The sequence below is a fragment of the Bufo bufo genome, chromosome 1 (genome assembly GCF_905171765.1).
Source record: "Bufo bufo chromosome 1, aBufBuf1.1, whole genome shotgun sequence".
Classification (NCBI taxonomy): domain Eukaryota; kingdom Metazoa; phylum Chordata; class Amphibia; order Anura; family Bufonidae; genus Bufo; species Bufo bufo.
This window is the reverse complement of record NC_053389.1, coordinates 51,035,031-51,179,209: the sequence shown is the minus strand read 5'-3', so window position 1 is coordinate 51,179,209 and position 144,179 is coordinate 51,035,031. Positions and strand designations below refer to the sequence as shown.

At 47.8% G+C, this 144,179-nt stretch overlaps 2 protein-coding genes across 6 annotated transcripts; both read left to right on the top strand.

Annotated features, from left to right (window-relative positions):
- The first annotated feature begins 25,073 nt into the window (after window positions 1–25,073).
- On the top strand, window positions 25,074–55,554 carry ECE1 (endothelin converting enzyme 1). 3 transcript variants are annotated; one of them, XM_040423585.1, is made up of 19 exons: window positions 25,074–25,219; window positions 28,266–28,352; window positions 32,422–32,563; window positions 33,442–33,651; window positions 37,086–37,210; window positions 37,289–37,435; window positions 37,916–37,981; window positions 39,642–39,830; window positions 40,273–40,415; window positions 47,091–47,205; window positions 48,355–48,465; window positions 51,909–52,007; window positions 52,226–52,303; window positions 52,471–52,574; window positions 52,787–52,897; window positions 53,045–53,112; window positions 53,194–53,384; window positions 53,808–53,903; window positions 54,171–54,347. In XM_040423585.1, exons 2-19 carry the CDS (start codon window positions 28,266–28,268, stop codon window positions 54,345–54,347), a joined length of 2,259 nt encoding a protein of 752 aa, XP_040279519.1. In that variant the 5' UTR covers window positions 25,074–25,219. The 3 variants fall into 3 exon arrangements, with proteins under 3 accessions (XP_040279519.1, XP_040279527.1, XP_040279510.1); XM_040423593.1 differs by lacking the exon at window positions 25,074–25,219 and adding an exon at window positions 27,876–28,002; XM_040423576.1 differs by lacking the exon at window positions 25,074–25,219 and having other exon boundaries at window positions 28,224–28,352; window positions 54,171–55,554.
- A 6,852-nt stretch (window positions 55,555–62,406) lies between these two features.
- EIF4G3 (eukaryotic translation initiation factor 4 gamma 3) lies at window positions 62,407–129,072 on the top strand. 3 transcript variants are annotated; one of them, XM_040423564.1, is made up of 35 exons: window positions 62,407–62,786; window positions 74,420–74,489; window positions 75,605–75,736; window positions 79,363–79,458; window positions 80,225–80,257; window positions 80,864–80,884; window positions 81,825–82,007; window positions 82,086–82,200; window positions 82,284–82,390; window positions 82,470–82,592; window positions 83,944–84,034; window positions 85,954–86,703; window positions 114,498–114,586; window positions 114,835–115,042; window positions 116,720–116,907; window positions 117,204–117,323; window positions 117,435–117,611; window positions 117,737–117,934; window positions 118,570–118,716; window positions 119,620–119,856; window positions 120,284–120,388; window positions 120,468–120,600; window positions 120,685–120,779; window positions 121,020–121,113; window positions 121,221–121,335; window positions 121,421–121,635; window positions 121,736–121,842; window positions 121,917–122,089; window positions 122,261–122,386; window positions 122,939–123,020; window positions 125,379–125,477; window positions 125,577–125,723; window positions 125,891–125,972; window positions 126,048–126,194; window positions 128,059–129,072. In XM_040423564.1, the coding sequence occupies exons 1-35, from the start codon at window positions 62,590–62,592 to the stop codon at window positions 128,238–128,240; spliced, it is 5,184 nt and encodes a 1,727-aa protein (XP_040279498.1). In that variant the 5' UTR covers window positions 62,407–62,589; the 3' UTR covers window positions 128,241–129,072. The 3 variants fall into 3 exon arrangements, with proteins under 3 accessions (XP_040279498.1, XP_040279491.1, XP_040279482.1); XM_040423557.1 differs by having other exon boundaries at window positions 119,617–119,856; XM_040423548.1 differs by having other exon boundaries at window positions 116,720–116,919; window positions 119,617–119,856.
- The last annotated feature ends 15,107 nt before the right edge of the window (window positions 129,073–144,179 follow it).

Here is a 144,179-nt window from a genome sequence, read left to right as displayed (position 1 = left end):
TATTCCGTAGCTCTTTGATGCTGCGCTCCATCCCTCCCTGATATTACAATGTATTCCTCTATATGGCGCTGCGCTCCATCCCTCCCTGATATTACAATGTATTCCTCTATATGGCGCTGCGCTCCATCCCTCCCTGATATTACAATGTATTCCTCTATATGGCGCTGCGCTCCATCCCTCCCTGATATTACAATGTATTCCTCTATATGGCACTGCGCTCCATCCCTCCCTGATATTACAATGTATTCCTCTATATGGCGCTGCGCTCCATTCCTCTCTGATATTACAATGTCTGCCTCTATATGGCGCTGCGCTCCATCCCTCCCTGATATGACAATGTCTGTCTTCTATACACTGCGTGCAGAATTATTAGGCAAATGAGTATTTTGACCACATCATCCTCTTTATGCATGTTGTCTTACTCCAAGCTGTATAGGCTCGAAAGCCTACTACCAATTAAGCATATTAGGTGATGTGCATCTCTGTAATGAGAAGGGGTGTGGTCTAATGACATCAACACCCTATATTAGGTGTGCATAATTATTAGGCAACTTCCTTTCCTTTGGCAAAATGGGTCAAAAGAAGGACTTGACAGGCTCAGAAAAGTCAAAAATAGTGAGATATCTTGCAGAGGGATGCAGCACTCTTAAAATTGCAAAGCTTCTGAAGCGTGATCATCGAACAATCAAGCGTTTCATTCAAAATAGTCAACAGGGTCGCAAGAAGCGTGTGGAAAAACCAAGGCGCAAAATAACTGCCCATGAACTGAGAAAAGTCAAGCGTGCAGCTGCCAAGATGCCACTTGCCACCAGTTTGGCCATATTTCAGAGCTGCAACATCACTAGAGTGCCCAAAAGCACAAGGTGTGCAATACTCAGAGACATGGCCAAGGTAAGAAAGGCTGAAAGACGACCACCACTGAACAAGACACACAAGCTGAAACGTCAAGACTGGGCCAAGAAATATCTCAAGACTGATTTTTCTAAGGTTTTATGGACTGATGAAATGAGAGTGAGTCTTGATGGGCCAGATGGATGGGCCAGTGGCTGGATTGGTAAAGGGCAGAGAGCTCCAGTCCGACTCAGACGCCAGCAAGGTGGAGGTGGAGTACTGGTTTGGGCTGGTATCATCAAAGATGAGCTTGTGGGGCCTTTTCGGGTTGAGGATGGAGTCAAGCTCAACTCCCAGTCCTACTGCCAGTTTCTGGAAGACACCTTCTTCAAGCAGTGGTACAGGAAGAAGTCTGCATCCTTCAAGAAAAACATGATTTTCATGCAGGACAATGCTCCATCACACGCGTCCAAGTACTCCACAGCGTGGCTGGCAAGAAAGGGTATAAAAGAAGAAAATCTAATGACATGGCCTCCTTGTTCACCTGATCTGAACCCCATTGAGAACCTGTGGTCCATCATCAAATGTGAGATTTACAAGGAGGGAAAACAGTACACCTCTCTGAACAGTGTCTGGGAGGCTGTGGTTGCTGCTGCACGCAATGTTGATGGTGAACAGATCAAAACACTGACAGAATCCATGGATGGCAGGCTTTTGAGTGTCCTTGCAAAGAAAGGTGGCTATATTGGTCACTGATTTGTTTTTGTTTTTGAATGTCAGAAATGTATATTTGTGAATGTTGAGATGTTATATTGGTTTCACTGGTAAAAATAAATAATTGAAATGGGTATATATTTGTTTTTTGTTAAGTTGCCTAATAATTATGCACAGTAATAGTCACCTGCACACACAGATATCCCCCTAAAAAAGCTAAAACTAAAAACAAACTAAAAACTACTTCCAAAAATATTCAGCTTTGATATTAATGAGTTTTTTGGGTTCATTGAGAACATGGTTGTTGTTCAATAATAAAATTAATCCTCAAAAATACAACTTGCCTAATAATTCTGCACTCCCTGTATAGCGCTGCGCTCCATCCCTCCCTGACATTACAATGTCTGTCCTCTATATGGCGCTGCGCTCCATCCCTCCCTGATATTACAATGTCTGTCCTCTATATGGCGCTGCGCTACATCCCTCCCTGATATTACAATGTCTGTCCTCTATATGGCGCTGCGCTCCATCCCTCCCTGATATTACAATGTCTGTCCTCTATATGGCGCTGCGCTCCATCCCTCCCTGACATTACAATGTCTGTCCTCTATATGGCGCTGCGCTCCATCCCTCCCTGACATTACAATGTCTGTCCTCTATATGGCGCTGCGCTCCATCCCTCCCTGACATTACAATGTCTGTCCTCTATATGGCGCTGCGCTCCATCCCTCCCTGATATTACAATGTCTGTCCTCTATATGGCGCTGCGCTCCATCCCTCCCTGATATTACAATGTCTGTCCTCTATATGGCGCTGCGCTCCATCCCTCCCTGATATTACAATGTCTGTCCTCTATATGGCGCTGCGCTCCATCCCTCCCTGATATTACAATGTCTGTCCTGTATATGGCGCTGCGCTCCATCCCTCCCTGATAATACAATGTCTGCCTCTATATGGCGCTGCGCTCTGTCCTGCACTGATCACCCCCTTTATTGCACAGGACTCTGGACGCAGCTCCTAACACTTGTTAATCATTGACTGCAGTGACATCTGTTTTTATGTTTGTCGATCTCGTGCTTTGAGGAACTTCTAAAGCTTCATGGAAACACCCAGGACATCAGGTGCTCGGTGCAGTGTGCCTGATTTTCCATTGGTGGATAAGTGGCTGCAACACTTGTCTCCGATGGTGATTAATTTAATAAAACTGTGAAGAACAAAAGCCCAACATTTACGGGACAGTCTGGCTTAATCTAGGACCAGCACGACTTTCCCGTTACAGCCTAGCTGAGGGGTGGACACAGACTTCTATGTCCATAGACGTAAAGAAATAAAGGTGGTTAAATCTCATGTGGCCTGCAAGGGGGGCGGTATGGAAGTCTGTGTCATATTGGTGCCACAGAAGGCATCGCACCTGATAAGCTTAGATACAGAAGCCTGGTATCACGTGACCGGATTAGATACACAGCTCAGAAGACCGTATCGCACACGATGGGATTAGATACACAGCTCAGCAGACAGTATAACACATGATGGGATTAGATACACTGCTCAGCAGACAGTATTGCACACGATGGGATTAGATACACTGCTCAAGACAGTATCGCACACGATGGGATTAGATACACTGCTCAGAAGACAGTATCGCACATGATGGTCTTGGGTACAGTGGCTCAGCAGACAGAACTGCACAGTTGGCTTAGATACAGTGGCTCAGTGGAGAGGATGAGATACGAGACTCGGCAGGAAAGTATCACACACTACAGACTTGGATACGCCAGCTCATGATGGTTTATGTTGGCAGCTGTGGCGTTCCGTGTAAACCCCTTTCAACTCGTTCCAGCTGCATCGCTGTTGGAGCAGAACATGTTGCAGCACATCCGCTTGGAGGTTATGCCAGGCTCAGCACCCTGTCCATCCTCAACATTACTTATTACCTGGAACAGGGCTGCCCTTGCTGTTAATATAGACCTGACTCCTGTCCATATACTGTGTCTTCTGTCTGTACCACGTGTGGCCTCGAGCTTTGCTGGAAAAACATGGAATGTGCTACATCCAGATATTTGATTGGTATCGGTGCTTCCATAAGTAATGCATCCAATCGGTAATGCTTCCTCCTATTGGCATCTATAGATTTAAAGTGCTAAGGGTAAAGCTTCCTCCAGCTATACTTCACGTGCAGTCACTGTGTATATATTATCTATCCCGTACTGATCTGGAGTTACATCCTGTATTTATTTTTTTATTATAAAATTATAAAACATAACAATAACACAATATAACAAGAATGACAAACGTAATCGTCATAAAATATCACACAACCAAAAACTAACACTGGTCCAGCCACTTACTCCAATATTAATATTATATTATATACATACACCAATTATACATTTATACACCCAGCCTACACCAATTATATACAACTATACATACACAATGTCCACCCCATAATATTATATACGTACTGCCATCCTACACCAAATGTACAGGTGAAACTCAAAAAATTAGAATATCGTGCAAAGTTCATTTATTTCAGTAATTCAACTTAAAAGGTGAAACTAATATATGAGACTCATTACATGCAAAGCGAGATATTCCAAGCCTTTATTTGTTATAATTTGGATGATTATGGTTTATAGTTTATGAAACCCCAAAGTCACAATCTCGGGTCCCCTTTGCTCAGGGGGTATGGATTAATTAGCTGACTAGAGTGTGACACTTTGAGCCTAGAATATTGAACCTTTTCACAAAATTCTAATTTTAAGCTGCATTAATGCAATTTCTTTTAATTTGCATTACTGAAATAAATGGACTTTTGCACGATATTCTAATTTTTCGAGTTTCACCTGTATACAAATAATCACAGTAAACTAACCAGTCCAGTTGCTGAATAAACCACCTATCTACCTATATCACCATAAGAAATTGTTAATTTTTATTTTTAACCCCCTAAGGACCCTTGCCGTACATGTATGGCGCTGGTGGACGTGACTTAAAGAGGACCTTTCACCGATTCTTACCCTATGAACTAAGTATACATACATGTGGAGCGGCGCCCGGGGATCTCTCTGCACTTACTATTATCCCCGGGCGCCGCTCCGTTCTCCTGCTATGCCCTCCGGTATCTCCGTTCCCTAAGTTATGGTAGGCGGAGTCTGCCCTAGCGCTGGCCAATCGCATTGCAGAGCTCACAGCCTGGGAGAAAATAGCCTCCCAGGCTGTGAGCTCTGCGCTGCGATTGGCCAGCGCTAGGGCAGACTCCGCCTACCATAACTTAGGGACTGGTATCTCCGCCTACTATAACTTAGTGAGCGGAGATACCGGAGGGCATAGCAGGAGAACGGTGCGGCGCCCAGGGATAATAGTAAGTGCAGTGAGAGCCCCGGGCGCCGCTCCACATGTCTGTATAGTTAGTTCATAGGGTAAGAATCGGTGAGAGGTCCTCTTTAAGGACCAGTGCCATACATGCAGCTCCTGCACCTGCCTGATCAGCGGCACGGACCCGGCAGTCACTGACAGCCGGGTCCCTGCTGCATACGACGGCATCGGTAAACACTCTCCATGCTGCAGTGGCGGGGACCCGATGGCAGAGAAGGCAAGCCCGATGCCTTCCATAGGCATCGGGGCTTGCCTTCTACGGAAGCCTGTGAGATCCAGCCCTTAGGCTGGGTCTCACAGGCTGGCTGTCAGCATAAAAGCTGACAGCTAATGCATTACAATACAGGTTGTATTGTAATACATTGCAGAAAGGATCAGACCCCAGAAGTTGAAGTCCTAGAGTGGGAAAAAAATATAAATTTAAAAATAAATTTAACGTGTTTTTCATAATAAAAAAAATAGCTTTAAGTAAAAAAAAATAATAAAATAACCAAAATAAAACGCATTATATTGTAAAAAAAAGAAAACCAGGCAAATTGGGTATTGCCGCATCCGTAACGTCTGGCTCTACAAAAAATACCATATGATCCACCCGCTCACCTGAACACCGTAGAAAAAAAAAAAACTGTGCTAAAACAATACTTTTTTTTTTTTTTTTTTTTTTGTCATCACAAAAAGTGCAACACCAAGCGATCAAGAAGGCGTATGCCCCCCCAAAGTAGTACCAATCAAACTGTCGTCTTATGCCACAAAAAGTGAGCCCCTACATAAAACAATCGCCCAAAAAATAAAAAATAAACTATGGCTTTCAGACACTAAAACATGATTAATTTTTTAATTTTTTGTTTCAAAAATGCATTTATTGTGTGAAACTTAAATAAATAAAAAAAAGTGTACATATTGGGTATTGCCGCATCTGTTACAACCTGCTGTATAAAAATATCACATGACCTAACCCTTAAGTTGAACAACGTAAAAAAAAATATGCCTTTGGCCTCATGCACACGACCGCTGTTCCGGTCCGCATCCGAGCCGCAGTTTTTGCGGCTCGGGTGCGGACCCATTCACTTCAATGGGGCCGCAAAAGATGCGGACAGCACTCTGTGTGCTGTCCGAATCCGTTGCTCCTTTCCGTGGCCCCGCAAAAAAAAATATAACATGTCCCATTCTTGTCCGTTTTGCAGACAAGAATAGGCATTTCTACAATGGGCCGCCTGTACCGTTCCGCAAATTGCGGAAGGCACACGGGTGGCTTCCGTGTTTTGCGGATCCGCAATTTGCGGACCGCAAAAAAACGGAACAGTAGTGTGCATGAGGCCTTCCAAAAACCATATGGTGCTACTTTCCTTCTGCGCCCTACCGTGTGCCGTACAGCAGTTTACGACCATATATGGGGTGTTTCTGTAAACTACAGAATCAGGGCAATAAATATTGAGTTTTGTTTGGCTGTTAACCTTTTTCATACTGGAAAAAATGGATTAAAATGTAAAATCTGCCGAAGTGAATTCTAAAATTTAATCAAAATTTTCCTTTAATTCTTGTGGAACACCTAAAGGGTTAACAAAGTTTGTAAAATCAGTTTTGAATACCTTGTGGGGTGTAGTTTCTAAAATGGGGCAATTTATGGGTGGTTTCTATTATGTAAGCCCCACAAAGTGACTTCAGACCTGAACTGGTCCTTAAAAATTGGGTTTGGAAATTTTCTTAATTTCAAGATTTGCTTCTAAACTTCTAAACCTTTTAACGTCCCAGAAAAAGAAAATATCGTTTACAAAATGATCCAAACATGAAGTAGACATATGGGAAATGTAAAGTAATAACAATTTTTTATGGTTCAATCTCTTTTTTTAATAAATCATTTTTTATCATCCAATAAACACAGGTTGAGGTAACATTGGTTTTCTAACAATATAGATGGGGGAATAGCTTAGTCATACAACAATGTAATGAAGAGAGGACGTCAACTAGGCATATAAGGAAGAATGCGGAGGAAACGAGTCAACCTAGATGAAATCCTACCGTGAGATAAGTATCATATGAATTATGCAGTATGGAAACAAAGACAAACTAGGAAGGAGTTGAAAAACATGACATGGACTGACATAGAAGGGAAGAGGGAGAGGTAAGGGTATATAAGGTCGGGGGAATATATGGAGACAAATCGGCTATTGTATTGACCAATTAGAAGGCTTATGAGAACGTAACGCTAGGGGTCAGCCAAGTCGAGAATTTATGGAATAGAAACCAGGGCTCCCACATTTGTGCAAAAGCAGATCCCATACCTCTATCTTCTGCACCCAGTTCCTCCATGCGAACTAGGCCGTCCAGAGCCAGTATCCAGGTTATCTTCTGGAGCTTCTCAGTCGACCTCCATCTATGTGGTATAATCTGCCTCCTCTCTGATACAAAGAGCCTAAGTGGGCTTTTCTTGACCTGTTGGAGCCGGCCTGTGAATACAGAAGATAGTAGGGCTATAGTAGGTGAGGGAAGTACATTAGTCCGGTAAAGGGAGTTGTATAAGGCGAAAACGTCCTGCCATAGGTGTAGGACTCCTGGGCGTTCCCACCATATGTGTAACATGAAGCCTATACTTGCTGAGCATCTCTAACATGTATCAGGCACTGAGGGATAATATTGGTGGAGCTTTACCGGGGTCCTGTACCACCTTGTTAGTATCTTATAATTGAGTTCCTGTAATCTGCATGACGATGTTTTGTGGGTACATAAGAAGGAGCTCCTCTACTGCTCCTCTGTAAAAGTGACACCTAGTTCTTCTTCCCAAGCAGACATAAACTTAGGAGCATTTGCTGGGGAATTAACTTCTTCGTCCCCGAACTCTCCAGTGATTAGCATGTTATATATGAGTGAAATAGCATGTCCAGGCACTGAGTCTGCTACACACAATCTTTCAAAGTTTGATGAGTTGGAATGTAGCTGCGGTCCAGGTGCCAGGGATCTAAGGAAGTTGCGTAGTTGAAAGTAATGAAACCAGAGTCCACGAGGGTGTGGGAGGAGATGCAATAAATCACTGAGAGGGCACAGGCCTTTATCACTATATATGTCCCTATTTTTAAGTAAGTTTTCACTTATGGACTGAAAAGTGGGAAGGGATTTGAGGCCCAGGGGTAAGGTTGGATGGTCTGTTATGATTGTAAGAGGACCCGGTACAGTGACTAGGCCGAGCCTGGTGGCAAACTTACTCCACATCTTAGCAAGGGTAAGTATTAGTGGCGAGGTCTGGGGCGGAGTTATCTGACTTTGTGTACTAGTGGAGAGCCAAAAAATGCCCGAAGCTGGAGGTGGTGCTAAATTGTGTTCTATTTCCACCCACAATTTCATAGTGATTATGTACTAGATCAAGTACACATTTTGCGATCACTGCCCTGTGATATGTGAGGAAATTAGGGAGACCCACTCCCCCGTACTTCTTGGGGCATGTTAGTAAGCTACAACTCGGCCTCACCACTTGGCCTTTCCAAATAAACTGTGAGGTCAATCTCTTATGTCACGTAAAAAATGTTTGTGGAATCTCGCAAGGAACCATCTGGAATAAGTATAGAAGTCTGTCCATTTTGAGGGCGTTTATCTTTCCGAACCAGGAGAGTTGGAGAGATGACCATTTCTGCAGGTTTAGCTCCACAGATCTCAATAGGGGTTTATAATTAAAGGTTAAAAAGATGGGACGGGTTCGAAGGTAAGTGAATTCCTAGGTGTTTAATGGATTGTGATGCCCACTTGAATGTGAACAAATTTTGAAGTTGGGTGACTTCCCGGCCTGGTAAGGTGATGTTTAATATCTCAGACTTTTGAATATTAACTTTAAAATTGCTGAGGCGCCCAAATACCTCAAATTCTTTAAGGACCGAAGGAAGACCTAATCTGGGGTAGGACAGGTAAATGAGGAGAGAGTCTGCGAATAATGATAGTTTGTGCTCGTTGTTTCCTATTCGTATCCCTTTTAATAGATTGGTTGTTCCGGAGCGCATTTGCTAAAGATTCCATAACCAATATATACAGGAATGGAGACAGGGGACATCCTTGACGTGGGCCATTCCGTATTGAGAAGGGGTCGGAGAGTGTGCCGTTAACTTGGACTCTTGCAGAAGGAGATGAATAGAGCGCCAGGATCCTATGTATCATTTTGGAGCCTAACCCTATATGGGCCAGCGTCTTCTCTAGGAAGCGCCAATTGACTCTATTGAATGCTTTTTCTGCATCGACTGTGAGTAAGCATAGGGGGGTTTTCGATAATCGTGCTCTTGCCATTAGTCCTATGGATTTCAAAGTATTGTCACGAGCCTCCCTACCTGGGACAAAACCCACCTGTTCTCCATGTATGCATCCAGGGAAGTGTGGTTGTAGTCGTAAGGCTATAAGTTTGGCATATATCTTCAGGTGTACATTAAGTGGAGAAATCTGCCTATAGTTGGCGCACAAATAGGTATCCTTGCCCGACTTAGGGATGACCGTGATGTGGTCTTTTAAGGCTTGGTTCAGGAAGGGGCAATCTCTTGAAATGGAGTTTAATGCCCTCAAGATGATGGGTGCTAATTATTCTCTAAACTGCTTGTAAAAGCGTGGGGTCAGGACTTTAATCGCGCTCAGGAGCTCAAAGGAGGAGAAGTCGTCATCTTCTAGGTCAGATGACGAGACATCTGACATGCATGTTGGGCCAAACTGGCCTAAATATTGTTGAATGTCTTCAGGGGTGGGATTAGAGTTGGGTTCCCTGCCAGCATCAATGTCATAGTTTGGCGTAATATGTCTGGAACTCTGAGGTGATCTTTGAGGGAGAATAAACTAGTCCTCTGGAGATGGTGTTTATATGTGGAACATGTGTTAAGGGCATTCTGGGATGCAGTGCTCTTGCTAGCCATCTACCTCACTTATCTCCATATTCAAAGAAACCATGTTTTATTTTTGTCTCGGGTGCATAAATGTTTTTGGTCTAGTATCTGCAGTATTTGTTGGCGTATCGAGGAAATATCTGCTTTAAGCTGATCAGTAGGAGATACCTTATTAGAGGTTTCCTTATGGTCAAGGTCTGCAAGGAGGCATGTTAGTTTGTGTGAGCGTTCTTTTTTTGAGTCTGGCTCCATGAGACCGGAATAAACCCCATATGACACATTTGAGGGCTTTCCATTTTACTGGTGCTGCAGTGGTGTCAGATTGAGCGTATTGAAGTCTGAGATAGCTATTCCGTATTTCCGATGCACAGGCTAGGTCATTTAATAGGTTATCATTTAGTTTCCATGTAAATGGGGATCTGTGTGGTTTGGGGAGATGATAAACCGTATACGGGCGAATGATCAGACCATATAAAAGTGTCCATTGAACATCGGTGATTTGTATCTAGTAGTTTCTGGGAAATTAAAAAGGTGATGGAGTCTGCCATAGCTATTATGGGCTTGTGAGTGGAAACTATAGTCCCTAACACCTGGGTGCAGCACACGCCAAAGGTCAATCAGCCTGAGCGCCGAGAGATCAGCTTTGAACCTTTTTAGGGACACCGAAGAGATGGAGGACTTACTAGTCGAGGAGTCAATGGTTGGGTCCATCACCATGTTAAAGTCTCCACCTAGAATAACCGGAGAGCCATCTGCGAATCGAGCCAGTCTCTTGATGATTTTAGAGCCAAAGGTTGTCCTGTCCCTGATTGGGAAAATTAAACCTTAGCAACTGTAATAGTAGTGTGTTCGACTGAAAGCTTGAGAAATAGAAACCGACCTCTAGGGTCTATGTCTGAAGACAAGACTGAAGGGCAGAAATTTTTATGGAGTGCTATGGACACATCTCCTGCCTTTTTAGTCGGGTTGGGGCTACGAAACCAGGTCTGGCAGTATCTGCTCCAGCACTGATTAGGCCTTAAAATGGGTTTCTTGGATTATGACTAACATAACTTTTTTTTCTTGTGAAGCCGGTATAGTGCCTGGCTATGTTTCTCAGGTTTGTTGAGGCCCAAAGCGTTATAAGTGCAAAATGAGAGAGGCGCCATCATGATGGGTGAATATATGGCCAGTTTGACTTTATGGTCTTATCTCCTATCCAAGCCAAGAACAAAACAGGAGGAAAAAAACATAAGGTGGGGGAAACACAAGTCAGGGTGAAAGTATGAAAGTTCAGATGAAATATTAGGGCAAGGGGAGCCAAGAAAGTCGGCTCAGGACACAAAACTACTAATCCAAAGCCTGCAGTCAAAATCAGCACTAAGTGCTGTAATCCCTATGTGGGGTAGGAGAGGTCAAGGGCTGGATAGCAGCCTTACTAATCTCCAGCATTAATACAATCTGTATAATAAGTATAACAGGACAATAGTACATCGGCCGCCCTAATAGACATTATCTGGATTATAACAGGTAATGGGTTACAGTGGCTAGCCTTAAATACAACAACTTCTAACAGTTATAAGAGGAAGTGAAACAAACGCAAATGGAGCCAGTCTAAGTTAGCTTTTAGATATGTCATCACGGCATCTTGAGGAGCTCTGGCACTTGGCTGTGGATGGCTGCCATCTGTCACGGTGCGGGACGGCTTGGATCGTACAGGATCTTGGCCAATCGGGGAGATCTACAGGTGGCAGGTCAAATGTTTCCAGTAGCCTAGGAAGATCTGTTAATGATTTAAACACTGCTGTTTTCCCATCCTTCCTGGCAATCAGTTGGAAAGGGTATCCCAATCTATAAACAATAGAGTTATCTCTGAGATTTAAGTGAAGTGGTTTTAAGGCCTTGCGTAGCACTAAAGTACATCTGGCGAGATCAGGTAATATGAGGATGTCTTTATTTCCAAAGGTAGGCGACTCAGAGTTTCTTGCTGCTTTAAGGATGGCTTCCTTGTAAAAATGAATCCGACATATAATATCCCATGGTCTGGAAGGGTAACCATTCTTCGGCCCAAGAGCTCAATCGGTTTGCCTGTGTCTCTATTTAGCATTTTGGCAACATATTCTTGTGCCCAGGGCTCCAGATCTGAGGTTGTCTCAGAGAGGTCTCTAATACGCAAGTTATTCCTCCTATTTCTGTTCTCTATATTGTCTATGTGTATGAGGATTTCTTCAATCTGTGTGGCATGATCCTGTAGGACCTGGTGATCAGTGATGGCCAGTTCGCAGCGAACACATGCCGGCTGCCATCTTAACTCACAAGTCCGGCGAGGCACAGGTAAGCCCTTACCTGTGCCTGCACCGCTAGCCAGTCTAAAACAAATGCGGTCACCGGGAGCAGGCAGTTCCGAAAACAGCCCGATGAAGGCCCCGGGCGGCTGTTCTCGGAACTGCCTGCTCCCGGTGACCGCATTTGTTTCAGACCGGCTAGCGGCGCAGGTAAGGGCTTACCTGTGCCTCGCCGGACTTGTGAGTTAAGATGGCAGCCCGCATGTGTTCGCGGGTGAACTGGCCAAAACTGCTGGTGCTGTGAGTCCAGAACTGTCAATACCTTTTCCTGCATCTCTTCTACCTCCTCCAACCTCTGGCCCACGTGTATAAGCTCTTTGTGCAAGGCTGCTATATCTTGCTAGTGAGAAGTTTCCAGCCGCATAAAAGAAGAGTCTATCTCATTTTTAGTGGGCAGCCCTTTTAAATGAAGTTTCCAATCCCAGTCTTCATTTAAGTCCGTGGGGACTGGTGAGTTGACTGACCTGGGCGTCATGGCGGGAGATTCCCCCCCCCCCCTGCAGTGAGGAGCCAGGGGATGTCACCGTGTGCCTGGAGAGCGCAGGGGAAGATGGAGTCACATTCCAGGTATTGTGGTCTGTCTGGGTGCTGGAGAGCCCAGGTTCTGTGTATGTGAAGGTGCAGGACCGTCTGTCCCGCGCTCGTTCACCCCCAATATGGCCTCCGCCCGATCTAGTGGCTGACTGGCGGAGCCAAAGAAGCGAGAGATCCCTCTCGTCCCACGGTCCGCTGGTGCAGGGGTTGAAGAGGGTTTCTGTCTGTGCCCCATCATTTGGTAGATGTTGCTGTAGGTGTCCTGTAAGCGGAGTAATGGCTGGAGATGTTCAGGAGCTGAGGAATCGTGCTGCTCACAACGCCATTGGCAAGCTCTGCCCCCAAGTAATAACTATTTTAGAAGGTATCACTATCTGTTTTAAAAGCGGAGAAATAAAAATTTTGAAAGTTGCTAATTTTTGGTAAATTTGGGTATTTTTTTTTTTATAAATACAAATGAAATATTTTGACTCAAATTTACCACTGTCATGAAGTACAATGTGACGAGAAAACCATCTCAGAATGGCTTGGATAAGTAAAAACGTTTTAAAGTTATCACCACATAAAGCCGCAAACCTAGCTGCATCTGACTTAACGCTGGTGTCCATTAATGTCACCAGAGTTAATGGGGTGAGTGCCGCCGTATTGGGTGATTTGAGTTACTGCTTTCTTCTTCTCACTCCCCCCTTTATACTCTGTGTCTGAACAAGAACCCTTCCCCCTTTTCAGTGACACAGAAGTATCCATCCCCACCACCCGTTTTGATTCCTCAACCTTGTCTCCAGACTCCAGGCCAGTCTTCCCTTCTGAGGACATTTCGCCCTCAGGGGAAGACTCGGCAGCCCCGTGTAGGCCCCGCCGTCGCTACCTCCGGCCCCTCATCCGAAGAAGAGTAGGAGATGTTATCAAGGGCTTGGAAGCTTGGAGAGATCAGAGGGCAGTCGGGTTTACCTTTTTGTACCTGGACCAGAGTGGGAGAAGATCTTGTATCTCTCTTCTTTTTCTTGGCACCCCGCTTTTGCTTTTCCTCTAGCCACTTCCTATCATCCTCATCCATACTCTCATAATGGGAGGGCTCTGAGGATGTAGCAACCTCCTCAGCCTGGATCCTCCTAACCTCCTCATCCAGGACATCACCCCTTTAGGGCCACAGCAGCATGATTGACCTCCAGGCCAGGGGATACCCCATTTACCTGAGATTCCCCCCAGTTTCCTATCCTTTTGGCACTTATCGAGACTCCGAAGTTGGGCTGGCATCTTTTTCTTGCTGTCCCTCCTTGGCCCCTCAGTTCCTCCACCTCTACTAGTCCATTCCCCAGCAGAAGCAACCTCACAGCTATCCCCTACTGGGGTCCTGACCATATTGGCGAAGGAACGAGGACAACGGCTGAATGAGTGACCCAAGTAACCACACAGGTGACACCTAATCTCTGCACCGGATGCGGCTAAACGACCGACACCCCCACACAATGTGCACTTCTGTACAGTGCACTTTGCACTGAAGTGTGTGGGTTCATCGCACCTGTGACAGACCTTTTGGCTGACCCTGGTAGAAGATCAGGATACGGTCCCTCCCCAGGTAGGCTGAAGAAGGGATGTGGGCAGCTTAATTACCTGAACTCCTTGACTTCACCATGAACATCCAGGACCCTGACCAGATACCAAACTCGTCTGTTTTTCTTTGGCACCTCCGGTACCTCACCATATCGCCCAAGCCAAGTCATGATGTCCTAACGAGGGAGATTCGTTACGGGTGATAAGTCACTCTTTTGACTTCATCCTGGCGAGACACCGCCTGGACGGCAAAGTCTCGCCAGCCGGGCTCGTTTGCCAGCTCATAATTCGACCAGAAGAGCTCCAGCCCCTCAGGCCAAACAAAATTTATAGGGATGAATCAAGGCATAATGTCCACCGCCTTAAAGCCCATCTTCAGCAGGAGTCCCACCACCTTAGCCCTTGAAGGGCACGCATCACTGCCCCTCCTAACTACATTCCAATGCACACCTGGCCCGCCTGTCGGGAGGGACCATGCAGTTTCCCCTCCCCTTACCTCTCGGAAGGCACTGAAGTCATGCCCATCTATCTAGAAGGACAGATTAGCCTGCTTACCCTCTAACAGTGATCGATCTCTCCCCCTTCCTTAAGGCCTCCAGGAGGCGCTGTTGCAATACGCCATCCCTGGTACAAAGACGAGGAGAATGCCCTCCCCCAGCGGTGACACTGGCATTACTTCTGACAGGATGTGTCACCGCTGGGGGGGGGGGCAACTGGACCAGTTCCTACTCCCACCCCAACATCACCAGAATTCTGCTGACCCACGGTAACACCAGCCCCTACATAACAATAAAGATGACTAATATATAATGAAGTGGAGAACCGCACTCAATTCAATGGATTCTGGTGCCAATCAAGGGCTGGAACCAGCCATGGTACATATAGTGAAATTGAGGCACACAGATTTTCAGTGTTTGCAATTAAACTCTTTATTTAGTTTCGCAGTAGTTTCATCCAATCGCCCAATATTTATCTTCAAGGTACAAACAGAATATCTAGACCGGACGTTTCGGTCACATCAGACCTTCATCAGCGGTCACATTTTTATCTGCTCTGGAGGAAAGAATGAGTCTTCAGGGCTCGGATGTGCACCGTTTTTCCCGGATCAGCGTTTTCCTCTCCTCCAGTCTCTCGATCTTCTTCTCCTCATCCTCCTTCAATCTCTTTATTTCCGCGAGAACTTCTGGCCTCTTCTTTTTGGGGGCCCCCTCAGCCCTGGCATGGGCACAGTGCAACTGAAATCTACGGCATGAAGAATCGGAGTGAGAATTCTCCAATGTGCACATGAACAGGATTACATAAACCCTGTTCACTCGCATGGCATGAGGACTGTCGTCAGATTTGATGGCTCATGCAGAAATCTGTGCCAAATCGGACACATGAGAGCACATCCTAAATTGTTGGTATTTAAAATGGGAATGCTGGGACTGGCCGAAAATTTTAGAAACTGGGCTAACTGGCTCAGTAATGGGATACAGAGGGTGGTTATTAACCATTTCAGCCCCCAGTGCTTAAACACCCTGAAAGACCAGGCCACTTTTTACACTTCTGACCTACACTACTTTCACCATTTATTGCTCGGTCATGCAACTTACCACCCAAATGAATTTTACCTCCTTTTCTTCTCACTAATAGAGCTTTCATTTGGTGGTATTTCTTTGCTGCTGACATTTTTACTTTTTTTGTTATTAATCGAAATTTAACGATTTTTTTGCAAAAAAATGACATTTTTCACTTTCAGTTGTCAAATTTTGCAAAAAAAAACTACATCCATATATAAATTTTGCTCTAAATTTATTGTTCTACATGTCTTTGATAAAAAAAAAATGTTTGGGTAAAAAAAAAAAATGGTTTGGGTAAAAGCTATAGCGTTTACAAACTATGGTACAAAAATGTGAATTTCCGCTTTTTGAAGCAGCTCTGACTTTCTGAGCACCTGTCATGTTTCCTGAGGTTCTACAATGCCCAGACAGTACAAACACCCCACAAATGACCCCATTTCGGAAAGTACACACCCTAAGGTATTCGCTGATGGGCATAGTGAGTTCATAGAACTTTTTATTTTTTGTCACAAGTTAGCGGAAAATGATGATTTTTTTTATTTATTTTTTTCTTACAAAGTCTCATATTCCACTAACTTGTGACAAAAAATAAAAAGTTCTATGAACTCACTATGCCCATCAGCGAATACCTTGGGGTCTCTTCTTTCCAAAATGGGGTCACTTGTGGGGTAGTTATACTGCCCTGGCATTCTAGGGGCCCAAATGTGTGGTAAGGAGTTTGAAATCAAATTCTGTAAAAAATGACCTGTGAAATCCGAAAGGTGCTCTTTGGAATGTGGGCCCCTTTGCCCACCTAGGCTGCAAAAAAGTGTCACACATCTGGTATCCCCGTACTCAGGAGAAGTTGGGGAATGTGTTTTGGGGTGTCTTTTTACATATACCCATGCTGGGTGAGATAAATATCTTGGTCAAATGCCAACTTTGTATAAAAAAATGGGAAAAGTTGTCTTTTGCCAAGATATTTCTCTCACCGAGCATGGGTATATGTAAAATGACACCCCAAAACACATTCCCCACCTTCTCCTGAGTACGGAGATACCAGATGTGTGACACTTTTTTGCAGCCTAGGTGGGCAAAGGGGCCCATATTCCAAAGAGCACCTTTCGGATTTCACAGGTCATTTTTTACAGAATTTGATTTCAAACTCCTTACCACACATTTGGGCCCCTAGAATGCCAGGGCAGTATAACTACCCCACAAGTGACCCCATTTTGGAAAGAAGAGACCCCAAGGTATTCGCTGATGGGCATAGTGAGTTCATGGAAGTTTTTATTTTTTTTCACAAGTTAGTGGAATATGAGACTTTGTATGAAAAAAAAAAAAAAAAAAAAATCATCATTTTCCACTAACTTGTGACAAAAAATAAAAAATTCTAGGAACTTGCCATGCCCCTCACGGAATACCTTGGGGTGTCTTCTTTCCAAAATGGGGTCACTTCTGGGGTAGTTATACTGCCCTGGCATTTTCCAGGGGCCCTAATGTGTGGTAAGTAGGTAAATGACCTGTGAAATCCGAAAGGTGCTCTTTGGAATGTGGGCCCCTTTGCCCACCTAGGCTGCAAAAAAGTGTCACACATCTGGTATCTCCGTACTCAGGAGAAGGTGGGGAATGTGTTTTGTGGTGTCATTTTACATATACCCATGCTGGGTGAGAGAAATATCTTGGCAAAAGACAACTTTTCCCATTTTTTTATACAAAGTTGGCATTTGACCAAGATATTTATCTCACCCAGCATGGGTATATGTAAAAAGACACCCCAAAACACATTCCTCAACTTCTCCTGAGTACGGAGATACCAGATGTGTGACACTTTTTTGCAGCCTAGGTGGGCAAAGGGGCCCAAATTCCTTTTAGGAGGGCATTTTTAGACATTTGGATACCAGACTTCTTCTCACGCTTTGGGGCCCCTAAAATGCCAGGGCAGTATAAATACCCCACATGTGACCCCATTTTGGAAAGAAGACACCCCAAGGTATTCAATGAGGGGCATGGTGAGTTCATTGAAAAAAAAAAATTTTGGCACAAGTTAGCGGAAATGGATTTTTTTGATTTTGTTCTCACAAAGTCTCCCTTACCGCTAACTTGGGACAAAAATTTCAATCTTTCATGGACTCAATATGCCCCTCAGCGAATACCTTGGGGTGTCTTCTTTCCAAAATGGTGTTATTTGTGGGGTGTTTGTACTGCCCTGGCATTTGAGGGTCTCCGCAATCATTACATGTATGCCCAGCATTAGGAGTTTCTGCTATTCTCCTTATATTGAGCATACGGGTAATGAGATTTTTTTTTTTCGTTCAGCCTCTGGGCTGAAAGAAAAAATTGAACGGCACAGATTTCTTCATTCGCATCGATCAATGTGGATGAAAAAATCTCTGCCAAAAAAAGAAAAAGGAGGGGAAAGGCGTCTGCCAGGACATAGGAGCTCCGCCCAACATCCATACCCACTTCAGCTCGTATGCCCTGGCAAACCAGATTTCTCCATTCACATCAATCGATGTGGATGAATAAATCATTGCCGGGATTTTTTTTTTTATATATACAAAGTGTTTGCCAAAGTATATGAACACCGCCACCTCCTCAGCTCATATGCCTCGGCAAACGTATCTTTTACTGCAGAGGAGAAATCTCGTCTTGCAGCGCCGCATACACCGACTTGCGTGTAATCTGACAGCAGCGCAATGCTTCTGTCCGAATGCACATCAGTGCTGCAGCTGGTCGATCGGTTGGTCCACCTGAAAGGTAAAAAAAACAAAACAAAAAAGAAAAAACCAGGCCGCAAAGCAATAACTTTATTAACTGTTGAACAGAACATAGAAACTTTTTTTAAACTTTTTTAACTGAACGTTTAACTTTTTTACTTACCGGTATTTTTTTTTTTGTTTAGTTTTTTTTACCTTTATAGAACAAACCTCTCCTTCCCCATGGGACAATGTGCAAAGCGCAAATCGCCCAAAGATGTGGCGAAGTACGTTATGCACTTTATCCCAGGTGAAAGGAGAGGTTTGCAGCAGCTGTGAGTGAATGGGCCCTAATAGCCCTGTGTGCCTGTCCTGGTGAGATGTGATCCCTATGCTAGGTGTACCTGTGTGTGGTACTTCCGGAAACACTCTCCATAGCATAGGGCAGGGTGGTCAGCACAGTCAGGACAGAAATAGCGGGTGTCACGCCTTATTCCACTCCTGCTACAGACACGACATCTTTTTCGGGGTGACGGTTGGGTTGAGGTACCAGGAACGACACTGGGGAAATGTCGCTCGTGTAGACTGCTAACTACACTGGTGGATGGGGCCACGGAACCTCCTGGGTAAAGGAGGTTCTCGATGATCTCTTCCTGGAATTTGAGGAAGGATCCTGTTCTCCCAGCCTTACTGTAGAGAACAAAACTATTATACAGCGCCAATTGAATCAAATATACAGACACCTTCTTATACCAGCATCTGGTTCTGTGGGAAACTAAATACGGAGACAACATCTGGTCATTGAAGTCCACCCCTCCCATGAGCGCATTATAGTCGTGGACACAGAGGGGCTTTTCAATGACACGGGTTGCCCTTTCAATTTGGATTGTCGTGTCTGCGTGAATGGAGGAGAGCATGTAAACGTCACGCTTGTCTCTCCATTTCACCGCGAGCAGTTCTTCGTTACACAAGGCAGCCCTCTGCCCCCTTGCAAGACGGGTGGTTACAAGCCGTTGGGGGAAGCCCACGCGACTAGTTCGCGCGGTGCCACAGGCGCAAATCCGTTCTAGAAACAAATGCCTAAAGAGGGCCACACTTGTGTAGAAATTGTCCACATAAAGATGGTACCCCTTGCCGAATAAGGGTGACACCAAGTCCCAGACTGTCTTCCCACTGCTCCCCAGGTAGTCAGGGCAACCGACCGGCTCCATGGTCTGATCTTTTCCCTCATAGATCCGAAATTTGTGGGTATAGCCTGTGGCCCTTTCACAGAGCTTATACAATTTGACCCCATACCGGGCACGCTTGCTTGGGATGTATTGTTTGAAGCCAAGGCGCCCGGTAAAATGTATTAGGGACTCGTCTATGCAGATGTTTTGCTCAGGGGTATACAAATCTGTTTGAAATGGTCTATGAGGGGCCGAATTTTGTGGAGCCGGTCAAAAGCAGGGTGGCCTCTGGGACGGGAGGTGGTGTTGTCGCTAAAATGCAGAAAACGGAGGATGGTCTCAAATCGTGTCCTGGACATAGCAGCAGAGAACATGGGCATGTGATGAATTGGGTGCGTTGACCAATATGACCGCAATTCATGCTTTTTTGTCAGGCCCATGTTGAGGAGAAGGCCCAAAAAAATTTTAAGTTCGGAAACTTGGACTGGTTTCCACCGGAAAGGCTGGGCATAATAGCTTCCCGGGTTTGCGGTTATAAATTGTGTGGCATACTGGTTGGTCTCTGCCACGACTAAGTCCAAGAGCTCCGCAGTCAAGAACAGCTCAAAAAATCCCAGGGCCGAACCGATTTGAGCCGTCTCAACCCGAACTCCAGACTGGGCGGTGAAAGGGGGAACTACTGGTGCGGCTGAAGTTGGTGACTGCCAATCAGGATTTGCCAGCACCTCAGGGACTCTAGGGGCTCTACGGGCCTGTCTGCGCGGTGGCTGCGACGGGGTAACTAGTGCACGTGCCACCGTACCAGCTTCAACTGCCCTTCTGGTGCTCGCTACTTCACCAGGTTGTACGGCAGTGCTGGTACTAGGTCCAGGAAGGGCTGCGCTGCTGGTGTATGCCTCACCACGTGATCCGGCAGCGACAGCCCCACTCTGCTGCTCTTGAAGCGGATCCTGCGTAACCTGTGGTCTAGCGACATGGGGCCGGGTACGCCTGGTGCTGCCAGGGACCTCCACCTCCTCGTCCGAACTTTGGGTCAGAGAGCCACTGCTTTCCACAGGTTCATATTCTGACCCGCTAGATTCGTCAGATGAGGGTTCCCACTCCTCATCCGACTGGGTCAGAATCCTGTAGGCCTCTTCAGAAGAATACCCCCTGTTTGACATTTTGGACTACTAAATTTAGGGGTATTCCCTGAGACTACCCAAGAAAAAAAGCAAACCTGTCTTACAAAGGGGAGGCTAGCGAAGTACCGGAGGCTGCTGCGGTTGATAAAAAATATCAAAACTGATTTTTTTATCGCCGCAGTGCGTGTAAAATGAATGTGCAGTGATCAAAAAATATATATGGGTGAACGCACGTGTGGGCGACCGATCAGGCCTGATCGGGCAAACACTGCGTTTTGGGTGGAGGGCGAGCTAAGGTGACACTAATACTATTATAGATCTGACCGTGATCAGTTTTGATCACTTACAGATACTATAAAAGTACAAATGCTGATTAGCGATACGCTAAACAGCGAATAAAAGTGACTGCGGTGCGGTGGGGTGGGCGCTAACTGACGCTAACTACCTAACCAAGGGGCCTAAACTATCCCTAAAACCGAACAGCCAATACCAGTGAAAAAAAAAAAGTGACAGTTTACACTGATCACTTTTTTTCCTTTCACTAGTGATTGACAGGGGCGATCAAAGGGGTGATCAAAGGGTTAATTGGGGTGCAGGTGGGTGATCTGGGGCTAAGGTGTAGTGTTGGTGTACTCACAGTTCAGTCTGCTCCTGTGCTGGATCCAACCAACGAAAAGGACCAGCACAGGAGCAGACAAGCCATATAACAGATCATATTTACTAATATGATCTGTTATATGACTTTGGATTGGATTTTTTGAAAATCGCCAGCCTGCCAGCCAATGATCGTTGCTGGCAGGCTGGTGACTAAATACTTCTTTTAATTTTGCCGGCCCGCGATGCGCATGCGCGGGCCGGCTTTGAGCGAAATCTCGCGTCTCGCGAGATGGCGCGTATATGCGTGACTCTGCACAGCGCTGCCACCTCCGGAACGCAATCCTGCGTTAGGCGGTCCGGAGGTGGTTAAAGGGAATGTCCCATTAAAATGTGTCCTCAGACGGTATGTGACCTGGCAGTGATGCACCTCTCGGGGACACAACACTGCGGAGACCAGTCATGGCTGATAGGGCACACGAGACGCCATCCATAGAGGGACTAAAGTGCAGTAAGGACAGCGGTGGATCCATGGAGCCGGTAAGTATGCTTTCCTTCATAGGTCTGGGGATGGAATAAAAAAAATTAAAAAATCCTGGACAACCCCTTTAAGGTGGTCATTCTCTCTTCACCTTTTCCGTGCATCGTTTTCTTTGCTCTGTGCCTGCCAGGTTGGCGCCTGCTTCCTGAGGGCAGCCACTGCATTGTTTACCCGCTGCTGTACTTGTGTAGTAATGTTTGGCATGACTTGCAGTTTTAGCTGCTTTCCTTTGGGTTAATCCTCCGTACATTTCCCACTATTTTGTTAAGGCTGCTTACACGTGTATGTTTTTGCTGATGTTTTTCTGCACTTTTTGCGTATTTTGGTGGCAGTTTTTGCAACATTTCTTGCCAGCGCCAAATATTGCTGATCCTTTACACCAGTTTTTATTAAATCTCCCCCAATCTGTGCAGAAAATGCAGCAAAAAAAAACGCAGGTGCCAAAAAACACTTGCAGTTATGCTGCCTTTTTAAAAAAAAAAAATTTCCCCCATGTGTGTAGGGGGGTGTATTCTGCCAGGAACATCATCGTTACTGCTGTCAGCACCAGAGTGGCAGAACTGGTTCTTCATAATAATGGTTCCCCCTTACCGTTCCCTCGCGCAGGACTGGTTCCCCCTTACCGTTCCCTCGCGCAGGACTGGTTCCCCCTTACCGTTCCCTCGCGCAGGACTGGTTCCCCCTTACCGTTCCCTCGCGCAGGACTGGTTCCCCCTTACCGTTCCCTCGCGCAGGACTGGTTCCCCCTTACCGTTCCCTCGCGCAGGACTGGTTCCCCCTTACCGTTCCCTCGCGCAGGACTGGTTCCCCCTTACCGTTCCCTCGCGCAGGACTGGTTCCCCCTTACCGTTCCCTCGCGCAGGACTGGTTCCCCCTTACCGTTCCCTCGCGCAGGACTGGTTCCCCCTTACCGTTCCCTCGCGCAGGACTGGTTCCCCCTTACCGTTCCCTCGCGCAGGACTGGTTCCCCCTTACCGTTCCCTCGCGCAGGACTGGTTCCCCCTTACCGTTCCCTCGCGCAGGACTGGTTCCCTGTGAACACCTGCAGATTTTAGTGTGGATTTTCCCTTCCTGTTCTCTTGTGCAGTAATGGTGCCCCACACATAGATGAATACTCACTAATCTTGTTTAGATGATAAATGGAGCAGCCTCTTTCAGCCTCGGCCTGCATGGTTAGCGGGATGCTCCACCACAGTACAGTATTCTATTCTAGCATCCTGAGGACGTGGATGCTGTTGAAAATGACGTAGATGCCAAGGAGTTGGTGCAAGTGTGCCATCTGCCCTATAGTTAAAGCAGACATGCCACAACCACAGGACAACAGCTTAAGAACTGGCCCATCACGTAACCCCTGGTCTTCTCCTGGTATAGTCTTGCCCCGGACTGGGGCAAGTAATGTCAGTGTGACACGATGAGATCCTAGTCCTCCTCTGGTCTAAATATAACGCTGGAAAGCTTTCCTGTATGCAGGGGAGGATTGGGAGCTACACGTGGTATTATATTGGGCCTAAATTGACAGAAGAGGAGCTCGCACAAATAGATGGAACCAATAAAAGTAGTCCGGGTCAGCAGTGCAAAATAAATCCTCAGAAGCAGCTCTTTCCTGGTGGCAGCATGAGAGGAGCCGTCCTTTTCTCCTCCAGTTGACTCTAAGGTATGGAGGAGGGAGTGAAGTAGGGGAGACGTTGGCCCCAGCACTGCATTCTCTTTCGTCGTCTTCTCCATTTGGTCCAGACCACCATGACGAATGACTTCTTTCAGCCACATCTTGACTTTGTAGTTCGCCACACAGACGTTCTAGGTTACTCACTTTTCCATCTTTTTCTCAACCTTCTCAGTTTCAACTCCCCATCCTTGGTACTGTGCCCACTGTGTTCCTCAAAACTATACTGCAAATAGTGCTATACAGAAAATCCCTCTGAAAATACTAGTACCATGCAAAATTACTGTGTTGATCCCTTTAGCATCCCCAGTAGTAATAATGCCCCTATAGCATCCTCAATAGTAATGTCCTCAGTAGTAGTAATCCCTTCTATAGTGTCCCCAGTAGTAATAATGCCCCCATAGTGTCTCTAGTAGTAACAGTGCCCCCTATAGCATCTACTGTTGTAACAATGCCCCTATAGCGCCTCCAGTAGTAACAGTGCTCTCCTATAGCGCCTCCAGTAGTAACAGTGCTCCCTATAGCGTCTCCAGTAGTAACAGTGCTCCCCTATAGCGCCTCCAGTAGTAACAGTGCTCCCCTATAGCACCTCCAGTAGTAACAGTGCTCCCCTATAGCACCTCCAGTAGTAACAGTGCTCTCCTATAGCGCCTCCAGTAGTAACAGTGCTCCCTATAGCGTCTCCAGTAGTAACAGTGCTCCCTATAGCGTCTCCAGTAGTAACAGTGCTCCCCTATAGCGCCTCCAGTAGTAACAGTGCTCCCCTATAGCACCTCCAGTAGTAACAGTGCTCCCCTATAGCGTCTCCAGTAGTAACAGTGCTCCCCTATAGCGCCTCCAGTAGTAACAGTGCTCCCCTATAGCGCCTCCAGTAGTAACAGTGCTCCCCTATAGCGCCTCCAGTAGTAACAGTGCTCCCCTATAGCGCCTCCAGTAGTAAGTGCTCCCCTATAGCGCCTCCAGTGGTAACAGTGCTCCCCTATAGCGCCTCCAGTGGTAACAGTGCTCCCCTATAGCGCCTCCAGTAGTAACAGTGCTCCCCTATAGCCTCCAGTGGTAACAGTGCTCCCCTATGGCGCCTCCAGTAGTAACAGTGCTCCCCTATAGCGCCTCCAGTAGTAACAGTGCTCCCCTATAGTCTCCAGTAGTAACTGTGCTCCCCTAGTGAATGAAATTAAAAAAATAAAACCCCTTAATTACTCCTGCTCCATGCTGCAATCGATGGTGCGGGCCGCGGGTTTCTTCTGGCCTGAGATGCCTGCGTCCTGGCACAAGCAGTGATGTAAATGGACAGAGATGTGAACTCTGCTTTCTGTCAGTGAATGGGAATATTCCTTGTTTACATCTGAAAACCTGTCCAGACTTGGCCCCGCCGCCAGGGGCTGCACATCAGTGATCTGGAACTTGCGTTCCCTTTTGGGGCTGTGGTGAAACTACAACTCCCAGCATTCCAGGAACAGACCCCCTCCCCCCGATAGCTGGATACATCCGAACGTTACATGGTTGCTGCCCCCCTGCGCCGGGCAGGAAGCGGTTAAGCCTTGCCTGCTCTCTGATTTGGTGGATGCGGCTGTCAGTCAGGGAGCAGGGAGGGGCGGGAAGCAGAGCTAGTACCTGAGCCCTGGGAGGAGGGAGCGGCCGCCGCAATTCCGGAGCCGGGACCCCGAACCACCGAACTCGGGGGACAGGCCGAGACTGGACACAAGGTACCGGGGGCATGGAAGTTCCGGGGGGTTAGTCCAGAGTTATTCCTGGTCGTGGGTAGAACTGGGGTGCAGTCTGCCCTGGACCCCAATACTGTGTATAGTATAGCAGTATTTTACCCCCCACCCCCCACAACCACAGTACAACTGTGCACCCCCAAGTTATACCCACTGTACAGCCTGCCACCCCCAAGTTATACCCACTGTACAGCCTGCCACCCCCACGTTATACCCACTGTACTGCCTGCCACCCCCACGTTATACCCACTGTACAGCCTGCCACCACCACGTTATACCCACTGTACAGCCTGCCACCACCACGTTATACCCACTGTACAGCCTGCCACCACCACGTTATACCCACTGTACAGCCTGCCACCCCCACGTTATACCCACTGTACTGCCTGCCACCCCCACGTTATACCCACTGTACAGCCTGCCACCCCCACGTTATACCCACTGTACAGCCTGCCGCCCCCACGTTATACCCACTGTACAGCCTGCCGCCCCCACGTTATACCCACTGTACAGCCTGCCACTTCCACGTTATACCCACTGTACAGCCTGCCGCCCCCACGTTATACCCACTGTACAGCCTGCCACCCCCACGTTATACCCACTGTACAGCCTGCCACCCCCACGTTATACCCACTGTACAGCCTGCCGCCCCCACATTATACCCACTGTACAGCCTGCCACCCCCACGTTATACCCACTGTACAGCCTGCCACCCCAGGCTTTCTCGCCGATGCAGGCTGGCGCCCCCGCTATGCGCCCTGCTGTACAGCCTGGCCCTCCCGCATTTCTCGCTGTATGTTTGGCAACCCTGTTTTGCACCCCGTGGTACAGCCTGGCACCCCCACATGACAGCCTTGTCCATGTTGAGTTGGGGTTAATTTCCTTATCGTCTTGGGTTTTTCTACAAGTTCTGTGATGGCTCCAGCCTGTGTTGTGCTGGGACTTGTGGTTCAGTCAGTGACTCTGGGTCTCAGACCTCCTCGTCAGCCTCTTGTGTGACCCCAGAAGTTTCACTGAAGTCCCTTCAGGGTCAGGTGTTCAGTGAAGGGATTAACCCTGTGATGCCCTCTGCTGGGCACCTGTTGCCACTTCTGCCCTGCAGACTGTTATTTCTGGTTTTCCAGGAGCAGAGATGTTTTCTGGGAAGTTCCTGACACCTGTTGTTGTGCCGTGAGATCAGTGTGGGGGGATGGGGCGAGTGCCCGTAGGACGTTGGTGCCAGCTGATCTTGAGTGGCCCCTTCCCTCCTGGATGAACCATTCACTGGAGCGTCAGGGATGTTGGCGCCAGACATGCATGTATGAGGCATGGACTGGCACTTCGGTGATGGCATGATTTGATATTTACATCTCTCTCCCAAAACGAGTGCCGCAGGCATTGATTCTGGGCCGTGTCCTGCCCTGTTAGTCATGTCCGGTGCCCGGGCATTCCTGACCCTGTACTGGGGGAAGTTGTCAGTATGGAAGATGTTACTCATCATCTTACTGGAAGTGCGACCGTGGTCTGTAGCGCCGCTGCCCCGTACTCTTCAGTGGTACCCCCAGTGTGTTCTCGTCAGTGAGCAGCTGCCAGGCTGTGTACATAGCGGTGGTGCCAGCAGGAAGCCAGGAACTGGCAGGAGAAAAAATGACTTAATAAGAAAAGTAACGAGCGGCTAATTCCATTATGAAGGATCAGAGCTCCTCAGGAGTAAAGCCAATAACCTGCTGGTATTCCTCCCTGGGCGCCGCTGATCCTTGGGCAACTGCTGGGCAGGTTACTGTGCTCTAGGCCCCGGCTCTCTGTATGCTGGGGGAATTTCATCTAGGTCTTTACATATACTGGACGGTCTTCAGTATTTTACCCTTGAGAAACCTTCTAGAAATACAACTCCCATAATCCACCCATTCATCTTAGTGTTACATGAGGGTTATCCTGCACTGATCTGGAGTTACATCCTGTATTATACCCCAGAGCTGCACTCACTATTCTGCTGGTGCAGTCACTTTGTACATACATTACATTAATTATCCTGTACTGATCCTGAGTTACATCCTGTATTTTACCCCAGAGCTGCACTCACTATTCTGCTGGTGCAGTCACTTTGTACATACATTACATTACTTATCCTGTACTGATCCTGAGTTACATCCTGTATTATACTCCACCGGCAGAATCGTGAGTGCAGCTCTGGAGTATATTACATGATGTAACTCAGGATCAGTACAGGATAAGTAATGTCATGTATGTACACAGTGACTGCACCATTACTTATCCTGTACTGATCTTGAGTTACGTTCTGTATTATACTTCAGAGCTGCACTCACTATTCTGCTGGTGGAGTATAATACAGGATGTAACTCGGGATCAGTACAGTATAAGTAATGTAATGTATGTGCACAGTAACTCCACCAGCAGAATAGTGAGTTCAGCTCTGGAGTATAATTCAGTATCCGTACAGGATAAGTAATGTTTGTAGATGGTGTCTCTGCTTGTTAAGAATCTGTGTTTGGATAATTGGGTCAGTAGTCCATGATGGATGGGGTGTTTGTGTCTGGACCTTGTTTTGTCCTGTAATTGAGTGTAATTAGAGGTCCTCCTCCTCTGCCCTGGTACACAGGGGGTTAATTCCGCCTCCCCTCCCTCATTGTGTGAGTGGCTGCTGAGTCAATAATGGCAGGAAGGAGGGAGGCGCAGAGTCCAAGATAAAAAAAATATATATATACAAAATAACCCCTAGGCCTGGGGCAGAGATAGCGGTGACCGGATGATACGGTCGGAGAACAGAAGTATGTGCCCCTTGGTGCAGATAAGCCTTACATAAGGAGCTTTGTTGTGGGTGGTCCTGTGGGCTGTAGTTGCTGCTCCTCTTGTGTTTGACTTCAGATTTGATCTTGGGAGACGGTGGAGATGCAAGGCTGGGACGGCAGGAGGGTGGTCAGGGGTGGTGGGTGCTGGGCTTAGGACACCCCAGTGCCCCCTCATGTGACTGGCAGCTGTCATCCTGCTCATGGAAGTTCTAAGAGACTCTGTCGTACATTTCACTTTTCAGATGTCGTCCTACAAGAGAGCGACGCTGGATGAGGAGGAGCTGGTGGATTCCATCCATGAGGGCGAGGTGTACCCCAGCGGAGTCCAGGTAGGAGGAGGTCCCGCAGATGGGGGTCTCTATACATGTAGAATACTTACTGGAGGGGCGGTCCTATCATTCACTATATTACCCCTGCTTGGAGCTGACCGCTCTGAAGAGCTTGCAATCTAACGAGGGGATATATATCTAATAACGCCCCGCAGTATGTTGAGTCACATTGAGGTGAAGGGTATTGAGCGCAGTTGTCCCCGGGTCCATCCTGCGGTTTGTGCTTCTCCCAGGTGATGTAGGTTTTGGGGTACCCCTGTATTTTGGGTTCACACATGTCCTATGATCTGCGGGGAATTGCACAATAAAGTATCAATTTGTGCTAATGATGGTAAACTGTGTAAAGGAATGAACACTAAGGAGATACAGTGTGTGTACTATGTGTATGTGTGTATCTATATATGTCTGTGTGTAATATATATGTGTATGTATGTACTTTGTGTATATATATATCTATCTCTATTTGACAAATGTAAGGTTATGCACATGGGAAGGAATAATGCAAGTCACCCGTACATACTAAATGGTAAAACACTCAGTAACACTGACATGGAAAAGGATCTAGGAATTTTCATAAACAGCAAACTAAGCAGCAAAAAACAGTGTCAGGCAGCTGCTGCCAAGGCCAATAAGATAATGGGGGGGCATCAAAAGCGGCATAGATGCCTGTGATGAGAACATAGTCCCGCCACTTTACAAATCACTAGTCAGACCACACATGGAGTACTGTGTACAGTTCTGGGCTCCTGTGAACAAGGCAGACATAGCAGAGCTGGAGAGGGTCCAGAGGAGGGCAACTAAAGTAATAACTGGAATGGGTGGACTGCAGTACCCTGAAAGAATATCAACATTAGGGTTATTCAGTTTAGAATAAAGACGACTTGGGGTACTTTCACACTAGCGTTTAAGTTTTCCGCTATTGAGTTCTGTCATAGGGGCTCAATACCGGAAAAAAACGTTTCAGTTCATTCATTGTCAATGGGGACAAAACTGAACAGAAGGGAACGCTCCAAAATGCATTCTGTTCAGTTTAGTTGCGTTCCCATACCGGAGAGCAAACCGCAGCATGCTGTATTTTGCTTTCCGTCCTGGGATACGGAGCAAGACGGATCCGGCATTACCCCCATTGCAAGTCAATGGGGACGGATCTGTTTTCTCTGACACAATTGCCAAGACGGATCCTTTTTTGTATGTTAAAGATAATACAACCGGATCCGGTGCATGCAGACGGTTGTATTATCCGTAACGGAAGCGTTTTTGCTGAGCCCTGCCTGATCCAGCAAAAGCGCTAGTGTGAAAGTAGCCTAAAAGGCGATCTAATACCTATGTATAAATACATCAGGGGTCAGTACAGAGATCGCTCCCATCATCTATTTATACCCAGGACTGTGACGAGGGGACGTCCTCTGCGTCTGGAGCAGGGATCAGCAACCTCCGGCACTCCAGCTCTTCTGAAACTACAACTTCCAGAATCCTCCTATGGGCGTTACAAGAACAGTAGGTGTGCATGCTGGGAGTTGTAGTTTCACAGCAGCTGGAGTGCCGAAGGTTGCTGATCCCTGGTCTAGAGGAAACGTAGAAGATTCCTTACGGTAAGAGCAGTGAGACTATGGAACTCTCTGCCTGAGGAGGTGGTGATGGGGAGTTCACTAAAAGAGTCCAAGGATGTATTTCTGGAGCGTAATAATATTACAGGTTATAGCTACTAGATTTATTCTAGAGCTCTATAGTTATTCTGATTGGAGTCGGGAAATTTTTCCCCCCCTAAATTGATTAAAATTGGCTTCTACCTTTATGTTTTTTTTTTTTGCCTTCCTCTAGATTAACTTAGCAGATAACAGGCTGATCTGGATGGACAAATGTCTGTTTTTTTGTTTTTTCAGCCTTCCAACCGGTTACTATGTTCCTGCACATGTTTCCTTCTTCTCCACCTCTCAGGCTCCAGCCCCTTGCTGTGATATCTGCTCTCCATATGCAGATGGAGCAGACCTCAGTGCAGCGGCCGCAGACTCTCTTCCTCCCAGATGGTGGTAGATGCAGAGCAGACCTTGGAGCAGCACCAAGCTGTTTTTCCCCCCAAAAAATGCAGTGTCAGACAGTAATTGATGCCGAGCAGACCTCGGTGCGCTGCAAGCTTTAGTTTTTCCAGAAGCGGCCATCGGATGTTGATAGCTGCAGATTGGGAGGAACATGGACTGTAAGCTCCATAGACAAGGGACGGGGGTGGGGGAATCCAGGAGCTTGTGGGAACGCACAGCATGGAGCTGGGTGTGTGAAGATGTTTTACATTCCAGATGTGTCACCCAACTTAAAAAAAAAACACACAATGGAAACCTGAGCTCTGCCAGGTAGACCAGGTTTAACCCCTCCGGCAACTCTCAGTCTTGAGCTTATTACAGTGTGAGAGGTTATATAAAGTAGTGATCATGGGGGGCCGGGAGGTTTGTACACTTCCTGCAGGACTGTGATCATGGGGGGCCGGGAGGTTTGTACACTTCCTGCAGGACTGTCATCATGGGGGGCCGGGAGGTTTGTACACTTCCTGCAGGACTGTGGTCTTCTGGGATAGTTCTGGAAATTGCTGATAACTGCGAGCACATGGGAACCTGCAGGGTTGGATAAGAGATTCTGGCTCCATACCATGTCGTGGTTTCCTCTGCTGTCTGGACCCTAATCTGTTAGGAGACGGGGGAGACCGTCCCTTCCTATATCTTTTGCTTGTGGACAATCCCAAAAAGCACCAGGACAGGGGGTCAGTGGGAGAGAAGTGTGCCCCCCCCCCCCCCCCCAGGTCCTGGCTGGTAGGGTTTCATTTCCCCCTGTGGCCGCAGGGTCATGGGATTCTTTGCATGTTTTCATTTCTCTGAGCGGCTTTCGTCTGGATCCTCTCCAGATCGTCCTAATCCATTATCCAAACAAGGTGAAGGTTTCCCACATCTCATCTTACACGAGTTGGCGTGGGTGGACTGGCGCAGTGTGCCATGTGCGGGTGTGTGTGTGTGGGGGGGGGGGGGGGGTGTTGGTGTCCTAGTGATCTTCTAGGGCAGGGATGGACAACCTGAGGCTCTGCAGCTGTTGCAAAACTACAATTCCCAGCATGCCCAGACTGCCTACAGCTATCAGCCTACGGCAGGGCATTGTGGGAGTTGTAGTTTTACAACAGCTGGAGAGCTGCGGGTTGTCCAATGCCTGTTCTAGGGGAAAAGAGGAGTATGGTGACACCCCCACCCCCCAGAAATCAGTACAGTCACATACGGAGACATTCGGAGGGTACATATACAAAGTGACAAATTGATCACCTCGTACAATAGGAGTGAGACCCCGTGCACAAAAGCTAACAATCTAAGGTGCAAACGTGCTTCATTTGTACAATAGTCCAGCCATCTTTTATAAAATGGGGTTCCGCACATAGTAGATGACGTCCTCCCAGGTAGGTCGTAAATATCAGATTGTGGGGGTCCGACACCTGGCAACATCCCCACGATCAGTTGTTTTAATCAGGTGCCAGCAACGAAACGGTGGACGGAACAGCAGACGTCGCCGTGCTCCGGGGTTCTGCTGAAAACAGCTGATCATTGGGGGTGCCGAGAGTCAGACCCTTCCCGATTTACCAATGACCTATCCCAAGTATAGCTTATCAGTATGTAAGTTCCGGAAAACCCCCTTTAAGAAAAGATTGGACAGGGGAGATTCTAGTGAGGGGAAGACGACGAGTTACAGTAATCCAGATGGGAAGGAGTCGGGGTTCTGGAGATGGTCGTGAGGTGCAGGAAAGATCAGAGTAAAAGGACTTTTCCCTGGGACTGATGTGCGTTTTGACACTCTGGCATGGTAGTGCAGGGGTTAATGGCTGCTATGCCTGGAATGTGCCGTGTCCGGTGACGTTGGCCCCTCAGCTTCCGAACCGTTGTGGCCGGCTGCTACATTCCTGACTCGTCCTTCTCATGACGTAAACACGAGGCCTCGTCCGGGGGACGCCATTCTCTGCGCCTCGTCCGGGGGACGCCATTCTCTGCGCCGCACGTCTTTTCCTCTACGTATTTTACCTGCAGGAATTTGTCGCCCACAGGTGAATCTGCGAAGGGGGCGTCACCGCAGCAGCTGCTGGACTGACAGGACGCACGTAGAGAAGAGGCTTCTGGTGCTGGTGGTTGTCCTCGCCATCGGGCTGGTGGCCTGTCTGCTGTCCTTGGCGATCCAGTATCGGAAGAGTGAGTGAGAAGTGTTACTGTATCGCCAAATCCCAGATTTTCTAGACAGCCCCCTGTGAATAAGCTGCCATTGTATAATGGTTTCATTTTTCTGCTTGCTGTCAGTGACTGGAGACATTCTTGTTTGCATCCAGAGGCTGAAATCCAAGTCTAAGTACTTTTTACAACTGAGGGTCTTGTTACAAGAAAGCGACTAGTGCGAGACCTATCAGTATATGTAATCCTGAGGGTTCATTGCAGTGCGTAGTGCCAGCACAGGTTATTAATTAGACCAGGCATGCTCAACCTGCGGCCCTCCAGCTGTTGCAAAACTACAACTCCCATCATTCCCAGACAGCCTACAGCTATCAGCCTACAGAAGGGCATGGTGGGAGTTGTAGTTTTACAACAGATGGAGGGCCGCAGGTCGAGCATCCCTGAATTAGAACATTGCCATTCACTGACGGCAATCAGAGATCTTGTTGAGGGATTGAAACAGTCAAAAAAATTGCGCAATGGGATACTATAATAAAATTGAATGGCGCAGCTTTATTTGGAGGACAGGAGGGTGGCGACGTTGCGGTTTTGAATAGAGCAGAGGTCGGGCCCTCCTCCCCTCTTCCTAGCACAGAGGGGCCACAGCTCCTCGCCCCAGCTTGGCTTATACATCTATAGAGAAGGAGTGGTGCTGGGGCATAAGTGTAGTTGAAGGACAACTCTCATCATTTCAGTCACCCAAAGGTGGGTCATCGGGATTCCTGAGAGACGTGGCGCTGTGGCTGGCTGGCAAGCTTACGTTCTAGCTTCAGGCTTTGGAGAGGGGGGCATTTGACAGTAAAGGGGTGACTGTGGTGCCCACCTTCTTGACCTAAACATTGTCTCTCCTGTGTCTGCCGCAGATAATCGCACCTGCCTGTCGGAGTCTTGCATCTCTGTGACCAGCGCCATCCTGCGCTCCCTGGACCGTTCTGTGGACCCCTGCGAGGATTTCTACAGCTATGCCTGTGGGGGATGGATCAAGACCAACCCGGTCCCCGACGGACACTCTCGCTGGGGCACCTTCAACGAGCTATGGGAGCACAATCAGGCCATTATGAAGCATCTCCTAGGTGAGTGGAGGCTGCGCGTCACCCCTTATCTCCTAGGAGCACCCCTTCCACCCCGCTCCTTGGCGGATGTCAGTTTTTGGAGGGCAGCTCCGGTGACGGGGGTTGCTTTGGTTGTAGAAAAGCGCGTCCACCATGATCTGACCCGCCTGCCAGATGCATGGGAACTGGGACACCGTCCAACATCCAATTAATTCTGGGGCTCGCAGGTTGTGCAGCCCCCCCCCCCCCCCCCCCGGGACCTTGTAATGCTTCAGATTATGTAACTCCACATGAAAAGCCAGAGTCTTATTAACCCCGAGCCACTGCCGCCCTGTGAACTTATCACAAAGCGTTTAATCTGGGAGAAGGGAATTGTTGCGTGACACCGTGTACTGCACAGCTGCAGACCAGACCTGTGCGTAACAATGTGTCACGAGCAAAGCAAATACAGCAATGTCATGGATATTGTATCATGACCTACTGCATTACACTCCAGGGCTGACATTTCCAACCATCCCCTGCTTGTTCAGTGTCTGCACAGATTACATTCTGGGAAAGTGTTATCTGAAGTGGGAAGCAGTCATTTTTAGAACCAATTAAAGTCTATTCACATGGCCGTTTTACAGCAAGCGAATAGAGTCCATCAAAAAAATAGGACATATCCTATTTTTGGCTATTTTCCTGGCCAGACGGACCCCATTGAAATCAATGGGACGGTTTTTAAAGGCCATTAGAAAGGGCTGCACCCGTCTAACGGCCGTTAAACAGGTACAATAGGGGTTAAAATAAAGAATAAAAAAACTGCCTCATCCACTTGCACACGCAAAGGCAGTCACTGCTCTGGTGCTGAAGGACCTGCGCTTCCAGCGTGATGACGGACGTCTCCATACTCTCCCTGCATGACCGGATCAATCTTCCTCCCGAATGTGACGTAGATGGGGCAACCGTGTGACAGAGTGGTGGCTCCTCATTCATTGCTCCGATTTGCTCTGCCAGATTTATTTCAGGTTGGCAACTTAAGGGCCGAGTCCTTTCTCGGAGGGGGGGAGGAGGGGGGTGTCCTTTCTGCTGTAGCTGTCTCCCTGTTACTGCCACAGCTTCTGAGAAAAGATACGGCTGGTGGGAGTTGAAGATTTTAAAATTGAGCGTGTGCTGCCACCTAAATGAGGTGGACAAAAATTAAGGAAATGAACAAACAGCAGGTGGCGCTATACAGATGCAGTTTATTGAATAGCTCAGGGGCTATGCAATTTTTTTTTATTACATGCAATTGCAAAAGTATTCAGATCCAAGTGCTGGTTTGAAAAATGTAGACAATATTTCATGGAACAACCGCTTTAAGTAAAATTGAATGATATAAGATGGGGCCGATCAGTGCCCTTCTTCTTATGGTACTTTCACACTTGCGTTTTTTATTTTCCAGCATAGAGTTTCGTCCTAGGGGCTCTATACCGGAAAAGAACTGATCAGTTTTATCCCCATGCATTCTGAATGGAGAGCAATCCGTTCAGGATGTCTTCAGTTCAGTCTTTTTGACTGATCAGGCAACCGCAGCATGCTATGGTTATATCTCCGGCCCAAAAAACTGAAGACTTGCCTGCCTGCCGGATTCCTCTGCCGCAAGTTTGAAAGTAGCCTTAGGCCTCTCTCGCACGGTCGTAGTGCTCCCGTGGCCGTATTGCGGGCCGCATACGGCAGTTCCGCATTACACGGATCACCAGCCATGTGCATTCCGCATCATGGATGCGGACCCATTCACTTGAATGGGTCTGGAGATGCGGTGCGGAACGGAAGCACGGAACGGAACCCCCACGGAAGCACTTACGGAGTGCTTCCGTGGTTTTACCGTTCCATGCTTCCTTTGCGCAAAAATATAGAACTTGTTCTATCTTTTTGCGGAACGGACGGATTGCAGACTCCATTCAAATGAATGGGTCCGCGATCCGCATGCGGCTGCCCCACGGTTGGTGCCCGTGCATTGCAATCCGCAGCACGGGCCTGGCCAGCACACGGCTCTGTGAAAGAGGCCTTATCCTGCAATCTCAGATGTTAAACCTTCACCTTGTATAAACCAGAGAAGTTCTTATCTCCAGCATACAGATCTGGCTGTGACCTTCAGAGGAAGCCATGGTCCCCTCCCCCACCCCGGCACTGCTGTTCAGTGTCAATACTGCAGATAAGAGGTTTGGCGTTTGCACAGAATGGTCGCTGCTGACGCCCCACATCCAGGGACCTGGCTGCCTCCTGTCCATTGCCCTTCGCCGCAATACGAAAGTCTGCAAAAGCTGTAACAAGTGCTGTAAAGGCCCCAAAGCATATAACTAAAGAACTGGCGATTGTGAGGATTTCCCGTACAGATCCCTGGGGGTCACCTTCTTGAAAATAGCCCCTGATAAATGCCATCCATGTTGTGATATCTGTACTTCAAGGGGAAGTACACGTCAGGGGCTAATATGTGGCAAGACCATGGTCAGACGCTGTGCTTAGACATGAGATCCTCTCCGCTCATCTGGTTTTGTTTTTTTGATGGGTCAGGAATGTAGGATTCGGGCTCACGTGGTGTTGACGTTGGGGAGAATTAAGGCTTTTTAAACTATTATTGCAGCCGGTGGTTGTGCTGGAAGCCAGATGGATTTGCTGAGGCCACAGTTTATAATGTCCCCTAGGACTGTAGGTTCTTGCGGTTCTAGTCTCGTGGAGGAGGATGACAATAGTGCAGCCTGATGGGGGGAGGGTGGCGGTTGTACAGTATGCTGGTGTGAGCACTAGTTAATACACGGGCTGAGAATCTTAAAGATGATCGCTAACGAGCGTTCGTAGGAACACTCGTTAGCGATTGTCTGGCAGTGTGAATGTACCGCCAATTACTCAATGAACAAGTGATCGGGTTCTCCGGTCGTTTGTGCACGCACAAAAATAGTTTGCTGCAAGCAGATCGTGCTGTGTGAACACGCTCTGCGCTGCGGGCAAACGAGTCAGTATGGGGAAGAGCGATGGCATTAGCGATCACTGCTCCCCATACTGTGGAGGAGATCGCTGTATTTAAATGCACTGGTCTCCTCCACCAGCAAACAGAAGATTGTCCAGCAGGGAACGCTGCTCTGTCGTCCCGTGTAAAGGGACCTTTAGTAAGGGTGCATTCACACTGCTTCTGGTATATACATAAAAAAAAGAAAAGAAAGTGGTATATTTAACAGGGGAGCCTATGGGCGACAGATGACCCTGTATAATTATATGGTAGCATATACTGGAGGCATCCATTGGAGATATACAGTAAGTGAATGCACCCTGACCTTGGTATGTTGCTGCCTTTGACTTGAGGAGGACGAAAAAATTAAGAAAAGAACAAACAGCAGGTGGCGCTGTACAGATACGTTTTATTGAATGAGCTCACTGGCTATGCGAAATTTTTTATTGCATGGAATCACAGAAGTATAACTTGCATCTCTCTGTAGAGAACACGACAATGAACTTCAGCAGCGTCGCCGAGCACAAGGCGCAGAGATATTACCAGGCCTGTCTGAACGAGTCCAAGATTGAGGCGCTGGGAGCCAAGCCCCTGCAGGACCTGATCGAGAAGGTAGGACTGTGCGCGAGGGCAGAGGTCGGCCACTGTGTAAGGGCCCGCGCGGTGATCTCACCACTTCCTCTTTTGCAGCTTGGTGGCTGGAACGTCACTGGGCCCTGGGATAAGGATAACTTCCAGGAGACGCTGGAGGCAGTCACCGCTTATTACCGCATCTCCCCGTTCTTCTCCGTGTTTGTCAGCGCAGACTCCAAAAACTCCAACAGCAACGTCATCCAGGTGAGGAGCAAAGCCGCAGCCAGGGGGCGGCCATGATGCCTACAGCTAATGTTCAGAAGCTGCGTGAATCCTCAGCTGGTCTTTTCCCAAATTGCATCTTGTCTTCTACTCCTGTCGCATCCAGAGCTGCAAGCACAGTCTTGTGTTATATCTTGTATTTTGCTGCTTGGAATCCCCCTGCACTGTGCCAGAAACACATTCCAATGTGCACTGTGATATTGCATCTAATGATGGTCAATGGTGTTGCAAAAATCCGCACCTGATGGATTTTGTCACATGCAATCTTTACGCCATTGACGTGAATGTAAATGTGACACGTGACTCGCCTATGACTTTTCTGCAGCTTCCTGACTCCGTAGCTCCAGCCTGAAATGTTTAGGATTGGTGCTGGTTTATGTAGTGCGGGAAGGGGTGCACTTACTGTAATGAGCCCCATGTCTCCACCCATTGTTTACGGTGCTGTCTTTACTTCTCTCCCAGATAGACCAGTCCGGCCTGGGGCTGCCATCGAGGGAATATTACCTGAATAAAACTGCCAATGGGAAGGTAAGTGCTGGCCGTAGACCCTACAGGGAATTTTCCTGGTGGGCCACCCGAACCCTCCTCATAGCCGCTGGCTGGGTACATAATACTGGGGGAACTATGGGGGTCACTATTAGAGGAAATCCACCCAGCATGCTGAGGGTGGGGGCGGCTTGGTACTGTGGCTCACATCTCGCCTTCTAAGCCCCCTGCTCCATATCTTAAAGTGAACTGGAGGAGTAGGACACAGTGTGGTAGCTATTGATGGCCACCACAGAGGGACAAGCTTCGGGGGGAGGTATTTTGTGCTGCATTGTGGTATTGCTGACCCTGCCAACTTGTATTGGCCCCATCTACTTGTGTTGCCCCACCTTCAGTCAGTTTGGACTAGGGATCGACCGATTATCGGTTTGGCCGATATTATCGGCCGATATTGAGGATTTTGAACGTTATCGGCATCTATTTTGCCGATATACCGATAACGTATTGGGAACACAGAACGCGCTGCTCTCAGCGCGTTCTGTGTTCCCTCCGCAGCACAGGGGAGAAGGAAGCAGTGTCTCCTCCCCCTGTGATTCTGCTGCCGCTGCCTCCAATGACAGGACGGAAGACAAGAGGAGGGGAGGGGCTGTGGTCGCTGCGCCACCAATGAAGATGAGTCTTTCATTAATTCAAATACAGGAGGCGGGAGCTGGCTGCAGAATCACATAGCCGGCTCCCGACCTCTATGAACGGCAGCTGCGGTCCGCGGTAGTCAACCTCTTAGGTGCCGCGGATCGCAGCTACCGCTCATAGAGGTCGGGAGCCGGCTATGTGATTCTGCAGCCAGCTCCCGCCTCCTGTATGTGAAAGAGAGGTATCTTCATTGGTGGCGCAGTGCGCCCCCCCCCCCCCCCTCAAGCAGTGCGCCCCCCACCCCAATAGTAAAAACATTGGTGGCGCAGTGCGCCCCCCCCCCCCTCAAGCCCCCTAGTATTAGTCATTGGTGGCGCAGTGCGCCCCCCACCCCCATCCCAATAGTAAAAACATTGGTGGCGCAGTGCGCCCCCCCCCCCCCCCCAGTTCTAATCATTGGTGGCAGTGGCCACAGGATCCCCTCTCCCCTGCTCCTCCGATCGGAGCCCCAGCAGTGTAAGCCTGGGGCTCCGATCGGTTACCATGGCAGCCAGGACGCTATTGAAGCCCTGGCTGCCATAGTCAGCTCCATGCTGCTGTGTGCACAAAGCACAGGGCAGCAGGGAGAGTGCGAGATCCTATTCACTCTGATAGAGATCTATCAGGGTGAATGGGACAAGGGTTCTAGTCCCTAAGGGGGCTAAAAGTTAGTAAAAAAAAAAAACCACAAAAATATTAAGTATAAATGAAAAAGATTTACAAAAAAAATAAAATAATACACGTTAACAATAAACATTAATTTTCAGCAGATTTGTGTAGGAAATTATTTTTTTTTTTCCTCAAAAATAAAAATACCCAGAATATCGGTATAAATTATCGGCTATCGGTCTGAAAGTTGACAAATTATCGGTATCGGCCCTAAAAAATCAATATCGGTCGATCCCTAGTTTGGACCCACCTACAACATTGGGGCCACGTTAAGTCCCCAATCCACCCCTGCTGGCGGTCTTACCTTGCCCTTCCTATGTGCATATTGGGGATTCATCTTTAACTGTTCTCCATCGTTCAGGTCCTTGCCGGCTACCTCAACTTCATGGTGCAGCTGGGAGTTCTGCTGGGGGGAGAGGAGAACATCACGCGGGCCCAGATGGAGGAGATCCTGGACTTCGAAACTGCACTGGCCAATATTACCATCCCGCAGGAGAAGAGGCGAGATGAGGAGCTCATCTACCACAAGATCACGGCTGGCGAGTTGAAGGTATGTGCCACATCTGTCCTGGTAAGGATGTCTGGTTTGCAATGATAGCTTTTTTTAGATTAGGAGTTGTCTATATCTGCAGCATCTTCACTCTGAGGCATCAGGAGGTGGAAAGAACCCCAAGGGAGACCTCCATGGGAGGAGGAGAGAGTCTTCGTCCTCTTGGTTCTCTTACCGCTGCCACATGGGAGTTCATGGCACAGCCTTGTGTTGCAGTGATGTTGCCCAATGCTGATGGCTGTACTGAGCGGCCATGCCAGACAGAACAAATCGTTCTTTTATTACTTTAGCTCAGCCTGGGACATTTTTTTTGAGCTCTGGATATCCAGGTCTCCCCTGCCTGTGAATTATGTGGCGTCTGCTGTACTATGTCATCTATGTATATATTTTTCTGCGGTACTTGGTGTGTATTTCATGGCACCCTCCCCTGTGTCCTCCACAGAATCTGATGCCAGTGGTAGACTGGATCTCTTTCCTTCGAACGGTTTTCCATCCTGTCGAAATCAACGAGACCGAACCTGTGGTGGTTTATGCGAAAGAATACCTGATGGACGTGTCCCACCTCATCAACCGCACTGAAAAAAGGTAAAAGGGCTGATCAGCGCACCGGATCGCACTGATGGCCGGCGACGACCAACATGGGCTGCACTCCATTTCAGCTTTTCTAGTTTTCTGAGAAAGCGAATTTGCCTGTTAGGCCCCATTCACACGACCATGTTTATGGTCCGCATCTGATGCCGACATGTGCTGTCGGCATCGGGTATTTCTGTTCTTCAGCCCTGAAAAAAGATAGAACATGTCCTATTCTCTCATTTAAATGTTTTATTGAAGTTTTCATTATGACAGATGTAATTCAAGCTCTGTGTTACATACATAAAGTCGAGTATCAGGAGGGCATACCCGATGCATTAAGCATAAAACATAGTGGTCCACACAACCTCGTGGAGCCAAACATTAAATATAAGAAGAACAAAAGAAAAAGTAAGAAGAAAAGAGAGGGAAAAAAAAGGAGCATGGAAAGAGAAAAGACATTGGACAATAGGAGGAGGGGAGGAAAAGATTGAGGGAGGGGAAGAGTAGGGGAGGACTTGAAGCCGATGGACGTGGAGTTTACAATTGTGTGTTTCGGAAGGTTTCCAAGGAACAAAATGTCTCCCACGGGCCCCAGGTCTTCAGGTATCGGGAGACGTCCAAGGGTGTCACGCTTATAAGGTCTTCCATTCTCTAGTATTGAGCAATCTCCCCAACTCATTCCTCCAGAGTGGGAGGAGAGGTGGATTTCCAATGTTGTGGAATTACCGCCTTCGCCGCCTGAGTCATGTACTTCAGAAGGGAGTTCTTGTAGGCAGGGATATTCAAGTCAAGCACAAATAATAATAGAGCTTCAGGGGCATTCTTGATGGGAAAGCCCGTTAACTCCCCGATTTATCCTGTGTACAAGGTTCCGGAAGGGGCGCAATATGGAGCAATGGCACTAAATATGAATCATCGTGCCCTCCTCCGTCTGACACCTCCAGCATCCATCCGACACTGTGGGGAATCATTTATGGAGCAATGGAGGTACTCTGTACCACCTGGATAGGACTTTATAGCTCGTTTCTTGAGCCTTAGTGGAGATCAGTGCTTTGTGTGATAGAAGGAAACATCTATTCCATTGGGAAGAGGTGAGTTGGATACCCAAGTCCTGTGCCCAGGCCCGGCAGAACGGAGGAGGGCACGAAGAGCGTCGGCTCACCAGTAGTTTGTATGTAGTGGATATGTTCCTGAAGACTGCCGAGGGGGAGATGCACATTTGTTCGAACGCGGACAGGGTTCGGGATAGTGTGTGGGTTTTACACAAGGAGAAATGGAAATGCTTGAGTTGTATATACTCAAAGGAGTTGCGAGCTGTTGGAGTGGGGGTCTCAATCAGTTGAGACAGGGGTTTCACTGAGGAGCCCGATAAGACGTGGTAAAATCTTAGCGAGCGGGTCCGCGTGCCCTGGAGAAAGGTCTGAGTTCAGCGGCCCGGAGGGAAGCAGGGATGATCGGTTATAGGGGTCAGGGGACCTCTGGGGTCGATTAGGGAGGCTTGGCGAGTGATAGATGCTAATCTCACAAGCGTACGGTGAGTTGTGAAGGATAAATTAGAAGAAGTGGGACGTGGGGTGCCTATCAGACACGGTACAACTGCTATAGAGCAAGGGGTGAGATCACGTGCAATGTGTAACCATGACTTAGATGTGTCAGTACGAATCAGGTCTAGGAGCCGGGGATAGGCAGTGGCATGGTAGTAAAGGTGGCTGTCCGGGACTCCGAGGATTGAGAGACCGCCCTGGGCACTTGAGAGGGCTCATTAACATAACCTTATAAGTTCATTTTCGGCTAAAAGAAAAGTCCGTTTTCTACAACAAAGGTACTGTTTTTAAGTTCTGGGTGGATCATATAACCCTATTTGATCGGTCTAATATGCTGAAATGTGGTGACAGACTCCCTTTAAGGGAGGAAACCATGGTGTTGGGCAGAGAGATATTTAAAGCCTCAGACTTGGACATGTTGATTTTAAAATTGGTCCAAGCACCAAAACGGGATATCTCGTGGAGCAAAGAAGGCAGGGAGATGCGGGGATTGGAAACATAGAGCAGGAGATAATCTGCGAACGCCGCGCATTTATGTTCGCATTCCCCAATCCTGTTCCCCGAGATGTCCGAATTGGCTCGTATAGAGGCCATAAGGTGTTCCATGACCAGAATGTAGAGCAAAGGCGACAGCGGACAACCCTGACGCGTCCCGTTACGGATAGAAAAGGTGGAGGAAAGAGTGCCATTGATTTTTACTCGTGCCGAGGGTTGCTGGTATAGACTGAGAACCTTGGACAGAAAACCCTGGCTTATGCCCAATTGAGAGAGGACAGTATGAATGGAGTGTCAGGAGATGCAGTCGAAGGCCTTCTTCGCGTCTAAGGATAGGATCATTAGGGGAATTTTGCTTATTTTTGCATGATGAATGATGTCCAATGTTTTAAGAGTGTTGTCCCGGCACAAACCCCACCTGGTCAGGGTGGATAATCGAGGACAGAAATGCGTTTAGTCTATTGGGCAGTAACTTGGCAAAAATTTTCAGGTCAACATTCAGGAGGGAGATAGGCCGGTATCTGGCGCAGAGGCAGGTCTTTACCTGATTTTGGGATGACCGCGATATGAGCCTCAGTGGTCTGCGTCGGGAAGGGGAGACCCGGGGACACCACATTTGAACACCTGGTAAGGATTTTAGGACCGCCTGAAGTTCTACCTTGGTAAATGGTGTTTCCAAGCTGGCTGATTCTAGTGCTGTTAATTTGGGAAGCTGGGGAGGGGGTTCAGGCGTTTGACCCGACCGTGTTGGAGAAGCTCGGAGCAGATTGTAGAGTTCTGAGAAGTAGGCATGAAAGGAGGACGCAATGTCCGTGGTTGTGTGGACCATATGATTCTTGGGGTTTTTAACAGCGGGGATATTCGAGGCAGCCAGTTTACCCTAAGAGCTCTTGCCAGCATACACCCACCCTTGTTTCCATACTCGTAGAATTTGCTGTGACATAGTTGGATCATACGTTTTTAAGACGCTTCTAACAAACGTTTAGCATCTAGCCGTGCGTTTTGAAGGTCATGCAGGATCGGCAAAGAGTGCTCGTTTGAGGGCAAGTTCCAAGGAGGCAACCCTCTGCAGGGCCAGTTTAAGGGAGTGCGATTTCTCCTTCTTGAGATGGGAGCCATGTTTAATGAAAATTCCACGCAGGATACATTTCAGGGCCTCGCACTTCATTGGGAGAGGAGTGGTGTCCTCACTGTGGTCCGACAAAGTCAGACACAGTGGTTGTAAGATCAGGAGCGCACACCGGGTAAAGAAGGGGGATTCATTTAACTGCCATGTCCACTCAGCTTTAGTGAGAAAGGGTAGGTTCAGGGAACAAAATATTGGGGCATGGTCCGACCACAGAATATTGACGATCTGTGTGGATTCCAGCCACGTTAGAGGAGAATGTAGTCTATGCGGCTATAGGAGGAGTGAGGGGCAGAATAAAAAGAGTAGTCTCTATCAGCCGGATGTTGGAGGCGCCAGGGATCGCATAGTTGCAATTGAAGTAATGCCCTTTTGACTTTTTTAATTGTGGAATAGGGGAGAGATGCTCGTCCAGACAAGTTACTGAGCGTGGGATCTAGGGTAAGGTTAAAGTCGCCACAAAAACCGTCCGTTCCTTGGATCAAAGGAAGGGCTGTGTCCACTAGGTCTGATAGGAAAGAGGCCTGGTTTTGGTTGGGGGCATAGGCGTTAAGCAAGGTGAATTCACGTCCACCAATTAGTAATGAAAGGATCAGGTATCTGGCCCAGGGTCGACAGTACAACCTAGCACCTGGTGAGGCAAGGACTTGTGAATCTCTATGGCGACCCCCTTAGTCTTGTTCACCGATTTATTTGCAAGGTGCCAGGTTGTGTAGTGTCGGTGTTGTATGCCAGGGGTAGCGCCCTCCTTAAAGTGTGTCTCCTGAAAACAAATAATAACCTTTTGACGGTGGAAGTGGTTGGAGTACCTGGGTTCTTTTCTCCGGGGTGTTGAGGCCCTTCGCGTTAAAGGATGCAATCTTGAGGGATGTCATAGCTGCAAGGGGAAGGAAACACAAGGTACAGGGGGGAGGGTGACGGGCAAAAGACTGAGGAAAAGTAAACGAAAATAAGAAGGGTAAGAGAGAGAGGTAGCACAAATTAAGAAGTAGAAGAAAACTAGTGTGACCAAAGGTCTAAGGAGGCAGTCACCAGGGGCCAAATCGCCCCAGGGGAATGTCTCGAACTACGGGGGGGGAGTGGGGGAGTAGTAGCCAGAGAAGAGCCGGCCTACCACATCCCATTTCAGATGACTGACTATTCTAAAACTGCGCCTACTAAAAGGAGGCAAAAGAAACAAGAAATGGTGCAAGGCACAAAGAGGGGCAAAGCCATCATGGCTGTGAGCTAACGGTCCTCTTTTGGATCAGTAGGTAGGCCCTCAAGTGATGGAGGGGGATCCCCGTCCAGCGCCCGCGGGTCGTCGCTGCCTTCGTCCTCGAGGTGTCGGTGCGACCGGTCCGGAGGTCTCGATGTTTCTGGCATGGGCGAGCCGGGCCTGACTCTGCGCTGTGGGAGGAGAGTAGGGCAGGGACCCAATTCGATTTGCGTGAGGTCCAATTAATGGAGAAAGTGAGGAAGGTCCCCAGGAGTACGGATGACAGCAGTATGTCCTTTGGGACCGGCAAATAGAGCAAAGGGGTAGCCTCATCGGTAGGGGATACCGCGGAGGAGATCCAGCAACGGGCGCAGGACGGCGCTCTGTGACAAGGTGTGGCGCGAAAGGTCCTGCAGCAGTGTGATAGGGGCTCCCTCGTGCATCAAGGGGGGGGACTTGTCTGGCTTTAGACAGGATCTGGTCTTTGATGACATAAAAGTGGATTCTGCATATGATGTCTCTTGGTTTAGTACCATCAGGATGAGGAGGTCTGAGAGCTCTAAGAGCTCTATCGATTTCTATATGAGAGTTTGGCGGGCGTCCCAGGATTCCATAGAATATTCGCACAATCGTGGGTAGTAGGTCCATTGACTAAACAGCCTCAGGGAGGCCTCTGATCCTTATGTTTCGGCGACTACGGTTTTCTACATCGTCCAAATGTTGTTGCAGGGGATAAAATTGCGCGTCATGAGTTTGAACCTGGGCTTGTAGGGCCTTGACTGTTGCAGACAGGTGGGCCTGATCTTGAGTGACAGATTCGAGTCTGGTGTCAAGCGTAGCCAACTCTGAGCGCACTTGGGAGAATTCCCGTTTGCATTCTTGTAATATGTCGGCAGCGAAGTTAGACAAGTCTGCCTTAGATGGTAAAGAGCATATAAGGGTATGCAAATCCGCCATCGTAGGCGGTCTAGAGTCCTCATCAAATAAAGGTGCAGAAGATAATTGCCTCGCTGAGAGAAATGCGGAGGATCCCTGAAGAGACACCGCGGCAGGGCCAGTCTGGGCCTTAAGGTCCGGTAGGGCTGCTCTGGACGGCAGGGGACGAGGGTCGCCCCACGGGTAGCCTGTTGATCAGCGCGGGGACGCTGCCCAGGATGGGCTTGGGGATTGAGAAGGACGACGAAGGGGTTCCTGAGCAGCAGGAGGGGACGGCACATGAAGTGCAGGCCCGGTGGGGGACCTCTGGTAGTGGTCTGGGTACTGCTCCAGAGGAAGGGGGTCTGGGCTCGGCGATTGTCGCCTGCACAGGGGCTCCTGGTGAATGGCTGGAGCTTTCAGCTCTGTGGGGGCCCTTAATAAATGGCTTCTGGGCCTAAAAGGACTAGCTGAAGGCCTCAGGACATGGTCTCCTGAAGTGGCAGGGCTGGGAGCTGGCGATACTGCTTCAGCTGGCATGTTGGGAGAGGACAGTGTTCTGACCTGTGATGTCGCTGAGAGCAGGGGCGCCGGAGGAGGTGATGAAGGCTCTGGTCTCCACTGGCTGACATGCCCGTCCTGCATTTCTGGGGCGCTCCCGGTATGTGCGTTCAAAGGGCTCCACTGCGGGCTGGTGTGCCACTCCAGGGGCTCTGTGCTTGGAGGCACAGAGGGCACGGATGCAGATCGGCGTCTGCCGGGTGGCGGAGAGAAGATCCTGCGCGCTTCAGGTAGCGGTGCTGTGGGCTGGGCACTCTGGCTGACGGCGCCATCTTGGGAGCTGAACAGGAGCGGGGCCAGGTGAGGCAGTCTGGTGCGCAAAGCAGCGGGGCAGGTCGCCTTGAGATGATTCCAGGGGAGCCTGTGGTCTGGCTCTACCCTTCCTAGTGACCCTGCCCATCATTGGCGGCAGTAATGAGGAGAAGTTCGCTCCGGGTGCGGCATCCTCACTCTTCCATGGCAGGCCACCCCCCTTCTCCCAAATATGTCCTATTCTTATCTGTTTTGTGAACAAGGATAGGCATGGTTACAATGGATCCGCAAAAAAAAAAAAACGGACGTCATCCGTATTTTATGAAGATCTGCATTTGCCGTTACGCGAAATACATACAGTCGTGTGAATGCACCCTTAATGTCACGGCCGGCAAGGCCCATGTGTCATTTAGAAAATCTGTCCGACAACCCATGGGAGCCATATTGTTTTTCACTCAGCTTTCCCAGAAACAGAAGTAACTGCGTATAATAAGAGGCCTCACGTTTCCTGCGAGGGGTGATCTATTTCGGGGACACCTTTTATTCTACTCTTTTTTTGGCGAATTGTGAATTTTGTGAATTTTTATTTTTTGCAGGATCTTGAATAATTATATGATGTGGAATCTGGTGCGGAAGACAAGCTCATTACTGGATCAGCACTTCCAGGACGCCGAGGAGAAGTTCATCGAAGTTATGTATGGGACAAAGAAGGTGAGAACAAGAACATGACTGGGGGCAGAGGGGTGAGGAGGCCGTGACGAGTGTATGATGGCTGCCTAAAACCCGACCTGGAAAATATGCAAAGAGCAAAGCAATTGTACATATAATATAAAGTATATGTTCCCCCTTCCTACTGTATCTTACACTCCAGTCACATCCAGAGCTGCAGTCACTTCTGCTGCTTTCTTATTAACGGGTTGCAAAAATAAAACCTCTTAATTGACATTGGACCGCACTCTGCTGTTAAGCCTCGCTGACCTGTCTGTGGTGATTGCAACGTAACGAGAATTCTGTAGAATTGTGAATGCAGCTTTGGATGTGACTGCAGATATAACTTTTTGTAGTGTAGTGCCATGTTATCTGTGCAGGAAATGGTGGCGGCAGAATGGTCCGCCCTGATGTAACGCAGGGACAGGGAGTGGACGTAAGCAGGAAGTGGCCGCTTCTTCAACCCCGTTGCTTGTGGATGGGTCACTTCTGCAGCTTCTGCTCCGTATCAGCAAATTTTTGGGGTGGATGTTTCCTGACTATAAGGGTCCATTCACACATTTTGCGGACCGCACATTGCCGGCACTAAGAGAATATGCCTATTCTTGTCCGCCTATTCTTGTTGCGGACAAGAATAGGACATGTTCTATTTTTTTCGTGCGGCCCCATAGAAATGAATGGGTCCGCAATTCCGTTCTGCAAAATGCGGAATGGAATTGCGGATGTGTGAATGGAGCCTAACAGTCTGAGGCTGATCGGAGGCTCCTCCCAAGTGATGATGTCATAGTGAACGCCTGACAGCTGTTCTCCCCCAGGTGAAATGTGACCCAGTGGATGAGAGCAGCACGTGTCATGATTTTACTCCTCCTTGGCGAGGAGCTTGGAGTCATGACCTCGCTTCAAACATGCTAGCCATGCCCCTTTGTCTTATAATTGGTCCCGTTCCCTCCCATATAACGTGCTGTTCGGAATGTTCTGAGAACCTGCAGCTTTCACATGGTGCCTGCCCTCGTTGGTGACACCTGCTGACTGCTCCCGATACAGCAGGCGTCCATGTCTAGCCCTTCCAGCAGCACGGTCTTTGCATTTCGCAGTCTTTTACTGCTGTGAATAGTGTATCACCTCACTGAGCTTGTTTCTTTCATACCTCAGACCTGCACCCCGCGCTGGAAGTTGTGTATTGCTGACACCGATAACAACCTCGGCTTCGCTCTTGGAGCCATGTTCGTCAAGTCCACGTTTGCCAACAGCAGTAAAACCAGGGTATGTGAGAGCATGGGTCTACGGAGCACGTAATCACAAGGCTATGACCATACTGACCACTGGATGATGAGAGTATTGCTCAATCCTTGGTGTTCGTTCACTTAAGCATTTCCTGTGACCGATTGTTTAGGTGGCCACGAGTGTATTTATGTATCTGTATGTAAGGGCTCTTTCACACTTGCGTTGTTCTTTTCTTCCGGCATAGAGTTCCGTCGTCGGGGCTCTATGCCGGAAGAATCCTGATCAGGATTATCCTAATGCATTCTGAATGGAGAGAAATCCGTTCAGGATGCATCAGGATGTCTTCAGTTCCGGAACGGAACGTTTTTTGGCCGGAGAAAATACCGCAGCATGCTGCACTTTTTGCTCCGGCCAAAAATCTGGAACACTTGCCGCAAGGCCGGATCCGGAATTAATGCCCATTGAAAGGCATTGATCCGGATCCGGCCTTAAGCTAAACGACGTTTCGGCGAATTGCCGGACCCGACGTTTAGCTTTTTCTGAATGGTTACCATTGCTGCCGGGACGCTAAAGTCCTGGCAGCCATGGTAAAGTGTAGCGGGGAGCGGGGGAGCAGTATACTTACCGTCCGTGCGGCTCCCGGGGCGCTTCAGAGTGACGTCAGGGCACCCCAAGCGCATGGATGACGTGATCACATGGATCACGTCATCCATGCGCCTGGGGCGCTCTGACGTCATTCTGGAGCGCCCCGGGAGCCGCACGGACTGTAAGTATACCGCTCCTCCGCTCCTACTATGGCAACCAGGACTTTAATAGCGTCCTGGCTGCCATAGCAACACTGAAAGCATTTTGAAAACGGATCCGTCTTCAAATGCTTTCAGTACACTTGCGTTTTTCCGGATCCGGCGTGTAATTCCGGCAAGTAGCGTACATGCCGGATCCGGACAACGCAAGTGTGAAAGAGGCCTAAGTGTGTATTTATGTATGTATCTGTTTGTGTGTTTATGTATCTATATGGAAGTGTATTGTAAGTGTATTTATGTATGTATATGTAAGTGTGTATGTATTTACGTGTATATGTATGTGTGCATTTGGCGATTATATGTTTATGTACTCTGGTCAGCCATATCATTAAAACCTAATATTGTGTAGGTTCCCCTTGGTCCACCAAAACAGCTCTGATCCATCAAGGCATGGGCTCCACAAGACCTGAAAGTGTCCGGCTTCTAGATGTTAGCAGCAGATTCTTTACGTCCTGTCGGCTGTGAGGTGTGGCCTCCGTAGTTGTTTTTTTCGGCACGTTCCACCGGAGGAAAAGTCATCACCTTGATCTTCATTCCTGGACAGTTTTTGACGTTTGTCCAGAGCATTACCCTGCTGAAAGAGGCCACGGTCATTAGGGAGCACCTCTGCAATGAGGGGGCGAGGGTTCTATTTTGTACGATGTTTAAGTAGGGGGGGTATGTGTCAGATCCACGTGATGCTAGGACCCAAAGTTCCTAGCAGGACATTATCCAGATCATCACACTGCCTCCGCCGTCTTGTCGTCTTCCCATAGTGTCATCTCTTCTTCATGTAAGTGAAGCTCAGGAACCCAGCCATCCACATAATGGAAATATAATTCATCAGACCACTCTGCAGTACTCTGCCCAGTCTGTGGCTACACAGTAAGCTGCAGTATCCCTTGTGTGCTGACCTCTTTCTACCATAACCTGCCATGACTTATTCAGCAATTTGCCCTACAGTAGTTCTCCTGTGCGATTAGGACCAGCTGGGATAGCAGTCACTCCCCTCACATCAATGACCACTGGGCACCCATGGCCCTGTCACTGGTTCACCAGTTCTCCTTCCTTGGACCACTGCAAACCATGAACACCCCACCAGATTGGCCATTTTGAAAATATTCTGACCCAGTTGTCTTGACATCACAGTTTGGTCCTAGGCACAGTCGCCCAGATCCTTAACTTGCTTTCTTCTTCCAACACCAACTCCAAGAACTGACTGATCACTTGCTGCCTAATGTATCCCACCCATGTCATGCACCATTGCAACCAGATAATCAATGTTCTTCACTTGTCATTGATTTTTATTTTTTCCAGCCGTAGCGAGTGCAGCAGGCAACATATCCGGCTGGGTCACTGCTTATGTCTGCGACCGGCAATAATGCCAATCGCATACTTTTAAACCTTTTAGATGCTGTGGTCAAGCATTCAAAACTGGAAGCGACTTTCTGGTTAAGACCGGCTCCACCATGAAGCGATCAAGGGAGAGACGTTCCTTCTTTCTGACCTGCTCTCTCTGAAGAGACCAGCATATCAGAGCTGCAGTTCCTATGGAGGCTTGCGGGTAGGAAGGATAACTGCAAACAGAGCTTACTGTAGTTCTATTGAACTACAGTGTGAGCAAAAATCAGAATGTTGCATATTGTAGCCTCCTAGGGGAGGCAAAAAAAATAATCTAAAGTTCAAAAATTAAAATTAGCCCCCTGATTTAAAAGTAAAGAAACATAAGATGGACATCGCTGCGTCTCCAACTGCCTGAACTATTAATATATAAAATATTTATTCCATACGGCGAAAAAAAATCTAAATGGCCGATTTTGCCATTTTTTCATCACTTAACTTGCCCGGAAAAAGTGATAAAAAAAGTCACACACCAAAATGGCACACAGCTCCTTAGACATAACTATAAAAAAAGTTATGGGGTCAGAATATGGTGATGAAAAGAAAGAACAATTTTTTTTTTTTCCAAAGTAATTTTTTTTTTCCTATTAAAACACAAGAAAAACTCTATTGGTGTGCTATCTTTGTAATCGTCATGACCCAGAGAACAAAAGGCACAGGTCAGTCATACCGCATAGGGAACACAGAGACAAAACCCGTTTTTAGGTTGTTTTTTTCCCCGCTTCTCACCTTTCTAATGGTGGCATTAGAAACTACAATTTGTTCTGCAAATTCAGCTATGTGAAAGTAAAAATAAGTTATGGCTCCGGGAAGAGAAGTGAAAAACGCAAAAACAAAAAAAAATTCAGAGACTGGGGTTAATGTTATGGTTATTCAGTGTATGTATCTGTGGCTCTGTGTATTCAGTCATTTTCTAATAGTTATAGTTTTAAAGAGGTTGCGCCTTGACAAGTTCCTGATTAGAGGGGATCTGACCGCAAGGGGGCCCCTGCAGATCACAAGAATGGGGGCCCGTGCTCCCTGTTTGAATGTAGGACTGCCGTAGTACATAGAGCTGAATGGAGTAGCAACGTGCATGTCTGACCAAAGCGTCACAAACAGGAGCGCACGGGCTTCAGCGGTCAGACCCCCATCCCCCCCCCCGCTAATCAGTCACTCAGTTGTTTTAATGGGACAACCCCTTTAATCATTTATCCAGCATTTTACTGCAGCCGTAAAGTGATCTCTGCAGTCATTATCATGCGATGAGTCGCCCCCTGCATATGGTATAACAGTAATGACGTGTTCGTCGTCCCGCAGGCTGTGCAGATGATAAAGGGCATAAAGAACGCCTTCGAGGAGAGTCTGAAGACGTTGAGCTGGATGGATGAAGACACCCGCAAAGCGGCCAAAGAGAAGGTGAGGAGACGCTCTGCAGCTCACTGTCATCAGCCGTTTCAGGATGGGCTATAGAGCACCTAAAACCGTGCAGGGGGAGGGGCATAGTTACTGACTCCGCCTCTTTAAGGGGAGTTACTTAGAGCCTAAATGGAAGAACCTAGAACTGAAGGACTGTGAATGTGCCGCCCTCCATCGTATGTGCGCCCTTCAGAACCTCTGCTATATTCTGTTCCTAGGCTGAAGCGATCTACGACATGATCGGATACCCCAACTTCATCATGGACCCCAAGGAGCTGGACAAGGTCTTTAATGATGTGAGTATTCATGGCTCATTGCTCTGTGCTAATGGGGGAGGTGGGGTACAGTCCACTCTTGATGGATGCCTGCAGTGTCTTTGATGGGGGGGAGGGGCAGGACTTGTCCCTTGCTTCCTTGTCTTGGGTCAGAAGTTAACCCCATCACCGCCGGCTTGTTTTTCCAGTATGAAGTTATTTCGGACCTCTACTTTGAGAACGTCATGATGTTTTACAATTTCTCTGCGAGGGTGACCTCAGATCAACTGCGCAAGCCGCCCAACAAAGACCAGTGAGTAACGGGAACGGGCAAGGAACGAAATGCAGCTGGGGGGGGAGGTAGGTAGGTATCTGCTGACTTTGCTGCTGCTGCCACACCGCAACCCCCAGGTATCTGCAGGATGATGTCTTGGTTGCTCAGTGAGGTTGCCTCTTTGGCTCCCTCATGTGGAGGGCTGCAGCATTACGCACCATGAGCTCTCTGACCTCCCCTCTATATTCTAGGTGGAGTATGACGCCCCCTACAGTCAATGCCTATTATTCTCCTACCAAGAACGAGATTGTCTTCCCAGCAGGGATCCTCCAGGCTCCATTCTACACCAGCTCCTCACCCACGTAAGACGCTCCCATATATTGTGAAGTTGCATGAGGGTGAACAGTTCCATTCACCCTCCAGCTACCTTCACTAGATGACAGCTTTTATTATGGACTCATGTACATAAACGTCAGGATTTAAAAAAAATATTTTTTTTTCTTCTGCAGGGCGTTGAATTTCGGTGGGATTGGCGTTGTGATGGGCCATGAACTGACCCACGCATTTGATGACCAAGGTACTTTTTTTGTTTTTAACCGGTTGCCGATTCCTTGCAGCCTCCAGTTCCCTTTTAAACTCCTGGTGTCTTTCTGCTCAGGCAGAGAATATGATAAGGATGGGAACTTGCGTCCCTGGTGGAAGAACTCTTCAGTGGAGGCCTTCAAGAAGCAGACGGAGTGCATCACCGAGCAGTACAGCAGCTACAAGGTGAACGGAGAAGCCATAAACGGAAAACATACCCTGGGGGAGAACATCGCAGACAACGGAGGACTCAAAGCCGCCTATAGGGTAAGACCGCTGAGGTCACCCCGCTAACTTTCCCATAAATACTGTTCCTTTAATTTCAGATCATCTCGGCGCTCTGGGAAATTGGCAGTCGCACTCCTGGTCAGCTCATATCTCCTAAGGGTAAGATCACACGGTCAGGTTTCCTGGTGCAGCTTTGGAAGCCAAAATCAGAAGTGGATCATAGAAGATGACCGATATGACTGCTCCTCATTTTTCGGATCCACTCCTGACTCCTGCCTGCAGGAACCTGACCGTGTGGCCGTATCCTAAATGTGTCGGCTGCCATATTGATTCCCACAGTCGAACAGCGCCCCTGTTGGACATTGTGGTCATAACATCTGCACGGACAGGGGTGTAGAATCTGCACTGACCTTGCCTATCCTTCTCGCCCCATGACGCTCGTCCTCTGTCTCTCTCTTGCAGGCGTATCAGAACTGGGTGAAGGAGAACGGAGAGGAGCAGGTGCTGCCGTCCTTGGGTCTCACCAATGATCAGCTCTTCTTTGTCGGTTTTGCTCAGGTAAGAGGCTCGTTGCGGACACCTCTTCCAGTGTCCTCTGCAATGTGTCCCTGGGGTTCTTGGCTTCGTATTGTGCAGGACAAGATGGCCGCCTGCTTCTAGCACTGACTCTGTAGGTTATTATTGGAAACAGTCAGCAAGCTTGTTGACAGACACTGCGCAGCCATCTGCAGGCCCTGAATGCCAGGAGAGTTCAGCTCTGAAGTTGCAGAAGTATCTGGGTCCTTTACGATTTGAATTTAACCCTTGCTGGTCATCTTGTTCCAGGTCTGGTGCTCGGTGCGGACTCCAGAGAGCTCACATGAAGGGATCATCACGGACCCGCACAGTCCGTCCCGCTACCGCGTCATCGGCTCTGTATCCAATTCCAGAGAGTTCTCCAGACATTTCCAGTGTCCGCAGGGGTCTTCTATGAACCCCCCAAAGAAATGTGAAGTGTGGTGATCTACTGAAGATTGGGGGAGGGGGTCATGATAAAACCACTGACAGGAGATTGGGGGGAAGGGGGGTCCTTCCCAATATTGGGGGATTGTTTACAAATAGTGGCTGACCTGAAATCTGCCTTAAAGCTGTAGCGACGTTTTCTATGCTCAGATAATTCTGTGCACTAATCCATAGACGACTATGCACCTTTCATTACACGTCTGTTCTGCGGTATGAGCTGCACTGGCGACGATCGGTGACATCGCCAAACCTCAGCTTCCTGCTTTTAAGGACCTTGTTGCAGTCTATAGGGGCGGGCGCTTGGACAATGGCCTCCCTGTAATGCGAGCTCCTAAAATGCACGACCGCTGAGGGGCGGAATTGTGACGTCACAACTTATCTCGGTGTAGCTTAGGTCTTTGGGATTTCCACTAGAAGTGACTGTCATGTAGGAGGTGAAGTGGTCGGCGCTGTAGATCGGTGCTGGTCTACAGAGGCTGACGATATCTCGGGTATCTACATATCTGGTGGCAATCTGCAGAAGAAAGGCTTTTTATAATACACAAATTACCCTCTAGGTGCAACAAGGGTGGTGCCGTTGCACCCAGAGGCTCCACCCCCTCTGCTATACCACGCCCCCAGGGCTGTGACGGACAGGCCAGGCAATGAAAACCTATTCCCACCTGGCCCCGAGGTCTCACAGGAGCACGTTTGGAACATACGCAGTAAAGGGATGGAGACTGCCCATCTGCCTGGCGGCCTCCATCCCTTTACTGCGCATGTGCCGAATGTGCTCCCACGAGACTTCAGGGGCAGGTTTGAATTTTTTCACTGTCTGCCACAGCCATGGGGTTGCAGCATAGCAGAAGGGAGTGGAGCCTGTGGGTGCAACGCCACTGGCCTCGTTGCACCTGGGGGTAATCTGCATATTATAAAATATCTTATTTCTACAGATTGCGGTAACATATGGAGACCCCAGAGATATCATCAGCCTCTGCAGACAAGCGCCGATCTACAGCGGCCGACCGTGGTAGGCAACGACAGATGCTCTTTAAAGTGACAGGACGGTGGGAGTTGTGCTGCTGCCATATTTTGGAGAACGATGTCTTAGCCATAATTGCATCCCTCTCACTGTACATATTCGTTCCATGTGTATATATGTGTGTGACTTTTGTACATATTTATACTGACTGGGGCCCAGGCTTCGTCCATCTTTAGTGTCTTGTCACTTTAAAGGGTTTCTAGCACTTCGTTTTCACATAATTAGCTTTCAGACACTAGCGATCCGCTAGTGTCTGCTCTACCAAACAATCCTAATACAATAGCTTTTTGTGCAGCCGTTTCGCTAAAAAACGAACTTATATTGCTATGCTAATGAGCCTCTAGGTGCTATGCGGGCGTCTTTTCAGCACCTAGAGGCTCGGTCTACCTTCACAAAATGCCGCCTAGCCCGCCCATCTCCTCCGGAATGCGATCCTCCCTGTGAGCCAGCGGATGAATTCTCGCGCATGCGCCGTGCGTGTCTGTCTTCGGCGCAGTTAATGTCTGACCGCTTTCTGCACAGACATCTCCACTGCGCCTGTTCCTCGGAGCACTATGACGTCATCGGCGCAGGCGCAGTGGAGATGTCTGAGCAGGGAGCGGTCAGACATTCACTGCGCATGCGCCGAAGACAGACACGCACGGCGCATACGCGAGAATTCGTCCTCTGGCTCACAGGGAGGATCGCATTCCGGAGGAGATGGGCGGGCTGGAGGGACGCGCTGGGCAGCATTTTGTGAAGGTAGACCGAGCCTCTAGGTGCTGAAAAGACGCCCGCATAGCACCTAGAGGCTCTTTAGCATATCAATATAAGTTCTTTTTTTTTTGCGAAACAGCTGCACAAAAAGCTATTATATTAGGATTGTTTGGCAGAGCAGACACTAGCGGATCGCTAGTGTCTGAAAGCTAATTATGTGAAAACGAAGTGCTAGAAACCCTTTAAATGTGAGAAGCTGCCGGGTGGGACTGCGCCCCCTGGTGGTCCACGATCACTGCGTGCCTGACAGTTGGAGTTCGAATCGCAGACGACATAGAAGTGAATCGTTCAGATGTCGCGTTCTGAGCTGCGTCTTCAGGTCCGTGATCTTCACCGCAGCTCGGACTCCACCTGTAATTTGGCCTTTTTTTTGTTTTGTTTTTTTACAGCCGTTTATTCTATTTTGTATAGAAATCTGGAATATTCTTGTACTTCACCAGGTGCCTAATAAACAACATCCTGCTTTGTATCTCCGCCCGTGTAGTTTGCGCCCTGACCCCCTCCAACGCCGCAGGGATGACCAAATGAATCTGTTCCAAGAATTAACGGAGACCGTGAAGTCCAGCGACTTCTGGGTAGATTTCTGATAAGTGGGGGGCGTCATCAGTAGGAACGCCCCTCTGGGGAAATGAAAGCAGTGAACCGACTGTTTTTAGATACTGTCGTCCTTCTCAGTGAGAAGAGCCAGGCTGAAAACGCATCCTGCCCACACAGCAGAGGGTTTGTTACTATTATATCCTCTACTGTTCTGGACTCTGGTATCTAGTAGTCTACTATCACACTGGCTTTTTGGCTTTCCGTTTTGTGAGATCCGTTCAGGGCTCTCTCAAGCGGTCCAAAACGGATGCCCTAATGCATTCTAAATAGAAAAGGATCCGCTCAGAAGGCATCAGTTTGCCTCTGTTCCGTCTCCATTCCACTTTGGAGGCGGACAACAAAATGCTGCTCGCAGCGTTTTTTTGTCCGTCTGACGAAACTGAGCCAAACGTTCTGACACACAATGTAAGTCAATGGGGACGTATCCGTTTTCACTGGCACAATAAAAAACGGATCCGTCCTCCATTGACTTTCAATGGTGTTCAAGACGGATCCGTCTTGGCTATGTTAAAGATAATACAAACGGATCCGTCTGTGCAGATCCATGACGGATCCGCACCAAACACGAGTGTGAAAGTAGCCTTACCTGCACTGATACATTGTAACAGTGCGCAGTCCACACGCCCTTTTATCTCAGTGTTAACTTGTCTGCAAGGAACGGATTTACGGTGTGCTGTTCGCATCTTTTGTGGACCCATTGAGATATGAGTGGGTCCGCATTTGATCCGCAAAAAAAATGGCTGATCAGATGCGGACCAAAACCATGGCTGATGCACACGGCCATGAAGCGGAAACGAGGAGACTTGGCGTTCAGGGTGACCCTTCCTTAGACTATGTGAGGGCCTCCATGGTACCCAGCATGCAGTGCTGCTCAGTTGCGTAGGCCGAGACCCGGACATCTGCTTCTGATTCTAGATTGGAATGTGAGTGCGGAAAGGAAGCGAGTCATTGAACACAGATGGGAGGTGGAAGCGGGATCCAAAATCACCCCCGGGGACTGGTCATAACTCTGCAACTTCTGAATATAAATCACTGTTTCATAATAAGGAGATTACACATCGATATAACTCACTGGTGCGAAAAGGGGTCATCCCATATTTAATGCAAAAGATGAAGTAATCTAGTACATGACGACCTCTGTCTAACAAAGCTAGAACCAGCCCTGTACCTCACATGGATCCAGAGATCTCCCCATTCATTGCTCCAATTGTTCTGTTAGATTTATTTCGAGCTGTCATCCTAGGGGGCGTGTCCCTTCTCAGGGGGCGTGTCCCATGTGCTGCAGCTGGTGGCGGTTGAAGGATGCAATTGAGCATGCGCTTCCGTCTCCGTGAGCCAGACAGAGAAATGAGAAAAAGAGCAAACAGCAGGTGGCGCTGTACAGATAGATCTCATTGAATGGCTCAGCAAGTCGTTAAAAATGTATTCTAGCTACTATTACAAAAGTATTCACATCCAGGTGCTGGTTTGAAAATTGTAGAATCTTATTTGCGGGGCAGCCCCTTTTAAACAGGTATATCATGTCTTATCCTCCAGTCACAGCCAAAGCTGCAGTCACTATTCTCCAGTCTGAAGGAGTACATCTCTCACTCCTCTGTATATCGGCACACCTCCGCTGCGGACTCCTGTGTACACATACCGATCACACCCCAACATGGCCACTGATGGGGAGGCAGCATGTGACTGGACCAGCCTCCAGACAGTCAAGGTGGCCCATACCTATTAGTACAGGGATCAGCAACCTCCGGCGTTGTGAAACTACAATTCCCAGCAAATACGCATGCTGGGAGTTGTAGTTTCACAACAGCCAGCATGCCGGAGGTTGCCTACCCTGCATTATTCTAAAGTTGATCTGAACTGACTATTTCAACCAAAGCGAACATTTGTCGCCAAAAATGTCGTCCAATGACGGAGACCTTTCTGTGCAAAGAAGTCGCCCATGTTTAAAGGGGTTCTGCAGTTTGTTTAAACTGATGATCGGTGGGGGTCCGACACCCAGGACCCCTGCCGATCAGCTGTTTGAGAAGGCATTAGCGCCACGGCCTTCTCGCTGTTTACCGCAGGCCCAGTGATGTCACGACTAGTATCACTGGCCTGGGCGGGGCTAAGCTCTGTTCACTTGAATGGAGCCCAGGCCAGTGATACTAGTCGTGACATCACTGGGCCTGCGGTAAACAGCGAGAAGGCCGCGGCACTACTGCCTTCTCAAACAGCTGATCGGCAGGGGTCCCGGGTCAGTGGCCATGTTGGAAGCGGGATTATCCTACTTAAAGGGCTTCTGTCACCCCCATTTAGCAATTTTCAGTATCGGACATTAGCTATTTGCTAATGTCAGTTGAGTCCATATATATCACTCTTACCTGTAATGTCTTTAAAAATTGTACTTTTATAATATGCTAATTACTTCACTACCAGCAACTTGGGCGGTTACTTGCTGGTAGCCGCCGCATCCTCGGACTATAAACACGCCCCTCCTCCACTTGATAGACTGGGCCAGCGAGTTCTCTAATCCTCCCGTTGGCCCTGTCTGCCCATGAAATCCCGCGCCTGCGCCGTACCGGTCCTCATTCGCCGCAGGCGCTCTGAGAGAAGGACGCTCGCTTGCCCGCTCCTTCCTCAGTGCGCCTGCGCCGATGACGTCGGCCCTACACCCGGAAAAGCGTCTTTCTCTCAGAGCGCCTGCGCCGAATGAGGACCGGTACGGCGCAGGATTTCATGGGCAGACAGGGCCAACGGGAGGAGGAGAGCACTCGCTGGCCCTGTCTATCAAGTGGAGGAGGTGGCGTGTTTATAGTCCGAGGATTAGGACTTAGCTGGTGCTAGTCGGCGCTGACTGATTCACGCGCATAACAAAACACAAGGTGCATAATAAAATATATAACCCTATACAATGACTATATAAACTGACTAGGGTCTCTGCTGCACTGTACTGTATTTTTCGCCCTATAAGATGCACCTAGGTTTGAGAGGAGAACAATAAGAAAAAAATATTTTTCATTACACCTCAGGCCAGACCCCCAACCTTTAGCCATCTATAAGCCCCTTATGTCAGCCATAAGCCCCCATGTTGGCCCTCAGCCCTTGTGTCAGCCATGAGCCCCCCAGGTCAGCCATCAGCCCTTGTGTCAGCCATGAGCCCCCCAGGTCAGCCATCAGCCCTTGTGTCAGCCATGAGCCCCCCAGGTCAGCCATCAGCCCTTGTGTCAGCCATGAGCCCCCCCAGGTCAGCCATCAGCCCTTGTGTCAGCCATGAGCCCCCCAGGTCAGCCATCAGCCCTTGTGTCAGCCATGAGCCCCCCCAGGTCAGCCATCAGCCCTTGTGTCAGCCATGAGCCCCCCAGGTCAGCCATCAGCCCTTATGTCAGCGCAAATAAAAAAAAACACTTACCTCTCCTGCTCCTGGTCACCTTTGCGATCCTCTTCATTCTGCTGTCGGCTGGCTGTGTATAGCGGCGCACAGTGTGAGGTCACAGAGCGACCTCACGCTGTGCGCAGCCCTGCACAGCCGATAGCCGAGCCGAGGACCAGGCAGCGGTGAGTACAGATCCTTCACTGCTCCCTGGTCCTTCTGTACTAATGAAGCGCTTCATTAGTACAGAGTTAAAGACTGCCCTGATCGCCGTGGCCCGGCAAACAATCTCCCAGGGCCACGGCCCGGCGGTTGGGGACCACTGATGTAGAGAACGTGAATACAAGGCGCTTACTGATGTATTGTGATTGTTCATACTGGTGCCTTTGCTGGTTGGATTCATTTTTCCATCATATTATACATTGCTCCTATCCAGGAGTTATTGCCCCTCCCCCCCCACCCACCCGCAGGGCAGATATAAGGGGGCTGGGACGAGCACTGCTGCGCATGCGTGCCTATGAGTTCTTGCAGTCCCAGCCACCAGAGAGGCCTGTGCCTTGCCATATAGTGTGTAAGCGTGACCACCGCTGATGGATTGCAGGGTGGTCGTAACCCCTGGAAACGAGCTGTGTATAATGTGATGGAAAAATGGATCCAGCCAGCAAAGGACGCAGTATGGACAATCACAATACATTAGTAAGTGCCTTGTATTAACTTTCTCTACATGATAAATGCCACTTAATGAAGTGACACAACACCTTAGGGTACATGCACACGTTCAGGATTCATGTGTGGAGAATCCACAGAAATCCGCAGGCAAAGCCGTGCGGTCAGTCCGCATCAATTGGTGCAGATTTGCGCAAGGATTTTACTAAGTGAATGAAGACATGCTGCAGATTTTAAAATCCGCACAGGAAAAATCTGCATCGTGTGCATTGAGAATTTCAAATTCTCATAGAATACAATGTACATGACCTACGGTGCGGATTGTCCACACGCAAATCCGTGCGCAATCCTGATTGTGTGCATTTAGCCTTAAAGTCCTTATTCACACGTCGGTACTGACATCAGTGACAAAATGGTCAGTGTTTCATCCGTGAAGATGTCCATGGTTTGCCCTCTGTGCGTCATAGGCGCCGCTTCTTGGTCTCATCACTTTCCTGCAGTTATCTGCTTATGTTATTCTAATCCTGCCTGTAATGATATCACCTCTGTGTGTAGATAAGACAGGATCCACCATTCACAAAAGGTAATTGTCAAATCTTATCTATTCTCTCTTTGTACAATGACCTCTGCACAGGTCACAGAGCATGCCCAGAAAACTGTACCATAGAAGTCAGTGAGGTCCCCTCCTGACCAGTGTGTCTGTGGCCCATGGGGCTGCCGTAAAGAAATATTCTCTCTAAATTAGATACATGCCTCAGCAGACAGTATCACACATGATGGGCTTAGATACAGCAGCCAGTATCAGACATGACAGGATTAGATACAGCAGACAGTATCACAGGATAGGATTAGATACAGTGACTCAGCAGACAGTATCACATATGGCAGGATTAGATACAGCTGCTCAGCAGACAGTATCACACATAATAGAATTACATAGAGCAGAGTATCGCACATAAGCTTAGATACAGCAGCTCACATGATGGGCTTAGATACAGCAGCCAGTATCACCATGACAGGATTAGATACAGCAGCTCAGCAGACAGCAGCTCACATGATGGGCTTAGATACAGCAGCTCACATGATGGGCTTAGATACAGCAGCAGGTTCTGTTTACAGTCTGCGATGTTTCCCATACAACGTGTGCTCCTTGGTAATGACAGGAACATTCAGTCCTGTCATCTTTCTCTTCTCTAGTAGCTCCTCCCACGGCCGTGCAGGGGGCGGGTCTCGGTTGCCTAGGTTACACCTTCGCTCGCACAATTGCTTCCTTTGACACGAGTTTATTTCCGGTGTTGTGATCTTACTTCGCCACAAGGGGGAGGCACAATATAAGTTACACGCACAAGCCGAAAGCTTCCGAATTATATCGAACGCTCTCGTTTGATCACGCCCCTTCCAAGCCGTGCATCTTTTAAGACCCCGCCCACTGCGCTGTAGCCCGCCTCTGTGTCAGAGTGTACTCTTTGTGATCACGCCTCTTTGCGATGTATTCCGAAGCTGTTATTGACCCCGCCCCACCGTTAAACCACTCCCATCCTCTCCAGCGATTGGTTCGCGAGCTCGGCAACAGAGAATCTCTTTCTGCAATGAACCAACACGAGCGTCTCCGAAGATTGCCGAGCTTTCTTCGGCGACTCCACCCCCTTTCCGAGCGCTCCCGAACGCTGTCGGAGATTGCCGAGCGTCCGTCCTGCCGGACTGCTGGAGGCGGACGCAGCGCCATGTTGGATGCTCCGGTGTCTGAGTGAGGAAAATCACCGGTATCTTTCCGCATTCCCCAGACTGACAGCGGCTCCCGTGTCCCCAAGGCCGCGCTCCCATGAGGGTCCGCCCCTGAGCCCGGCCCGGCCATGAGTTTACCGCACAAGCCGGCCCTGAAATCCGCCGCACCCACCGGAGCCGGGACCGGGGTGCTGGGGCCTCCCCCTTCTGCTGCCGTGCCCGCTGCTGTGCCCAGCTCCGCCGTGCCTCCTCCTCCCCCTTCGGCTTCCTCTGCAGCCGCCTCACACCCCGGGATCCGGGCCCTGCAACCGCCGCCTGCCGTAGCGTATCCTTCACCGGACACCGTTATATCGGTGCACAATCCCGGAGCCCGATCACAGGCAGGGAGCGTTACACACGTATGACACTGCAACCTCCATCATATTACACTACAGCCCCCATCATTGTACACATATTACACTCCAATCCCATCATTATATACATATTACACTACAGCCCCCATCATTGTACACATTACACTACAACCCCCATCATTATATACATATTACACCACAACCCCCATCATTATATACATATTACACTACAGCCCCCATCATTGTACACATATAACACTACAGCCCCCATCATTGTACACATATTACACTACAGCCCCCATCATTGTACACATATTACACTACAGCCCCCATCATTATACACATTACACTCCAACCCCCATCATTATATACTTATTATACTACAGCCCCCATCATTATATACATATACTACAGCCCCCATCATTATATACATATTACACTACAGCCCCCATCATTATATACATATTACACTACAGCCCCCATCATTGTACACATATTACACTACAGCCCCCATCATTGTACACATATTACACTACAGCCCCCATCATTATACACATTACACTCCAACCCCCATCATTATATACTTATTATACTACAGCCCCCATCATTATATACATATTACACCACAGCCCCCATCATTATATACATATTACACTCCAACCCCCATCATTATATACACATTATACTACAGCCCCCATCATTATACACATTACACTCCAACCCCCATCATTATATACATATTATACTACATCCCCCATCATTATATACATATTACACTACAGCCCCCATCATTATATACTTATTATACTACAGCCCCCATCATTATATACACATTACACTCCAACCCCATCATTATATACACATTACACTCCAACCCCCATCATTATATACTTATTATACTACAGCCCCCATCATTATATACATATTACACTACAGCCCCCATCATTATATACATATTATACTACAGCCCCATCATTATATACATATTACACTACAGCCCCCATCATTATATACATATTACACTCCAGCACTGTTATGCATACGTGGAGCAGCCGCTCTATAGACCAATCGGATTCAGGCGGAGGTTAGTAAATAAAACCGGAATAATCTGATTGGTCGGCAGCAGCTCCGCTTTATATCGCTGCTGGTTTTACGTTTACGGCCTATAGATAATGGAAGCCCCGGGCTGTGCTCCCCACCCCGTGAGTATAACCTCGGTGTACGTTGTCATCTGTGCCTGAACCGCCAGAAGATCGGGGTGCTGTGAGTCTGTGACTGTGCGTCGCCTCAGAGACCCCCGTACTGGTCACTTACTGTTTAGGCTTTTAACTGCATAGAAAGTTTGGACATTGCTGCCATTTGGGTGTCGAGGGCAGTACCACGATGGTGTGAATGGTGGACAAGACAGTGACACGTGTGGGGGGGATTGGTAGGACAGTGACGCGCTGACACATGGGAGATGACAGGATAGTGGGGGGATGACAGTACAGTGGCGCGCTGACACGCGGGGGGGATGACAAGACAGTGGCGCGCTGACACGTGGCAGGGATGACAGGACAATTGTGCGCTGACACGTGGGGGGCTGACACATGGGGGGGAGATGACAGGACAGTGGCGCGCTGACACATGGGGGGGAGATGACAGGACAGTGGCGCGCTGACACATGGGGGGGAGATGACAGGACAGTGGCGCGCTGACACATGGGGGGGAGATGACAGGACAGTGGCGCGCTGACACATAGGGGGGAGATGACAGGACAGTGGCGCGCTGACACATGGGGGGGAGATGACAGGACAGTGGCGCGCTGACACATGGGGGGGAGATGACAGGACAGTGGCGCGCTGACAGGTGGGGTGGATGAGAATTACTGCCATTTGGTCTGCGAGGTGGACAGGACAGTGACACGTGGTGTGGATGACAGGACAGTGGCGTGGTGACACATAGGAGGAGTGACAGGACAGTAGTGATACTCTGACACGGGGAGCATGACAGGACAGTGGCGTGGTGACACATAGGAGGAGTGACAGGACAGTAGTGATACTCTGACACGGGGAGCATGACAGGACAGTGGCCCACTTACACGTGGGGGGGAGAGAGAGTGAAAGGAAAGTGACATGCGTGGGGGGGGTGACAGGACAGTGACAAAGTGACACGTGTGGGGAGGTGACAGGACAGTGGCATGCTGACACGCGGGGGTATGATAGGACAGTGGCATGCTGACATGGGGGGGAATGACAGGACAGTGGCGCATTGACACGTTGGGGGGATGGAAATTGCTGCCATTTGGTCGGCGAGGGCAGTACACGCTAATGTGAATGGTGGACAGGACAGTGACACTCATGGGGGGGGGTGAGAGGTCAGTGGCACGCTGACACATGGAGGGGGTTGATAGGACAGTGGCGCGCTGACACGTGGGGGGGATAAGAGGACAGTGGCTCTGACACGTGCGGGGGTGATGACAGGACAGTAGCTCGCTGAAACGTGGGGGGATGACAGGACAGTGGCGCACTAACAGGTAGGGGGGATGGAAATTGCTGTCATTTGGTCTGCGAGGGCAGTACCACGCTGGTGTGAATGGACAGTGACACGTGGGGGGGGGTGACAGGACAGTGACACGCTTGACGCATGGGGGGGGGGGGGGGTGAGAGGGCAGTGGCGCTCTGACCAGTGTGGGGGAGGAATGATGACAGGACAGTGGCGCGCTGACACGTGTGAGGAGGAATGACAGGACAGTGGCGCGCTGACACGTGCGAGGGGGATGACAGGACAGTGGCGCGCTGACACGTGCGAGGGGGATGACAGGACAGTGGCGCGCTGACACGTGCGAGGGGGATGACAGGACAGTGGCGCGCTGACACGTGCGAGGGGGATGACAGGACAGTGGCGCGCTGACACGTGCGAGGGGGATGACAGGACAGTGGCGCGCTGACGTGTGCGAGGGGGATGACAGGACAGTGGCGCGCTGACGCGTGCGAGGGGGATGACAGGACAGTGGCGCGCTGACGCGTGTGAGGGGGATGACAGGACAGTGGCGCGCTGACGCGTGCGAGGGGGATGACAGGACAGTGGCGCGCTGACGCGTGCGAGGGGGATGACAGGACAGTGGCGCGCTGACGCGTGCGAGGGGGATGACAGGACAGTGGCGCGCTGACGCGTGCGAGGGGGATGACAGGACAGTGGCGCGCTGACGCGTGCGAGGAAGATGACAGGACAGTGGCGCGCTGACGCGTGCGAGGGGGATGACAGGACAGTGGCGCGCTGACGCGTGCGAGGGGGATGACAGGACAGTGGCGCGCTGACACGTGCGAGGGGGGATGACAGGACAGTGGCGCGCTGACACGTGCGAGGGGGATGACAGGACAGTGGCGCGCTGACACGTGCGAGGAGGGTGACAGGACAGTGGCGCACTGACACTTGCGGGGGGGGGGTGACAGGACAGTGGCGCGCTGACACTTGCGGGGGGGTGACAGGACAGTGGCGCGCTGACACTTGCGGCCGGGGGGGTGACAGGACAGTGGCGCGCTGACACGGGGGGATGGAAATTGCTGCCATTTGGTCAGCGAAGGCAGTACACGCTAGTGTGAATGGTGGACAGGACAGTGACACACATGGGGGGAGGTGAGAGGTCAGTAGCGCGCTGACACATGGAGGGGGTGGATAGGACAGTGGCGCGCTGACACGTGGGGGGAATAAGAGCACAGTTGTGCGTTAACACGTAGGGGGGATGACAGGACAGTGGCGCTCTTAAACATGGGGGAATGACAGGACAGTGGCGCACTAACAGGTAGGGGGGATGGAAATTGCTGTCATTTGGTCTGCGAGGGCAGTACCACACTGGTGTGAATGGTGGACAGGACAGTGACCCGGTGGGTGACAGGACAGTGACACTCTGACATGTGTGGGGAATGAGAGGACAGTGGCACGCTGACCCGTGGGGGGTGAGAGGACAGTGGCGCGCTGACACGTGCGGGGTGAGAGGACAGTGGCGCGCTGACACGTGCGGGGGGGATGGCAGGACAGTGGTGTGCTGACACTTGCGAGTTGCGAGGGGGATGACAGGACAGTGGCGCGCTGACACGTGGAGGGTATGGAAGGACAGTGGTGCGCTGACACGTGAGGGGTATGGAAGGACAGTGGCGCACTAACAGGTGGAGGGGATGATAGGATGGTGGTGCGCTGACACATGGGATGACAGGACAGTAGCACGTTGACACGTGGGGGGGTGACAGGACAATAAATGGCACGTTGACACGTGGGGGGTGATGGGACAGTGTCGCGCTGACATTTTTGTGGGGGGGATGACAGGACAGTGGCACGTTGACACATGGGGAGGTGACGGGACAGTGGCTCATTGAGATGTGGGGGGTGGCTGGATGCTGACACCCTGAAACTTGTAGAGGGGCTGATACTGAAAATGATGCGCACACATTGGGGTTCCCCTTTGTATTGGGGCTCATTGACTATCTTGTAGGCGCAGGTTTCCCCAGTGCTCCGAGAGTGTCTGTGTCCTGTAGTAGTGGGATTCACCTTTTATTCGGGGCGTTACTGTGTCTCTGTACTGTTGTGCTTTGTGACACTCTGTACTTTAGGAGCGGGGTTCCTCTGTGTATTGACGGGGTCACTGGGGTACATTTATCAAAAGTGGTGTAAAGTAAAACTGGCTTAGTTACCCATAGCAACCAATCGGATTCCATCTTTCAGGGGCGATCGAAAAAAATGAAAGTTGGAATCTGGTTGGTTGCTAGGGGCAACTAAGTTTTCCTTTACACCAGTTTTGATAAATCTCCACCACTGTCTCTTTGTACTGTGGGGTTCCCCTGTGTATTTAGGAGGGGGGGGGGGCAGTGTTTTTCTGTACTGTACTAGCGGGCTTCCCCGTATATTGGGGGTGTTGGTGACTTCTGTAGAAGCGTAGTTCCCCTGTTATTTGAGGATCAGTGAGGGGATATGTACTAGATACAGTACAGATGGGATACCTTCTTGGCGCAACACGACTTCATTGTATGTTGTTTTAAACTCTTTTTAAACTCTTTAAAAAAGAGTTTAAAACAACATCCAATGAAGTCGTGTAGGTATCCCATCTGTACTGTATCTAGTACATATCCCCTCACTGAAACTCACATCACTCCTCCGGAGAAGCGGCCACTCAGGAGGATTGGGAGGTACCGGCAGCACCCACCTATCGCCAACATGAGTATTGTGCCCTTTTTGATGCACCACATCAAAAGGTGAGCACAACAATTGGCTACCACCCCCCTTTTTTTTGTTCTCTTTTATACCTTTTTAATTTCCTACTACTCTGAGCGCCTCTCCCTATCTCGCCACATGTACTGTTATTTGAGGAGTCAGTGACTTTGTAAAGAAGGAGCAGGTTCACCTGTATATTAGGGGTGTTGTTGACTCTCTTCTGTAGGAGCAGGGTTCCCCTGTATATTGGGGGTCTCAGTGAGTCTGTTCTGCAGGAGCGGGATACCCCTGTATATTGGGGGTCTGGGTGACTGTCCTTTAGGAGCAGGTTCCCCTGTATATTGGAGGCCTTGGTGACTCTTGTCCTGCAGAAGTGGGGTTCCCCTGTATATTGGGGGTGACTCTGTCCTGTGTTCAGGGTTCCTCTGTACATTGGGGGTGACTCTGGCCTGTGTGCGGGGTTCCCCCTGTATATTGGGGCTGACTCTGTCCTGTGTGCGGGGATCCCCTGTACATTGGGGCTGACTCTGTCCTGTGTGCGGGGATCCCCTGTATATTGGGGGTGACTGTCCTGTGTGCGGGGTTCCTCTGTATATTTGGGGTGACTCTGTCCTGTGTGCGGGGATCCCCTGTATATTGGGGGTGACTGTCCTGTGTGCGGGGATCCCCTGTATATTGGGGGTGACTGTCCTGTGTGCGGGGATCCCCTGTATTGGGGGAGGCTCTGTCCTGTGTGCGGGGATCCCCTGTACATTGTGGGTGACTGTCCTGTGTGCGGGGATCCCCTGTACATTGGGGGTGGCTCTGTCCTGTGTGCGGGGATCCCCTGTACATTGGGGGCTGACTGTCCTGTGTGCGGGGATCCCCTGTATATTGGGGGTGGCTCTGTCCTGTGTGCGGGGATCCTCTGTACATTGGGGGTGACTCTGTCCTGTGTGCGGGGATCCTCTGTACATTGGGGGTGACTCTGTCCTGTGTGGGGGGATCCCCTGTATATTGGGGTGACTCTGTCCTGTGTGGGGGGATCCCCTGTATATTGGGGGCTGACTCTGTCCTGTGTGCGGGGTTCCCTGTATATTGGGGGCTGACTCTGTCCTGTGTGCGGGGTTCCCTGTACATTGGGGTGGCTCTGTCCTGTGTGCGGGGATCCCCTGTACATTGGGGTGGCTCTGTCCTGTGTGCGGGGATCCCCTGTACATTGGGGTGGCTCTGTCCTGTGTGCGGGGATCCCCTGTATATTGGGGGTGGCTCTGTCCTGTGTGCGGGGCCCCTCCTGCGCTCTATATTTAGCAGGCCGCCCTCTTGCCCAATCCTCTGACTCATCCCGATGCTTTCTGTTTTCGTTTCTCTCTCTGACCTTTCTCTGAGTTCAGCAGGAAGTTGTTGTTCTGCTGCGCTCTGACATAGTGCCGGCCGTGTAACACAACCTCAGTCTCTGGATGTAATCAGGATTCACTGACTGCAAGCAGAGATGTTGTTTGCTTTTTGAGACTAGATTCTGTATGTCAGGTTGTAAATCTCCGGGGGGAGGGGGGGGGGGGTGTTTATATCGAGAGCCATGTGACTGGAGCAGCATGTTTACATGATACCATCAGCAGAATGGGGGGCAGCACTCGTCCCCCGTGTGTTGTGAGCATCTTCTGGGGACAATCGTCAAACAGCCCAATCCCGATAACAAGCTGTCCCATGCTGCTGCACGTAGCTTGGCTGAAGAGCTGACAGTCATTTGTTTTCCCCAGCAGATCATGTCTGTATGTATATTGGCTGAGGAGATGACACTTGTAGCAGGTAATGAGGGGCTTGTATTGTTGTGGAGACCTCATTTTATTCTGCTGTGTATGGACGGGGGCTCCGGCAGTGATATATGGGGGATATAACCTTGGGGAGCGTGCTCCTCGGCTCTGCCCCCCCTCCGGTTTGCAGCTCTAGCAGGGATGTGGTGCAATGTTTGCAGCTTGTGTACTGTCTGCTGCTGTGTAGATGTAAAGCACCTGACAAAGACGTAGTGTTCTGACCCGGAGTAACCCCGTCCTGTGTGTCTGGATTATGTGTCTCTGCCTCCTGGATGTGAGGAGCTCTGCTGTCACTCTTCGCCAGGCACTTACATGAGTCACATCTGCAGAACACGGAGCTCCTGAGGACCCCGAGACTGTCTGACTGTTTTAAGAGCTCCCCGAGAGTACCTGGCTGCAAGGACCCTGAGACTTGACTGGTGACTGTCAGGACCCTGAGACTGCCTTGAGAGCTGTGAGGACCCTGAGACTGCCCTGAGAGCTGTGAGGACCCTGAGACTGCCCTAAGAGCTGTGAGGACCCTGAGACTGCCCTAAGAGCTGTGAGGACCCCGAGACTGCCCTGAGAGCTGTCAGGACCCTGAGACTGCCTTGAGAGCTGTGAGGACCCTGAGACTGCCCTGAGAGCTGTGAGGACCCTGAGACTGCCCTAAGAGCTGTGAGGACCCTGAGACTGCCCTAAGAGCTGTGAGGACCCTGAGACTGCCCTAAGAGCTGTGAGGACCCTGAGACTGCCCTGAGAGCTGTGAGGACCCTGAGACTGCCCTGAGAGCTGTGAGGACCCTGAGACTGCCCTGAGAGCTGTGAGGACCCTGAGACTGCCCTGAGAGCTGTCAGGACCCTGAGACTGCCTTGAGAGCTGTGAGGACCCTGAGACTGCCCTGAGAGCTGTGAGGACCCTGAGACTGCCCTAAGAGCTGTGAGGACCCTGAGACTGCCCTAAGAGCTGTGAGGACCCTGAGACTGCCCTGAGAGCTGTGAGGACCCTGAGACTGCCCTAAGAGCTGTGAGGACCCTGAGACTGCCCTAAGAGCTGTCAGGACCCTGAGACTGCCCTGAGAGCTGTGAGGACCCTGAGACTGCCCTGAGAGCTGTCAGGACCCTGAGACTACCTGGCCACGAGAACCGCAGGACTCCTCAGAGTACCTGAGTGCAAGCTCTGCAGCTGCTCCGATCATGTGAGACCCCCCTCAGCTGCCGCTAGAATGTAGTAGTGATTCCCGCTGTTGGCTCCTGGTTGTAAGGTTCCAGACTCTTTGCTCCTACTCGGCACTCTGGACGCAAGATCAGAGGTTCGGCTGTGATGGGGAAGCCGGGGGTGTACGTGCAGGTATGAGAGACTGCGCCGTCTTGTGTGTATTGTCTGCTACGTAGATGGCATCTTTACTATATGCGCCGAAGAAATTACCATAGTACAATGTGTCCCTGTCACCCTCTTGTGTTTGGCCTGTGATGTCACTTGTTAAGGCTTGTTTACACCCGCCCCCACCATTTGTTATGGTCTTCGCATCTTACGTGAATTTCTTACCATAGACCTATCTAGCACTTACCAGAAAATAGAGGATAACCTGGACCTGGTGGTTTATTATATGGTCCGTCTGTTATGTTGTCCACCATGTTATGCTGTCAGGTGGTATATTATATTGTCCGGGCTGTTGTGTTGTATTATCTGGGTGTAAGTTGTATTTACATGTGGTTTATTGTCCGGGTGTATGTTATAACGGGATGTTTTATATTATATTGTCCAGGTGTATGTTATAACTGCAAGTAGTATATTGTCTGTGTGTATGTTACAGTGTCTTGTGGTACATTGTCAAAGTGTATGTTGTACTGTCAGGTGGTATATTGTTTCGATGTATGGTGTATTTTAAGGTGGAATATAATTGTATGTTGTCCGGTGTATTTAGTCTGATTGTATTATAATGATGTCAGGTGGTATATTGTCCAGGTGTACGTTATAATATCAGGTGATATATTGTCCTGGTGGATGTTATTATGTCCGGTGGTATGTTATTTGGATGTATGTTGTATTTTATGGCGGTATATTATTGTATATTGTCGGGGGGTATATAGTCGAAGTGTATTATAATGATGTTAGGTGGTATATTATGCAGGTGTATGCTGTAATGTCAGGTGGTGGTATATTGTCCGGGTGTATGTTATAATGTCAGGTGGTATATTGTGCTGGTGGATGTTATAATGTCAGGTGGTATATTGTCCGGGTTTATGCTGTAATGTCAGGTGCTATATTGTCCAGGTGTATGTTGTAATGTCAGGTGGTATATTGTCCGAGTGTATGCTGTAATGTCAGGTGCTATATTGTCCGGGTGTATGCTGTAATGTCAGGTGGTATATTGTCTGGGTGTATGCTGTAATGTCAGGTGCTATATTGTCCGGGTGTATGCTGTAATATCAGGTGGTATATTGTCCGAGTGTATGCTGTAATGTCAGGTGGTATATTGTCCGGGTGTATGTTGTAATGTCAGGTGCTATATTGTCCAGGTGTATGTTGTAATGTCAGGTGGTATATTGTCCGAGTGTATGCTGTAATGTCAGGTGCTATATTGTCCCGGTGTATGCTGTAATGTCAGGTGGTATATTGTCCGGGTGTATGCTGTAATGTCAGGTGCTATATTGTCCGGGTGTATGTTGTAATGTCAGGTGCTATATTGTCCGGGTATATGCTGTAATGTCAGGTGGTATATTGTCCGGGTGTATGCTGTAATGTCAGGTGGTATATTGTCTGGGTGTATGTTGTAATGTCAGGTGGTATATTGTCTGGGTGTATGCTGTAATGTCAGGTGCTATATTGTCCGAGTGTATGCTGTAATGTCAGGTGCTATATTGTCCGAGTGTATGCTGTAATGTCAGGTGCTATATTGTCCGGGTGTATGCTGTAATGTCTGGTGGTATATTGTCCGAGTGTATGCTGTAATGTCAGGTGGTATATTGTCCGCGTGTATGCTGTAATGTCAGGTGGTATATTGTCCGGGTGTATGCTGTAATGTCAGGTGGTATATTGTCCGGGTGTATGCTGTAATGTCAGGTGGTATATTGTCCGGGTTTATGCTGTAATGTCAGGTGGTATATTGTCCGGGTTTATGCTGTAATGTTAGGTGGTATATTATATTGTCCGGGTTTATGCTGTAATGTCAGGTGGTATATTGTCCGAGTGTATGCTGTAATGTCAGGTGGTATATTGTCCGGGTGTATGCTGTAATGTCAGGTGGTATATTGTCCGGGTGTATGCTGTAATGTCAGGTGGTATATTGTCCGGGTTTATGCTGTAATGTCAGGTGGTATACTGTCCGGGTTTATGCTGTAATGTTAGGTGGTATATTGTCCGGGTGTATGCTGTAATGTCAGGTGGTATATTGTCCGAGTGTATGCTGTAATGTCAGGTGGTATATTGTCCGGGTGTATGCTGTAATGTCAGGTGGTATATTGTCCGGGTGTATGCTGTAATGTCAGGTGGTATATTGTCCGAGTGTATGCTGTAATGTCAGGTGGTATATTGTCCGAGTGTATGCTGTAATGTCAGGTGGTATATTGTCCGAGTGTATGCTGTAATGTCAGGTGGTATATTGTCCGAGTGTATGCTGTAATGTCAGGTGGTATATTGTCCGGGTGTATGCTGTAATGTCAGGTGGTATATTGTCCGGGTGTATGCTGTAATGTCAGGTGGTATATTGTCCGGGTGTATGCTGTAATGTCAGGTGGTATATTGTCCGGGTGTATGCTGTAATGTCAGGTGGTATATTGTCCGGGTGTATGCTGTAATGTCAGGTGGTATATTGTCCGGGTGTATGCTGTAATGTTAGGTGGTATATTATATTGTCTGGGTGTATGGCTTTCATAATGCACCAGGCCGATTGTTGGCATCTGATGGTTGGTCCCAGCGTCGGCTCTCCGCTCCCTCGCCATGCTCTGCTGCAGTGGATAGAACCTGCTCCTGACTCGCTGCTTAGCTCAGCCAAAACCCATCCGGATGGGAGGGAGAAGGGGTCCGGGCTGCAGCTGGAGCGATGGGAGCAGCCAGCTCCGTGCTGGAACAACGGCAGTCTTGACGCTTCCTCCCCCACATGTCCGATCCCCTCTTGAATAAAATGCCGTCTCTGTCCTGCCGGGGAGCGCGGACTGGACGTAGCGCTGCTGTTTTCTGTCGCACTGTCTCAGTAGTATTCACAGTGTGATGCACAGTGGTGGGGGTTCATGGGGCGAGCAGCTTTAAAGGCTGAGCATCCAGCTCTGGTTGACTCTGTCCTCCATGACAGTCTGTGCAGGTCTGTCCTCCATGACAGTCTGTGCAGGGAGGGCTCCTTCACTCCACAGGCAGTGGTGGGCAGCATTACCCCAACAAGGCAGTGAAGGGGACCCCCGTTCCTGGCCAATAGGGGCGCCCTTTACTCACAGCGTGTTATGGGCAGCGCGCCAGGTTTGGTTCAGCTGGTGAGGTCCTGGGGGCTGCCTTCTGTACATTGCAGCCGCTCATGAATGGTGAGGAGCAGACAAGGCGGTCATTGTGTCCGGTCCACAGAGGTTGGCATCCAGCTCTCCCATTGTGTGCCATTCCGCCGTGGCAGCGCTGGTGTTTCCGGGTGTGTCTTCCTTAACCAACACGGTTAGACTCTCTCGGGGAGCGCTGCCGCAGGGCCTCGATGAACGCATCTTCTCCCCATCTGCCGTCTACAGCACTGTAAGTACACGCTGACCCTTCCCAGAGGGCACATTCCAGTGTATGGTCAGGGAATCTACACCGGGAATGTTCCGTTCACTGACAGCAAGCATACCTTGAGAATGTACACAGATGGAGACACAAAGGTTATAAGACTGTTGCAGAACTGACTGAGGATTCGGCTCTCTGGACAAGCTCTTAAAGGAGTATCACTAAGGTGGTCCGTCACTGAACTAATCTCTGGGGTGCAGCCACCGAGACCCCCACAGATTAGGGCTCTTTCACACCTGCGTTCTTGTCTTCCGGCATGAAGTTCCGTCGTCGGGGCTCTATGCCGGAAGAATCCTGATCAGGATTATCCTAATGCATTCTGAATGGAGTGAAATCCGTTCAGGATGCATCAGGATGCCTTCAGTTCCGGACCGGAACGTTTTTTGGCCAGAGAAAATACCGCAGCATGCTGCGCTTTTTGCTCCGGCCAAAAATCCGGAACACTTGCCGCAAGGCCGGATCCGGAATTAATGCCCATTGAAAGGCATTGATCCGGATCCGGCCTTAAGCTAAACGTCGTTTTGGCGCATTGCCGGAGCCGACATTTAGCTTTTTCTGAATGGTTACCATGGCTGCCGGGACGCTAAAGTCCTGGCAGCCATGGTAAAGTGTAGTGGGGAGCGGGGGAGCAGTATACTTACTGTCCGTGCGGCTCCCCAGGCGCTCCAGAGTGACGTCAGGGCGCCCCAAGCGCATGGATCATGTGATCGCATGGATCACGTCATCCATGCGCATGGGGCGCTCTGACGTCATTCTGGAGCGCCCCGGGAGCCGCACGGACTGTAAGTATACTGTTCCCCCGCTCCCCGCTCCTACTATGGCAACCAGGACTTTAATAGCGTCCTGGGTGCCATAGTAACACTGAAAGCATTTGGAAGACGGTTCCGTCTTCAAATGCTTTCAGTACACTTGCGTTTTTCCGGATCCGGAGTGTAATTCCGGCAAGTGGAGTACACGCCGGATCCGGACAACGCAAGTGTGAAAGAGCCCTAAGTAGAGTAGATGGGCAGTTCTCTACCTGCCAGTTTGTTCTGGTAGAGAGAGGGTCCCCGTGTCACCCGCTGTCACTGTGTTCTTTCCTGCAGGTCGCTGCACAGGTAGCGAGACAGCCCGGCCCACCAGCCCCCTCCCCTTATTCTACGCATGACTTGACCAAGGGCCATCCAAACTTGGCCGCCACACCTCCAGGACATGCTTCTTCTCCAGGACTCTCACAGGTGAGACATGGGGAGCGTCTGTCTAATTGCTGGAGGGAGCTACGTCTGACAGTATGGGCCCTGCGCGGTTACAGACGCATAGTTGCAAAGTAGGAGGAGGCAGGTCCCCAGCAGCACAGAGTATTTCAGTAGAAGGGGATGATGCTCCTGTGGGGAGGTCACAGACGGTGAGGTAAGGTGATATCTAGCAGCAGCTTTCTCGTCATGCAGTGTCCCAGTGGCACAGAGTATTTTAGGAGAGGGGGCATACTGATGATGTGGGAGGTCAGAGTATAGAACTACATAGTAGAAGGGTACTCTGCAGCACAGAGTATTTCAGGAGAGTGCTGATGTTGTGGGAGGTCAGAGAACTACATAGAAGGGAACTTTGCAGCACAGAGTATTTCAGGAGAGGGGAGTGCTGATGTTGGGGGAATGTCAGAGAATGAGAACCACATAGTAGAAGGGCACCCTGCAGCGCAGAGTATTTTAGGAGAGCGCTGATGTGGGCGGTCAGAGAACTACATAGTAGAAGGGTACTCTTAAGCGCAGAGTATTGCAGCAGAGTGCTGATGTTGTGGGATGTCAGAGAGCTACATAGTAGAAGGGCATTCTGCAGCACAGAGTATTTTAGGAGAGGTGTATCTTGCTTTTTTTGGTAGGTCACACTGAGGTGAGTGAATGGAGTGGGGTGCCTATCCCAGTAGATCAGGGATCAGCAATCTTCGGCACTCCAGCTGCTGTGAAACCACAACTCCCAGCATGCACACTTAATCGGCTGTTCTTTGTAACCCCTGTAGTAGTGAAAGGAGGATTCTGGGAGTTGTAGTTTCAGAACAGCTGGAGTGCCTGTAGTAGCTGATTACATTGGGATCTTCGGTATGTGGCCGTCTGTACTCTGATCGCTTCTCCTCAGAGGGTGTGAAGAGTAATTAAGGGTAATTTACTACTGTTACATCTGATTACCAGCCCTGCTCCCAGCTTGGGAAATTGCAGGTTCCGGTGCCGATGAGCAGCCCCCCCCCCCCCCCCCCCCCATTATTTCTCAATATAGCAGTTTATTTTTAGTCAGTCTAGTGACTGCGCCGCTTCATGAACATGCAAGATGCTCAGTCACACAGAGAAAGTGGGGGTTGTCCTCCTGTCTGTTCCACCTGTCTCATCAAACTCATGTACAGCTCTGATGATACTTTCCAGAGTCAGAGACCCAAACACACTGCTCCCCCTACAGGTGGTGCCAGGTACAGCATGCTGGATGTGACCGTATATTCATGAGGACCTTGTCCATGGGTGGTACTGTGCACTGCCCATACCCACTGAATAATAGCACAAAGAGCGGTACACAGGACAGGAGAAGTGGTACTGTGCAGTGTCCATATATACAGAATAAGAGCAGATACTGAGGATTACACCCAGTATACAGGACAGGAGAAGTGGTACTGTGCAGTGTCCATATATACAGAATAAGGGCAGATACTGAGGATTACACCCAGTATACAGGAGAGGAGAAGTGGTACTGTGCAGTGTCCATATATACAGAATAAGAGCAGATACTGAGGATTACACCCAGTATACAGGACAGGAGAAGTGGTACTGTGCAGTGTCCATATATACAGAATAAGGGCAGATACTGAGGATTACACCCAGTATACAGGAGAGGAGAAGTGGTACTGTGCAGTGTCCATATATACAGAATAAGAGCAGATACTGAGGATTACACTCAGTATACAGGACAGGAGAAGTGGTACTGTGTAGTGTCCATATATACAGAATAAGAGCAGATACTGAGGATTACACCCAGTATACAGGACAGGAGAAGTGGTACTGTGCAGTGTCCATATATACAGAATAAGAGCAGATACTGAGGATTACACCCAGTATACAGGACAGGAGAAGTGGTACTGTGCAGTGTCCATGTATACAGAATAAGAGCAGACACTGAGGATTACACCCAGTATACAGGACAGGAGAAGTGGTACTGTGCAGTGTCCATATATACAGAATAAGAGCAGATACTGAGGATTACACCCAGTATACAGGACAGGAGAAGTGGTACTGTGCAGTGTCCATATATACAGAATAAGGGCAAATACTGAGGATTACACCCAGTATACAGGAGAGGAGAAGTGGTACTGTGCAGTGTCCATATATACAGAATAAGGGCAGATACTGAGGATTACACCCAGTATACAGGAGAGGAGAAGTGGTACTGTGCAGTGTCCATATATACAGAATAAGAGCAGCTACTGAGGATTACACTCAGTATACAGGACAGGAGAAGTTATACTGTGCAGTGTACATATATACAGAATAAGAGCAGATACTGAGGATTACACCCAGTATACAGGACAGGAGAAGTGGTACTGTGCAGTGTCCATGTATACAGAATAAGAGCAGACACTGAGGATTACACCCAGTATACAGGACAGGAGAAGTGGTACTGTGCAGTGTCCATATATACAGAATAAGAGCAGATACTGAGGATTACACCCAGTATACAGGACAGGAGAAGTGGTACTGTGCAGTGTCCATATATACAGGATAAAGGCAAATATTGAGGATTACATCCAGTATACAGGACCGGAAGAAGTGGTACTGTGCAGTGTACATATATACAGGATAAGAGCAGATACTGAGGATTACACCCAGTATACAGGAGAAGAGAAGTAGTACTGTGCAGTGTCCATATTTACAGAATAAGAGCAGATACTGAGGATTACACCCAGTATACAGGACAGGAGAAGTGGTACTGTGCAGTGTCCATATATACAGGATAAAGGCAAATATTGAGGATTACACCCAGTACACAGGACAGGAGAAGTGGTACTGTGCAGTGTACATATATACAGGATAAGAGCAGATACTGAGGATTACACCCAGTATACAGGAGAAGTGGTACTGTGCAGTGTCCATATATACAGAATAAGAGCAGATACTGAGGATTACACCCAGTATACAGGACAGGAGAAGTGGTACTGTGCGGTGTCCATATATACAGAATAAGAGCAGATACTGAGGATTACACCCAGTATACAGGACAGGAGAAGTGGTACTGTGCAGTGTACATATATACAGGATAAGAGCAGATACTGAGGATTACACCCAGTACACAGGACAGGAGAAGTGGTACTGAGCAGTGTCCATATATACAGAATAAGAGCAGATACTGAGGATTACACCCAGTATACAGGACAGGGGAAGTGGTACTGTGCAGTGTCCATATATACAGAATAAGAGCAGATACTGAGGATTACACTCAGTATACAGGACAGGAGAAGTGGTACTGTGCAGTGTCCATATATACAGAATAAGAGCAGACACTGAGGATTACACCCAGTATACAGGACAGAAGTTGTACTGTGCAGTGTCCATATATACAGAATAAGAGCAGATACTGAGGATTACACCCAGTACACAGGACAGGAGAAGTGGTACTGTGCAGTGTCCATATATACAGAATAAGAGCAGACACTGAGGATTACACCCAGTATACAGGACAGGAGAAGTGGTACTGTGCAGTGTCCATATATACAGAATAAGAGCAGATACTGAGGATTACACCCAGTATACAGGACAGAAGTTGTACTGTGCAGTGTTCTTATATAGAGGTGGTGTATATTTTGCCGTGCTTTGTCTCCATCATACAGGCCTCCTACGCCACAGGGCAGAGTGCAGCGGCTCCCACTCTAGTGTATCCTCAGCCACCGCAGACAATGAGTACGCAGCCACAGACCCGCACACCCGTGAGTACTCGCCTGTTTTATTGATGTTATTAGATGTGCGAATCCCTTCCAGTGCCGGATACTGTCTGTAGTGTTTTGGGGTAGAGGTCTTGGGGTGCAACATCCTCTGCTGTTTTGAAAAACTTTTCAGTAAGGTGTCCTGACAGCAGCCATGTTTCTTCGGCACTGTGCCCCCCAGTTCCTGGCATGTGTACACAGTCCGTATAATATTGATGACTGCCTCCCCCCTCCATAGAAGATGGTGAACAGATCTGTGCTTGTACTGATATAATGTACAATCCTGGGCTCAGTCACTCCTACACCCCATCTGCTTAGTGCTGGGAGTGCATGAGTGGAGCGCCCCCTGCCGTTTGTTTCCAGCAATGTGTCATGCTTGGTCAGTTTCCACGTGGAATCATGGACTCCTTTATTTTCAATGAGTTATATATTAGTGTTGTATCCGTGGGCCAGAAACAGCCGAGAACCATAGTCTTAGTCATCCACGGGTTTCGTCTCCGCTCCTGCAATTCCCCATAGGTGTCACGGCGTCCCCGAGGGCACGACTGGCATAGGAAGTGCTGGGCATGCCGTGAGCCTATCATTCCTTGCTTGCTGGCTCCAGTTACAGCACTGTGCAGGGCGTCTTGCAGGCTGTTGGTTTGATAGGGCATGCACCCCCAGATCGTCTGTCCTGTAGGCCGTGGCTTATTCCTGTGCTGCTTGATCTTGTGTGTGAGCCGTGTCTGTCGCCTCTCCTTTGTGATTGTCTTTTCGCTCCTCTCTATAGTTTGCAGCTGGACCTCGACCAACACATCACCAGGTACCGTAACCTTCATCACCCCCGTGTCGCCTGCCACTGACTAACCTCTGAATGTGCACCAGGGTCGATGGGACACAGCAGGGAGTCTTATAGTAGACGAGTAATGATTCACTGTGATTGAGCCGTCAGGTGGAGGTGACCCCCAGACCCTGCTCCCCTAGATGCTGCTCTTCTGCTTTGTCCCATTGACTCCTGTAGTTTAAGACTCTTCATTTTTCACTGCTGTTATTTCTTGGGGGGTATATTATGACTGTCCTGCCACCTGCTGGTAGAGCCCAGTAATGCACATTTCTGCAGACTGACTTTCCTCGAGGTCTCAACAGAGCGCTTTCCTGCAGAGCTTACAATCTGTCGGGACATAGACTCAGAAGGATATGGGAGAAAATGTATAAAAAGTCCAAAAATTAAAGGGACTTATGATTGGATAGATGTGCGGGGAGGCGATACTAGGTCTCAGTGTCTTCATAGTTGGTATATGCCCCAGCAGATGACGCCTCTCTGGAGGAATTTGGGGGGAGGGGGGGATAGGACTGTTTGATTCCTTTTACTGATTTCTGCCATATTCCATTGACTTTCCCTTGTTTCTGCTGCTTTCATTTATTCAAGGGAGGATTCAGACCCATTCAGGTAATTGCTAATAATTTCTCCTAGATAATCAATTTTTTTTTTATCTACATTGCGTGGGTGGTGCGGGGGCAGGGCCTGGACTGCCCCGTAATAGTGTGGGGGGGATCGGTCATGTGAGCACAGCGTGGGCGGCCATTTTCTAGGATGATCCAGTAAGGAAAGGGGGGGGGGGTCGATTTTATGACTTGAAATCATAGGGCTGAGGTCTGATTCTTCATCCGATAAATCGCTGCTTCCACTGTGTGCAGATGAACCGTAGAGACTCCTTTTTAACATTTTCCATAAAATCTCCACGTAACACTTGAGTAATTCTGTAAATCCTTTCCATCTATCTCGTACTGATCTAATTTAGATTGTGTATTCTACTCCAGTCACATCCAGAGCTGCAGTCGCAGGGGATATATTGGTCAGTAGTCTGTAGATATTAGATACGCCACACGGCTATGTACGATGTACAGTGGCCCAACTGTCCCCTTATGTCTGCTGATCGGATAGGTTGGATTTTATTTACCATGGTTCGGCTGGAGATGAGTGGCATCGACGCTTTCTGGCATCTGCTTATCTCCTTCTCCATATGGCACACTCGGCTGATCCCGGCAATTATAGAGTAGTACCTGAAGCTTTACATTCATGTACGGTGCTTGGTGTAAACTGCAGACACTGAAGCAGCAGGAGGCTGGTTTGCCGCACAGTTTTGACTGCAGCCCTGGATGTGTACGTAGGATGGCTAAGACAGCAGCTGTGTGTCTGTTGGAATATGTTTTTATCGCTTTTTACACTCATTTTTCTAGTCCGTCCTTTTATAGAAGATGGCCTGGTGCCTTACAAACAGCCTCACTGTTCTCCACTTCACATTCACTCCGCTCCCTCCGTGCAGCGTCTCGCTGAGCTCATGTCCGCTGTTCTCAGGCTCCTTTCTCTTTTCTTTCCTCCCCTGCAGTTTTTCCAGAGGCCGCAGATCCAGCCTCCACGTGCAACCATACAGAACAGCAATCCCTCCATCCGAACGAATGCACAGACCCCCACCGCCGCAGTCTACCAGACCAACCAGCACATCATGATGGTGAATCATCTGCCGATGCCATACGCTATGCCGCAGGGTCCCCAGTACTGTATCCCTCAGGTACCAGATCTCTTCCCGGGCTGTGTCGATCCACAGCCTCCTCCGCAGCCGCCATAATGTTTTCTCTGGTCTTCCTAGTATCGACACAGCACTCCTCCTTATGTGGGACCCCCTCAGCAGTACTCCGTGCAGCCACCGGGGCCTAGCCCATTCTATCCGGGTCCTGGGCCTGGGGAGTTCCCTACCCCGTACGGTAAGGAGACCATTGGCTCTAGCTGTGTCATAGAGATTTTACTGTGAGATTGGTCTTGCTGAGCATATACTGCCATGTTCCAGGAAACCCGTTTTATCCCAGTCAGCCGGTGTACCAATCAGCGCCGATCATAGTGCCTACACAGCAACCGCAGCAGCCCCCGCCTCCCACCAAGAGGGAGAAGAAAACGGTGAGCCGCCTGTAACGCCTGGACGATCGGCTTCGTTTCGTAGAACATGGCTTCACGGAAAATGTTCCTTTACTCCTAGATCCGAATCAGAGATCCCAATCAGGGCGGCAAAGACATCACTGAGGAAATCATGTCAGGGGGAGGAAGTAGAAATCCCACCCCCCCAATCCTACGACCTAGCTCCACGCCCACTCCCCCTCAGGTAAGGGAGCACCATCGCCCTGCTCTTGAGCGACAGCAGATGTACGAGAGTCTTTACAGACAAAATGGACAAATAATGTTGAGGAACGTTCCTTTATTCCCCATCATTATACTGTCATACTCCACTCACATGCAGAGCAGCGGGCACAGTGACCATGGTTTCCTGCCAGGTTCGCCATCAGGACCAGCCAGTCTGAGCAAATGCAAGGATCCAATGGGTTTAGGGGGCCTATTTTAAAGGATATCTGTCAGCAGTTTTGTCCCTATGACACTGGCTGACCTGTTACATGTGCACTTGGCAGCTGAAAGCCTCTGTGTTGCTCCCATGTTTATATGTGCCCGCATTGCTGAGAAAAATGATGTCTTATTATATGCAAATGAGCCTCTAGGAGCAACGGGGGCGTCACCATTACACCTAGAGGCTCTCTGTGACTGCTGCGCCCTCTGTAATTTGACAGGACCAGGCATTATGTTTTCACTGTCTGGTCCTGTCAAAGTGCAGAGGCAGTTGCAGAGAGAGCAGAGCCTCTAAGTGTAACGGCAACGCCCCCGTTGCTCCTAGAGGCTCATTTGCATATATTAAAACATCATATTTCTCAGCAATGCGGGCACATATGAACATGGCACCGACGCAGATGCCTTCAGCTGCCAAGCGCACATGTAACAGGTCAGCCAGTGTCATAGGTACAAAGCTGCTGACAGATGCCCTTTAATCTAAGTAAACTCGCTGTAGATGGGGTATTCGCCTCCCCGACCCCCATAGCTCACTTGCAGGCACACGCCTGGAGCCCTGTTTCCAGAGTCCAGTGCATTGTGGAAGCCCTGATAATGTGCCCGGTCACGTGACTGGATATACGGATTCCTGAAGTAACTGTGGAGAGTAGAGGGTAATATGTGGCCTCTGCGCGGTCTGCGGCAGTAATCGTCTTAGCCCTCCAGAATGTCAGGGTCACATGGTATATATCCATAGAAAATGTCTATGCTCCCGATACGTTGTTTTTGAATGAAGCGCTCTGTGGTGATTGTCAGCTCTTGTGTCAGATAATGCTGTGATGTCTCTGTCGATCTCTTCTGATTGTAACATCTTTCTCTTTCCTTCTTTTTATCCGTTTTTTTCCCCTTTTTTTTTCTCACCTTAAATTTACTTAAATTGACTTTTTTTTTATTTATTTTTTTGTGATTTGTGCTTAATTTTTGCTCCCACCTCCCCCCTTCCTCCATGCTCGTCCGAACCTTCTCATTTTGGATTCTTTCCGTTGTGCTGTCCGCGCCTACGTTGCTTTTTCTCCCTGTTTTGCCAGTTTTTCTGTTCTCGCGCTCATTATCACCCTCTTTTGTACTTCAAATCCCAGCAGTTGCCCAACCAGGCTCCTGAGCACAGCCCAGTGGTGTATGGGGCTGTGGAGAGCCCTCATCTCACTGCCACCCGGGAGCACAAAACAGGTAGGTGCCCCTCGGCCTTCAAGCCTTGCATTCCCGTTGGGCGGCAGGAAGATGGAGCAGGGGAACATGATGACAGGGCAAGAGTGGGGCTGCAGCTCGTGGCTAGCAAATCCATCATCCCAGGATATTATCACATTGTTCTAGCTTTAATGCAGCATTTTAAAGGGAATGTGTCGCCTGACATAAACGTATTTTTGTATAATTTTTGCTGATGTTATATTTGATTTTTCCGTGTTGCTTTTTATATCAAATAAAATAAATCCTAAAATCCTCCAGTTTTCACACTGGCCACTAGGCAGTCGACTACGGCAGTATTTTGTGCTGCCCTATGCTGTTTGTTTCTGTTGGGCCAGTATTTTAGTTATCATATCGTGCAGGATGTTTTGTATCTTTTTCTGTGATTTTTGAGTATTTTGTGCTGCACTACAGTATTGCAGGCCCCGTCTACTTATGTAGTCCTTGTTCTGTTAATTTGGACCCGCTTACAACATAGGGCTACTTTTATTTAATTTTTTTTACCCAGCGCCACTTTAAGTTCCCAATTTTCCCATGTCAGATAGATTGTCCATAGTGGTGTAACAGCTAAGGAAAGATGGCAGCCTCCATAATCATTTTCAGGAAACGGGGGAAAAAATCGGTAAACAAAAAACTGAGTAGAAAAAAATAAATAAGTGCTATTTGGTTTTAACTGGCCCAAAAAATATAGGTGACATCATTCCCTTTCATCACTGAACCCAGAGCGGTCAGATGCAGTTTAGGGTCCTGATACAACATGGTGACTCCACCAGCAGAATAGTGAGTGCAGCTCTGGAGTATAATACAGGATGTAACTCAGTATCAGTACAGGATAAGTAATGTATGTACACAGTGACTGCACCAGCAGAATAGTGAGTGCAGCTCTGGAGTATAATACAGGATGTAACTCAGTATCAGTACAGGATAAGTAATGTAATGTATGTACACAGTGACTGCACCAGCAGAATAGTGAGTGCAGCTCTGGAGTATAATACAGGATGTAACTCAGAATCAGTACAGGATAAGTAATGTATGTACACAGTGACTGCACCAGCAGAATAGTGAGTGCAGCTCTGGAGTATAATACAGGATGTAACTCAGGATCAGTACAGGATAAGTAATGTAATGTATGTACACAGTGACTGCACCAGCAGAATAGTGAGTGCAGCTCTGGAGTATAATACAGGATGTAACTCAGTATCAGTACAGGATAAGTAATGTATGTACACAGTGACTCCACCAGCAGAATAGTGAGTGCAGCTCTGGAGTATAATACAGGATGTAACTCAGTTTCAGTACAGGATAAGTAATGTATGTACACAGTGACTGCACCAGCAGAATAGTGAGTGCAGCTCTGGAGTATAATACAGGATGTTACTCCGGATCAGTACAGGATATGTAATCTAATGTATGTACACAGTGACTGCACCAGCAGAATAGTGAGTGCAGCTCTGGAATATAATACAGGATGTAACTCAGGATCGGTACAGGATAAGTAATGTAATGTATGTACACAGTGACTGCACCAGCAGAATAGTGAGTGCAGCTCTGGAGTATAATACAGGGTGTAACTCCGGATCAGTACAGGATAAGTAATGTAATGTATGACGAGATCTTCCTCTGATGAAATTACATGTATGTATATTCTTCACGGGGAGGATGGATAGAAACTCCTCTGCACAGTTATAATGTAGGTGGTGATGCTGTGACGTATTATGGGACTGGTAACAGCCCAGGGGAAAAGAAAGCAGATTGAAATCTAAAAATGAGTGCAGAGTGTGATAGACGCTGGGGCTTCTGATGCCTGCATAGACCTTCTGTGCAGTCAGTTTGCTTGCTTTATATTACAGGTCTCGGGTGTTGTCTTCTGTGTAGTTAATGTCTGTTTTTTCTTTTATGTATAGAGGAAAAGCCAAAACCAGAGGCCATCCTAAAACCTGCCCCTCTGCGCCCAGAGCCCAGTGACCATGGCAAGTGCGCTGTGCTGGAGCAGATACCAGACCCTGCCCCGACAGACTCCAGGCCTGAGCTCCACCAGACATCTGGCATATTACCCGTCGTTGCCACGCTGGCCACTCCAGTGGTGGTCGCCCCAGCTCCATCCTTTCCCTGCCACTTGGGGGACGGTGAGAACACATCGCAGGAGTCTACGTCTCTTGATGAAGCTGCCCCCACCGCTGACGATGTTGAGGAAGAGCCATGCAAGGAACCGCTGGGGCTTCCCGTAGCTGCTGACACTCCAGTGACTGCTCAGGAAATGAATGGCATAAGCTATGAACTTCCGACGATGGACAGTTCTGTGGGGGATAAAGCAATGGGGGAAGAAGCTTCAATAGATGTGCCAGAGCTGGCGCCCCCCACAGATCTGAGCGTAGAATGCACTTCTCCAAATGTGCCTCTATCATCACCACTACAGTCAGATTCCCCCCCTCCTCCTCTCATAGCTGCTGCTCATTGCACCACTAAAACCTCGCCTCCTGCTGCTGTTCTTCCATCCATCGGCTGTGACCATGTGGACGAGCAGGAGGATTCCAGGACTGCCATTCTGGATGGGCCTGCGGACTCTGCAACCATTGGACGGGTAGACGCAGAATCCGAGCTTGAGACTAGTGTGACACTTCTAAGCTTCAGCTCCCGGAGGAGTCCTGTGGAGGGTAAGTCCTGCCTCGTACCCGCACTGAAGCACCAGTGGGGAGACGTTTCAGTGTCCTATGTGGACTTCAGGTGGTCGGACCTGAGAAGTGTCTGTCATTATTATATCAAGAACCAAACTGAAAGTCTTACTGCATGGCGGGGCCGTATTGTTAACGTAGCTCCGTGTTTGGTTCTGATTTTATAGGCACTGTAAATCCTTCGCTTTTCTTATGATCTTCTGCTCTAGTCACATCCAGAGCTGCTGTCACTATTCTTCCACTAGACCTATTTGTCGGTGCAATCATGCACTGCACCTATGCGAATATTCCAGTACCCACAGTGCACCGCAGCATGCTGACGACAGGACTGCTGAACAAACCGGGCGATACTGTATGATACCCTGCAGCCTGAGAGCTCATGATCAACCAGCAGAATTGTGAGTGCAGCTGTGGAAGTGACAGGAGTCAGACGAACTCAAGATCAGTGAAGGACTCACAAAGTCACCCATGGGCGCTAAAGCCACCCGAGTGCGGGTGAACGCACTTAAGATCTGTGCACATTTCCATGCGGATTTATGTGCATTCTGCACCATATCCACACCAAAATCAGCAATTCCGAATTGTGAATTTGATGCGATTTTGCCACAGATCTCACCCTTCATTGGAAAATGGTGAAATCCGTAGCTAAAACCGCTAATATAATTGACATACTGCAGATTTCTGCACAGAAAAAATCCACAAAGTGTACATGAGATATGTGTAACGTCATACACTTTGCTGGTACTGTAATACGTTGCGGTTTTTTCGTACGTATTCCGTAATGTGTGCAGGTGGCGTAAAGCTGGCCAAACACATTAGATAAATGTTGGAAGAGAAAGATTAGGCTGTTGGATTTCAGCATGCCCGATCCTTTTGTTCTCAAAGATAGCAGTCGCTGGAGATGTCTGACCGCGGGTTATAAAGCTCTTTACACTCCAGATGCACGCACGCTGGTATACGGGGAGGCTGAGGAATGACAGCCTTAAGGCCTCATGCACACGACCGTATGTGTTTTGCGGTCCACAAATTGCGGATCCGCAAAAAAAATGGATCCATTGTAATAATGCCTATCCTTGTCCGCAAACTCGAAAAAAATAGGACATGCACTATTTTTTTTGCGGGGCTACGGAACGGACATACTGATGCGGACAGCACATGGTGTGCTGTCTGCATTTTTTGCGGACCCATTGAAATGAATGGGTCCGCATCCGATCAGCAACAAAAAAAACGGAACGGACAAGGAAACAAAATATGGTCGTGTGCATGAGGCCTAAGATGAATGAGTATTTGCTACCTATTGGGTATGGCCATCCTGAGATGAAGGGTGAAGGTAGTGGAGTCCTTTAGTGACTGTGTAAGGGCTCATTCACATGACCGTATGAATGGGTCCGCATCCGCTCTGCAATATTGCGGAACGGGTGCGGACCCATTCATTTCAATGATGCTGTTCACATCTGTAGTTCCGTTCCCGGTCCCGCAAAAAATATAGAGCTTGTCCGCAATGGTGGACAAGAATAGGCATTTTCTATCACAGTGCCGGCCATGTGCGGTCCACAAAACGCGGAAAGCACACGTGCAGGTATCCGTGTTTTGCGGATCTGCAATTTGCAGACCACACACCGCTATGGCCATCTGAATGAATCCTAAGGGAGGCGGCTTCATGCTGACTGGTGCGGGTTACTGTCCGCTGCTGTATCACGCTTGCTGTCTGCCTCTTCTATGGAAGCACAGGCTAACCACCTGAGCGGGGTGACTCAGGGCTGCACACAGCACCACCGCCTCTTATCTCTAGAATAACTGACACTTCTGTTCTCTCAGAGATTGCAGCTCTCGGGGTGAACGAGTCCTGCGCTCTGCTGATAACCGCCAAATGGCATTTTCAATTTCCCCTCACAAAGACCCTGTCCGTGGGATGAGGTGGCGGTCATTTTAGGCCTTCCAAATCTTCTGGCACGGTGCCATTTACCTGGCACGGGTGTTATTCAGCAAATTGGGAGTTAAAATGATGCACGATGAACGCCCATACTGATCCGGAGCATGCGTTACCTCGGGGGTGGCTTCATGGGCATGCCTGACATGTATAGGAATTCATAACAGAGAGGCCTCTGTTTAGGGCATCTCTTGCCCCTTAGAAATATACAGGATCCGTGACTGGTCACCATGGAGGTGAACGGTGGTATGGCGGGTCACTCCATGGTGAGGCTGGCGCTGATCGGCATGGACTACACAATGTATTGCAGTGCCGGAATCTGTGAGAACCGTCCGTACAGCAGGAGCGGTAGACACACAGCTCTATGGACGTGCGCCTAAATAACCCCGGCCCGGTCCCCCATCTCCGAGGGGCAGACATAATCGGGGGAGATTTATCAAGACTGATGCAGAGAAAACTGTCTTAGTTGCCCACATCAACCAATCAGATCGATCGTTTCATTTTCCAAAGGACCTCTGAAAAATAAGAAGTGAATCTGATTGGTTGCTGATTGGTCAACTAAGGCAATTTTCCTGTACATCAGTGTTAAATAATGGCCCCCATTGTGCAGAATAAAGCACTGTGGCGTTTTACAGCAAGGAATCTTCATCGTTGTGTAATGAAAAGTTTCATTCACTTTCTAATATAACTTGTCTTTCAGTACCTCCCCTTGCTGTCAGTGAATGGGAGTAATCATAGCTGCTGGTTTGTTACAGTGAATCCAGGCAAAACACTCCTGTTATACAATGGCAAACTATCGGAGCAGGAGGGAGATTTGTGTTGCCGAATTTGGCTGCACTGATAGATTGTAACAAACCTTCAGCTGTGAGAGGTATTAGTTTAAGGTGTTGTCCAGGTGTGTCTAATATTGATCGGTGGCCGTGGTGATCCGGTGAGCTCTGCGTCTTCTTTCTAGGCCGGTCATATTCATCGATCCACGGCCTATTTGCAGTGCCGTCCCATTCAAGTGAACCGGGCTGTGCTGTAATACAAAGTACAGCCACTATCCAGTGTATGGCGCTGTGCTTGGTAAGGTGTGAGGAGGCTGCAGCACTCACCGGAGCACCGCAGCCTCTTCAAGCAGCTGATCACGGGGGTGCCTGGAGTCGGATAGGTCATCAGTAATAAACACCCTGAAAACTCTTTTAACCCCTTAACGCAAAACGCCGTGCATGTACGGCGGGGGAAGCTGTGCCAGAAAGCATTCCGCCGTACATGCACGGCGTTCATTTAAATGCTCCCCGGCCAAGATTGTGCGCCTGAAACGCAACTTACCCCTCTGTGTCGGGGACCAAACAACTCCCCCTTGACGGCCAGGGACCAATCAGCTGTGGTCCCGGCCGCAGATCACCACCACATGTCTGTTCCTCCCTGCGAGCGATTGTGTGCGCGCACATCTCCTCCTCTTGTCCCATCCGGCTCTCACTGAAATGAGAGGATCGCAGATGAGAAATAGCTTTCTGTACATTACTCATTGTGATTGGTCCGTTCCTGACAGCGGACCAATCACAATCCGTTATGTACAGAACGCCATCTCTCAGCTTCCATCCTCTCATTTCAGTGAGAGAGGTGATCGGGGCTGGAGCCAAACAGACCTGTCAAGAAAAAAAAAACTAAGGCCTTATTCACACGTCCGTTGTTTCTTTCCTGATCTGTTCCGTTTTTTGCGGAACAGATCTGGACCCATTCATTTTCAATGGGTCCTGAAAAAAAACGGACAGCTCAATGTCTGATTTTTTTTTTTAGGACCCATTGAAAATGAATGGGTCCAGATCTGGTCCAGATCTGTTCCGCAAAAAACGGAACAGATCAGGAAAGAAACAACGGACGTGTGAATAAGGCCTAAAAGTGCCCCATCATCACCCCTCATTTGTCCCTACTACCTGTGACCGTACGTCAGCACCCACAGTTAGGCTACATTCACACGTCAGTATTTTTCTATATCCCGATTTTCCGTCCGTTTTTTTGTGGATCCGTTGTTCCTGAAAATGTTTCCGTATGTCATCCGTTTTTTGCGGATCCGCAAAAAACGGAAACATGTATAAATATTCAATAAGCAAATAAAGTTGTTTGGATTTCTTTGAAAAAAATAAAAATAAAAAATTTAAATGTAATTTCCAGGAACGGAATCCGCAAAAAACGGATGACATACGTAATAACATCCGAATGTCTTCCGTTTTTTGCGGATCCATTGACTTTGTATTGTACCAGGATCCGAATTTTGCGGAAAAGAATAGGACATGTTTTATATTTAAACGGAAATGCGGAACGGAACAACGGAAACGGACAGCACACATTGTGCTGTCCGATTTTTTCCAGGACCCATTGAAAATGAATGGGTCCAGAACTGGTCCTGATCTGTTCCGCAAAAAACGGAACAGATCAGGAAAGAAAAAACGGACGTGTGAATGGACCCTTACACTTCAATAAACCCCCCAGTCCCTGTCCTCCATACTAGGGATCGACCGATATTGATTTTTTAGGGCCGATACCGATAATTTGTGAACTTTCAGGCCGATAGCCGATAATTTATACTGATATTCTGGGAATTTTCATTTTTGAGAAAAAAAAAAAAATCCTACACAAATCTGTTGAAAATTTATATGTTTATTGTTATTGTGGATTTTTTATTTTTTTTGTAAATCTTTTTCATTTATACTTAATATTTTTGTGTTCTTTTTTGTTGTTTTTTTTTTACTAACTTTTAGCCCCCTTAGGGACTAGAACCCTTGTCCTATTCACCCTGATAGATCTCATCAGGGTTGATGTTCCTGGAGGGATACACCAAATGGAAAAGGATTTAGGAAAACTAGAGGAATGGTCAAAAATCTGGCAACTAAAATTTAATGTTGATAAGTGCAAGATAATGCACCTGGGGCGTAAAAACCCAAGAGCAGAATATACAATCAGTGATACAGTCCTAACCTCAGTATCTGAGGAAAGGGATTTAGGGGTCATTATTCCAGAAGACTTAAAAGGTAGGCAGACAATGTCATAGAGCAGCAGGAAATGCCAGCAGAATGCTTGGGTGTATAGGGAGAGGCATTACCAGTAGACAGAGGGAGGTGCTCATGCCGCTCTACAGAGCACTAGTGAGACCTCATTTGGAGTATTGTGCTCAGTACTGGAGACCATATCTCCAGAAGGATATTGATACTTTGGAGAGAGTTCAGAGAAGAGCTACTAAACTGGTACATGGATTGCAGGATAAAACTTACCAGGAAAGGTTAAAGGACCTTAACATGTATAGCTTGGAAGAAAGACAGGACAGAGGGGATATGATAGAAACTTTTAAATACATAAAGGGAATCAACAAGGTAAAAGAGGAGAGAATATTTAAAAGAAGAAAAACTGCTACAAGAGGACATAGTTTTAAATTAGAGGAGCAAAGGTTTAAAAGTAATATCAGGAAGTATTACTTTACTGAGAGAGTAGTGGATGCATGGAATAGCCTTCCTGCAGAAGTGGTAGCTGCAAATACAGTGAAGGGGTTTAAGCATGCATGGGATAGGCATAAGGCCATCCTTCATATAAGATAGGGCCAAGGGCTATCCATAGTATTCAGTATATTGGGCCGACTAGATGGGCCAAATGGTTCTTATCTGCCGACACATTCTATGTTTCTATGTTAATAGGAGCTCACACTGTCCCTGCTGCCCTGTGCTCTGTGCACACAGCAGCGGGGAGCTGAACATGGCAGCCAGGGCTTCAGTAGCGTCCTGGCTGCCATGGTAACCGATCGGAGCCCCAGGATTATACTGCTGGGGCTCTGATCGGAGGAGCAGGGGAGAGGGGATCCTGTGGCCACTGCCACCAATGATTAATACTGGGGGGGGCGCACTGCGCCACCAATGTTTTTACTATTGGGATGGGGGTGGGGGGCGCTCTGCGCCACCAATGATTAATACTGGGGGGCTTGGGGGGGGGGGCGCACTGCGCCACCAATGTTTTTACTATTGGGATGGGGGGGGGGCGCACTGCGCCACCAATGTTTTTACTATTGGGATGGGGGGGGGGCGCACTGCGCCACCAATGAAGATAAGTCTCTCAATCATTCATATACAGGAGGCGGGAGCTGGCTGCAGAATCACATAGCCGGCTCCCGACCTCTATGAGCGGTAGCTGCGATCCGCGGCACCTAAGGGGTTAACTACCGCGGACCGCAGCTACAGCTCATAGAGGTTGGGAGCCGGCTATGTGATTCTGCAGCCAGCTCCCGCCTCCTGTATATGAATTAATGAAAGGCTTATCTTCATTGGTGGAGCGGCGGCCACAGCCCCTCCCCTCCTTATCTTCTCTCCTCTCATTGGCGGCAGCAGCACAGGGGGAGGAGACACTGCTTCCTTCTCCTCTGTGCTGCTGAGGGAACGCGGAGAGCGCTGAGAGCAGAGCGTTCTGTGTTCCCCATACGTTATTGGTATATCGGCAAAATAGATGCCGATACCGATAACGTTCAAAATCCTGAATATCGGCCGATAATATCGGTCAAACCGATAATCGGTCGATCCCTACTCCATACTGTCAGTAACCTGTCAGAAAGCTTTTTTGGGAATTCATCAGGGTTAGAGCTCTAGTTTTAGGGTAAGTTAGACTAACGTGTATTGTAAAAAAAAAAAAAAAAAGTTAAATATTAATAATATTGGGGACCTTAGTACTTGTCTCTGATTATAAATACTCTGCATTTCACCCCTCCCCCCCCATACCTCCGAACCTCTATCTTCTATCTGTGACCAGTCCTTGTCACTGAATTTGCCAGCAGTGACTGATATAAAAGTTCCACGGTTTAAAAAAAAAAAAATTCTGAATAAAAATAAAATAATAATTAAAATAATTTACTTTCCAAGTTTAGTATTAGGGTTACAAAACGTCTCAACGGGTGTACAGCGGCGAGGAGGCTTATGCCATACTAGCCTCAGAGCCTGACTCTGACAGCGGAGAAGAAGAAACGTTCCTTATGTACGAACCCTCTCACAGACGCGCATCAGCTTCTACAAATGACCCCACCTTCTGCTACTAACTTTGTACCTCAGGGGCCGGACTCCACGGCCACTACAGGCATTCATGTGAGCACTACAGGGTTCACGGAAGCTGATTATTATATATTTTTTTTAGCTTTTTTTTTTTCCTGATGAATTGATAGGCATGATGGTGGAGGAAACTAATCTTTGTGCTAGGGCTGCAGTAAACGATTTTTTCAGTAATCGAGTATTCTATCGATTTTTTTTTTTTTTACATTTAATCGAGTAATCTAATAAGAGAAAATGAATTAATAGACTGTTTTCCTTTATAAAAACTCAACAGACCCCCTGCCATCAGTCCCCAACACCCTTCATTCCCCCCTGTGTGATCAGCCCAAGTGCATTGGTACCCCCAGTGCCATCAGCTCCTCTATCCCCCCCCAGTGCCATCAGCTCTCCCCCACCCCAGTGCCTTAAGCTCCACTCCCCCAGTGCCATCAGCCCCTCCATGCCATCCATTGCCATGTACCCCACTCCCCCAGTGGCATCAGATCAGCCCCTCCATGTCCCCTACTCCCCCAGTGCCATCAGATCAGCCCCTCCATGTCCCCCCAGTACCATCAGTCAGCCCCTCCATGCCATCCATTGCCGGCTGTCCCCCTTCAGTGCCATGTCCCCAGCACCAGTGAAATAAAATACTTACCTTTCCTGTAGGGGCGCCACTCCACAACTGCTTCCTCTTCTTCTCCGCGTGCTGCACTGCATCTTGACGTCACACAGCATCAGGTCATAGCCTGGGACTCCCAGGCTATGAGCTGTGCGCTATGATTGGCCAGCGCTGCAGCAAGGGACAACCCTAATACAAAAACTCCGCCCAGTACAACAGAGGGAGCTGCAGACACCGGAGCCTATACCGGGCGAACGGAGCGGCGCCCAGACATACTAGTAAGTGCAGGGGGACCCCTGGGCGCCGCTCTACCCACTGATATAGTTAGTTTTTAGTTTTTAAACTAGTGAAAGGTCCTCTTTAAGTACAAAGACAAGCGTGATACCATACATGCTGACAGATCCACCCCTGTTCCAGTTCGTGGATCCACAGAATCAGACCCCAAACCTGTGTGCATCCAGGACTATATTATGTTTATGGGAGGGGTGGATCTGTCAGACCCGGTACTGCAACCATACACTGCCCTCTGCAAAACTCGGGCATGGTATAAAAAATTGGCATTGCACCTGACGCCAATAGCCCTCTATAATGCTTTTGTAATATACAGAAGTGCAGCAAACAGAGGAAAATTCCTGCACTTTCAAGAAAAAGTAATCAAGACCTTTTTATTTGGGGAATAGGAAGGGGAAGGGAGCAGGGCCACAGGAAGTGAGAGCAGAATAATACGAGGACAGCATTTCCCTGGGGTAGTTCCCCCCCCCCTACAGAGACACAGAGAAGGCCACAAAAAAGGTGTCGGGTATGCTCCAGAAGTGGAATCAGGAATGACACAATTCATCATTGTGAGACGTGCCCCTCAAAGCCGGGTCTTTGCATAAAAGATTGTTTTAGAATCTACCACACCTCTGTTGACTTTTAACTAAACCACCTTTGATCATTTTATCAAACACCCCTTCGAAACTGTATGCTGGTAAAAATTCTAATAAAACCCATAACAAAGCTAAAAATTCTCATTTCACCCCTAGATGAATACCTTGACAGGTGTTTTATAAAAGGGGGCTAGAACTTTGTATGTTCTGGTAGCTCAGAGCCTCTGCTATGTGATGGCATATACACTGCTCAAAAAAATAAAGGGAACACTTAAACACCACAATGTAACTCCAAGTCAATCACACTTCTGTGAAATCAAACTGTCCACTTAGGAAGCAACACTGAGTGAGCATCAATTTCTCATGCTGTTGTGCAAATGGGATAGACAACAGGTGGAAATTATAGGCAATTAGCAAGACACCCCCAATAAAGGAGTGGTTCTGCAGGTGGTGACCACAGACCACTTCTCAGTTCCTATGCTTCCTGGCTGATGTTTTGGTCACTTTTGAATGCTGGCGGTGCTTTCACTCTAGTGGTAGCATGAGACGGAGTCTACAACCCACACAAGTGGCTCAGGTAGTGCAGCTTATCCAGGATGGCACATCAATGCGAGCTGTGGCAAGAAGGTTTGCTGTGTCTGTCAGCGTAGTGTCCAGAGCATGGAGGCGCTACCAGGAGACAGGCCAGTACATCAGGAGACGTGGAGGAGGCCGTAGGAGGGCAACAACCCAGCAGCAGGACCGCTACCTCCGCCTTTGTGCAAGGAGGAACAGGAGGAGCACTGCCAGAGCCCTGCAAAATTACCTCCAGCAGGCCACAAATGTGCATGTGTCTGCTCAAACGGTCAGAAACAGACTCCATGAGGGTGATATGAGGGCCCGACGTCCACAGGTGGGGGTTGTGCTTACAGCCCAACACCGTGCAGGATGTTTGCCATTTGCCAGGGAACACCAAGATTGGCAAATTCGCCACTTGCGCCCTGTGCTCTTCACAGATGAAAGCAGGTTCACACTGAGCACATGTGACAGACGTGACAGAGTCTGGAGACGCCGTGGAGAACGTTCTGCTGCCTGCAACATCATCCAGCATGACCGGTTTGGCATTGGGTCAGTAATGGTGTGGGGTGGCATTTCTTTGGAGGGCCGCACAGCCCTCTATGTGCTCGCCAGAGGTAGCCTGACTGGCATTAGGTACCGAGATGAGATCCTCAGACCCCTTGTGAGACCATATGCTGGTGCGGTTGGCCCTGGGTTCCTCCTAATGCAAGACAATGCTAGACCTCATGTGGCTGGAGTGTGTCAGCAGTTCCTGCAAGACGAAGGCATTGATGCTATGGACTGGCCCGCCCGTTCCCCAGACCTGAATCCAATTGAGCACATCTGGGACATCATGTCTCGCTCTATCCACCAACGTCACGTTGCACCACAGACTGTCCAGGAGTTGGCAGATGCTTTAGTCCAGGTCTGGGAGGAGATCCCTCAGGAGACCGTCCGCCACCTCATCAGGAGCATGCACAGGCGTTGTAGGGAGGTCATACAGGCACGTGGAGGCCACACACACTACTGAGACTTATTTTGACTTGTTTTAAGGACATTACATCAAAGTTGGATCAGCCGGTAGTGTGTTTTTCCACTTTAATTTTGAGTGTGACTCCAAATCCAGACCTCCATGGGTTGAAAAATTTGATTTCCATTTTTTTATTTTTGTGTGATTTTGTTGTCAGCACATTCAACTATGTAAAGAACAAAGTATTTCAGAAGAATATTTAATTAACTCCGATCTAGGATGTGTTATTTTTGTGTTCCCTTTATTTTTTTGAGCAGTGTATTATACAACATATTTCTTTGATATAATTTGAGACCCTTGTTTCTTTTAGCTGCTATATTTAGCAACTATGTCCTACCATATAAAGCTTTTACACACATATATATATAATTTGTAGGATACTGAATACATAAGCTGTTGTTTATCAGTACACTGAACTTTACAGTGTGCCCATACAGCAGTTTACGACCACATATGAAGTGTTGCCATATTCAGGAGAAAATGGGTAACACATTGTGGGTGTAATTTACTCGTTTACCCATTGTGAAAATAAATAATGTGGGCCTAAAGAGACATTTTCTTGTAAAAAAAATAAAAATTTTCGTTTTCACAGCCAAATATTTCTAAATTCTATGAATCGCTTGTTGGGTCAAAGTGCTTTCTACATGCCTTGAAAAATTCTTTGGGGGAGTGGTAGTTTCCAAAATGGGGTCACTTCTTGGGGTTTTTCACTGTAGGGGTGCCTCAGGGTGTCTTCAAATGTGACATGGCGCCTGAAAATTATTCCAGCAAAATCTGCTCTCCAAAAGACATATGGTGTTCATTGCCTTTTGAACCCTGCAGTGTGCCCGTACAGCAGTTTACGACCACATATTTTCAAATGTTTTTATTTAAGGTTGACATAAGAAAGAGTAACATACATTTTACTAAGAGCAGTAATATTGATCAGTATTATTTATGACACGTCTCTGGTGATGGTCCAAATACAAGCCAATAGAGCAATATATTAAAAATCCTTTTGTCAACCTTCCGATGTCTTTTGGTTTTTTTCCGAAGGGGAGGGGGGAAAAATGGGTGTGGGGGAAAAAATGGTGGAAGAACCATAACTAAATTCTCCGCAAACCGCGGTGCAAATGAAACATAACATTAGCCCAGCTCATTCATCTCTTCTCCATATTCAGTACATGGAAGATCTAAACATGCATGCGGCCCCATTGAGCACTCCGATTAAATCACATCCCTGATATAGGCGGGTCATTTAATAGGATTAGTGTCTGGTACCAGGAGGTGAGCTGGAAGCATTCCTGAATACATCTCCTCCTAACCCGGAGGGGCAATATATCTATAAAACTCTCCCAGCACACAAAAAATTGCTTCACGTGAGCCTCCCTTTTTTGAAGACACCTCTACCCAATCCATCTTCATTAACAAGGAAAGTTTTTCAAGCAATAGCCTAAATGGTGGGGGTGTAGGATCGATCCGTGTACGGAGAATGGTCTTGACCCCCTGCTGCTGCTATTAAACAGTTTTATTAGTTTCTGGCTGCCAGGGGTGCACCACGTTGTGGTCGAGTCAGTGTATCTAAAAATGGCCCATATAGGGTCTAAAGGTGCTGCTGACGTCAGATGGGTGGTGGTAAATGTGTGTATTCTACCCAAAAAGGATTGTATCACCGGGCATAGCCATAAGCAATTAAAAATATCTGCTCTTGCCTCTCTACAACGGAAGCAGCTATCTGATTCAAAGACGCCCATACCGGAGAAGGCCCTGTACCAGAGATATATATGGCCTGGGTGCCTGACGATGTCCACTTTGTATCAGGCCCTGGAACGCAACCTAGCGACTGGGTGGCAAATAGCGGAGGTTGCGTTCCAGGGCCTGATACAAAGTGGACATCGTCAGTTGCGGGATATCGCTAAGCCATTTAGTCATTGCCCTTGACTATAATCTAGAGCAGGGGTGGCCAACCTTACAGACACAAAGAGCCAGAAAAAAAATAAACGTATGACTACCAGGAGCCACAAGCTATACATTTACACACGAGTCACCGTTTTTTTCACCCTATAAGATGCACCTAGGTTTTAGCGGAGAAAAATAAGAAAAAAAAAGTTTTTATCTGCTCTGAGTTTTTTTTTCTTATTTTTCATTAGCAGAGAAGAAGAAAAAAATATAAAATTTTCATCAGACTCCCAATTCTCATCTGACCTAAGATAAGATCCCCAATCCTCATCAGAACTCCAAATCAGACCCCCAATGCTTAGATCAGACTCCCAGTGTCAGACCCCCGTGCTCAGATCTGCCCCCCCCCCCAATGCTCAAATCTGACTCCCCCTCCCCCTATACTCAGATTAGACCTCCCATGCTCAGACCAGACTCCTATGCTCACATCAGACCCCCATTGCTCAGATAAGATCCCCCCCATGCTCAGATCAGACCCTCTATGCTGAGATCAGGATCCCCCCATGCTCAGATCAGACCCTCTATGCTTAGATCAGACCCCCATGCTCAGTACTTTAATTTAAAGAAATCGCCTACCTCTCCTGATCGGGCTTCTGATCAGGCACCTGCTACTCTGCAGGTCCGACACAGTCTCCACTGTGACCTGATACGCACAGTGTCAGGTCATAGTGCGCGTCTCAACCTACTACGTTCTGACACTGTGCGCATCAAGACGTAGTGGCGAGCGAGCTGGAGCTGCAGAGTAGCAACGGTGCCCCATCAAGAAAGGAGATCTGAGCATGGGGTGGAGAGTGCGCTGGTCTGACTGCTTCCCAGCTCCACCGCTAGAGCCGCACTTGAAGAGGCAAAGAGCCGCATGTGGCTCGAGAGCCGCGGGTTGGCCATCCCTGATCTAGAGGGGTATTTAGAAATTTATAGTAACTGGTGGTATGTACCCTTAAGGTAGGAGTATGTTTGAGAGAGGCCTGTAAAGCCGGACTCCATTCTCGAGGGGTTAGGTTAGGTAGTAACTTCTGGAGATAGCTACTGGCTTGAAGGTAAGGGAAAAATCTCTAATGTGGTGACCCCATTTGGAAATGTGGGTTAGCTAAGAGGGTCATATGTAATGAGTCGTGGGGGGTCTAGATTTTTGAGGATTCTAATTTTTTGCCACGCCCGCCAAGTCGACATTAATAAAATGTTTTCCCTGGCTCTTTCTGGGATCTCTCCCATTGGGGTATGGAGTAAGTTAGGGAGGGCTAGTCCGGGTATAAAGGCCTGTTCCTGACCCCTATTTGAGAACATGGACGTGTGGTGTATCCAGTCTATAGAAATTCTCATGAGAGCTGCGATGTTATAAGCCCTTATATTAGGAAAGTTAAACCCCCCATTCATTCTAGGCTGTTGTAGGACAATATAAGGTTTCCTGGGGCGGCGACCCAGCCAGATAAATGTACGGTATAAACAGTTGATTTACTTCTCATCCCTAGGGCGTAAATATATTGGTAGTGAATGTAAAAGGTATAACAAGAGGGGGGATTCCACCATCTTAAGAAGGTACGCCCGCCCCATGTAAGACAAAGGAAGGTGTCGCCAGCCTGCCAATGTGTCCTCAAGCGCACGGATATAGGGAGCGATGTTTGCATTGTATAATTTGCCCGATGACTTGGTGATCTGTACCCCCAGGTATGATATGGAGTGCGAGCGCCATTGAAATTGGTAATGAGCAGTCCACCTCGGTCTCGTGTGGCCTTTAAGGAGCATGGCTTCAGATGTACCCAGATTTAGGGTATATCCTGAGAGTTGTCCAATATCAGTAAGATTCTGTAATGTTCGTGGGAGTGTAATTTCAAGGTTTTTGATGATTAACAGAATATAATCTGCAAGTGCGCCTAAATTATGAGTTGTGTGGAGTGGCTGGCTGTAAGTGATGTAAGAGGAGGTCCAAAGAGTTATTAAAAAGTAAAGGAGAAAGAGGGCAGCCCTTAAAAGTGCCCCTAAAAATATCCAAATAGGGGGTGTTATAGCCATTTACCGTGAGCGTAGTGCGAACATCCGATTGGAGATGGCAGAATCAGAGAATACTGGGCCAAATCCTCTGTAGGATAGAGCAGCAGTCAGAAAGGGCCATACATAACACTTTATCAAAGGCCTTTTCGGCATCTAGACTTAATAATATTGGGGGGGGGGGGGGGGGCATTACCATCTCGTGTCTCAAGGGTGGCGGCTATGTCTGCCCTGATGTTTTTGACAGATTGTCTAGATTTAATGAAACCTCTTTGTGAGGGGTGTATGATGTTGGGGAGGATGTCTTGTAATCTAATTGATAGGATTTTCACCAGGAATTTGTAATCGCTATTGAGAAGGGATATGGGTCTATAAGACTGTGGCAGTGTCACGTCTTTATTGGGTTTGGGAAGTAATATTGTCCTAGAGTCTAGGAACAAGTCCACCGCCGCATGGTCTTTGTATATGGCCTTGTAAAGCTTGGTTAGTACAGGGATGATCTCGGGCTTAGGCATTTTGTAATATTCGTTACAGAGTCCGTCAGGACCAGGGGCTTTGTTGTTGGGCCAGGAGGAAATCTCATTTCGTACCTCAGCCTCTGTAATAGTCGCATCTAGGACTGATTGCTGTTCCTCCGTAAGAGTAGAGAGATCCAGAGATTCGAGGAAGGAGGCTATTTTGTCCGGGTCTGTTGGGGTAGCCCTGTATAAATGAAATATGTCTCTGATCTTTCCTATCTCAGTAGTAATATCCATAGAAGCGGGATCATGTAAGGAGTGAATGTGGGCATGTGGGTCAGGTGCGCCAAGAGACGTCCCGGTTTATTTGCCTCCCTATAGTATTTGTTCTGATCCAGTCGGGTCAGAAAAATGATTCTAGTATCTGTTTAGTTTCTTCATATACTGGTTTGGTGTGGGAGGAAGGGGAATGAATATATGACTGTTGGGATGTAAGCAGATTTTTATGTAGGGAAGAAAATTTTTGGGCCCTCTTTTTGCATTTCAATTGAATGTAATTGATGATGATGCCTTGGAAGTTGCCCATAGGAGTGGAAGGTTGTCTAGGTGTTCAATGTTATCATCCACAAGATTAGCCCAGTGTATTTTAAGGTAGTCCTGGAATTCGTCCGACTTGTATAGATATGTGGGAATTTTCCATAGCCTAGTTCTAATTTGTGATTCCAGGGCTTGTATAGTCATGGTGATGGGCGCATGATCTGAAATCGCAATCGCCATAATCGAGGTGTCGTGGATAGTGCGGAAAAGGGAAGATGATATTAATAAATGGTCAGGTCTTGAAAAGCTAGCATGTGCTGCCGAGTAAAGAGTATATTCTCGGGAGGTGGTGTGATGAATTCTCCACGGGTCACATAGGGAGAGGTCACATTAAATTGCTGAGGTCTCTGGAAGACGGTCTAAGTGATGCTTGTGGAGCAGAATTGTCTGGAGTGGGATAGATGGTGGTATTAAAATCGCTCTAGGTAAGAGAAGGGCCTGGAGTCTGGCAAAATAATCTGTGTTCGTCTGATTAGGGGCATATATATTTAAGAGTGTAAGACTTCCCCGCTCTTTGTATTCAGAGCAGTATATATCTGCCTCTTTTGTCTTCCAGTTCCTCCTCTATTGACACCACTAAGCCCCTTCTGAATAGTATGGCTACCCCTCTGGCTTTGGATGTATAGTCCGATGAGTGACATCCATCAAGCCATGTCGCCCGTAGGTCCCTATTGGACCCTCGCCCAATGCGTTTTAAATGGGTGAGGACCTTTTTTCGTTTGACTTGGTTATTGAGGCCCGCTACGTTCCAAGATATCAGTTTAAGTGTGGAGGGGGTGCGATAGTCCCATGTGTCCTGAGATGTGCGTGATGTCATTTGATCTCGAGGCTATGGTGTAGAGATTCAGGAATTGCATCATGACTAATCATTCCCCGTCGTCCCAGCAGCAACGGAGAGGCGAGACCGAGGTGGAGTACTTAGGGGCCCGCGCGACACGGCCAAGTTCCCGGAGGAGGAAAATAAGAGGCGATGAGTGGGCATGAATAGAAACAGAACATACAAAAAAAACATGTAAACAATTGCACATTGGTGCGAACAAAGGTGGGTCTCATTGTGAACGAAACAGCATTTCACAGACTAGTACTGCGGGGGCAGTGAGACCCATATGTTGCCCACCATGGTGAAATCACGGGCATAGAAAGGTACATGGTACCCTCCCGTTATGGTGGTACAGGCTTCAGTTCTCTGGATCAAGGTGGAAGTGGCGTTGGGCATCACGCGCATTTTTAAAAAATTAGTTGACTGCCGTTCTCCAGCACTCGTAATTTTGCCGGATAAAGCAGCTGGAATCGGATCGCCCTGTTGTAAAGAGTAAGACCTTGGCATATTGGGATAAATGCTCTCCGTTTCTGGGAGACCAACGCGGAAAAGTCCTGAAAGACAAGGCGTTGTGTCCTTGTATTTTCAGGGTGCGTTGGCGTTCGCGTAGGATCTTTTCTTTAATCGTCCAATTCTAGTACTTTGCGATGACCAGACGGGGTCTTGGGTTGTCCATTCCAGCCGATTTAGGTGGTCCAATTCTGTGTACCGTTAAATATGGAGTTTATCAGTCGACATCTCCAGGCCCAACGCCGCAGGCATGTCCACGGCAAGATATGTGAGTAGGTCGTCCCCAGTAACACTTTCCGGGATGCCTATAAATCTAAGGTTGTTGCGGCCATCCCGATTCTCCAGGTCCTCTAGTTTAGCGGTTAAAGCTGACTCTGCTTCTCTACAATGTTGTACGGTGCATTCCAAGTTGGAGATGGTTATCTCCTGAGCTATGTGTTTATTCTCTAGGTCTGAGATTTTTTGAGAGTTCGTGGTAATTAATTGTAAGGCAGAGTTAATAGAGGAATGGAGTACCTCCAAGTACCGTCAAAGAGAGGTAGGAGAACCCTGGAGACTTCTTGCGCCACGGTAGAAGCATGATTGCAACAGTCCACCAGGGAGTGCGAAGTGTCTCATCTAGGGGAGAGGTTAGACGGCGTGATGTCACCATCTGTAATAAGTTCAGACGAGAAGGGCATATCCGAGGCTGATTGAGAGGAGCCTTGAGTATTCCTGGGTGGGTTTTTTTGCCAATTTGCCTGCAGATTTGGACATTTTAGTTGAGGTATCGGTGGCGGCTATGGCAGATTGCGTCTGAGAGGTGGTACGTGTTGTTTTAGAAGAGTTCTTGGCCACAAATTTGCCCATAATCTCTGTCAGGTTTAAGCCTGTGTAACTGATCTTTGAATTGCGTTAGGTATTTGGGAGGGTAATCCTTGTAAGATATTTATACCATTAGGAAGACAAAGCAAAATTTGGCCATAAAGAGTTGTAGAAGCATCAGTGCTGGTAATAGAAGATGATATGCTGTAATAGGCCACAAGGTGTCACTATTGGCTCAAAAGTGACTGTGAAGAGAAGTAACGGAAATTTCTAAATGAAGAGGGAAGCGCCATCTTGAAAGTACTCACCAGTCCCTTGTACTGCAGGTATGGAACCTTCTTCACTCCAGGATGGGGGTCTGTGTAGGATCGCTGGTCTCCCTGGCCGGTTCAGTATATCCCAGCAGCTGGTGTTGTACAGTGGGGGTAGGGAGGATGCAGACCTTAGTGGTGAGGGTGTTCTTCAGAGCCTTGATGGAGTGTTTGTGGCCCTTGGGCGTCCTCCCCTCCTCAGGAAATTGCCCGTTTAATATTGTAATGCGGGCATCGGCTCCGATAGCCGAGATTGAAGAGGCCAGGCATCAGGGAGGGAGTGCAAGCCGAGGCTGCGTGGACCGGCGGCCTACACAAATGCCATGTGGCTCACTGCCGCGTACTCCGGGCCAGTGATGACTGTCGCCCTCCAAGCCGCGCTACCACAGGGGACTTGTCCACTCTTTAGTGTTGCGTCGGTCGCCCTTTTGGACGCAGATGGCGGCAGATTTTGCGGTTGGTGTGGAGAGCGGCCATACTGGATGCCCCGCCCCCCCGGAAGTCTACGACCACATATGAAGTGTTGCCATATTCAGGAGAAAATAGGTAACATATTGTGGGTGTAATTTATTGTTACCCCTTGTGAAAAATAAATAATGTTGACCTAAAGAGACATTTTCTTGTAAAAAAAATTTTTTTTCATTTTCACAGCCAAATATTTCTAAACTCTATGAATCGCTTGTTGGGTCTAAGTGCTCGCTACATGCCTTGAAAAATTCCTTGGGGGGTTGTAGTTTCCAAAATGTGGTCACTTCTTGGGGTTTTCCACTGTAGGGGTACCTTGGGGAGTCTTCAAATGTGACATGGCACCTGAAAATTATTCCAGCAAAATCTGCCCTCCAAAAACCGTATGGCGTTCCTTTCCTCCTCCTTCTGCCGTGTGCCCGTACAGCAGTTTACGACCACATATGAGGTGTTTCTGTAAACTGCAGAATCAGGGCAATAAATATAGAGTTTTGTTTGGCTGTTAACCCTTGCTTTGTTACTGTAAAAAATTAATTAAAATGGAAAATCTGCCAAAAAAAGTGAAATTCTGAAATTTCATCTCCATTTTCCTTTAATTCTTGTGGAACACCTAAAGGGTTAACACAGTTTGTAAAATCAGTTTTAAATACCTTGAGGGATGTAGTTTCTAAAATGGGGTCATATTTGGGTGGTTTCTATTATGTAAGCCTCACAAAGTGACTTCAGACCTGAACTGGTCCTGAAAAAGTGGGTTTTGGAAATTTTCTGAAAAATTCTAAACTTCTAAGCCTTCTAACATCCCCAAAAAATAAAATGGCATTCACAAAATGATCCAAACATGAAGTAGACATATGGGGAATGTAAAGTAATAACCATTATATGAGGTATCACCATCTGTTTTAAAAAGCAGAGAAATTGAAATTTGGAAAGTTGCAAATTTTTTCACATTTTTGGTAAATTTGGTATTTTTTTTATAAATAAAAAAGATTTTTTTTTTTACTCAAATTTACCACTGTCATGACGTACAATGTGACGAGAAAACAGTCTCGGAATGGCTTGGATAAGTAAAAGCGTTTTAAAATTATCACCACATAAAGACACTGGTCAGATTTGCAAAAATCAGTCTGGTCGTTAAGGGGTTAAGGACAGGTCTACTTGCAAGTTTTTTTTTTTTACTGCCAACTGATTAAACAGCGAGCAAAGATATTGGCGAGGTATTCTGGCTTTAAATAATCTCAAAATAATATTTTGACATTTTTTGGGATTTTTTCTTTATTCCAGTATTGAAAAAAAGGCTGGGAAATTGGGTGGTTTTAACCCGTTGCGCTGACAAATGCCAGAGTGTACACTACGATTTTTGAAAATTTTGCTAAAATTAACGTAATCGAAAGGGGAGTAGCATTTCAAAACAGAAGTGTTAGACTGGAAGGGAACCTGTCACATGCTTTTTACCCCCCCCCCCCCCAAATGGCCCCCAGTATTTTGATGCTGTGTCCAATGGCCCCCCCCACGTACATCTTTCTCATTCATGTAAAAAGACGTATAACATATATACATAGTAACATAGTACATAAGGCCGAAAAAAAACATTTGTCCATCCAGTTCTGCCTGTTATCCTGCAAGTTGATCCAGAGGAAGGCAAAAAAACCCTGTGAGGTAGAAGCCAATTTTCCCACTTTAGGGGATTAAAAATTCCTTCCCAACTCCAATCAGACAATCAGAATAACTCCCTGGATCAACGACCCCTCTCTAGTAGCTATAACCTGTAATATTATTACACTCCAGAAATACATCCAGGCCCCTCTTGAATTCCTTTATTGTACTCACCATCACCACCTCCTCAGGCAGAGAGCTCCATAGTCTCACTGCTCTTACCGTAAAGAATCCTCTTCTATGTTTGTGTACAAACCTTCTTTCCTCCAGACGCAGAGGATGTCCCCTCGTCACAGTCACAGTCCTGGGGGTAAATAGATGATGGGAGAGATCTCTGTACTGACCCCTGATATTTTTATACATAGTAATTAGATCTCCCCTCAGTCGTCTTTTTTCTAAAGTGAATAACCCTAATTTTGATAATCTTTCAGGGTACTGTAGTTGCCCCATTCCAGTTATTACTTTAGTTGCCCTCCTCTGGACCCTCTCCAGCTCTGCTATGTCTGCCTTGTTCACTGGAGCCCAGAACTGTACACAGTACTCCATGTGTGGTCTGACTAATGATTTGTAAAGTAGTAGGAATATGTTCTCCTCACGGGCATCTATGCCCCTTTTGATGCAACCCATTATCTTATTGGCCTTGGCAGCAGCTGCCTGACACTGTTTTTTGCAGCTTAGTTTGCTGTTTATTAAAATTCCTATGTAGATTAATGGATTCACGTCAAGGCTTCACTGGCATCCCAGAGCTGTGGGAACGTCTGCACATGCCTGTACAGAATCTTGCACAAGTTCACCAGGGTGTAGTGCACATGCGCAGAGATAGGGCTCATGCACACGACCATATGTATTTTGCGGTTGGCAAAACACAGATCCACAAAAAATACGGATGACGTCCGTGTGCATTCCGTATTTTGCGGAACGGAACATCTGGCCCCTAATAGAACAGTACTAACCTTGGCCGTAATGCGGACAATAATAGGACATGTTCTATTTTATTAATTTTTTGTGGAACGGACCTACGGAAACAGAATGGACACGGAGTAAAAAAAAACGGAATGGACACGGAAAGAAAATGTGTTCGTGTGCATGAGCCCTTAAAGTGTAAGAACGCATGTGTGAGATTTCGTACGGGTCTGTGCTGACTTTCCCACTGCTGAGATGTCCTTCAAGCGGGAGAGCCTGAATTAGGGAAGTGGAAAGCTTGACTTGAATCACCTCAGTAATGCCACTTCCTCTACTGGACCAAGTGATCACTGGGTGTCTGTGCATAGAAGAGCTGCAGGGTCTCAGCAGACCCTGATCAGCTCTGTCTGGGTAAAGTGACCACACAGGGCTGTTTTTCCCTGTAACTGGGGCTCCTTTGCATGCACCAGTTACAGTGGAAATAGTGCAAAAAGAAAAAATATGTCCCCTCCCCCAGGGCCTTTTTATGTGCCAAAAATAAGTAAAAAATATAATATGAAAAAAATAAAAACTCTCACGCCAATCGAAAGAGTCACCAGTATCTGCTCTTTCTGACAAAACGTTATATATTCTATATCAAAACCACTGACACAAAATAGAGAACCCATTTTAGTAATATATTCTGGTGTCAATTTACATACAGTACAGACCAAACGTTTGGACACACCTTCTCATTCAAAGAGTTTTCTTTATTTTCATGACTATGAAGGCATCAAAACTATGAATTAACACATGTGGAATTATATACATAACAAACAAGTGTGAAAGAACTGAAAATATGTCATATTCTAGGTTATTCAAAGTAGCCACCTTTTGCTTTGATTACTGCTTTGCACACTCTTGGCATTCTCTTGATGAGCTTCAAGAGGTAGTCCCCTGAAATGATCTTCCAACAGTCTTGAAGGAGTTCCCAGAGATGCTTAGCACTTGTTGGCCCTTTTGCCTTCACTCTGCGTTCCAGCTCACCCCAAACCATCTCGATTGGGTTCAGATCCGGTGACTGTGGAGGCCAGGTCATCTGGCGCAGCACCCCATCACTCTCCTTCATGGTCAAATAGCCCTTACTTTCAAAGTTTTCCCAATTTTTTGGCTGACTGACTGACCTTCATTTCTTAAAGTAATGATGGCCACTCGTTTTTCTTTACTTAGCTGCTTTTTTCTTGCCATAACACAAATTCTAACAGTCTATTCAGTAGGACTATCAGCTGTGTATCCACCTGACTTCTCCTCAACGCCACTGATGGTCCCAACCCCATTTATAAGGCAAGAAATCCCACTTATTAAACCTGACAGGGCACACCTGTGAAGTGAAAACCATTTCAGGGAACTACCTCTTGAAGCTCATCAAGAGAATGCCAAGAGTGTGCAAAGCAGTAATCCAAGCAAAAGGTGGCTACTTTGAAGAACCTAGAATATGACATATTTTCAGTTGTTTCACACTTGTTTGTTATGTATATAATTCCACATGTGTTAATTCATAGTTTTGATGCCTTCAGTGTGAATCTACAATTTTCATAGTCATGAAAATAAAGAAAACTCTTTGAATGAGAAGGTGTGTCCAAACTTTTGGTCTGTACTGTATGTAAAGATTAAGGCACTATAGTGTTAACAAAAATGTATTTAAAATAAATTTTTAATTTTTTGCAGTTTTTCCCCAAAAAAATGGAAAACAAATTTGATTAAAAAAAAACCTTAATAAAAAGCCAAATGTGTTGCATAAAAATGTTGTCAGTCCAACAAATAAATGACAACCATTAAATCCCCCCCAAAAAGTGCCTGGTTGTTAAGGGGTTAATAACATAAATTCTTTCCTGCCTTGATGAACTCCTTTATCTGGGTCTCAAGATTTCCTGTCAATAAAGAGGGTCGTCTCACCTGACACATTGATGTCATTATTGTTAGAATATGCCATCAATGTCCGATAGGTCCCGTGTTCCGCCTCTGGGACTGGCACCCAACTCTATAACGGAGCTTCCAAAGTGAAAGAGTACACTGCACATGCGCTGTGCACTCTTCATTAACTTCTATGGGATTTCCAAAGATAACCAATGACGCTGCTCGGCTCTTTTCAGCACTCCCAGAGAAATGAATGGAGGGTGTCTGCACATGCGTGGTGCCCTCTCCTTCGCTTTACGGCTCCGTTCTAGAGATGGGTGCAGGTCCCAGAGGTGGGACCCGCACCTATTAGACATCGATGGCATATCCTAGCGATATGCCACCAATGTCTCAGGTGAGACGACCCCTTTAAAGTGGCTGTTCAGGAGCCAACAACCTCAGTGCTCTAAACATGTGCCCGATCCTCGCCTAGCCGCGGCCCTGCCATGCCCGCACCACTGCCCCATTCCCAGCCACTCCCACTCCCAGTCCTGGAACTGGCTTTGTCCTGTGACCGCTGTGGCCACTCACGGGCTTCAGCAGTCCATCTCTATTTGATTGGTAAGCGAATGAGAATGCTGAAGCCAATGATTGGATGTAGCGGACATGGGGCCAAGCCGCTTCCTGGCCCTGCAGATATCAGAAGTGCTCAGATTTAGGGCCGTGGCACAGGTGTGGGTAGCTCCACGGACAGGTGAGCTTTTTTCTTTTTTAACCCCTTAAGGACTCTTTCACCTTAAGGACTTGGCCCTATTTCACCTTAAGGACTTGGCCATTTTTTGCAAATCTGACCAGTGTCACTTTAAGTGCTGATAACTTTAAAACGCTTTGACTTATCCAGGCCGTTCTGAGATTGTTTTTTCGTCACATATTGTACTCCATGACACTGCTAAAATTGGGTTTGCATAAAAAAATACCATATTTACTAGGGGTGCACCGAAATTCCGGCAGCCGAAAATATCGGCCGAAAATGCACCTAATCCACTTCGGCCGATATTGTTACATATCGGCCGAAAATATGGGGTGTGGGATTTGTCACCCACCATCTGCGGGCGGGCGCCGGGCGGGCGGTTTACTTTGTCACTGCATCTTTATTTTACCTTACAATCGTGAGGCTCCAGTAACTAACAACTCTGCAGGCAGAGCGGAGGCCGGCGTAACGTCACTTACTCACGTGACGCGCCTGCTCCGCCTCCTTCAGTCATAAAGTGGGCGGAGCAGGTGCGTCACGTGAGTAAGTGACGTTACGCCGCCCTCCGCTCTGCCTGCAGAGTTGTTACTGGAGCGTCACGATTGTAAGGTAAAATAAAGATGCAGTGAGTGATTAGTCTGCTGTGAGCAGCAGGGCCGGGGCTGTTATGGGTAGGGGGAATCGGTCTATGGCACTGCTATGGGGAGGGGGGATCTGTGCACTGTTATGGGGAAAGGGATCTGTGCACTGTTATGGGGAAAGGGATCTGTGCACTGTTATGGGGAAAGGGATCTGTGCACTGTTATGCCCATAACAGTGCACATATCCCCTTTCCATAACAGTGCACAGATCCCCCTCTCCATAACAGCGCCACCCACAGATCCCCCTCTCCATAACAGCGCCACCCACAGATCCCCCTCTCCATAACAGCGCCACCCACAGATCCCCCTCTCCATAACAGCGCCACCCACAGATCCCCCTCTCCATAACAACGCCACCCACAGATCCCCCTCTCCATAACAGCGCCACCCACAGATCCCCCTCTCCATAACAGCGCCACCCACAGATCCCCCTCTCCATAACAGCGCCACCCACAGATGAATTTCATTCATGAAAAAGAATTATTAATAAAATCATTAAAAAAAAAGTATTTTAAAAGTATTTGGGCAAAAAGGCAGTTTCGGTTTCGGTCAAGGGCATCCTGAATTTTCGGTTTCGGACCAGAATTTTCATTTCGGTGCACCCCTAATATTTACCAAAAATTTTGAAAAATTATCAAATTTCAAAGTTTCAGTTTCTCTACTTCTGTAATACATAGTAATACCCCCAAAAATTGTGATGACTTTACATTCCCCATATGTCTACTTCATGTTTGTAGCATTTTGGGAATTATATTTTATTTTTTGGGGATGTTACAAGGCTTAGAAGTTTAGAAGCAAATCTTGAAATTTTTCAGAAATTTACAAAAACCCCATTTTTAGGGACCACTACAAGTCTGAAGTCACTTTGCGAGGCTTACATAATAGAAACCGCCCAAAAATGACCCTATTCTATAAACTACACCCCTCAAGGTATTCAAAACTGATTTTACAAACTTCGTTAACCCTTTAGGTGTTGCACAAGAGTTATTGGCAAATGGGGATGAAATTTGAGAATTTCATTTTTTTGCCTAATTTTCCATTTTAACCCATTTTTTCCACTAACAAAGCAAGGGTTAACAGCCAAACAAGACTGTATCTTTATTGCCCTGACTCTGCCGTTTACAGAAACACCCCATATGAGACCGTAAACTACTGTACGGGCACACAGTAGGGCGTAGAGTGAAAGGTGCGCCGTTTGGTTTTTTGAAGATAGATTTTGCTGGACTGGTTTTTTGACACCATGTCCCATTTGAAGCCCCTCGATGCACCCCTAGAGTAGAAACTCCATAAAAGTGACCCCATCTAAGAAACTACACCCCTCAAGGTATTCAAGCCTGATTTTACAAACTTTGTTAACCCTTTAGGTGTTGCACAAGATTTAATGGAAAATAGAGATACAATTTCAAAATTTCACTTTTTTGGCAGATTTTCCATTTTAATATTTTTTTTCCAGTTACAAAGCAAGGGTTAACAGCCAAACAAAACTCATTATTTATGGCCCTGATTCTGTAGTTTACAGAAACACCCCATATGTGGTCATAAACTGCTGTACGGACACACGGCAGGGCGCAGAAGGAGAGGAATGCCATACGGTTTTTGGAAGGCAGGTTTAGCTGGACTGGTTTTTTGACACCATGTCCCATTTGAAGCCCCCCTGATGCACTCCTTGAGTAGAAACTCCAAAAAAGTGACCCCATTTTAGAAACTACGGGATAGGGTGGCAGTTTTGTTGGTACTAGTTTAGGGTACATATGATTTTTGGTTGCTCTATATTACACTCTTTGTGCGGCAAGGTAACAAGAAATAGCTTTTTTGGCACAGTTTTTTTTGTTATTTACAACATTCATCTGACAGGTTAGATCATGTGGTAATTTCATAGAGCAGGTTGTCACGGACGCGGCGATACCTAATATGTATACAATTCTTTTAATTTATGTAAGTTTTACCCAATGATTTCATTTTTAAAACAAAAAAAAGTTTTAGTGTCTCCATAGTCTAAGAGCCATAGTTTTTTCAGTTTTTGGGCGATTATCTTAAGTAGGGTCTCATTTTTTGTGGGATGAGATGATGGTTTGATTTGAACTATTTTGGGGTGCATATGACTTTTTGATCGCTTTCTATTACACTTTTTGTGACGTAAGATGACAAAAAATGGCTTTTTTTACACCGTTTTTATTTTTATTTTTTTACGGTGGTCACCTGAGGGGTTAGGTCATGTGATATTTTTATAGAGTCGGTCGATACGGACGCGGCGATACCTAATATGTATACTTTTTTTAATTTATGTAAGTTCTACACAATGATTTCATTTTTGAAACAAAAAAAATGATGTTTTAGTGTTTCCATAGTCTAAGAGCCATAGTTTTTTCAGTTTTTGGGCGATTATCTTAAGTAGCATCTCATTTTTTGCGGGATGAGATGACGGTTTGTTTGTTACAATTTTGACGTACATGCGACTTTTTTGATCACTTTTATTACCTTTTTTTGGGAAGTAAGGTGGGCAAAATTTTCATCATAGTTTTTTATTTTTTATTTTTATGGCGTTCATCGTTCGAGTAAAGTAACATGACCATTTTATAGATCAGGTCGTTACGGACGCGGCGATACCAAACATGTGTAGGGAATTTTATTTTTTTCATTTTTAATCAGTGATAAATGTGTTTTTTGATTTTTTTACTTTTTTTCACTTTTTTTCACTTTTTTTTTACCCAGACCCACTTGGTTCTTGAAGATCCAGTGGGTCTGATGTCTGTATAATACAGTACAGTACTCTATAATAGGGTACTGCACTGTATTTTACTTACACTGAACAGATCTATGCTTTTAGCATAGATTTGTTCAGCACCATGGACAGCAGGACGCCTGAGCAGGCGTCCTGTTGCCATGGGAACCTTCCCCGTCTGCTCAGAACTTCGCAGACGGGGAAGGGTGAGCACGGGGCTGCGGGGGGCTGTCTGGGGGCTCTCTCCCTCGGGGGGCACAGCAGCCCCCCGATCGGAGAGGGAGGGAGCTCCCTGAGCTGTTAACTTTTTCCATACAGCGGTCCGTACGGACCGCTGTTTGGAAAGGGTTAAACGGCTGACATCGCATCACCGATGTCAGCCGTTTATACCAGGGTGCCAGCAATGTGCTGGCACCCTGGTATACCCACTGTACACCAACAATTATTCAATGGGAGGCGGGCGGGGGATCGCGATCCCGCCTGCCGCACCGCCCGCCTCCGCACCCCACACCGCCCGCAACCCCCCCCCCCCCCCCTGCACCTCCCACCGGGCTAAAATCATTCAGAGGTGCAGGGGGGTGATAAATATATATTTTTGCCACACTAAAGTTTCTGATCGCCGCGGTCAGGGACCGCGGGGATCAGAAACTGCAGAAATCGCAACAAACCGCAGGTCTGAATTGACCTGCGGTTTGTTGCGATCGCGGACATGGGGGGGTCACGGGACTCCCCCGTGCATTTAGCCGAGGTGCCTGCTCAATGATTTGAGCAGGCACCTTGTTCCGATCACAGCCGGCTGGGCGGCAGTGATCAGAACAACACATGACGTACCGGTACGTCATGGGTCCTTAAGGACTCGGGACCCATGCCGTACCGATACGTCCTAAGTCCTTAAGGGGTTAAGGAGCATTTAAGATCCACACCACAGGTCAGTTTACGCATGTTTTTTTCCCACCCCATGTAGGTGAGATTTTGCTAAAATCTCACCCACTTTGCTGGTTGTGCAGTACAGAAAATCCACATCATATCCGCCATGTGTGAACAAACCCTAATATTGTTCCTCCTTGTTTCTGCCATGAGGCTGGCAGCACCCAGGGTGGAGGGACGCTTAGGGCTTTGTACAGTTGCGTCACAGTTTCCTCTTCTGCATCCAGAGCTCAGGTCCTCGTGCCCCGTATGTCGGCTCCAGCGGCCGCCTCGTGGTATAAATAAAAGTGATGTACAACCACAGCTATCATAGATTAAATTAGTGCCCCGTCACATGTCGCCTCCGGTAAACGTTCCTTACGTTGTGCTAAAAATCTTCTTACAGCTCAGACAGTCGCAGCTTCACCAAAGATGTGGCAGAAGCCAAAAGACGAGAGTCCGGATGCTGACGAGGTGGTGCCACACAATGTTGAGGTAAGCTCTGCTCTGGGGGGGTCGGATGAAGCTCATCATCCTCATCACATGTTCAAGGGACTCAGAATTTCTTATTCTAGCTCCAGACACATCATACTGATCACTTGATATGCCAGGCACGGAGCGGAGACATGACGTCGGCATGTGCTGTGTCACCGCAGCTGTTCCATAGCGTGTCAGGCATAATTATCCCCGAGCGGTGCTGTACCAGTGAGTCACTGTCCTGTATCATGGTGTCCATGTCTAAGCTGCAGGAGCAGGGGGAGACGGCAGAAGAGAAGAAGGTTGTGGACGAAGAGGAAAATGGCATAGTCAGCGATGAGACAGAACACCCCTACCTTAAGCTGCCCGAGGAGAACGGCGAAGCCGAACCGCTGCGCAATGGAGCAGATAACATGTCCGAAGGTGAAGGAGCGGAGCCGGCAGGTCCTGAGGAAGGATACCCGTATAAATCAGGTAGTGTGCCGCTATACTGCTCTTACTGTGCTTTACGATGGGGAATATATTACCATAAAGAGGAATTAATCACTTCTCTTAGAAACTCCCAAAATCAATATATGCTACCAAAAAACCCCTAGGGGACAAAAAGGAGATAAAACTTAACTTTTACTCATTAATATACTAAAATAATTACGCTACACTACAAAAGACATACAGATAAAGTAGTTATCAAACAATGTGGTCCCCTAAATAGGAGCCACAGGGCCCATAGAACACAATGGAGAAAAATGGAATCATTGGAATGATCTCGCCAAACAAGGCGCCTCGGTGTGCTGCATAGGATGTAGTCCAGCACCGGTCCCAGAGTAAACGTTCTCCTGGTGCCTCGATGCACTTTACTGGATACGATGTAGGCATGCAGACTGGTGGCTCATAACCTCATGTGTAGTTAGTACATCAGAAACAACTTGCCCTAAAACACCCTACTTATGTGAAGGGAGCTAGGAATGCCCTACCTATGTATACAGAGCACTCGCCCCGAAAGGGGCGACACCATACGGATACCTGACCCTATACCCAGCCAATATCCCTAAAAGACCCTACAAGTTGGTTCCCGACGTGCAACAATTAGTTCGATAACTCATAAGGGGAAACTGACAAAATAGGGTATACTTGGTACAAGGTAACAAACTGACCAGAATTAATGAATTGCATTGAAAAAATCACAAAGGGGATAAATCAACTCAAAAATAGTCTACATATAGGGTCAGTGGACCAAAGAAGGGAAAAATTGTGATAAAAGATTTTCCCTAAACAACCATGCCCTGCAGTAAATTAGGGCTGCCATATAGAAACATGCCCTCCAGTGGGTATGACACCGACACCAAATTGTAAATCACTTGCTAAGAGCAGACTAAGGCTCTGTTCATATTCCATTTGTGCCTTCCGTCGGAATACTGAGTGCAGCTGTGGAGTATAATACGGGATATAACACAGGATCAGTACAGGATAGGTAATGTATGTGCACAGTGACTCCACCAGCAGAATAGTGAGTGCTGCTCTGGATTATAATACAGGATGTAACTCAAGATAAGTAATGTACACAGTGACTCCACCAGCAGAATAGTGAGTGCAGCTCTGTAGTATAATACAGAATGTAACTCAGGATCAGTACAGGATAAGTAATGTATGTATGTACACAGTGACTGCACCAGCAGAATAGTGAGTGCAGCTCTGGAGTATAATACAGGATGTAACTCAGGATCAGTACAGGATAAGTAATGTAATGTATGTACACAGTGACTGCACCAGCAGAATAGCGAGTGTAGCTCTGGGGTATAATAGAGGATGTAACTCAGGATCAGTACAGGATAAGTAATGTATGTACACAGTGACTGCACCAGCAGAATAGCGAGTGCAGCTCTGGGGTATAATACAGGATGTAACTCAGGATCAGTACAGGATAAGTAATGTATGTACACAGTGACTTCACCAGCAGAATAGCGAGTGTAGCTCTGGGGTATAATAGAGGATGTAACTCAGGATAAGTAGTGTCATGTATTTACAGAGAGACTCCACTGATCCAGTAAGAATTGTAAACTGACAATCGGTGAAAGCTTTGATCTTAGAGTAACTGCAATGTTTTCAGATGGAGTAGTAATTGTGTGTTGTGCTCCACCCTGTACCTCATAGGATCAGAAACAGCAGAGCAGCCCTCCCAAGAATCCTCTCTGGATGTCCCTGCACCACCTGCCTCCAACGTGCAGAATGAAGGAAAGCGACAGTACGACCGGGATTTCCTGCTGGGGTTCCAGTTTATGCCGGCATGTGTGCAGAAGCCCGAAGGCTTGCCGCCCATCAGCGATGTGGTCCTGGACAAAGTGAGGAGAGAGGGAGGTGTCTAGGTGCAGTCTCATGTCCTGCATGTTAGGAGGTAGCACGGATCAGCTGAGTTATGGGGTCAATTGTGAATGTTTGTGGATGAGGTATCGGTAGAAGTGTTCTGCTCGCTCTGCCCGACCTATGCCTCTGTGTGTGCAGGCCGGTGAGTATGGGCCTGGTTTCTTACTATGGAGATGTTGGTTTGTGTAGTGCAGATATTATACAGCCAGGGACGATGGGTAGCTGTTACTGTTTTTTATTTTTATTTTTTTTACATTTTACTGTTCGTTAACAGATCAATCAGCCAAAGCTCGCAATGAGGACCCTTGACCCCCGAATGCTGCAGAAGGGACCAGACTTCACTCCTGCCTATGCAGACTTTGGCCGGTTAGCACCCGGAGGTCGCGGCATACCTGTAAGTACTTGTGCATTGTGATTTATTAGTGATCGTGTTCCCCTGAGCGGAAGCGTGGGATCTGCACTTTGTCACGTAAACTTGTAAAGTTTTTGCTGTTGTGTCCCCCAGTTGCTGAATGTGGGGGGCCCCAGACGTTCACAGCCAGGGCAGAGGCGGGAGCCCAGAAAAATAATCATGAACATTTCAGTGACAGATGAAGTTTACTTGAAGAAATCGGAGAACGCATGGAAGCCCGGTGTTAAGAGGGAGTCCCAGGCGGAGGACCCAGAGAGCATCCGGACACAGGCGAGTGCACACAGCATGGATGATGGTGAACGATCTGTAGAAATGGAGAACAGCAGTGATGGCTGGTGGGGAGAAAGGGGGGTGGTTATCGGTCTCAGCCTGTATCATGGACCATCTCATTGCAGGCTCTTTTCCGTAAGGTTCGGAGCATCTTGAACAAACTGACGCCTCAGATGTTCAACCAGTTGATAAAGCAGGTGATGGATTTGACTGTGGACACAGAGGAGCGTCTAAAAGGGGTGATTGACCTGGTGTTTGAGAAGGCGATCGATGAGCCCGGCTTCTCCGTGGCGTATGCCAACATGTGCAGATGCCTTGCCACTGTGAGTATATTGACTCCAGCATGCAGGCTATTCGCATTCATCATTACAGGCAGTAATTCAGGTGGGCAGCTCTTTGTGCCGACCATGCAAATTCAATTCGCTGAAATAAAATGTTTACAGCGACGTCCAGTGTCGCTCATTACAATGAAAGGGGTGTTTCCATCTCAAGATATGTGGTGTATCTCTAGGATATGCCACAAATATCAGCCTGTCTGATATTCCACTCCCATCTCCAGAATGGGGCCCCCAAAGTGAATGGAGAGCAGGTACACTGGCACAGCCACCCTCCATTCACAGCTATCTCCGGCACGCCCATAACAGGTATGGAAAGGTATACACGCTTGCACGGCTTGCTCTCCATTCATTGCTGTGTTCTGACGACAGCCGAGTCCCATATCAGAGAATGGAGAGGGCACTGTGCATGTGAGGACACTGTGGAATGTGCTCCCCTTCACTTCAGGGTCCCTGTTCTGGTGCAGGTCCCATCCTGTTGGACCCACAACTTTCTGACATTTGTAGCAGATCCTAACTATGCGGCCGCCGGCAGAATTGTGGCGCCTGAATTGAGATGTGTTACACCCTGACAGCAGGAATCGTTCGGCGGCATTACCACAGTCATCTTTGTTTCCGTATAGTTAAAAGTACCGATGGCTGACAAGCCCGGGAGCACTGTGAACTTCCGCAAATTACTTCTCAACCGATGTCAGAAGGAGTTTGAGAAGGACAAAGTCGATGATGACGTCTTTGAGAAGAAGCAGAAAGACCTGGATTTGGCTACAACAGTAAGATGAGAATCTGTGCAAGAAGGTTTTCTGCTGTTTGTTCACCAAACCCTCGGTTGGGACAGGGGTATAAATAATTACACTCTAATACAAGATGTTTCCATTTCTGAGCAATCTGATTACAGTGGCCATTCCTCTGGTCCAGGAAAATGAGGACCGGCCATGTTGGATTTTCTCCTACCCGATTCTTTATTATTTTTTTGTTACTGGAGATAATTGGCTGCCAGAAGTGTGTGGAGGGGACAGAAGGTCTGGCAGCAGCTTGTCTACCTCTCTTCTGTTGAGTAAACCCCCTATGACCACTTTTCCCCATTGTTTCAGGAATTTAGTTGCAGCGCCTCGAGGATACCCTCACAGGGGATCTTTTCAAGTAATGAGTAGTTGCAAGTTGTTGTTTTTTTTTATTCATTGGGGTTACTTGAGGTGAATACTGCTGCACCCCCCACTTGATGGGCTCTTTTTGTATTTATTGGGGTTAGTTGAGGTGCCCACTGCTGCACCCCCCACTTGATGGGCTCTTTTTGTATTTATTGGGGTTAGTTGAGGTGCCCACTGCTGTACCCCCCACTTGATGGGCTCTTTTTGTATTTATTGGGGTTAGTTGAGGTGCCCACTGCTGCACCCCCCACTTGATGGGCTCTTTTTGTATTTATTGGGGTTAGTTGAGGTGCCCACTGCTGCACCCCCCACTTGATGGGCTCTTTTTGTATTTATTGGGGTTAGTTGAGGTGCCCACTGCTGCACCCCCCACTTGATGGGCTCTTTTTGTATTTATTGGGGTTAGTTGAGGTGACCACTGCTGCACCCCCCACTTGATGGGCTCTTTTTGTATTTATTGGGGTTAGTTGAGGTGACCACTGCTGCACCCCCCACTTGATGGGTGACTGCTCTTTGTGTCAGCAGCCGGAAGAGAAGACTCGTCTTCAGGAAGAACTAGAAGAAGCCAGAGACAAAGCTCGACGGAGGTCCATAGGGAACATTAAGTTTATTGGAGAACTTTTCAAGTTGAAGATGTTGACGGAGGCGATCATGCATGACTGTGTAGTGAAACTTCTAAAGAACCATGATGAGGAGTCGTTGGAGTGTCTGTGCCGGCTACTCACCACCATCGGCAAGGATCTGGACTTTGAGAAGGCGAAGGTAATCGCTGAGACTTTAAAGCTTATCCTGACTTACTGCAATGTTGGTGGTCAAATGCTTAGTTAGGTTTAAATCCTGTAGTTGGTTCCTTGGTTTAGGTATCTTCTGTAGCGTCTATGGTGTCCTTGATATGGAGTGCAGTAGCACAACTACAGGAAGCCAGCCCATGGGGAATAATGCAAACAAAATCTTTGAAATATGTGTGATTTATTGCCGAACATGTGAATTAGACTGCAAAAGATTTACTTTACTGCAATAGAAAGTTTTATCTCTTCAGCTAGTGCATGATGCGTCCCTGGTGCCAGGTCTGTAGATAGTGATGGGATATAACCAGGTTCAGTCTGAGGTGCAGGTCCATGTAGAGATGAGAGGAGCTTCAGGTTAGCAGCCCCTCTGATCAGACCGTTGTATGATCTGATTGTTGCAGCCACGCATGGATCAGTACTTCAACCAGATGGAGAAGATTGTGAAGGAGCGGAAAACATCGTCGCGGATCCGCTTCATGCTGCAGGATGTCATAGACCTGAGATTGGTATGTGCTGCCATCCTCTTTACCATGTTCCTCTTGTTGGATAAGATGTCCCATCTCTTTTATTCTTACTTTAACGCAGTGCAACTGGGTATCACGGAGAGCGGACCAGGGCCCAAAAACTATAGAACAGATCCACAAAGAGGCCAAAATAGAAGAGCAGGAGGAGCAGAGGAAAGTGCAGCAACTGATGACCAAAGACAAGAGGAGGCCAGGTACGACCCCCATCCCATACCAGGTGCATCTGCGGCTTCTGATCAGATGACTGGCCCTTTAATTGGTGTATTTTGTCCCGGTAGGAGTGCAGAGAGTGGAGGAGGGTGGATGGAACATGGTTCAAAGTACAAAGAATAACAGAGTCCTGGACCCTACCAAGTTCCTGAAGATCACCAAGGTAAGATGCAGCTTACTCCTGCATTGTTATAGGGGGCTGAAAAGCTGTGTGTCGTCTTGCCTGTGGTGAATAGGGCAGCAGTATTTTAATATTCCATCTATTCCTCCCTACAAAGGTAATATGTGTAGGTTGGCACCGTTATCCGTGATTGTCCCATAGAGAAGCGGTGCCAATGTGATTCTGCCAGAACTTTTCTCGGGAGTGTATGTATTTCACTAGATTGCTCTTGCCTTTACACAGCCCACCATTGATGACAAGATCCAGCTAGTGCCCAAAGCTCAACTCGGCAGCTGGGGGAAAGGAAGCAGTGGAGGGGCAAAGACCAGTGAGACAGGTGAGGGGCGGCTGCTGGGGTTCTGGATGGATTTTGAATATATCGCAGTCTGTTCTCTGCTCTCCTGTTGACCGGTTTACTGTAACGGTCTTTGGTTTCCGTGACAGAGTCCTTACGTCCAGGGGCCCCCAGTCTGAATCGATTCTCTGCTCTGCAACCTTCTGCCTCTCCAACAGTGTCCTCCACAGTCTCAGACCTCGACAGTCGCAGAATATTAACAAGGTATCAGGCCGTGGTGTGAACAGACGTCTAGACAGTGTATTGAGCATATGACAACCCTCATATGATGTTTGATATGATTCTCCAGCCATGGTAACACTGGCCGCGAGAGGAATGACAAGCCCGTTCCCCCCTCCGCTTCGGCCACGCGCCCCAGCAGCTTCCTGCGAGGCAGCAGTACAAAGGAACTAATAGACAATCAAGAGGAGCAACGGCGAGGAACGCTGCCCACGCCTAAAACGTTGCCCATCTCCACAGAGCAGGAGAAGGCGCCGAGCTTAGAACGCAAACTCAGAGAACCAGGTTAGAGATTCCCTGTAGAGCGCCTCCTGCCATGTTCTCGGGAGGTCTTACCCAGAGCTATAGTCACACTGACCAATCACATATTTGTGTTTTTCTTTAGCCAAGTGTGAGGCACCAGAGTCTGACAAGTCCCCAGTGTCAGAGGAAGAGCTAGAACGAAAATCAAAGGCCATTATAGATGAGTTTCTGCACATCAACGACTATAAGGTCGGAGAGAATCCTGTAGTGAGATACAGATGTGTCTGCTCAGATCTGACCCCTGTTCTCTTTTGCGTCTCCAGGAGGCCATGCAGTGTGTGGAGGAGCTCGCTGCACATGGCTCCCTCTCGGTCTTTGTTCGAGTGGGTGTAGAGTCCACGCTGGAAAGGAGTCAGATCACCCGGGATCACATGGGACAACTGCTGTATCAGCTGGTGCAGTCCGGGAAGCTCAGCAAGCAGGATTTCTTCACGGGGTAAGATATGGAGATGGGTCCATGGTGCTGCACCCTGTCACTGTACCTGGGATCTTCATATTCATGTTACTTGTAAAGTAGGGCACATTTATAGGAAGCCTGCCCCCTGAGCAGCGTATTGTTCGACTGTTAGTCCCTCTGTGCTGACGACTCTCACCCCTCTTTCTACAGATTGTCTGAGACGCTCGAGCTGGCCGATGATATGGCAATTGATATCCCGCATATCTGGCTGTACCTGGCGGAGCTGGTGACCCCTATGTTAAAGGATGGGGGCATATCTCTAAAAGAATTAATCACGTAAGTTGTTCACCGTGTAATGTATGTGCTTTCTTTTGCATTCTTTTTTTTCCCATATATACACATGATAACCTAAGGCTGGGTTCACACGAGCGGATGCCGTGCGTGACATCCGCTCCGTGAATGACAGCCAAGACCCGATGCAGACTGCAGAGGCACGGAGCATTACATGATTGATAATGCTCCGTGCCTCTCTGTGACCTCTTTACTACGAAATCACAGTGACAACTGTGATTTCGTAGTAAAGAGGTCACAGAGAGGCACGGAGCATTATCAGTCATGTTAATGCTCCGTGCCTCTGCAGTCTGCATCGGGTCTTGGCTGTCATTCACGGAGCGGATGCCACGCACGGCATCCGCTCGTGTGAACCCAGCCTAACAGTTTCATCTGATCTCTGCTGAACACCCATGATGCACTGCTGCCGTTTCTTTTTATTATAGGAAATTTCCCACAGTACCACAGCCCAGCATACTCTATACTGGGAGATGTGGGATCCTGCATCACTGACAATATTCCCGTGTTCGTTAATATGTCTCTCTTCTGTTTTAACAGGGAGTTTAACAAGGCGCTGCTCCCTGTGGGACGTACCGGTGTTTTGTTGTCGGAAATATTGCACCTTCTATGCAAACAAATGGTATGTTCCCTGTCATCTGTGAATTGGCCTTAGAGGGATGTGTCACCAGGAAATGTACTGATAAACCAGGCTCCATGGCTTCTAGGGCTCGCTCCGCTGACTGTAATGACACCTTTCACTTAGCAATTCCTTGTTTTTATTCTGGAGATAAAGCACTTTTAAGGCAAATGAGCAGCTAAGTGCATTGAGGGCGGGCCCAAGCCACCCTGTGCACCCTTGCTCCTAATGCTTCCTCCTCCCTCTACTTAGTTGACATGGCCAGGTGAGAGGACTATGCAGGAACCTGACCCATTCAATCAATATGGAGTGGGAGGGTCCAGCAAAGGAAGCAGGAGGAGCAAGGGTGCACCAAGTAGCTTGGGCCCACCCTCAGTGCACTTAATTGCTCATTTGCACAGTCATTCTGTCTCTGATGCATCCTGCTTTCCTGTCCTCTGATTCATCCGGCTTTATGCCGGGTGAACTAACAGGCATAAATATTCAACGTTGGCACAAATATTGCACCCATGCAGGGCGACCCCTCGGCTGCTTTTGTAGTATCTCTGGACGCTGTTAAGGCCTTTGATTCTGTTGAGTGGCAGTATTTATGGGGACTTCTTTTTGGTCCCCAATTTCAGAATGGGGTTCGCCTCTTATTAGGGCTGCAGTAAACTATTATTTTAGTAATCGAGTATTCTATCGATTATTTTTTACGATTAATCGAGTACTCTAATAAGAAAAAATGAATTAATAGACTGTTTTCCTTTATAAAAAGCCTAAGTGCATCAGTCCCCCAGTGCCATCAGCTCCACTATCCCCCAGTTCCATCAGCTCCCCCCCCCACCCCAGTGCCATCAGCTCCGTTCCCCCAGTGCTTTCAGCTGTCCCCCACCCCAGTGCCTTCAGCTATACTGCCTCGGTGCCATCAGCCCCTCCATGCCATCCATTGCCATGTCCCCCAGTGCCATCAGATCTGCCCCTCCATGTCCCCCACTGCCATCAGATCTGCCCCTCCATGTCCCCCACTGCCTTCAGATCTGCCCCTCCATGTCCCCTGGGCCAGTGAAATAAAATACTTACCTTTCCTGTAGGGGCACCGCTCCACAGCTCCTTCCTCTTCTTCTCCGCGCACTGCACTGTCGTCCTGACATCACACAGCGTCGGGTCATAGTGCACATAAGCGCGCACTATGACCTGACAATGTGTCAGGATCCAGTGCAGCGCAGTACGGGCCGGCGGGTGACCACGGAGCGGTAAGTAATGGAAAGCGCTTTACTCCCGCTCCATGGTCACATGACACAAACAAATCCTCGATGCAAAAAATTTGCATAGATAATTTTTTTGTGTCGAATTACTCAATTCAATCGAGTAATTGGTTCAGCCCTCTCACCAGAATGAGAACAAATCTTGATATATCTGCACCCTTTCCTTTAGAAAGGGGAATGTGGCAAGCATGTCTCTTTTCCCCACTTTTGTTTTTTCTAGACTGCCAGTTGCAATTCGTCACCCCAACACCCATTGAAGTTCATCTCTCACCGAATAAAGTTGTCTCCCTTTATGATGATACCCTCGTCTCTGACAATGGTCACTCTCTGGTTTCTCGTTTTAGTTTTTAATCAAATGTTTGGTTCGTTCTTTGGGCGACAACTAGACTGGGATAAGTCTGCTTTATTCCCTCGGCTCTCACAGTACTCAACGGCTCAGTCTATACCCTTCCTCTGCAGGTGGTGGATCACGTCAGATATTCGGGTGTGATCATGTTCCAAGATGTCTGTATATTGCTGTCAACTTAGAACCATTGCTCCTCTGTGTCTGAGATCTGGCGATATTTACCATTATCACTTTCGTGGCGGATTAACATCTTCGAAATTATTTTTTTACCCACATTTTTATATATATTTCATTTTTGACCCATAATCATTCTACAAAAAGTCAGACTTTAAGAGTCTTCTAAGTTTTTTTTTTTTTGGCAAAGCCACTTCCCCTCGGATTGGCAGGGAGGCATGGCAGCCCCCAACATGTGTTTCTACGTCTTAGCCTCTTGGTTAGTATATTCCTTTTGGTGGATAGATATAAACACGAGCAATGAGGCGACTGGGTTACGTGGGGCTGCACACGTGGCTGTCTGTAGCGGTCACATGACGCTTGTCAACAGGATCTTAATTGCCAGAGACCCGGGACCTGCAGAGGCAGCTGTGGAGCGATACAGCAGGGACCAGGTAAGTATGAACCCCATAGGGAGTCCCAGCCACTCTGAGGAGGTCTGTTAAAAAAAGGTTTAGTGTTGGATAACCCCTTTAAGATCACTTCTATATATTCAGAGGCTGAAAATCGAATTTCATTACGTCAGGAAGTGACCTGCAAACTTGTGTGTTCCAGAGCCATAAGAAAGTGGCCGCTTTGTGGAGAGACACTGGTTTAAGGTGGAAAGATTTGTTGCCGGAAGGAGAAGACGTTCAAAGTTTTGTAAGTGAAAAGGTAGGTGGTCCTCCAATGCTCAGCGTCTGTGGCCATCTAGGTAGGTGCTATCCCGGTATTTCATGTATGAGCCCTGTGTTCCTCCTTCTTACCCCACAGAACCTGGACTTCACGTTGTCTGACTGCTGCAGCCCATCAGAAAGTCTTTCCAAGAAAGAGATGACAGCGGAGGAGCTGAACAAGCGGCTGGAGCAGCTCATTCTCGAGGAGAACGCTAGTGACGAGCAGATATTTGACTGGGTAGAAGTGAGTGCAGACCTTTAGGAGCCGCACTGTCCTGTAGATATGTCATGTTTCAAGGTCTCCCCGATTGCTTGCACGGTACAGGTGCTGGTAGGAGCAGCTGGGGTCAGGCTGTCCTGTGTTTCTCCTGCTCACTATTGTGACATCTTCTGCCTCTTTTCGTTATCCAGGCAAACCTAGACGAGGGTCAGATGAGTTCTCCTGCGTTCCTGAGAGCTTTAATAACCGCAGTATGCAAAGCGGCAATAATAGGTGAGCCCCCTCCATTCACAGCCTCTCTGCGCACACGCTGATTACCAGGAGTGACCGGCCTCTGTCTCTCCATAGGGGACTGTTCTTCCTGCCGCGTGGACACTACTTTTCTCAAACAGAAGGTTCCAGTCTTACTAAAATACATGGACTCCAATGTGGAGAGAGAACTACAAGCACTTTATGCACTGCAAGCATTGATAGTAAAACTTGATCAACCTCCCAGTGAGTATGGACCTATCATGGAGACCACTGTAACCTGGCAGCCTGCAACGCCGCATTGTACGTTATCTTATGTTGGCATTTCCAGGGCACTGAGAGCAATGTGGGCACATTTACTAAAGACACTGCGTTTCATTCTCTTGATCCCTAAGCGATATCCACCGTGCATGTACGACGGATGTCGGTATTTTAAATATGGCACCAGCTAAGGAGCTGAGCTTGTGCCATAGCCTGCAGGTGACAGCTGTGTTACGGCAGAGCCAATTACCACAGTGCATCACAAAACACCTCCCCAAAAACTGCCCCTCTGTGGTGACCAGTGCCAGCTTCCATGTTCTGTCCTACTCCAGTGGCCTCAAGTTGGCAATACAGTTGAATTAAGAAGTCAGGATGGGAGTGTCAGATCATTACTTACCTGGCTAGCGGTCATGAGGAGGGTTAAGATGGCCCCCTGGGCACTGGTCCACTGGGAAGTTTTCCGGTAGGGTCGATGGTCAGTCTGGCCCTGGTGGACAGACGTGTAGTCCTGGCGCCGACTTCTGACTACAGAGTTACACCCATGCAGCTGGGTATGGGTTGTCAGACCACCACCGAACAGCTAATGATGGCTTATTCCTTAGGATAGGCCAGTCCGTAACAGTCCCTTTAACCCCTTTGCGCATACATGTACGGCGTTATGCGATGCATTTGTATGGAGCGGTTTGCTCCGGCTGCAATGACTGGGAACAACTATTCTCGCCAAACCCCGTCATTTACCTCTTCAGATGCAGCAGTCAACATTCATTGCGGCATCTGTGGAGTTATGCAGAGGGACGCGGCTCCCTCTGCCTTCCAAACGGAGCCTCCGTAGTGAAATCGCGAGGATCCGATCGGTTACCATGGCAGCCTGGACACTGCTGAAGCCTTTCAGGCCTGCCATGGTAATCTGCCTGCTGAACTAGTTATGCACGAGGCACAGCTCAGCATGGGCAGTGTAAAAAACTATTCAGCTGAATAAATCTCTATTTGGGTGAATAGGACAAGGAATCTTAAGATCCCAGGTTCTAGCCCCCTAAGGAGGCTAATGGTTAATAAATAAAAAGTTTTAAAAAAACACCCAACTATTAAAATCTGAAACAAACTTTCCTGTGAGGTGAATGCTGTAACTGGAAATAAAATTTAAAACACAATTCGCCATGTTTTAGTCATCTTGTCCCCCCAAAAACCTGAACAGTGATCAAAAAGTCGTACAAACAACAAAAATGGTACCAATAAAAACTACAGTTTGTTACACAAAAAAACAAGCCCTCATACAGCTTTGTAGACCGAAATAAAGAAGTTATGGCTGTTGGAATTTGGAGAGGAAAAAATAAAAAAATGTGAAATTGAAAATGGGCCCGATCTTTAAGGGGTTAAGACTCACTCACTCTTAATTTTTTTTTAATTGCCATGAGTTGCAGAAAACCATGCCCCTTTGAGTGTATTTGCGCCACCCGTGTTGGGGCAGTAGATTCATGGTTGTAGTGTCTGGAAGTGTTGCTTTGCTGCATCCGCCGGCTCTGACGTGTTGCTTTGCTGCATCCGCCGGCTCTGACGTGTTGCTTTGCTGCATCCACCGGCTCTGACATGTTGCTTTGCTGCATCCGCCGGCTCTGACATGTTGCTTTGCTGCATCCGCCGGCTCTGACGTGTTGCTTTGCTGCATCCGCCGGCTCTGACGTGTTGCTTTGCTGCATCCGCCGGCTCTGACGTGTTGCTTTGCTGCATCCGCCGGCTCTGACGTGTTGCTTTGCTGCATCCGCCGGCTCTGACGTGTTGCTTTGCTGCATCCGACAGCTCTGACGTGTTGCTTTGCTGCATCCGCTGACTCTCACCTTCTTCTTGGCAGACTTGCTCCGTATGTTTTTTGACTGTCTCTACGATGAAGAGGTCATCTCCGAGGACGCCTTCTACAGGTGGGAAAGCAGTAAAGACCCCGCAGAGCAGAATGGAAAAGGTGTAGCCCTAAAGTCAGTCACTGCCTTTTTCACGTGGCTACAAGAGGCAGAGGAGGAGTCCGAGGACAACTAGAAACTTAATCTAATGACATTTTAATGACCGCGCTGCTGGGTAGGAGGAGTCACAGCCAGGGTCACGTTCAGCAACTTTATATCATTTTTTTTTTCCGCCCTCCCATTCCTCTCTCTTTGCCAATCAGGGTACAGAACAGTGGGTGAAAACAAGCGTGAAGGGAAAAAACTACAAATCCGCAGCAGGTTGATGAAATTCACCAGTCCAAGCATTGATTTGAATCGTTTGAGGGGAGGTCACCCCCTGAGTTTTGTGGGGAACGTTGCCCCCCCCCACACACTATTTATAGAAGTAAATTTTCTTTTTAAATGCCTTCCCACGTCGCTTTTTTTTTTATGAAAAAAAAAAAATTAAAAATAGACAAGAGACTTAAAACCACAAATCATTTCAGAAAAAAAATGAAAATAATTTATTGTCCAAGGACTTCATGAGGCGGCGTTCCCTCTGTTCAGAGAAGCAGACGATAAGCCACGGGATGGGAACCCGGCTCCTTCCTCGCATTGTAGCCTGCCTTTTATATTTAAAAGGATATAAAGATACATTTTATGGAAAGTTTGAGCGTCGGCTCCCTGAGGTTGCAGCAGTCGCTGGTTCGGTTTTGGAAGTGGACAAGCCCTCTCTTCAACATACCCATGTGTCCGGGTATTGATGCATTAGAGGCATTTAAGATTTGGGGGCCCACCCCCCTCCCCCCCCCCCATCCCCCTGTCAATACTGGAGCTTTGGCGCGGTACGCAATACTGAAGGATGCAGACACTTGTGTCCAGCCAGCATGTAGCACTGCAGCAGTGGCCGAGCCCTACGATGTAGGGCCCCCCCCCCCCCCCCAAAAAAAAAATATTGACCATTACAGGCGCCAACTCGCTGCCACCAAATCGGTGTTGCTGAAGCGTGGTAAAGAGAATTGTTGAAATTCAGTATTTTAAGTGAACCGGCAGAAAAAAAGAGTAATAGAAAACCTCCAGGGATACAGTGGTGCAGAGGAGGGGGAGCGTGTCTCTGAGCCTGTGCGAGTTGCGGCTTTCCACAATAACGGCACATGCCACTGTGCCACGCTTTCTCTTTTGTTGTATTTCTATTCATTTTAGCCTGGTTTCCTATGGAAAGAAAGGCTAATAAAACTATCTGTACCCTGCGTGCTGTCGTGTTTTGTCTTCTGCATGTCTTTTATAATTAGTATGTTTTTACAATAATTTTTTGTTGATTTCATCCATAATACAGCTTTTATATTTGTCTGGTGAGGAGTGCTGTATAATCATTGAAGTATTTACAATACTTCCTTCCCAGACTGTAGGTGGTGCTGTGCCATAATGCCACCTGCAGGAGATTATTCAGAAAGGGGTTGTCCAACTTCCAAGTGCTTTTTAAGTAAGCCCCCACACTTAGCGAGGCCTGTCAAGGGAAGCATACTTACCTGCTCCTCACTCGCGGTTCCTTGGGTCCATCATGGTCTTTACTGCACTTTGGTCGCTGTATGTAAACTTCTGGCACAGACAGGATCACGTGCGTCGCTGCAGTGGTAATGTGTCTCCCAAGCAGCATGTGACCAAAATGATGTGCCTGTTGGGACAGTCAGGCTGCATTGGTGCACATGACTCCTGTCCATGCCGGAAGTTTACATGCAGGGACCGAGGTGTAGTGAAGACAGCAGTGGACCCACAGAGCCAGAACCAAGAATTGGGGAGCAGGTAAAGTATGGGCACTGGAAGTTGGACAACCCATTTAAAGGGGGAGGAATTTTTTATTATTATTCCTTTTGAGCTAAAAATCATTTTTTTTTTTTCAAAATGGTCTTTATTAACAATTGTGAACCCTTGTCTCTGTGCAGCCATGAGTTTGTCTAGTAGTAAGGCTCTGAATTCTCACTCTGTTCCATCAGGCAGCTCAGCTGACGGCTCCTCATCTCTGAACTTATAAACACTCGTTATAGCTCCATTCTAATGTTTCTGAAAAGAATGTGGCTAAAATGAGTGTTTTTGACATTTTAATTATTTACAGATACGGTTTATTAGATGACTGGCAAAAAGTAAAAAGTTCAATTCACACAGCTAGAAAATCAGTCAACCCTTTTGTGACAGAACTGCTCAATATTGTTAATAAAGACCAAATGAAAAAATTACTTTTAGCCCAAAATGAGTAAAATGCAGTCATAAAAAAATTGCCCCCGTACATACAGTATCTCACAAAAGTGAGTACACCCCGCACATTTTTGTAAATATTTCATTCTATCTTTTCATGGGACAACACTGAAGATCTGACACTTTGATACAATGTACAGTAGTCAGTGTACGGCTTGTAGAACAGTGTAAATTGGCCGTGCCCTCAAAATAACTCAACACACAGCCATTAATGTCTAAACCGCTGGCAACAAAAGTAAGTACACCCCTAAGTGAAAATGACCAAATTGTGCCCATTTAGCCATTTTCCTTCCACGGTGTCATGTGACTCAGTGTGCTACAAGGTCTCGGGTGTGAATGGGGAGCAGGTGTGGTAAATGTGTTATCGCTCTCACCCTGGTCACTGGAAGTTCAACATGGCGCCTCATGGTAAAGATCTCTCTGAGGATCTGAAAAATAAAGTATTGTTGCTCTACATAAAGATGGCCGAGGCTATAAGAAGATTGCAGTTACCCTGAAACTGAGCTGCAGCGCGGTGGCCAAGACCATACATCGGTTTAACAAGACAGGTTCCACTCAGAACAGGCCTCGGCGTGGTCGACCAAAGAAGCTGAGTCCACGTGCTGAGCATCATATCCAGACAAGTGTGTCCTGCCTACAGTCAAGCATGGTGGTGGGAGTATCATGGTTGGGGGCTGCATGAGTGCTGCCGGCTGTGGGGAGCTACAGCTCATTGAGGGAACCATGAATGCCAACATGTACTGTGACATACTGAAGCACAGCATGATCTCCTCCCTTCAGAGACTGGGCGCAGGGCAGTATTCCAACATGACGACCCCAAACACATCTCCAAGATGACCACTGCCTTGCTAAAGAAACTGAAGGTAAAGGTGCTGGACTGGCCAAGCATGTCTCCAGACCTAAACCTTATTGAGCATCTGTGGGGCATCCTCAAACGAAAGGTGGTGAAGTGCAAGGTCTCTGACATCCACCAGCTCCGTGATGGAGGAGTGAAAGAGGATTCCAGTGGCCCCCTGTGAAGCTCTAGTGAACTCCATGCCCAAGAGAGTTAAGGCAGTGCTGGAAAATAATGGTGGCCACACAAAATATTGACACTTTGGACACAAATTGGCCATTTTCACTTAGGGGTGAACTGTTTTGTTTCCAGCAGTTTAGACATTAAAGGGAGTCTGTCACCTCCATATGGCCATATACAGTGCTTACATTGTCCTATCGCACACCTTACATGAATGTAATGGCACCTTTGTTATTATCTTTACACTTGCAGAAGCTGGAAAAACGAACTTTGATTCATATGCAAATGAGCACTCGCAAGTGCCCGGGACGGCGGTCACTGTGTTGGAGCCCAGGCTGCTCTGCCTTTTTTCATTGTCATCCTTCGGTCCGGCCGAGATCCCGTGCCTGCGCACTGCCTTGCCCGGGGCATGCACACTGAGATGCCCATTGTGGGCACGGCATCGCTTTAACTACTGCGCATGCGCCGGCAAACGCCACATTGCCGCTGGTTTCACGCCGGCGCATGCGCAGTAGTTAGAGCGATGCCGTGCCAACAATGGGCATCGCAGTGCGCAGGCGCGGGATCTCGGCCGGACCGAAGGATGACGCAAGGGTATAGGAGGGCCTGTTCTGAGTGAAAAAAGGCAGAGCAGCGTGGGCTCCAACACAGTGAACGCCCCCCCGGGCACTTGCGAGTGCTCATTTGCATATGAATCAAACTTTGTTTTTCCAGCTTCTGCAAGTGTAAAGAAAAAGACAAAGGTACCATTACATTCATGTATAGGTGTGAGATAGGACAATGTAAGCACTGTATATGGCCATATGGAGGTGACAGACTCCCTTTAATGGAGGTGTGCTGAGTTATTTTGACTACTTTATATTGTACCAAAGTGTCAGACCTTCAGATAAAATAAAATATTTACCATAATGTGCGGGGTGTACTCACTTTTGTGAGATCCTTCCTGATGACTGGCCTGTGCTGATTTTCACAAAATGATGTGACATTATAAGAAGGTCCTATGATGTCTTGTGTCTAATCAAATGGTATCATAACTTCCTGTGATTGACAGCTGTCCTCCAGCAGTAACAGTCGGGATTCTAGAAAACTGTGATTCTGGCTGTTTAACCCTTTCTGCACATCGATCATTGTAAATCATTATGGCTGACAGAGTGGGGGGGGGGGGCGCAATCTGATGGAGACAGAGGGAATCCTCCTTCCTCTGTCTAACCGCCTAGATGATGTGGTCACTATTGACTATGGGAACCAATGGATAAATTAGCTCTGGCCAGAGTTCTCTCCAAGCTTGGTGGCTTAATGCAAGTCAATCCATTATGTACATTTACACACTTGTGGCAGGCTGTTCCGGCGGGTGACCAGCCTGTCGGATCCGTGCTGCCGCTAGTGCACGCGTGCCCCCAGACTACCACTCCGGGTGCACCAGCGGCAGCACGGATCCGACGGGCTGTTCACCCGCTGGAACAGCCTGCCGGAGCTCCTTGCCCGCTAGTGAGAAACTAGCCTTAAGGGGTTAAAGTAAAAAAAAATATCTAAAGTTGAGCCCTCCATAAATACCAGAATTGCTTTTTTATGTGTTCTATACAAAAAAAATGTATAGTGTAAGTTAATTGCTATTGTATAAAGTTATGGATGACAATGCAGGGAGGCAAAAATTAAAACATTTTCTTGGTCCTCAAAGCCAAAAAAATGGCTTTGTCATTAAAGGAGTTCGGAAAATGTTTTTTTACAGTACAAATTAATTTACAAAGTTATTACGCGAAGTCTCGCAAGACTTCGCGAAGCAATAACTTCGGAGCTCCTGCTCCATACAGTATTGGAACAAAGTTTTATGCAACTCGACTTCGGATGTTAAATTTGAGGTCGATTTGCTCATCCCTAGTCAGGGCATTGAAATCCCTTCAGTCAGATATTCATGCCCTATCCTGAGGATGGGCCATTAATATAAAAGAATCGAAAAATCCCAGTAAAGGAATTTTTAACTTCTACTTTGCTTAAAGTTTTCGTTATTGTAAAATGTATGTCGGAAAAAAAATATCGCCCCCCCCAAGATAGAAATGTCCGATAGCTGCAATACCCAGCTTGCAGTTATGTCTCAGGCAGATATGTGAAGTGTTACGGTGCTGTCTGACACTGGGTCTTGCCACCATAGGGTGTAAGAGTGCTTCCCCCGCTGCCCTATAAAAAGGCTCTCAGGGGCCACTTTTGGCTAATGTATCTCTTGGTCGGATATCATTGACGGTTAGACATGCCTCTGCCGCACTTGAAGACATTTTGCCCATTTGACAGACTAAGTTGGGGCACATTACTGAACTGAGAAGCAGGATTGCCATTGTGATGAACTGCCAGCCATCTAGGTCATTCAGACCTACTGGAAGCCGTGGTTATGTGAGGGCATGTACACATGGATAACAGGCTCCGGATGGCCCAGACAGACCATTAGTAGGATCCTTTGATGCCCTGACAAGCACCAGCAGATCCCACAGGACACAGGTCGCTCCTCCTTTATACACCTCTGTCCGACCATTTCCAGGTGCTTAGCAGAAGAAAATGTGTCATGGAGCCCATTACATTGACAGCCAGCCACCATCACATTTGTTTGCAGTGGTCATGGGTGTAGGAACCCAAAAAAATCTGGGGGGGACAGCATTTTTGCTCGCCGGGTATATTCTTATTCAATAAACTGCGAGTTGTTTATATCGTTACAGTTCTGAAGACTCAGGGGTGCTGGCTGGCTTGGCCGGGCAGAAGGAGTGTGGGAGACTGAGGCCTTTTTCTCCAAGCTGCTCCGGATCAGTGCTCTGGGCAGCTGGGCTCCCGGCTGGAAGTGGGCACAATAAGAAAAAAATATTTTTCATTACACCTCAGATCAGACCCCCAATGTTAATCAGACCTCAGCTAACAGCCCCAATGTTAATAAGACCTCAGGTCACACCTCAGCTCAGACCCCAATATGAATGACCCCCAATCAGACCTCAGATAAGAGCCCCAGTGCCTCTCATCAGCCAGTAATAACAGCCCCCCCCAATCATGTGCCAGTAATAACAGCCCCCCCAATCATGTGCCAGTAATAACAGCCCCCCCAATCATGTGCCAGTAATAGCCCCCCCAATCATGTGCCAGTAATAACAGCCCCCCCAATCATGTGCCAGTAATAACAGCCCCCCCAATCATGTGCCAGTAATAACAGCCCCCCCCAATCATGTGCCAGTAATAGCCCCCCAATCATGTGCCAGTAATAGCCCCCCCCAATCATGTGCCAGTAATAGCCCCCCCAATCATGTGCCAGTAATAGCCCCCCAATCATGTGCCAGTAATGGCCCCCCCAATCAAGTGCCAGTAATAGCCCCCCCAATCAAGTGCCAGTAATAGCCCCCCCCCCCCAATCAAATGCCAGTAATAGCCCCCCCCCCCCCCAATCATGTGGCAGTAAAACAAAGTATTGTATATATATTTAAAAAAAATTAACACTTATACTTACCTCTTTGGAGTAATGCAATGCAGGCCTCTTCCGGCCTGTCACTGTGTCCCGACTCCAGCAATGTACGGCTCAGGCAGCGCGATGACGTCATCGCGCCGCCTACGCCGGCCTCTGATAGGCTGCCGGCCTAGTAGTGCCGGCAGCCTATCAGAGGAACAGGAAAGGGACACACCTCCCTGCCCTGCTCCTCCGCACAGCCTTCTGTTTGTATCCTTGTCCTGAGGACGGCGATACAAACAGATCACTATGGAGATGAGCGCTTCGCTTCCACAATGGAAGCGCTCATCTCAGTGCCTGCCCCGCCGCCGCACACATTGCCCCGCTGCTGCTGGGGGGGATTTGACCATACCTGTCCCCCCCGCATTATTTCCTGGGGGGGATCCGTCCCCCCCGCTTCCTACGCCCATGGCAGTGGTGTCCTGAATGAGGAACCCGGGCTGCTATGGACTGGAATCATATCTTCTTTAGTGATGAATCCAGGTTCTGTTTAGGATCCCAAGACAGTTGGGTTATAGTATGGAGGTCTCATGGTGAGTGTTTCAATCCATCGCTGTGGAGCGACACATTGCCCCGACTGCTGGTGTGATGATCTGGGAGCCATCGCATACGACAGTCGGTCACCTCTAGTAGTGCTCAGTGATATGTGCAGGACATTCTGCGGTCACACGTGTTCTTCTCATGGCAGGGCTTCCAGCTGGTATGTTTCGGCAGGATAATGCTCATCCACACATGGCAAGGGTTTCCCAGGAATCTATGCCCAGATTACAACACGTCTTTGGCTGCCCGGTCACCAGATTTATCTCCAATCCAGCATTTATCGGACCAGACGTCAGCTTCAACAACCTATGAGTGTAAAGGATCTACAGGCCCAGCTATAACATCTGTGGGCAAATATGCTGCAGGATACCATACAGAACCTGTAACCCTCCATATCTCATCCTGTATCCATTTAACTGTTAAAGTGACTGTCGATAAAATATACCTTTTATTTAGATTCATTTAAAATGTGGGTGATTCAACTCATGTGTATAAATAAATAGTTTGTCGTCCTGGATCACAATGACACTCGGTGTAAGCCTTATATCGTCTACTCAGACCCGATCCTAGGACTTTGTACACATTAGGGGAGCAAACAAGTGCCAGGAGATCAATGGAATAAAGATGTGGCAGGGACGAGCGCTCCAACTGGCCCCCAGCATTAATCAGTTACAAGGGGTATAGCTAGATGTCTGCAAAGAAAGACACTATCACTAAACCCTTGATTGCTGCACTTGTTACGTATAAAGATACTATTGGCTACAATAACGTTTGGCTTCCTATGCTTGAGGCAATCAGCCTGTATATGACTATAAGCATCTAAGCCTGCTCGACACGTTTCTTAGTTGATATGTTCACAACTTGGTCATCAGGAGCGCTGACTGAGTTTATAGAAGCAAAACAAGCAGATAGTGCTGCACGCTCTCATGATCAGCGTGCAGACATCTATACCACTTGTAACATCCTAGTGCCGCAGGCTACATGTCTGCACGCTGATCATGAGAGCGTGCAGCACTATCTGCTTGTTTTGCTTCTATAAACTCACTCAGCGCTCCTGATGACCAAGTTGTGAACATATCAACTGAAGCTACTTTCACACTCGCATTTGGTGCGGATTCAGAACAGATCAGTTTGTATTATCTGTAACATAGCCAAAACGGATCCGTCTTGAACGCTATTGAAAGTCAATGAGGGGCGGATCCGTTTTCTATTGTCAGTGAAAACTGATCCGTCCCCATTGACTTACATTGTGTGTCAGGACGGATCCGTTTGCCTCCGCATCGTCAGGCAGCGTTTTGGTGTCCGCCTCCAGAGCAGAAGGCAGGCAAACGGATGCATTCTGAACGTATCCTTTTCCATTCAGAATGCATTAGGGCAAAACTGATCCGTTTTGGACCGCTTGTGAGAGCCCTGAACGGATCTCACAAACGGAAACCAAAACGCCAGTGTGAATGTAGCCTTACAAACGTGTCGAGCAGGCTTAGATGCTTATAGTCATATACAGGCTATAATTGTCTCAAGCATAGGAAGCCAAACGTTATTGTAGCCAATAGTATCTTTATACGTAACGAGTGCAGCAATCAAGGGTTTAGTGATAGTGTCTTTCTTTGCAGACATCTATCTTATACCCCTTGTAACTGATTAATGCTGGGGGCCAGTTTGAGCGCTCGTCCCTGCCACATCTTTATTCCATTGATCTCCTGGCACTTGTTTGCTCCCCTAATGTGTACAAAGTCCTAGGATCAGGTCTGAGTAGATGATATAAGGCTCACACCGAGTGTCAGTATGATCCCGGACGACAAATAATTTATTTATACACTTGAGTTGAATCACCCACATTTTAATTGAATCTAAATAAAAGGTATATTTTAGCGACAGTCACTTTAACAGTTAAATGTCATTTTCGCTCAGTCGCCTATCTCTTTAAAAACGATATACCGTAGTAAATTCTCATCCCGTATCCAGGCTAGAGGCCGTGTCTCATCCCGTATCCAGGCTAGAGGCCGTGTCTCATCCCGTATCCAGGCTAGAGGCCATGATCACTTCCATACATCACCATTACAATGCAAGTAATTTCTACTGGTCTACATATACAGCAAGAGCTGGTTTCACTCCAAAACAATTGCTCACCTCCACGTTACTGTCAGACATGTGACCTGTTGAGGGGGTGATAACCCATGCATTGTCCCCACACTGAGGGCCACAACCTTTCACACAAAGGCTTTGGAAATAAAGGTCTGGGCCATTGTGCTTTTGTCTGCAGGCAGAAAACGCACACTGTGTGATCCATACACCATGTTTACTAACCTGTTATACTGGTAGTGGGTGGAGAGGTATTGTGAATACTGACATTGAGGGCTATGATATAATAGGAGGGGGTGTAAATAAATAAGGGGGGGTATATAGTGATGTAGAAAAAATGACGTGGTGTCCCGAAAAAATATAAATAACTAACTAAAGAAAATAAGACCCTTAAAATATGATACTTTTTCTTGCAACTGTATATTAAAAATAAAAGTATGTGAACCCTTTGGAATGATATGGATTTCTGCACAAATTGGTCATAAAATGGGATCTGATCTTCATCTAAGTCACAACAATAGACAATCACAGTTTGCTTAAACTAATAACACACAAAGAATTAAATGTTACCATGTTTTTATTGAACACACCATGTAAACATTCACAGTGCAGGTGGAAAAAGTATGTGAACCCTTGGATTTAATAACTGGTTGAACCTCCTTTGGCAGCAATAACTTCAACCAAACGTTTCCTGTAGTTGCAGATCAGACGTGCACAACGGTCAGGAGTAATTCTTGACCATTCCTCTTTACAGAACTGTTTCAGTTCAGCAATATTCTTGGGATGTCTGGTGTGAATCGCTTTCTTGAGGTCATGCCACAGCATCTCAATCGGGTTGAAGTCAGGACTCTGACTGGGCCACTCCAGAAGGCGTATTTTCTTCTGTTTAAGCCATTCTGTTGTTGATTTACTTCTATGCTTTGGGTCATTGTCCTGTTGTAACACCTATCTTCTGTTGAGCTTCAGCTGGTGGACAGATGGCCTTAAGTTCTCCTGCAAAATGTCTTGATAAACTTGGGAATTCATTTTTCCTTCGATGATAGCAATCCGTCCAGGCCCTGACGCAGCAAAGCAGCCCCAAATCATGATGCCCCCACCACCATACTTCACAGTTGGGATGAGGTTTTGATGTTGGTGTGCTGTGCCTCTTTTTCTCCACACATAGTGTTGTGTGTTTCTTCTAAACAACTCAACTTTGGTTTCATCTGTCCACAGAATATTTTGCCAGTACTGCTGTGGAACATCCAGGTGCTCTTGTGCAAACTGTAAACGTGCAGCAATGTTTTTTTTGGACAGCAGTGGCTTCCTCTGTGGTATCCTCCCATGAAATCCATTCTTGTTTAGTGTTTTACGTATCGTAGATTCGCTAACAGGGATGTTAGCATATGCCAGAGACTTTTGTAAGTCTTTAGCTGACACTCTAGGATTCTTCTTCCCCTCATTGAGCAGTCTGTGTTGTGCTCTTGCAGTCATCTTTACAGGACGGCCACTCCTAGGGAGAGTAGCGGCAGTGCTGTACTTTCTCCATTTATAGACAATTTGTCTTACCGTGGACTGATGAACAGCAAGGCTTTTGGAGATACTTTTATAACCCTTTCCAGCTTTATGCAAGTAAACAATTCTTAATCGTAGGTCTTCTGAGAGCTCTTTTGTGCGAGGCATCATTCACATCAGGCAATGCTTCTTGTGAAAAGCAACCCCAGAACTGGTGTGTGTTTTTTATAGAGCAGGGCAGCTGTAACCAACACCTCCAATATCATCTCATTGATTGGACTCCATTTGGCTGACACCTCACTCCAATTAGCTCTTGGAGATGTCATTAGGGGTTCACATACCTTTTCCACCTGCACTGTGAATGTTTACATGGTGTGTTCAATAAAAACATGGTAACATTTAATTCTTTGTGTGTTATTAGTTTAAGCAGACTGTGATTGTCTATTGTTGTGACATAGGTGAAGATCAGATCACATTTTATGACCAATTTGTGCAGAAATCCATATCATTCCAAAGGGTTCACATACTTTTTCTTGCAACTGTAGATAAAAAGAGTATCCAAAACCTAAAACTAAGGCTGGCTCCAGTAGGTACAAGATACAGATAAATACAATTGTACAGAATCAACAACAAACCAGACCACTATCGCAGGAAAAATCCAGGGACTAAGGACAGTAACTATAAAGGGGAGGTCAGTGGTATGCCAAGGTGGGGGAACTATCCCTAAGGAATCCCTGGTCTATCCTCAGCCCAGGGACAACCCCTGAAGGTGGAGTCTCCCCGTGCCTGTCCTAATTTACCCTAGGTAGCCCTGCGTGGTCGGATCTATTACTGGTTCACCCCGATGCGTTTCCCCCGCAATGGGTTCATCAGGGGGTATGTAAGGGTAAAATGCGGTCCTAAAACCATAAGATAATCAAAGATACATAAAAGTTCCACTAGGCGTAGTAAAACAAGGGAAAAAGATACATCCTACCACATGTAGTTCACCATATGCATATGGCAGGAGATACCTACAGAAAAAGAAAAAAAAAAATCAAGGTCTTCAATCCCAGATGACACTTAAAAAAAAAAATAAAAAATCTTTGGAGAGGTTTCAAAATTTGATTAAAGAAAGAAAGCACAGACAATTTGTCAGAAATCTCAATGATTTTAGCAAAAATAAGGCATATCAATTGGATAAAAAAGGGACCGCACCCTCGGAGTTCTCTTCGTCAGATCTTGACCTGTCTGATATAGAGGTCCCCCGAAATCGTGATAGGGTTGGTCCAAACAAGGGGGTATCTGCCCCCAGAAAACAGGGAAGGAAATGGCGAAGATGGGGAAAAGAATCGGGCAACCCACAAGTGAGCGTTCATCAGGGGGCCTCTCCCTCCTCCTCCTCATCTTCCTCTTTGATATCCTCAGTCAACACAAGTGTTCCTTTTTTAGCGCAGGGACAAACCTCGTACCAGTTGCGCAACAGGAACAAATGAAACGATCAACGGACATAAATGAGAATTTACAGGTGATCAACCTCTCCTCACAGGACCTTAGTGACATTGATTTGATGGTTCTGAGGAGGGGTTTATCATTTGTTCCCACCACAGACTTTAAGTCCTTTACTTGGGTGAAGGATCTTCGCCTATTCTGTAGAAAGCTTAAATGGAGGAAGTTTTTCAACAACAATAACAAACAAACATGAAAAACTAGGTATCACAGAAAGTGAGCTACCAGATTTGGCCTTGTTTATGGAACTCTATGAAGAGGGATCACATAGTCCCGGTGAGGGTCCTTTTACTAAGCTTTGCTCTAAGAGCACTAATACACCCCCTCTGTTTAATTATGAGCACATTGAGATTTTTTTTACAAATGGTGATTGCGGATTTGGAACAACTAGAGACAAGCCATTTACGTCATGTGAACATGTCTGGGTAGGAATTAAGAGCTTTGCGGACATTGGAGAAGGACAAAACCATCATTGTTAAACCTTCTGACAAGGGAGGAAATTTGGTCGTAATGGACCACGATAAATACCGTAAGATGTGTATGGACTTATTTAAAGATCACAAGGGATATCTGGTTTTACCTAGTGACCCTTCTACTGTCTTCCTCGCTAAACTTAAAGGGGTATTCTCATCTTAATGATCACTGTTAAATCTGTTAATGATTTGACAGTGATCATTTTTCTAAATACATTTTATTACCCAATTCCCACCCTTTTTTAGAAAATAAGTCCCCTCTTACCTGATGTTGTCTTTGGTCTCCCCTGGTTACGGCCACCTCTCCTGTCGAATCCCGCCGGGCCGCGCTTGCGCAGAAGACTGAAGATTCTCTCCCGGCCGGGCCGCGCAATGTCCTGAATGAGCACGCCGCCGCGCATGCGCCATGATGACTTCTTGCTGGCCAGTATAGTACAGAGCCGTCAACGTGCACGCCGACTACTATACAGGACAGGAATAAGTCACCATGGCGCGTGCGCGTTCAGGACATTGCGCGGCCGGGAGAAAATCTTCAGTCTTCTGCGCGGCTCGGCCGGGAGAGGAATCCAGGAAGTGAACGTCGCGCTCAAGGAAGGGAAGTATGAAGAGGGAAGATGAGAATACCCCTTTAAATCCATCCTTGACTTAGGTCTAAAAAATAGAGTGATCAGTGAGGCAGAATACAACTTTATGCTACCTGATACCCCACAGATCGCCACATTTTATGGTCTCCCCAAGGTCTATAAAGGGACTAACCCATTGAGGGGTCGACCAATACTATCTGGGGTAAACTCAATTACACAAAATTGTGTGATATATCTTTTTTTTTTTTTTTAACAAATCTCTTTTTATTAAAGTGTACAAGATGTCAGATAGGCAAAGTATTACATATCAAGTCATTGGTTCGTACAAAGTTTGCAAGAACATACAATCTGACAAAGTATACATAGCATATGACATAAAGAAATACAAGGCCTCAACAGAGACCTATAACATAGCATTTTGAAATAGCCTGTAGTAGCTTGGAATATCCTGTAGCCCAACCGCCTAACGACCCATACAATTAAAAATCTTAAAGTACTATTAGTTAAGATAGATCAGGATGGTATAGTCGCTCTACAAAACGTACGTGTGCTCAGCTCCGAATACCATGTCCATATCCACCACAGCGTCTAGTTCGACGAAGTGCATATATGACCCTATCATATATAGAATTGAAAAGGTGGGTATAGGAGAGAAGATTAACTTGCTTCTACTAACCCCGCCGGGAATTTCTTCCAAGGGGACCACGTTTGAAGAAACTTACTATGAGATCTGTGTGCCCAGCTCACTAGCTCCTCCATTGTGGGATATATCTTGATCAAGTCCTTAGACCAGGCATGTCCAAAGTCCGGCCTGCGTTCCGGACTGATAAGGCCCCACAGATAAGTTGCCCAAATATAGATCTTACGGCCCCCACAGTGAGTCCCTGAGCGCCGCTCAGGACTCCTGGGATCTCTCGCCGAGGGACTTGACGTCATCAGCCGGCTCAGGGAGAAGGAAAGCCCAAATCTCGCGAGATCTCGGACGTCGCGAGATTTGGGCTATCCTTTTCCCTGTGTCGGCTGATGACGTCAAGTCCCGCGGCGAGAGATCCCAGGAGTCCTGAGCGGCGCTTGGGGACTCACTGGGGAAGCTGTAAGATCTATATTTAGGCATTATAGGAATCTGTGGTAGCAAGCTGTCGTACCCTTCATTAACCCCTCACTGCCCTATAATTCCATCTCTGATGTGTTACTATTGCACAGCTTGCTATTGTCTGCCTGTGTTAGGGTATATAGGGTATATAGCAGTATCTTTGCTGTTCCACCCTCTGCTCCTCGTACTGGCCAATTTTTATAATGGCAACTACAAATAAGAAACAAAAAGGTGACAGTGACAGGTGGAAAGTGGAATATTTTTTTACTGAAATATGGAATCGCTGTGTTTGTCTGATATGCCAAGAGACTGTGGCTGTTTATAAGGAATTTAATGTCAAGAGACACTACCAGTCGAGACATGGCACATACAACAAGCTAACGGGGCGCGACCGCAGTGAAAACTTGAAGCTGTTTTAATGTCACAACAGCGATTTTTTTTATTTTTACAAGAGCCCGTGAGTCAAATGAAAACACCACAAGGGCTAGCTATGAGGTGGCAACGTTAATTGCTAAAATATACAAATCTTTTGCTGAGGGTGACATTAGAATGTGTTATGAAAATGGTGCAGAATATCTGTCCCGAGAAGAAGCAAGAGTTTTCCAACATTTGCCTGGCTCGTAACACTGTAGCACGGAGAATTGAAGAAATTTCATCAGATATCAAGAGATCGTCGTTAACGTCAAAAGGAGTTGATTTTGACTTCTTTTCAATTGCCTGTGATGAAAGCACGGACCTCTCCGACACAGCTCAGTTGCTGATTTTTCTGAGAGGGGTGGACGATGAAATGAATGTGACTGAAGAGCTACTTGACCTCCAGAGCCTTAAGGACCAAACAAGAGGAAAAGATTTATTTGTTTCTGTTAGTTCTGCCATAGATGCCATAGATGACATGAAACTGCCTTGGAACAAAGTTACTGGGATTATTACTGATGGGGCACCTGCCATGGCTGGTGAACGAAGTGGATTATCAACCCTAATCTGTAACAAGGTGATCGAAGAAGGAGGCAAAGCTATTAAACTTCATTGTATCATTCATCAACAAGTTCTCTGTGCTAAACATCTCAAATATGACCATGTTATGAAACCGGTGCTAAAAAAAGACCATTAATTTTATTCGCTCTAAAGCCCTGTGCCACAGTTTCTACTGGATATCCAGGCTGAATACGAAGATGTTTTATATCCTAACGATGTAAGATGGCTCAGTCGAGGGGCTGCACTGCAGCGTTTCTACTCTCTCAGAAAGGAAATTGGAGAATTCTTAGAAACAAAGGGACAACCGATGCGAGAACTAGCTGATCCAATTTGGCTGGCTGATTTGGGGTTTCTAGTCGACATAACAAAGCATCTGAATGTACTGAACACGAGTCTTCAGGGCAATGATGCAGCGGTGAACCAGCTTTATTCACACCTCAGAGCCTTTGGAACAAAGCTGCAACTTTTCCAAAGGCATTTGTCACAAACACCGCCCAACGCCATTCATTCTTCAGCGTTGCAGGAAATAATGAACCGTTTTCCACAGGATGAAATCAGTGCGCAAACGAGCAGGTATGCAGC

What these genes read in the sequence shown, in the direction of transcription:
- ECE1 (XM_040423576.1), top strand. Translation starts at nt 28,224, where the DNA reads ATGGAAGTTCTAAGAGACTCTGTCGTACATTTCACTTTTCAGATGTCG. An exon ending in ATAAAACTGCCAATGGGAAG is followed by an intron (nt 37,982 to 39,641) that starts GTAAGTGCTGGC and finishes TCCATCGTTCAG; the next exon opens with GTCCTTGCCGGCTACCTCAA. An exon ending in TCACGGCTGGCGAGTTGAAG is followed by an intron (nt 39,831 to 40,272) that starts GTATGTGCCACA and finishes TGTCCTCCACAG; the next exon opens with AATCTGATGCCAGTGGTAGA.
- EIF4G3 (XM_040423548.1), top strand. Translation starts at nt 62,590, where the DNA reads ATGAGTTTACCGCACAAGCCGGCCCTGAAATCCGCCGCACCCACCGGA. An exon ending in GGCAAAGACCAGTGAGACAG is followed by an intron (nt 121,114 to 121,220) that starts GTGAGGGGCGGC and finishes TTTCCGTGACAG; the next exon opens with AGTCCTTACGTCCAGGGGCC. An exon ending in AAAGTTTTGTAAGTGAAAAG is followed by an intron (nt 125,478 to 125,576) that starts GTAGGTGGTCCT and finishes CTTACCCCACAG; the next exon opens with AACCTGGACTTCACGTTGTC.